The sequence below is a fragment of the Saimiri boliviensis genome (assembly GCF_048565385.1).
Source record: "Saimiri boliviensis isolate mSaiBol1 chromosome 19 unlocalized genomic scaffold, mSaiBol1.pri SUPER_19_unloc_4, whole genome shotgun sequence".
NCBI lineage: Eukaryota > Metazoa > Chordata > Mammalia > Primates > Cebidae > Saimiri > Saimiri boliviensis.
The window spans coordinates 33,026-177,204 of NW_027412505.1; the positions used below are offsets into that span (position 1 = coordinate 33,026).

At 40.7% G+C, this 144,179-nt stretch overlaps 1 protein-coding gene and 4 non-coding genes across 5 annotated transcripts; all 5 read right to left on the reverse strand.

The window, feature by feature from the left end:
- Positions 1-27,834: 27,834 nt before the first annotated feature.
- On the reverse strand, positions 27,835-119,666 carry LOC141583335 (uncharacterized). The gene is made up of 8 exons (XM_074392559.1): positions 119,300-119,666; positions 114,321-114,435; positions 113,987-114,160; positions 109,809-109,915; positions 108,058-108,195; positions 104,830-104,900; positions 29,346-29,494; positions 27,835-28,215 (listed from the first exon to the last, which is right to left on the reverse strand). Exons 1-8 carry the CDS (start codon positions 119,596-119,598, stop codon positions 27,835-27,837), a joined length of 1,434 nt encoding a protein of 477 aa, XP_074248660.1. The 5' UTR covers positions 119,599-119,666.
- LOC141583366 (U6 spliceosomal RNA) lies at positions 42,854-42,960 on the reverse strand. The gene has a single exon (XR_012516022.1). It is a non-coding gene; the product is annotated as a U6 spliceosomal RNA (small nuclear RNA).
- Positions 67,172-67,278, reverse strand: LOC141583360 (U6 spliceosomal RNA). The gene has a single exon (XR_012516017.1). It is a non-coding gene; the product is annotated as a U6 spliceosomal RNA (small nuclear RNA).
- On the reverse strand, positions 89,238-89,344 carry LOC141583367 (U6 spliceosomal RNA). The gene has a single exon (XR_012516023.1). It is a non-coding gene; the product is annotated as a U6 spliceosomal RNA (small nuclear RNA).
- LOC141583378 (U6 spliceosomal RNA) lies at positions 105,988-106,093 on the reverse strand. The gene has a single exon (XR_012516033.1). It is a non-coding gene; the product is annotated as a U6 spliceosomal RNA (small nuclear RNA).
- Positions 119,667-144,179: the final 24,513 nt, after the last annotated feature.

Below are 144,179 nucleotides of genomic sequence, written 5' to 3' on the forward strand. Positions count from 1 at the left end.
AAGAGCAACATCCTGTCTCTCTCTCTTTTTTCTTTTTTGAGACAGGGTCTCACGGTTACCCAGGCTGGAGTGCAGTGATGTGATCACAGCTCACTGCAGCCTGGACCTCCTAGGCTCAAGCAATCCTACCACCTCAGCCTCCCAAGTAGCTAGGATTGCAGTGTGCACCATCACACCTGGCTAATTTTTAAATTTTTCTGTAGCGATGAGGTTTCCCTATGTTGCCCAGGCTGGTCTCAAACTCCTGCGCTCAAGAGATCCTCCTACCTCAGCTTCCCAATGTGCCGGGATTACAGACAGGAGTCATCCCAACCCACCTGGATCATCCTTTTTTTTTTTTTTTTTAAATAAAGACAGGCTCTCACTATGTTACCCACGCTGGTCTCAAGGAATCCTCCCACCTCAGCCTCCCAAAGTGCTAGGATTACAGGCATTTGAGTCACCTCACCCAGCGGCAGCCTGGATCATTCTTACAGCAGCTGAACAATACAAACAGGAAGGCAGCACAAGTAGTGATTCCAATCAGACCTGATTCACATTTTTCTTTCTTTCTTCTTCTTCTTTTTTTTTTTTTTTTTTTTTTTGGGACACTCTCATTCTGTCATCCAGACTGGAGTGCAGTGGCGTGATCTCAGCTCACTGCAACCTCTGCCTCCTGGGTTCAAGAGATTCTCCTGCCTCAGCCTCCTGTGTGACTGGAACTATAGGCATGAGCCATCAAGTCCAGCTAATTTTTGTATTTTTAGTAGAGACAGAGTTTCGTTTCACCATGTTGGCCAGGCTGGTCTCAAACTCCTGAGATCTGCTTGCTTGGCCTCCCAAAGTGCTGGGATTATAGGCATGAGCCAACATCCGCAGCCACACATTATTTTTTAATAAGTATTTAAAGTGCATTCAAATTTAGTTGACTCTACTCTTTTCTTTCATTGTGCCTATTTATTTGCTCTATCTCTATGAACTAAACTGTTGTAAAAGTCAGTTTCACTTTTGTTCTTTATTTTTGATGCTTTCCTTCAAAAGGGTAGAGAAACTATGGGTATCTTATGTCTTTAAATTTTTTAATGATACCTTCTGCATGTCTTAGCCATACGAAATTCTATATGTCACACTTCCTAATAAATAAAATCTGACATACAATTTAGAAGTTCACACATTCAGGCCGGGCCTGGTGGCTCATGCCTATAATCACAGCTATTTGGGAACCAAGGGAGTTACTTAAGGCAGATTACTTGAAGCCAGGGGTTTGAGACCAGCCTGGCCAACATGGTGAAACTGTGTCTCCACTAAAAATACAAAAGTTATCCAGGCATAGTGGTGTGCGCATGTAATTCCAGCTACTTGGGAGGCTGAGGCAGGAGAATCACTTGAACCCAAGAGGCAGTGAGCCAAGATCACACCACTGTACTCCAGCCTGGGCGACACAGATTCTGTCTCAGAAAAAAAAAAAAAAAAAAAAAAAAGTTCACACATTCAAATGAGTGAACATTTCTACCTTCAGTGGTCTTCCAATTAAATCTTTTCTTCTAAACACCAAGTTTCTTCAGAGAGAAGATAGTACATGTAATTTGTTTACTAAAGATAAATCATTGGCTGGGCATGGTGGTTCACATCTGTAATCCCAGCACTTTGGGAGGCCGAGACAGGCGGATCATGAGATCAAGAGATCAAGACCATCCTGACCAACATAGTGAAACCCCATCTCTAGTAAAAATACAAAAATTAGCTGGGAGTGGTGGCACATGCCTGTAGTTCTAGCTACACAGGAGACTAAGGCAGGAGAATCACTTGAACCCAGGATGTAAAGGTTGCAGTGAGCGGAGACTGTGCCACTGTACTCCAGCCCGGAGACAGAGCAAAACTCTGTCTCAAAAAAAAAAAAAAAAAAAAAAAAAAAAAAAAAAAAGCTGGGCGCGGTGGCTCAAGCCTGTAATCCCAGCACTTTGGGAGGCTGAGGCGGGTGGATCATGAGGTCAAGAGATCGAGACCATCCTGGTCAACATGGTGAAACCCCGTCTCTACTAAAAATACAAAAAAAACAGCTGGGCATGGTGGCTCGTGCCTGTAATCCTAGCTACTCAGGAGGCTGAGGCAGGAGAATTGCCTGAATCCAGGAGGCAGACGTTGCGGTGAGCCGAGATCGTGCCATTGCACTCCAGCCTGGGTAACAAGAGTGAAACTCCGTTTCAAAAAAAAAAAAAAAAAAAAAAAAGATAAATCATTAATATGACTACTCCCAATAATCTGGATAAACATATATTTGGAACTCAGAACCAACTGCTTAAAACAACATCTGACACAGAATCTTTCACAGTGAGTTTACAAAAATTTTCTTAGTTTAAATGATAACCCATACTATCAGATCTGTTTATTCTGAGATCTACCTGTTGCAAGACAGAACATCTTTCTGGTTCACCCATTAAGGGACTATATGAACTTCAAACTCAAAGCCCTACAAATCTCATCAGAAAGGGTAAGGCCAAATAACCATGAACTAAAGCCTGGCCTGGCATGGTGGCTCACGCCTGTAATCCCAGCACTTTGGGATGCTAAGTCAGGTGGATCACGAGGTCAGGAGTTTGAGAATAGCCTGACAAAACATGGTGAAACCCCATCTCTACTAAATCTACAACAATTAGCTGGGCATGGTGGCACAACGCCTGTGGTCTTCCAATTAAATCTTTTCTTCTAAATACCAAGTTCCTTCAGAGAGAAGATAGTAAATGTAATTTGTTTACTAAAGATAAATCATTGGCTGGGCATGGTGTAGCAGTAGCTGTAGTCCCAGCTACTCTGGAGGCTGAGGCAGAAGAATCGCTTAAACCTGGGAGGCAGAGGTTGCAGTGAGCCGAGACCGGGCTACTGCACTCCAGCCTGGGGGACAGAGACTCTTTCTCAAAAAAATAAAATAAAATAAAATAAAAAATAAAAAGCCTAACACTCATCTGCCTTATGAAACCAAATGGGATGGTTCTGAAACCATGGTACTCTTCCACCTAGCACATCAAGCATTATGCAAAAACCCAAGAAGAAAAAAGCTAACTGCTATTAAAAGATTAGTATCATATTGGGAACAGAACAACAGGAAACCAAGGCTGACCAAGTGAAGCTTCCCATCTGAGTCCAAAGCTTCAGGCAACACTGAGGGGCCAGAGTTAACTGAGCTGTTAAACAGGAAAAGCTCCTCAGTGTTGATGACTTCCTACCTGCACAAGTGAAGGGCTAAGGTTTATCAGTGCTCCACCAGCCAAGTGTGACAGCCCCAGATCTGGAACAGTCTGTATCCAATACCTGATGAGCAGAAAATGTTCTATTCCTTTTCAAATGCTATTTCTGTCTCCCTTGGCTCATGGTTCCTTTGCACACATAAGACAGCATTAGTTACTTATTACAGTAAAGAAGTCAATTCAATCCCTTCTTTTTTTTAGAGCAAGATTTTGCCCCTCCAGCTCACACAGACCAAAGAGCATGGTCCTGCAAAAAATTACAATGGTAGCAACTGTGCATGACACATTTAAAATATACCAAAGAAGGAACAGTACTACATCATACTCAACACTGACAAGCTAAGTATTATTAACTGCATAAAGAAATTAAAGGCTCACAGAGGCAAAGCAAACTGTCCAAGGTTACTCAACCAATAAATGGCAGAGCTGATGTTCTGAGGACTGAATCCAAGTCTTTTCAAATCCTTAGAGTATTTCCACTGTACTAAATGGGCTTGGGAAATACAAGACACCTATCATTCATCTTAATATGTAATATATGTCATTTGTTTGTTGATCTATGCATAAAAATACTCTTGAAGGATACACGAGAAACTAACTGGTAGCATCAGCTGTCTCAGAGGAGAACTAGGCTGGAAGACATAGTGAGAAGATTAATATTTTCCATATTCCTTTCTATATCTTTTTAAGTTCAAATCATATGACTGTATTATCTACTCAAAAAATAAAATGTATTCATTGTATATAGCCTTTAATTAAAATATACAAAACAGAAATTTCTGAATATAATATTTTTGAAACTATGCCACCAAACAATAAGTTTGTTGGTAATTTTCATTTCAGGGCCAAAAGAAAAATGGGTTAGGGAGCTCCACACAGGGGTAAAGGATGACAGCTGCTTTTACGAACTGCTAGCCCTAGATGGGGATGCTTCAATGCACTGCAGTAGTGTGCCACAGTCACTTGCCTGCTGGAGGCGTTTGCCAATAGCATGCTTACTAAACACAGGCTGGCATCTCCCCTCTCAGGTTTAAAAACCACTTGCCAGGCAAATGTTATCAAAGAGAATGCAGAATTTCCCAGAGAAACAGAGGAAATAATTAAACAAGTAAGTAAACAATTTTAAATTGTCATAGGAAAAAATTTATATTAAGAGGTTGAGAGGCAGCAGAATATAACACAGAAGAGAAACAGAGATAAAAACAAAATCTGCCAAGTAAACAAGAAGCTTCTGGCCAGGTGTGGGTGATCACGCCCATAATTCCAACACTTTGGGAGGCCAAGGCAGGAGGATCATTTGAGCCGGGATTACAGGCACGTGCCACCATGCCCAGCTAATTTTTTGTATTTTTAGTAGAGACGGGGTTTCACCATGTTGACCAGGATGATCTCGATCTCTTGACCTCGTGATCCACCCACCTCGGCCTTCCAAAGTTCTGGGATTACAGGCTTGAGCCACCGTGCCTGGCCCACAATTCTTAATCCTATGTTTTGTGCTCATTTACATGATTCACGTCTAGACTTCCTTGTCTTAGATATTCTTCTCATTTCAGAACCTGACAAGAAGTCCAAGCCATCAAGCACAGCCCAAAGATCTGTATATATTCTCACCTCACAGCACTTTTTTGGTACTATAGTGAGTTTTAGAGAGGACTGAGATACATACATTCTGGTCCGGTTTGGACTCAATACTATATATACCATTTTGACATTATGATGGACTAATGCTCTGCCGATCTATCTTTATTATTTTGTAGGTTAAAAATAACTAACCTCCTAAAGGAGTATTCCTAATTGCCCAGGCATTTAATAACACAAAGTGAATCATCTGTCTCTGTGAAAGACCTGTAATATAGCAGAGGCTGTTCCTTAGAAATCATATATTACACAGTAAACTGGAATTTTCAGCCCTACTTAAATCTGGCAGGGACGTATATCACAGAGAAAACGGGCAGTAGCAGTATTCCTAGCTGTAGAATGCATTCGCTCCAAATGCAGAGAGGTTTATAGGCCTTATGGTTCCTCTGTAGTAGGTAATGCAAGGTACAGCAATGTATTTTTTACACTGGAGGAAATGACTTGGCATGTTCTGCTTCATGGATCACTAAACACATATAGAAGTTGCAGTCTTTCATCTTAAAAGGTTTATCTGCTACCTTATGGAGTACATGTAGCTTGCCCAAAGTCTCTAGCAAGCTAGCCACCTCATGTTTATCAGGCTTAATTAGCATGATGTCATTGATGTAAAGAATTAATATAATATTCCATGGGTATTTCAGAGAGTCTAAAGCACTTTGAATTATATTATGACAGAAGGCAGGAGCGTTCACATAGGCCTGGGGCAAAACTGTAAATTAATATTACTGTAGTATCTGGGTGGATATAAAATGGTTTGGATCTTATTTCCTGAATGAAATGAAAATAGGTGTATTTGCCTAATAAATGACTGCATACTATGCATCTGAACTTGTATTAATCTCTTTCCTATTACTGCATATTATTTCATGGTATATACGTACCACATTTTTAAAAATCAAATCCACCATTAACAGGAACTTAGGCTGATCCCATGTCTCTGCCACTGTGAGTAGTGCTGTGAAAAATATACAAATGTAGGTGTTTTTGTTTTAAACATAATGGCTTATCATCTTTTGAGTATATATCCAGTAGTGGGATTTTTGGGTTGAAAACTAGTCATACTTTCAGTTCTTTGAGCTGCTTTCCACTGGGGCTGAACCAAATTACTTTACTCCAACAGTGTATAAGTGTTCCCTTTTCTATGCAACCTCAACAGCATGTGTTATTTTTTTTACTTTTTAATAGCCATTCTGATTGGTATGAGATGGTGTCTCCTTGTGGTTTTGATTTGCATTTCTCTGATGTTTGGTGATGATGAACAGTTTTTCATGTTTGCTGGCCACATGGTATGTTTTCTTTTAAGAAATGTCTGTTCATATCCTTTACCCACTTTTTATTGGGGTTGTTTGCTTTTTCTTGTTGTCATTGATCTGTTTACACTTCTTATGAATTGTGACTATTAGACCACTGTTGGATTATTTTTTGCAAATATTTTCTTGGATCCTGTAGGTTATTAATAATCACGTAATTTTTTTGTTATTGTTGCAATTGCTTTTAAGACTTAGCCATAAATTATTTGCCAAGACTATTATTGAGAAGAGTATTTCCAAGGCTTTTTTTCCAGGATTCTCATAGTTCGAAGTCATCTTGTGTTAATTGTTGTATATTGTCATAGGTATATTCTTGGAGGCATATTCTTCTGGATATAGTTAGCCAGTTTTTCCAGCAGCATTTATTGCACAGAGGATTATTTCCCAATTATTTATTTTTGTCAACTTTGTCCAAGATCAGTTGGCTGTAGGTATTTGGTTTTATTTCTGGGTTCTCTATTCCATTCCATGGTCTATGAGTTTATTTTTGTACTAGTACCACGATGTTTTAATTACTGTAGACTTATAGTATACCTTGAACTCAGGCAATATGATTCCTTCATTTTTGCTCTTTCTGCTTAAGATTGCTTTGGCTATTTGGGCTCTTTCTGGTTTCATATAAATTTTAGAGTACTTTTTTCTAATTCTGTAAAAGAAAATGCTATTCGTAATTTAACAGAAATACTTGTGAATGAATTCATTGCTTTGGACAATATGGACATTTTAGCAATATTGATTTTGTTCAATCCATGAGCATAAAATGTTTTTTCATTTCCTTCAGCAGTGTTTTGCAGTTCTTTGTAGAGATCTTTAACCTTCTTGACTTTGGTTAGATGTATTTCTAGGAGTTTTTTATTTGTTTGTTTTTGTTATGGTAATGCAATCACGTTCTTGATTTGGCTCTCATTTTGAATGTTACTGATGTATAGAGATCCTGTTATTGATTTTTGTACATTGATTTTGTATCCTGAAACTTTGCTGAAGTTATTTATCAGGTCTAGGGGTTTTTTGCCAAAGTTTTTAGGTTTTTCTAGGTACAGAATTACGTCGTCAGAGAAGACAGATCATTCGACTTCCTGTTTTTCTATTTCAATGTCTATTTCTTTCCCTTGCCTAATTTTGCTCTGTTTCTGGTATTATGCTGAATAGGAGTGCTAAGAGTGGAAACCCTTTTTAAATCCAGTTCTTAGTGGGAATGCTATATCTTTCCCCCATTTAGTTAGTTGGATGTGGGTTTTTCAGAGATGGCTCTTATTATTTGAGATATGTCTCTCTTACACTTAGTTGAGAGTTTTTTTTATCATGAAGAGATTTTGGATTTTATCAAGTGTTTTTTTCTGCATTTATTGAGTTGCTTGTATGGTTTATTTTAATTCTGTTTATGTGTTTGACTCACATTTATTGATTTGCATATGTTCAACCAATCTTGCGTGCCAGAAATAAAGCCCACTTGATTATGGTGAATTAACATTCTGATGTGCTGCTGGATTTAGTTTGCTAGTATTTGCTTGAATTTTTTTTTTCATCTGTGTTTACTACGGATATTGACCTATAGCTTTATTTTTTTGTTGTCTTTGTGGTTTTGCCAGATTTTGGTGTCAGAATGATAGTGGTTTCAAAGAATGGGTTAGAGAGGAATCCTTCCCCTCATTTTTTAGAATAGTTTCGTAGAGTTGGTACCAGCTCTTCTTTGTATGTCTGTTAGAATTTGGCTGTGAATCCATCTGATCCATAGCTTTTTTTGTTGGCAACTTTTTTATTACTGATTCAATTTTGGAACTTATTAGGTTTGTTCTGGGTTTCAGTTTCTTCAGGATTCAATCTTAGAAGGCTGTGTCTTTCCAGGAATTTATTTATTTCTTCTAGATTTTCTAGTTCATGTGCATAGAGGTGTTAATAACAGTTGTGGAAGATATTTTGTATTTCTGTGAAATTATTTGTAATGTAATTTTTGTCATTCTGATTGTGCTTATTTGGATTTTGGTCTCAGTTTCATTTAATCCTGCTCTAATTTAATTATTCATTTTCTTTTCCTATCTTTGGAATTCATTTTTTTTCTTTTTAGTCTTGTTCCCTTAGTTACGATGGTATAACGTTAACTCTGTATCTTCTTGACATAAGTATTTAGTGCCATAAATATTCTTCTTAATGCTGCTTTTGCTGTATATAAGAGGTTGCATATGTTGTGTCTCTGTTTTCATTTATTTCATGGATTTTTAAAATGCCTCCTTTTATTTTGTTGCTTATCGAAAAAAGTCATTCAGGAGCATGCTGTTTAATTTTCAGGTAATTGTTTGTTTTTGAGAGCTCCTCTGGGTATTAATTCCTATTTTTATTCTACTGTGGCCCAAAAAGATGTTTAGCATAATTTTGATTTTTTAAAATGTATTGAAACTTGATTTATGACTGAGCGTGTGGTAAGTCTTAGAGTGTGCTCTGGGTGCAGATGAGAAGAATGTATGTTATGTAATTGTTGGGTGTCCTATTCTGTAGATGTCCATTAGGTCCAATTGATCTAGCATCAAATTTGAGTCCAGAATTTCTTTGTCGATTTTCTGCCTTCATGATCTTTCTAATAGTGTCAGTGGGGTGTTTAAGTTTTCCACTAATATCGGGTGTCTGTATAAGGCTTTTTCTTGACTTAATTGTTTTATTAATCTTATTGTTCTGATATTGAATGAGTATATTTAGAATAGTTAAATCTTCTTGGTGAATTGAATTATTTATCTTTATTTAATTCTCTTTTTGGCTACTTAAAAAACTATTATTGGTTTAAAGTATGTTTTATCTGATGCAAGAATAGTGATCCTGCTCCTTTCTTTTCCTATTTGAGCTATATATATTTCTTTCTTTATTTTTTTTTATCTTGCACCTATGAAAGTCACTACATATGAGATGGGCCTCTCAAAGAGAGCAGAAGGATGGGTCAATTTTTTCTCAAACCCCTTTGCCACCCTATGTTATTTTAGTGGAGACTTTAGATAATTTACTTTCAAAATTAATATTGATATGTGTGGTTTTAGTCCTGTCTTAATGTTGTTGGCTAATTGCTTTCTAGTCTTGATTGCACAGCAGCTTTATAGAGTCCGTGGGCTGCATGCTCTACATGTGCTTTTGTGTTGACAAATATTCCTTCATTTCCATGTTGAGAATGCCCTTAAGCAACTCTTCAATGGGCTGTTTGGTGGTAACAAATTCCCTTACTGACAGTTTATCTGGGAAATACTTTATTTCTTCTTTGCTTAAGAAGGTTAGTTTGGCAGGATAGGACATTCTTGGCTTTTATTTATTTTCTTCCATAATGCTAAAAATGGGCCTCCAATCTATTATGACTTGTAAAGTTTCTGCTGAGAAGCCCATTGTTAGTCTGATGAATTTTCCTTTATAGGTAATTCGGTCTTTCTCTCTAGCTGCATTTAAGATTTATTTCTTTCATATTGACCTTGGATAGTCTTATGACTATATTTCTTGGGGATGGTTGTCTTATATACTATTCCATAATAGTTCTCTGTATTTCTGTATTTTTCTGTCAACATCTCTACCAAGAGAAGAGACTTTTTCTGAATTTTATCCTCATGTATATTTTTCAATTCGATTACTTTCTCTTCTCTCTCAGGAATTCCAATAAATCATAGATTTGATTGCTTTACCCAATCCCATATTTCTCTAAGACTTTGTTTATTTTTTAATTTTTTTTAAATCTAACTGTTGGATTTTAAGAACCATTTTAGGAGCTCTTAAATTTTTTCATCTGTTTTGTCTCGTCTATTGGCAACTTTTTATTACTGATTCAATTTTGGAACTTATAGGTTTGTTTTGAATACCAATTGTATTTTGAAATTCTTGTAATAAATTTTTCCAGAAGTTCTGTTTTATTCTGTCTCCATATAGTTGTGTCATCTTTCAAATCCTGGATCTTTTTTCCATTTCCTTTGTGTTGGATTACAACTTTCTCTTGGATTTCATTTATTTATTTATTGCCGTCCTTATTCTGTTTTATGTATGCCATTTAGATATTTTATTCTGGTTAGGATTTTTTGCTAAGGAGGTATTGGGATCCTTTAGAGGTAATGAAACAGTGGCTTTTTGTATTGTTGGAGTTCTGGCACTGGTTCTTTCTCAATCAAGGGAACTGGCGCTTACTTTTTTTGAATTTGCTTTTCCTTTAATTTTTTTCATTGTTTATTATCTCTTTTCTTAAGGGCATGGCTGCGGTGTATTTTGTGAATGATCAATTGCCATCATTTCTGAGTGCTTTCATAGGTACAGGGCTCTGTACAGGCTCCTCGGTTTCAGATGGCTTTCCCAGTAGTTGTTTGGTGTCGCAGTGGTGTAATTCAGTATGACCTCCAGTAGATGACGCATCAGAGTAAGAGCCAGCAGGTAGGCTCTTACTCTTTTCACCTTCTGTAGGGGTGGAGTAATTGGAGAAGGAGGAAAAATATTCTTCCCCCACTACATTGGTCTTCGTTAGGGATGGAACCACTGGAGAAGCCTGAGAAACACCTGTTTCAACCCATGCTCCCTGGGCCCCCATGGGAGAGCTGCTGCTGCCTTCAGCGGTTACTGAGGATGGGGGGAGGGGGCAAGAGACCCCCCACTGCAAGTCATTATTGTACCTTTGTTGTTTTCTCTGTCCATGACTGGCGCCACATTCACATTTCCTTTGACCGCCTTTGGCGCCATCAGGCTGTGTTACCCTCTTCTTAGTGGTAGCCAACACCAAAGATTAGACACCTGAGAGAGTAGAGTTCACCTTTTACTCACTTCTTAGAGCTAATGGCACAGTCCCCCCAAACTGACCAATGACAAACATGGACTGGATCGAGGTTGCTAAGCTGTCACTAGTTACAAGCCATTCCACTCAGAAGAAACCTAAGTTTCAGCAAATTTACTCCTGCTCAAGTTTGGCAATGGGAGGGAGCTTAGTTCCAGCATCTGCTGCTGTGGTGCTCTCCACATTCATTGCTCAATTCTGACTCTGGGGGCTGTTACCCTACTCCAGAGAAAGCACTTCAACCTCTGGTCTTATACTGGCCAGGCCAACATCTGCAGTGGCTGTGGTCGTCAGGTTATCAAACAATGACTGACTTATTTGAGCTCTGATTAAAAATTGCATCCTCCTCTCAGTTTTGGGTCTGAGAAAATGCCTGCAGACTTTTCCAGTGTCTTTTCTTCTCTGTGTCTCTTTGTCTTTCCTGGAGCTATCTCCTGGGCTTAGAGAAACAGATGCTCTCCCTTGGCCTGGATTTGCAAAGATCGCTGCTGAAAAGCGACATACAGAGAGAGACTAGCTGCCCCTCTCACACATTGAGGCTTCACCCACATAATCAGCTAAATGTCATCGTGAGGGCTACTTGCACATCTTCTCCTCCCGAGCATCTGATGTGACCTTGAGTCTTCCAGTGAATTCCTTTTTTTTTTTTTTTTTAATTTAAAGCTCACAGAGTTGAACTTCATGCACTGTTTAGCTATTTCTTTTTTTTTTTTTTTTTTTTTTTTTTGAGATGGAGTTTCGCTCTTGTTACCCAGGCTGGAGTGCAATGGCGCACTCTCGGCTCACCGCAACCTCCGCCTCCGCCTCCTGGGTTCAGGCAATTCTCCTGCCTCAGCCTCCTGAGTAGCTGGGATTACAGGCACGCGCCACCATGCCCAGGTAATTTTTAATATTTTTAGTAGAGACGGGGTTTCACCATGTTGACCAGGATGGTCTCGATCTCTTGACCTCGTGATTCACCCGCCTCGGCCTCTCAAAGTGCTGGGATTACAGGCTTGAGCCACCGCACCCGGCCATGTTTAGCTATTTCTAAGTGGCTGAGGCATGCTGATGGTTTCTAATCCACCATCTTAGAAACAAAAAAAAGCACTTCGGGAGGCCGAGGCGGGTGGATCACGAGGTCGAGAGATCAAGACCATCCTGGTCAACATGGTGAAACTCCGTCTCTACTAAAAATACAAAAAAATTAGCTGGGCATGGTGGCGCGTGCCTGTAATTCCAGCTACTCAGGAGGCTGAGGCAGGAGAATTGCCTGAACCCAGGAGGCGGAGGTCGCGGTGAGCTGAGATCGCGCCATTGCACTCCAGCCTGGGTAACGAGAGCGAAACTCCACCTCAAACAAACAAACAAACAAACAAACAAACAAACAAACAAAAAAACCAAAAAACAAAAAAAGAAACCCCAAACTCTGTAGTGTATTTTGATAGTGATTTATCTACAACATCCAGTAACATAAGTTTAACTTATTGAAACTAATGTACATGAAATAGTTAATCACTTCTTTGCAGAAATTAGGAGTACTTCAGGAGTTGAAACATAATGCCTACTGATATTTTGTATGCCAAGTTTTCTGAGAAATTTTTGTCTGCAATGTTCTTTTTCTTTGGCAAAACATAAGTTCCCATGAGTTGGGAAGTACCTATTTGTTCTTTCTGTAATCATATAAATATTAATTGATAAATATATGATTTGTTAATATAATAGAATGACGTATTTAATATAATATAAACAGATTTAAAATATTATAGTTAACAGAAAATCATATTGTTACATGGGTCATTTGACTTTTTTTTACTACATCAGGAATATAATCTAATTAAACTTGAACATCAAAAAACAGGAACATGAAATATTCCTCAAGATATGAACATAATCCATTTATATTGATATCATTATAATGTAAATATCTCATAGCATTATAATATAATTTAAACATTTCAAAACTGAATGTTTCTTAAGTTAGCCTATAAAGTATAAAGTGAAGAATAAAGAAACCAAAGAGAAAAAGCAAATGAATCAGCAAATTTGAATGAATTAGATTCAACTGAGCCATCAGTTGATCCACTTCTCCTAGAGAATTTCATTTCTTTCCCTTATTCTATAGCACTATTGCTGGCTTATTGGATGTTAGTAGAAAAAAAACTATACCTTATATATTATAAAATAAATATCTATTTTCAAATACATAAAATGCTTAATTTTAAATTACATATTTTACAGCTAGAACTAAATTTGATAGGCTGTAGAAAACCAGATATGTACAAATTAAAAAAATAGTGCTTTCTTCAAATAAAGTAAAATGTAAAACTATTTTTCATTATTAATAGTAGATAAAATCAAACCTCCCTACCTCATCCCCATATAGTTAACAATATTTTTACGTATGAGATTATTTTCTGTAATATTAATCACATTTTGATTAAAATAAAAATTACAGGATTTAGATGGAGAGAAAACAGGACCTTTATACAAATTTGTCTCTAGGATTGTTTCATGTTCATGTTTTTTAGTGTCCATTTTTAATTCTAATGAACATAAGTCTATAATTTTATGTGAGACCAATAATATGCTATGACAAAAATAATAGATTGTAATATTCTTGAAATGCTAATATTTATTTTCATGGTATGGATAAATAGAGAAGTTAATGTATATTCAGGTTTTCCAGTTTATTTCTGGTCAAAAAAGTCATGAAGAGCAATAATTTTTGTCATGAAAATATCAAATGCATGTGGGATGGTTTTAAGTTTTAGAAACTTCTAACTTATTTGCAAATACCTATTTACAAGCTGATATGTATTTATATGCATACTCTCTTTGTGCAAAAGTTTTAAGGCTGCTGGTTTCTCATAAAGTTATAGAAAATGAGATAATAAAACAAAAATAGAAAATTAGTCAAAGGAGAAAATAGCACACTCACAAAACATACATCTCAATGCCTTTTTTCATGCATGAGCTTCAAATGTGTCTCTATGTTCCACAGGGAAAAAAAGGCACAAAAGGATAACTTCAGAGGTTATCTAGTTTTCATTTTTTGTAGAGATAATGAATACCAGTTTATTAGGAGGAAATCTATCATTGAAATTTTGAACAGTATTTTTCATCTTCAGCATTATGTAAAGGAAGAGTGATGTCAGAACAGTGTATATCCTTAATACATCCAGAAAGTTTAAATCACCGTCAACTAGTATTTTTTTATTTTCTTCTAACAATATTAGATACATGTTGAGAAAATGACATTGATATGTAAATATATAAAGAACATGACTTCTGTTACTCCTTACTGATCTGTTGCAGGAACATAGAACACCTCAAGGCCTGGAAAACTTTTATTTTCATAAGTACTGGTTAATTTGTATGTATGTGGAGGAGCCAGAATGCTGAGCTCTTTATATTAAGATGGGGAAAAGTCAGTGTTAGACCACACTGACTATTAGAAAGAAATGTCAAATTTATTTATTTGGTTTCTCTGAGACATGTACCCTTTTAACAATTACAGGGCTGCATGTTGTTTACTCTATTCCCTTGGAACATTAGTAATTTGTTTTTAAATTACAGATATATGAAAGACAGTAATGGTTCAGAAGAAGAGGCAGGTAAATTGTGAGAATAGAAGGAACGAGTGGTAAGAAAAGAAAAGATAAGAAAAATAGACAAATTAATGCAAGGGGTAAAATGAGCAAGGACTAAGGAAAAATAAATAGGTTTTGATAGTGAAGAGAGAAACAGTAAAAAACAAATGAACAATATGATTCATGTTTCACTTACTACTGTATTTACAATGTACTGAGCAAATTCAGAGCAAATCTTACACTTAAACATTGTAAGATAACTATTTCCCTGAAATAGTAGAAATAGATCCAGTAGACTTTAGATATTGCAATCATCAGACATAAATATAACATAAACATGTTTAGTATAGCTGAAGTATTAGTATATAAAGTTCTGCACATAGAACAAGAAGATTTTTTTTCAATGAAATGTTTGAAAAACATAATGGTGCAGTCAAAGTTTAAAAATCAGTGATAGATTAGCTAGCAGATTAGACAGTTAAAAAATAATACATTTTATGATAGAAAAAATAAAGTACATAGAATACAGTTCAGAAAAACAGAAAATATGGAAGAAGTCTATATTAAGGATCCTGTGATATCTTTCAACATGTCTCAAATCAGCTTTAAACAGGGATGCAGAAAGAAAGGGAAAAAATAAATGCTCAAAAAGAAAATGGTTAATTTTTTTTTCATTTTTGTTAAAAAAGGTGTTAATCTTAAAATCCAGAGGCATTCAAAAGTTCGAAGTTATGCAAAGCTGGAATCTAGGGACAAAGGAAAACATATATATCTTCACTAGTCATTTGTACTATCCTTTGTTTTCTCTTTACTCTTTTGTGAGGTCACTCCACATTCCTGGCCTTCTAGGCAATGCTTTCTATCATTGCTGCTTCCAATAAAACTGTTTGCAAAAAAACAGCTCCTGGATTTATTGATTTTTTGAAGAGTTTTTTGTGTCTCTATTTCCTTCAGTTCTGCTCTGATCTTAGTTATTTCCTGTCTTCTGCTAGGTTTTGAGTTTTTTTGATCTTGCTCCTCTAGCTCTTTCAATTTTGATGATAGGGTGTCAATTTTAGATCTCTCCTTTCTTCTCATGTGGGCACTCATTGCTATATATTTTCCTCTAGAGACTGCTTTAAATGTGTCGCAGAGATTCTGGTATGTTGTGTCTTCGTTCTCATTGGTTTTGAAGAACATCTTTATTTCTGCCTTCATTTCATTGTTTATCCAGTCAACATTCAAGAGCAAGTTGTTCAGTTTCCATGAAGCTGTGCGGTTCTGAGTTAGTTTCTGCATTCTGAGTTCTCACTCGATTGCACTGTGGTCTGAGAGACTGTTTGTTATGATTTCTGTTCTTTTGCATTTGCTGAGGAGTGATTTATTGCCAATTATGTGGTCAGTTTTAGAGTAGGTGTGATGTGGTGCTGAGAAGAATGTATATTCTGTGGATTTGGGGTGGAGAGTTCTGTAAATGTCTATTAGGTTTGCTTGTTCCAGGTCTGTATTCAGGTCCTGGATATCCTTGTTGATTTTCTGTCTGGTTGATCTGTCTAATATTGACAATGGGGTGTTAAAGTCTCCCACTATTATCGTGTGGGAGTCTAAGTCTCTTTGTAAGTCATTAAGAACTTGCCTTATGTATCTGGGTGCTCCTGTATTGGGTGCGTATATATTTAGGATCGTTTTACACTGTTGGTGGGAATGTAAATTAATTCAACCATTGTGGAAGACAGTGTGGCGATTCCTCAAGGACCTAAAAATAGAAATCCCATTTGACCCAGCAATCCCATTACTGGGTATATATCCAAAGGATTATAAATCATTCTACTACAAGGACACGTGCACACGAATGTTCATTGCAGCACTGTTTACAATAGCAAAGACCTGGAACCAACCCAAATGCCCAACGATGATAGACTGGATAGGGAAAATGTGGTACATATACACCATGGAATATTACGCAGCCATCAAAAACGATGAGTTCACGTTCTTTGTAGGGACATGGATGAACCTGGAAACCATCATTCTCAGCAAACTGACACAAGAGCAGAAAATCAAACACCGTATATTCTCACTCATAGGCGGGTGTTGAACAATGAGAACACATGGACACGGGGAGGGGAGCACTACACACTGGGGTCTGTTGGGGGGAAATGGGGGAGGGGCGGGTGGGTGGGGAGGTGGGAAGAGATAGCATGGGGAGAAATGACAGATACAGGTGAGGGGACGGAAGGCAGCAAACCACACTGCCATGTGTGTACCTATGCAACAATCTTGCATGTTCATCACATGTACCCCCAAACCTAAAATGCAATAAAAAATAAATAAATAAATAAATAAATAAATAAATAAACTGTTTGCAGCCATTGTAATTTGTGGCCTTTTATCTGGATGCAGTCAGGGCACAGCTTCCAATTTGTCCCCTCTGCTTCTCCCTGGTTCTGCAAATACCATTTTTCTAGGTAAGTCTTCTATTAATACATAGTTCCTAATTAAGTTGTACCCTCCACAGATTCTGACTCCAAGTCTTCTCATTTCTAACTTCACTATCATATGAAGATCAACTCTCTCTCTCCCATATCCCAGCTATGTCCTGCCTTTCTTCTGAGGAACTAGATTCCTTATGTTTCACACAAGACTTGAGAAAAGATGAGGAGCCAGAATCTCTTAATTAATGTCTGCCTAAATGTGCCCTGCTTGCCTTTTTATAATGCCACAGTTATACTGTGTTGATGTAGGTTCCCATGATTTCACCAGGAAATACTCTCAAGTCTCCTCATATTGGCTTTCTTCTCATTTTATTTGGCTTCTAATGTCTCACATCCCTTGTTTCTAGGAAGTACAAACAAGGTCTAGAAAGGGAGAGCCTACATATGTGAGGTAATTAACTAAAGCTCCATGATTCAGTTTCATTGTTAGAGAAGTTGCAAGAGAGAAAAATAAGCTGATTTCTAAGATAAAAACAAAAGGAGGAATATCACAAATATTTTCCATATGAGAGAAACATTAGTGAGTTCATTGTTTTTTCTTTGTTTCTTATTTAAGTGTACATTTTACACAGCCTTCTTCTATCTGGAAGCTAACACAAATGAATTTCAAATCATCAGAAATTCATAAAGAGTATGTACAATAATTGTTCCTCTATGAATTGAAGTCAGTCACTAATATGATATTAAGGCAAATATTATAGGGAAAATATGTTTTAATTAATTCATATTTTTATTGTGTTATCCTTATACTCGATTGGGTTCTTAAATAAGTTACTAAGTGTTCTTCATAAACGTTTGATGTTTTTAGGAATTCATGAAATGCATTCTTGTTTACTTGATATAAAATTTAATTATCTCTTATTGATCTCAAAAAACAAGGAAATAATACTTTATGCTATCCCTAGCCTACAGTATTATTACATAAAATGATTTTTATTCATGATAATAAATTATACAAAATTTATGAATTTTTTAAATAAGAAAACTAAGATATTGTTAATGGAGAAAACTTGGTAAACTAATAACTCAAGGATAAGGGAAACTAACCTCTTAGGAAAGCTGTGAAATCTATAATTATTTAAAATGCTATTTATTAACACTCATAACCAGCAACTATTTTATGTATATCAGAATATTCTTGTTTTTTGAGCATATTAAGCTAATTATTGAGATAAGATATTCCAATCTCAGGGAAATATTTCAATTTTCATAAAACTACATTTTTGTTATTAACTGATATCCCTGAATCCTGAACTGGCTTTGGGGTAAATATTCATCATTTTCCATTCAACATTTTATCTTTATGAAAAATTTATGTGATGTCTGAAATATTACTTAATAAATTTTAAGCAGTGTTATGGTATTACAAATAATATTTAGAACTTAAAATAACTAATAAATTCTTATCAGCTTCAAGAAAACTTAAAACAAAACAATTCCTGTGATTTCAGATATAACCACCCTTTCCAGCAACAACAATGAAAATATCATTAAAGTTTTACCACTGGTTTATTCTCTATATAATAAATGGATACTTTAAAAAAACATTTTGCCAACTACAAATTATGACTTCATCAAGGATGTGAAAAGGTGATGGGGGAGTTGGAAAGAGAATGAATACAATGGGTAAGGAAGATAGTGCAATATAATTTTGTAAGTGATATTTTTTTACGAACATTCCCACAATTCAATGGTTCTTGACATATTTTTCTTTGTAGTAATAAAACCACAGACTCTTATTTTTACACAGTTTTGTAATTCTTTCACTTCTCCATCTGAGGAGATTCCTGCTTGTATGGTAAAATGAATGTTTGTAGTCTGAATAACTACATAGGTTGACTGTATTGAGACTAACATCTATTTACAATAGCTTCTGTTCTCAAGAATGCCAAAAATACTATATTTTAAAATAATACATAATTTTTAGCATGCAAAACTAGAACTCCTTATCAACTATCGGATATATTTGAAAGTTAAGAAATGAAAAAAAATGATTATTGTCATCAAGTTTTATGAAGATCTTTATGATGGCAGTGGAGATGAGATGCCTATTTTCTCCAATAGTATATTTTCTCTCTCTCTCTCCACCCCACTCTGTGTGTGTGTGTGTGTGTGTGTGTGTGTGTGTGGTGTGTGTATCTCTTCCCTAAGCTATGATTTTCATTTAAATACGAAGTTCTGGGTTTCCAATTTCAATGGAAGTGTGTTTTAAATGAGTGGACTGTAGGACTTCAGATGCATCTAGTTTAGTCTCTAATTTTAAATTTAAAACTTTATGAATTAATTGTATATACAACTTCAAAATGAATCATATATAGCAAAGAAATTTCTTGTATTCATCTGCACTTGATTTGTAGATTATCTGAATGACAGATAATATATACTTTATAAAAATTGAGCATGTATGAAATATCATCTAAACTCCTCAAAGAACCTAGAATGTTTAATAGAATAAGATAATATTTTCTCTATTGTATGCAAATTTCTATCAAATTTCTTAACTCTTTATAAGCCATAAATCATATTTTGTCTCCTTATTAAATTTCTTATAGTTTCTTAAATCTCAAATTGTGGGAATTGTAATGTTAACTAATGTAAGATCTCAAGTCAATTGTTTAATCCAAAATTTAATGGAGAATATTGGCACACAGCAAACATAAATTTTATTTTGTATGTTCAAACACATCTTTTTGAACTCAAAAATATTTTATCTGAAAAAATTGTAGCAACCTTTGCACAATAAATTTTAAGTGGATGAGTAAAATATTTAAATATATCAGATAATGTATATGAAGTAAAGCTTCATTTTTTAATATTAAACTTTTGTCTTAATTAACATATAAGTATTCCTTTTGTTTATTAAATAAATATCTCAAACCTAAGAATCTTTTTAAATGTGCTTACAGTTGGATTAAGGCCTGGCAAAATTACTATTTTATGTATAATGTTTTTATTTCCCCTCATGCACACCAGAAACTATCATTAATAATGGGAAGTATTGCATTTATATAACACAGATTATAAATGATATGAATTGGATTCCCAACATTTTATATACATATGTCACAATCTAGGTTATGCATTTGTTTAAACAAAATACTGGTTTAAGCTTCAATACTGCAGGCCGGGCACAGTGGCTCACGCCTGTAAATCCAGCACTTTAGGAGGCTGATGAGGGCAGATCAGGAGGTCAGGAGATCAAGACTATCTTGGCCAACATGGTGAAACTCCATTTCTACTAAAAATACAAAATTTAGCTGGGCATGATAGCGTGTGCCTATGATACCAGCTATAATTTAATACTGCATATTCACTGTGATGCTCAATAGGCACTGACAAAAGCTCTTTATTTTGTAACAAATATATGGATATAAAATGTTTAAATAGTATATTATACACATAACTACATAAAAAGACTATATGTTGACTATGTATTCAATTATGACTTTTTTAGGAACAGGTAAATTAGGAGGTCCAGAAACAAGTTTCCTTTTGGTCCTAGTGAGGGAGTGTATTCTTTTCCTGGGGCTGAAATGTGGGGGTAGTTTCTTTCTTTCTTTTTTTTTAAATTTTTTTATTGCATTTTAGGTTTTGGGGTACATGTGAAGAACATGCAAGATTGTTGCATAGCTACACACATGGCAGTGTGATTTGCTGCCTTCCTCCCCCTCAACTATATCTGTAATTTCTATCTCTCTCCACCTCCCCATCCCTCGTCTCTCCCCCATTTCCCCCCAACAGACCCCAGTGTGTAGTGCTCCCCTGCCCGTGTCCATGTATCCTCATTGTTCAACACCCGCCTATGAGTGAGAACATGTGGTGTTTGATTTTCTGCTCTTGTGTCAGTTTGCTGAGAATGATGGTTTCCAGGTTCATCCATGTCCCTACAAAGGACACGAACTCATAATTTTTTATGGCTGCATAATATTCCATGGTGTATATGTACCACATTTTCCCTGTCCAGTCTATCATCAATGGGCATTTGGGTTGGTTCCAGGTCTTTGCTATTGTAAACAGTGCTGCAATGAACATTCGTGTGCACGTGCCCTTATAGTAGAACGATTTATAATCCTTTGGATATATACCCAGTAATGGGATTTCAGAGTCAAATGGGATTTCTATTTTTAGGTCATTGAGGAATCACCACAATGTCTTCCACAATTGCTGAACTAATTTACACTCCCACCAACAGTGTAAAAGTGTTCCTATTTCTCCACATCCTCTCCAGCTTCTGTTGTCTCCAGATTTTTTAATGATAGCCATTCGAACTGGCAGGAGATGGTATCTCAATGTAGTTTTGATTTGCATTTCTCTAATGACCAGTGATGATGAGCATTTTTTCATATATTTGTTGGCCTCCTGTATGTCTTCTTTTGTAAAGTGTCTGTTCATATCCTTCACCCACTTTTGAATGGGCTTGTTTTATTCTTGTAGATCTGTTTCAGTTCTTTGCAAATTCTGGATATCAGCCCCTTGTCAGATGGGTAGACTGCAAAATTTTTTCCCATTCTGTTGGTTGCCAATTCACTCTAGCGACTGTTTCTTTTGCCATGCAGAAGCTGTGGAGTTTGATTAGGTCCTATTTGTCTATTTTGGCTTTTGTTGACAATGCTTTTGGTGTTTTGGTCATGAAGTCCTTGCCTACGCCTATGTCCTGAATGGTTTTGCCTAGATTTTCTTCTGGGGTTTTTATGGTGTTAGGTCTTATGTTTAAGTCTTTAATTCATCCGGAGTTAATTTTAGTGTAGGGTGTCAGGAAGGGGTCCAGTTTCTGCTTTCTGCACATGGCTAGCCAGTTTTCCCAACACCACTTATTAAACAGGGAATCCTTTCCCCATTGCTTGTTTTTTTTTTTCAGGTTGTCAAATATCGGATAGTTGTAGATATGTTGTGTTTCCTCCGAGGCTTCTGTTCTGTTCCATTGGTCTACAACTCTGTTTTGGTACCAGCACCATGCTGTTTTGATTACTGTAGCCTTTTAGTATAGTTTGAAGTCTGGTAGTGTGATGCCTCCTGCTTTGTTCTTTTTGCTTAGAATTGACTTGGCTATGCAGGCTCTCTTTTGGTTCCATATGACTTCCCGGTGCCATTATTGCCCCCACGTCTCCATCCGGGGACTGAAGGTCTTTGTTTAAACTTTGGCATACACAGGAAAAATCAAAAAGCAATCACTCCAGTGAAGTTTAAAGGAACTTTCTTCATAGGCCCAGAAAACTTAAAGAGGGCAGGAATTCCTCCCTGGTTAAACGTCGCCTTCTTTAACACCTCTTTGGACTCCATATCTGGATCCCCTTCCATGACCTCATGGAAGCTCTTTCTCTTTCTCCTTTTTCTATTTATCTGCCTAAATAAATCACCTTCTGCAAAACTCTTTCGGGTCCGATATTTACTTAATCACTCACCGTGCCCAGCGTGGTCCCCTCTCCCATTCTTGGGTGAGTGAGGTACCAAGGGTCTTGAAAAGAACATTGGTACCTGAGCTTCCCCTGCTCCCCAGAATTCGGTTACACCAGTATCCCTTGCAATTAGTTATGACCAAAAGAGTAAGCCTTGGCCACTGACATATGGAGATAAGTGATGTAAGCCTTTTTCAGGTCCATTATAACACAACTTGACACATCTCATACTCTATACTGTCTTTGTAGTTTTTCCTTGCTGGTGAATTGAGGATGACTCTCAGGGAGATACTGAAAAACAAACTTAAAGAAGAAGCACAGTCTTCATCTGATGAGTCAAGGAATCCATAAAGAATGACATATCAAGCAGAGCACAAACCTCTTCCCACCACCCATTAGAATTTCGTAAAAAAGAAATAAAATTATATTAATCTCTTGATATTTTGGTGTTAACTGTTACAGGAGCTAGTGTTAACCTAACACTAATACAAATTATAATACAAATTCTAAAGCATGTTTACCTTATTTGTATCTATGTTCCTTTCATGTTTTATGATTTCAATGGGCATTACTTATTTGATCAATTACTCTAGAAGTAAAGGTAGCTATTTGGTGTTATGACCTTACCTAAGAATAGAGAAAATAGAGACAGAGTTGACTATGAATATAATCATTTTTGGAGTGGTGGATGAAGTTGTGATATTTATTTTTCTCATATGTTGACTAAATGAGTTACAATAGAGAAATATTTTTTTTTTAAAAGCAACATTTACTGAAAACTTATTATATGAGGCTTGTATGTGCCATTTGGTTTGACTGATATTACACCCTTATTATTTCATTTCATTCTCACAGAAATCCACTTACATGTGAATAAACTGAGATTTTAAAACCTCAAATACATTGTAAATGGAGGGCTGGAGTGGAGTTATGTCACAGAAGTTGGTTTGGTGCATGGCATGATATTAACACTTCGTATTGCTTCATCTACTTATTAAAGATGTAAGGCTAAAAAGTGTTTTTTTCAAATGTGTAAATATAAGCATCTGTTATTACCCACACTGCCAAGGGAATAAAACTCAGTGTACAGAAATAAATTGTTTAAAATGCTGGTTGGTTTTATCTGGATAAATAATTAAGTATTGAAAATTTTATTCCCAAGTTATCTTGAAAGAGTTCACATACCCTCAACCAGGTAAAATTATGTTTTAAGTCTACTTTCAAATTTTTATTTTAGAAATTCAATATATATTTTATACCAAAATATTTTGGTGGATGAAATAGGAAAAACAATCTATTCTCTTTTCCAGTTGCTAATGCATGGATGACATGTTTTTTAAATATATTTGCCTTACTACAAAAGATGAAGAATCTTATTCAGTGTTTTCCCTTTTATTGTTAATCCATAAATGAATTAAAATGGCTTGAAGTCTAAAGCTGGAAGTTTCAACGTACTTTTAACTTTATCTATTATTTATTTATTTGTTGTTTGATTTTGTTTTGCATATTCAAATGGCTCGTTTTGCCAGAGGGTGTCAAGATAAAATTAGGCATTACTTAAAACTAAATAAAATATGAATTTGAATGTTGCTTTATTATTTTCAATATCCACATGAACAAAGAACTGACTTGATTCTAAGTAATACAGATTAATCCAGCCAATGGAAATCTTTTTCAAGTTACTCATTAGTTGTTTTGTCTGCAGGATTCAGTTGTCTTAAGTTTTATGTAATGAATCCTTAAAAAACCAACAAAGTCATTGTATGATTAAAGGAACTTTAAATCTGTGTCAAGTGAACACTGAAAAAAATATCTCTGGCTACTATTTGTTTTATTTAATCCTAATTAGGAAACTAATAATTAGACAAAAGTACAAAAGAACTACAGTGTCTAGTCTCTGCAAGACAATCTACAAAATAACATTAAAAATTGCTACTTACTGAAGTTTAGCATTCCATTCTGGCCTTTCTTGATTATTGACTTTGAATAACTTAATGCAGAACGTGAAAGAATCAAAATTAAAAACAAAGTAGAAAACAAGACTTTTGAGAAATGTATTTAGTGTTAATTAATTTTAATACTTTCCTTTCTTTGAGGTGAAGTTTTGCTCTTGTAGCCCAGGCTGGAGTATAATGGCGTGATCTCAGTTCAGTGCAACCTTCACCTCCCAGGTTCAGGCAATTCTCCTGCCTCAGCCTTTCAAGTAGCTGGAATTACAGGTGCCCACCACAACACCTGGTTACTTTTGTATTTTTTTAGTAAGTACAGTGCTTCATGATGTTGTCCAGGCTGGTCTTGAACTCTTGACCTCATGTGATCCCCTGCCTCAGCTTCCCAAAGTTCTGGGATTACACACATGAGCCACTGTGACCAGCCTAATTTTAATAATATTTTACATGGAAAAGTTATATTCAGTGTAAAAGATGCCATATATTTTCTTTTTTGTAGATAATTAACTAAATTTCTTACAAGTAAAAAATTGCAAATCTAAATAGAAATAATCTCAGATCTGTATCATTCTATAAATCTTGTTACCCAACCCATTCTCTATGTCATAAGTTAGCCTGTAAATAATTAGGCTATTTCTTGTAAAATCTGTTAATGATTCCTCTCTTTATCAAGATGTGGATTGGTTCTTTTAATTAAAATATTTATAAAAATATGAGATACCACTTAAGAAAGATAGAACTCACAATATAAGCAAATATGGCTTGATAAGTATTTTATATAAGCATTTATGCATAACTTTATGCTTTCTATTAGACTAGAAATAGCTCTACTTTGAACTTTTAATGCATATGTAAAGACACACACACACACACACACACACACACACACACACACACCTAAAAGTGACACTTAAAAACTTATGACCTGGTATTCTTTGCTAGTGCTTGTAGAATTGCCCCACATGTGAGATAAATAATGATATAAAGGCTGGTCTCTGTAGATTGAGGCTCAAGTGCCCATTTGGTACAACCAGTATGTCTCTTGATGTAGTCAAGATTTTCAGTTTATATATTCAAATAACTGAAATATATCAGTTATTGCAGTTTCCAAAGTTAGAAAGCTAAATCTCATTTCTCAAAATTCCTCAAAATATTCTCATGCCATTCTATTCAGAAGATGACTTTGAGGGATATAACAGTGTCCTAAAAGATTGACCAAAAGTAAACTGATTATCACTTTTAATTATAGCTACTATTATGTCTTCATATGACTCTAATTTGGGGTAGGAGTGTGCACTCACAATGAGGAGCTAGGATGTTTGCAGAATGGAATTCTCCAGCTCCACTTTTGCTCATTCTGGCCTTCTTCAGAACTATGAATTTAATAATTTATTGATTACTTTTGTATGTGTACATCTCAACTCATATTCTTCTGTAGAGAATCTTTGTATTTTTATTTTTTATTGTCCAGAATTTTCTTGTTTGAAATATGGAAATATTCTACCTAAAATACTTGGATTTCTTCTTCAGTTATTTTATTATTATAACCATTATATAAGTCCTGACATAACATAAAATGGTAAAAGATTCTGAGCATTAACATTGCTTGATTGTGAACATGTTAAATATTCTGTCTCTGCAAAGTGTTCTATGAAGGTGTTCTGAAAAAATTTCTTTGCAGTGTCAGTGAGATGGTTTTACTGAAATCCTTTGATTTAGATAGGAAAAATATGCCTTCTGGAATTTATGATTTAATATTCACATTTAAACATTTCTTTGCACACATTAAAAGACTTGCATGGTTGCTTTAAAAGACTTGCATGGTTATTGAATTTGAGTCGGTAATTTTGATTCTTAGGATAGTTCTTATGAAAATTACTTTGAAATTTTTAAATGTTTAAACTAAAAGAATGTTCACTATGCTGTTGATTCAAAGAGTGAGGAACGATAGACAATTAGAATGTACAACATTAGTAACAAAGAGATAGTTCTTAAATATACATTAACAAAATACTAGAGAATCATTAAATGCTAAATATTTGGAAAATATTTTCTCTATTAAGTAACCTACTTTTTAGACTATTTTATTAATATAAAATATACATGCACAGAAATGATAGAAAGTCTATGAAATACATGTTTTTAGATGGCTATGCCAGATTACAGATGGCCCCAAACCCTTTGATCTTTCTCCCACTGATCTCAATTAGATGATTACATATCTGTTTTCGATTCCAGAGTTTAAGATACTGGCAGCTTTTTTCATTTCTTTTTTTGGAAAGCTTGCCTTAAGGGACGTCACCAGTCACCTGCTATGTCTGTAGCCCAGCCTACCCTGATCACCCTGTTATGAGTAAGCTCAAATAGCCACGGGGATACACTACATGAAGAGATACACAGACACACTGACACGCGCGCGTGCACACACACACACACACACACACACAGCAAGAGTGAGAGCCGGAAGATGATCAATTAGCCCTCAATACTTCCAGACATCCCAATTGAAACAAGACATGTGAGTTAAGTAGGCTTTAGGTGATTCCAGACCTAACTACCATATAACTGCAGTGCATAAAGGACTCCAAGATGGAATCAGCCTGCTAAGCCTGGTAAACCACGGAAGTATGAGACATAATGATAAAGTACTGTTTCTAATATCTAAGTTTGGGTGTGTCTTTTTATGCAAAGATAAATAAATGTATGAATTTTACCTTTTAAAAAATAAGTTCTGTGCCAGGCGCGGTGGCTCAAGCCTGTAATCCCAGCACTTTGGGAGGCCGAGGCGGGTGGATCACAAGGTCGAGAGATCGAGACCATCCTGGTCAACATGGTGAAACCCCGTCTCTACTAAAAATACAAAAAAATTAGCTGGGCATGGTGGCACGTGCCTGTAATCCCAGCTACTCAGGAGGCTGAGGCAGGAGAATTGCCTGAACCCAGGAGGCGGAGGTTGCGGTGAGCTGAGATCGCGCCATTGCACTCCAGCCTGGGTAACAAGAGCGAAACTCCGTCTCAAAAAAAAAAAAAAAAAAAAAAAAAAAAAAAAAAAAAAAAAATCAGTTCTTCCTAAATTCTAACAAATAAAGTTTTTTTTTTTTTTTTTTTCACCATCACAAAGCACAATTTACTCCAAGTGTGCACGTTTGGTTCAACATTCCAAAATTCATCAGTGTTGTCCAACATTTAACAAACTAAAAAGGAAAGGAACATGATTACACCGCTTACGGAAGAAAAGCATTGGTGACATCCAATACCCATTCATGAATAAAACGCTCAGATTGCTTACACAATGCCTCTTCCAGGATTTCTTAATATGAGCAAACAACTGTTCTGATCAACGCAATGTAGCGTGCGACCCTTAGCCGGCTCAGGTCGTGGGGCAGGGCCGCCTTCGCGTTTTTCCTTTGGATCTGCCCCTCTTCTGGGTTCCTTCTCTAGAGCCAAGGGAAGGCCTGGGTCCTCTCCCTTTGGCTCCTCTTGCCGCATCAGAAACCTCACAGTCCTTCCCTTTCCAGAGAAGCTTCAGAGAGTGCTTGTTTGAGTTTGCCGGACCCAGCAGGGCACCAGTATGTGGGGGTGAGCGGGGTGAGTCCAGTTTCCCCCGCTGTGACTGCTCTTCCCGCCCCTGCAGGAAAAGGCAATGCCCCGTTTGTCTTGTCCACGTGGGACTCCAAAGGGTCCAGAAAGGTGGTAAATTCTCTCAGAATGGGCAAGGGAGGAGACAGAATATGGAAATGGGGCGGCAGAGGGGTGGAATGCCACGGAATTTCCTGACTGAAGGCTGTTATGAAGTAGGCCTCTGGGAGCGCGGCCCTCCAGTCTCTGGGGAGGGTAACATCCGACCAGTATCTGGTGAGGTCCAGTCTTGTCCCTGACTGCATTGTAGGCCAAAAGCAGAAGGAGGCCGGCACTGTGGCCTGGCATCACTGACCAAGAGGTCTGCACATTCCCCCGGGTGGAAGCTCTTGGACTGCAGGTGTGAAGGAAATGCGGTCACCATTGCAGTAAGAAAAGCGACTAGGAAAAATGGCACCTTCTTCTCCAAACTTTTGTTGTTGTTGTTGTTTATTTTTTATTTTATTTATTTATTTATTTATTTTTATTGCATTTTAGGTTTTGGGGTACACGTGAAGAATGTGCAAGATTGTTGCATAGGTACACACGTGGCAGTGTGATTTGCTGCCTTCCTCCCCGTCGTCTATATCTGGTACTGAGACACTCTCACTCTGTCGCCCAGGCTGGAGTGCAGTGGCACGATCTGGGCTCACTGCGACTTCTGCCTCCTGGGTTCAAGTACTTCTCCTGCCTCAGCCTCCCGAGTAGCTAAGTTTATTTTGGATGTGGGGAGAAAGAGAGGAGAGAAGAGAGAGAAAGAAAGAGATAGAGAAAGAGATTGAGAGAGAGTGATTTTAACATCTTCAAGCAAAAAGAGACTCTGCCTGTTGGCGGTCTTCTGCGAGGTGAACCTGAAAATCCATCCAGACACGTTCAGTGAAAACCTTCTTTACCTGTTTGTCCCTCTTAGGTTGAAATGCACACTCCATAACCCTACTGAACAGGAAAATCACAGAAAGCAAATGTAAGACATTTCAGCATTGTAAAAGGTAAAGTAAAACTGCACTTCAAGAAGCATCAGAAGACCGACGAGGCAGAGAGGTGCAAGCTGAATCTGAGCGGGCCGCCCCAGTCTTCCAGGGTTTCACACTCGGCCTCGTGAAGGCACGGCTTGGCCTTCATGAAATAAATATGAGAAATAAAGGGAAATATGGTGTGCTCATATTTTCAAACAGCCAAGTGCCCTGAGACACAGCCTTTACGACGATACCTGCTAAAATTGGAGTGTGATGAACTGTCACTTAAATGGAGTCAGGTAGACTAAGAGACAGCGGCAGTGAAGGGCGCCCTTTGGGAGGAAGACATCGAGGTGCCGAGGCCCAGGGCTCACGAGGAAAGGGCCCAGTCCGGGCCCCTCGGCCTGGGACAGGGCGGGCACGGGTGATCCTACGGTTCCTGGGAGGATGCAAAGACCCAAGAACCCTGACTGCCGGCGCCGGGGGAAAAGTCCCCGACATGTGGTCCTCATCCCTGGACGCCCGGGGCTCTGATGCTCCAAACCCACCGGCTGCTGCAGCTTCTGGGAGCGGAGAGTGTCCGCTGGGATGATTCTGCAACCGGGTGCTCAGTTCTGGAACTGGAAACCCCACATCCTCCCGGGTTTAGACCCCAAATGTATTTATTAACAGTAAACATATTATTTAAAACATCTCCTTAGTTAGTAGAGAAGTTGATAGTTACAATATAATGTTGCCTCACATTGGTTTTTAATTTTAACTGTGTCAGGCTTAATTTATGTCAGTTTTATGTATTGAAAACTGGACTCATTATAGACAGAATTCAGAGTTGACATGCTATTTCCTCCAGGGCACAGGCTACTCTAAAGGACTAGATAAGGTTAGTTGACATACCTTTGATTTTTTGAAAAAATGCATATATTATTTTACTGTTTCCTATTAATGAATACATGAGAGATACTGACTTAAAAGCCAGGAAAATAAATCTTTATTAAAACAACTAATTGTGTTCCAGATAATTTTCTAAGCACATTAAACATATTCATTTACTATGGACATCTGTTAACATGTATTATTACTTCATTAATTTTACAAATAATAAAATAGGCCTCAGAGTAATAAAGTAACTTGAAAAAGATCACACAGCTCATAGATAGTGATTTCAACACATATGAGGAGGTGGTTAGCCTAACTTTGAATGCTGCTTTAATCTCTATGTTTTACTCATCTCTAACTGGGGAAAGTGACAATAATCTACCTCACAGGACTGATGTGAGGTTTGAGGTATGAGAGCTCTGTAGAAATCTACATTAAAGTAACAGTTTTCATTTGTGTATTCTTTCAGGAAGGATTAAATTAGTTAGAATTTCTTAAGTAATTGCAAGATAATAGGAAAAAACATTAAACTAGTTACAGTGGTAACTGAGTCCTAGATCAACAGTTTCTAGCCTTACAAAAGTCATTTCCCTTTTTATTATTTCTTCACTTATAAACAAGACACAACACCTACCTTCCCTACTTCATAGGTTGACAATACAGAATATGTAATATATATACGTACATGTACACACACACCACATAATGTATATTACATACAATTAAATAGTATATAATAGAGCAAGTAATGAGAATATGATATTCAAATATAAATGTTTATGATAAATACATAACATAGTATTTTAAAGATAACTTATCTTGAGATGTGTCTGTTCATATCCCTTGTCCATTTTTTGATAGAATTGGGTTTGTTTTGTTTTGTTTTTCTCTTTGTTCTTGTTGTTTGTTTGCTTATTGATTTAAATTCCTTACAGATTCTGGGTCTCAGACCTTTATCAGATGCATAATTTGTGAGTATCTTCTCTCATTGTGTGGATTATCTGTTTACTTGTTGACAGGTGTCTTTTGCTGTGCAGAAGTTCTTTAATTAGGTACTACTTACTTGTTAATTTTTTAAATTTCAATTGCTTTGAGGGAATTTGCCAAGAGTTCTTTGCCTAGGACAATGTCAGAAAGAGTATTTCCCAGATTTTCTTCTAAGATTTTTATAGTTAGAGATCTTTAATCCTTCTTGAGTTAATTACCGCACATGGTAAAATGTGAGTATCCAGTTTCTTTCTTCTCCCTATGGCTAGCCAGTTATTTCGGCATCATTTATTAAACAGAGAGTCTTTTCTCCATTGGTTGGATCAGGTGGTTGTAGGTGTGTGGCTTTATTTCTGGGTACTCTATTTGGTCCCTTTGGTCTACATGTTTGTTTTTGTGTCACCACCATGTTGTTTGGGTCACTTCGGCCTTGTAGTATATGTTCAAGTGGGGCAGTATGATGCTTCCGGCTTTGCTCTTCTAGCTTAGGATTCTTTGGGCCATTCTGGCTCTTTTCTGCTTCCATATGAGTTTTAGAATATTTTTTGTAATTAGGTGAGAAACTATGTTGGTAGGTTAATAAGAAATAACATTGAATCTGAAGATTGTATTGTAGTTCTCCTTCAAGAGCTCTTTCACCTCCTTGGTTAGCCACATTCTTGGGTATTTCATTTTATTTGTGAATGCGGTATATGTGACTGCTGTATTTTTTATTTGACTCTCAGCTTGCATGTTATTGATGTACAGAAATGTTACTAATTTCTATGCCTTGATTTTGTATCTTGAAATATTATTAAAATCATTTGATATTTCAAGGAACCTTTTGTCAGAGTCTTTAGAATTTTATAGATATAGAATCATATCACAGTGAAGAGAGATAGTTTGACTTGTGTTCTTCCTGTTTGGATGACTTTTATTTATTTATCTTGACCAACTGCTCTGGCCAGGACATTCAGTACTATGCTGAATAGGAGTGGTGAGAGTGGACACTCTTGCATTGCTTCAGGCCTCAAGGAAAATGGCTCATTGTTTGCCTGTTCAGTATGATGCTGCCTGTGGATTTGTCATAGGTGGCTCTTACTGTTTTGAGGTATGGCCGTTTGATACCATGTCTGTTAAGGATTTTATCAGTAAGTAATGTTGGATTTTATCTAAAGTTTTTCTGTGTCTATTGAGACTGTTATATGGTTTTGCCTTTAATTCTGTTTATGTGGTGAATGACATTTATTGATTTGCATATGCCAAGCCAGCCTTACATTCCGGGAATAAAGCCCACATGATCATGACAAATTAGCATTTTAACATGTTACTGGCTTTAGTTTGCTCATATTTCCTTGAGAGTTTTTGCCGCTATGTTTTTTAGGGATATTGACCTGAAGATTTACTATTTTGTTTTATCTCTACCAGATTTTGGTATCAGGTAGATGCTGGCTTCTTAGAATGAGTTAGAGAGGAATCCCTCTTTCTCATTTTTTTGGAATAGTTTCCATATGATTAATATCAGTTTTTCCTTGAACGTCTGGTAGAATCCAGCTGTGAATCCATCGAGTCCAGGACTTTTTTAGTTGGCAGTTTTTCTATTACTGATTCAATTTTAAAATTTGTCACTGTCTTTTTCAAGTTTTCACTTTCTTCCTGATTCAATGTTGGGATGTTGTATGTTTCCAGAAATTTATCTATTTTCTCTAGATTTTTTAAAATTTGTCTGCATAGAGGTGTTCATAATAGTTCCTAAGGATCTTTTTTTATTTCTATGAGATTGGTGGCATTTTCATCATTGTCATTTCTTATTGTACCTATTGGTTCTTCTCTCATTCTTTTTTGTTAAACTAATCTAGTTAAAGTTACCTATTCCTGATGTGTTGTTATAGTTGCAAAAAGAAAGGAAATAGTGCATATTAACTTCTAAGTTGATTAGCTAATTGGAGAATGTAAGGATTTATAACTTTATATTATTATTATTATTGTATCTAATTATGTTCCATCCTGAGAGTTGTGGTGAGAAACCTTTAGAGTAATAATATTTTGGCTTTTTCTAGTGTTCTGCTTTGGCTTCTTATTTCTTACATTGCTTTGTGCAGTCAGACAGAGAGTGCCAATGAACTAACTATGGGAGTTGATGCCATTTGATAACTACAAGGCATACTTCATAACAGATAGGTTATTATAAAAGCAGAAAACAAATGCTTTCTAAGAAGCTAAGTATAGTTAATTAAATTTTAAAACTGCTTACAGTATGTCATTGCAATGGAACTGAGAAGCCAAATGGTATTTAGAAATCGTTGCTTGGGCCCCAGGCACAGAACATTTTAAAAATTCCATAATATAAGAAGTATTCTCATTCAAAGTATGATAAATACACACTGGGGTCCCTTGGGGGAAATGGGGGAGGGGCGGGGGGTGGGGAGGTGGGAAGAGATAGCATGGGGAGAAATGACAGATACAGGTGAGGGGACGGAAGGCAGCAAACCACACTGCCAAGTGTGTACCTATGCAACAATCTTGCATGTTCATCACATGTACCCCAAAACCTAAAATGCAATAAAAAAAAAAATTTTTTTTAAATTTAAAATAAAAAAAAAGAAAAAAAAATATATCTTTGTTCACTCGTAAACTTAGTGGTTGGTGTGAAATCTTTGTTCAAACATTTAGACTGTTCTGTGGACTAAAGGGGAAAAGGTTATGAGCATAGATCAAATTAGTGAAGATGTCAATTTGTGAAGCTGAGAGCTAGTAATAGAAGACTGCTGATTCTGGACACATCACCACCTGTCAGCATTTGTTCTAAAATTTTTGTATATAAATAGCAGTCTAAACTCAACATTACTTATAAGGGAGTCATCCATAAGAACTCTGTAGTTCAGATCTATTATCAGCTATTAGTTAGAAAACAGAGGTTTCTGCCTGAACAACTTAATATAAGAAAATAATTCATTATTATTTTCTCATATCTCTTATAACTCCTGCTTCATAGTGGTTACTTAATAAATAATGATAATAATAAAGATAATGATTAATGATAAAATTGATAGCCATAGCTACTTTTTATTGGTCACATATCGAGTGCCATGAACTCCAAAAACATTACCTTATTTAATTCTGAAACACACTCTACAACGGTATTATTTATCCTTTTCTTATTGTGAGAATAGTAAGATATAAAGAAGTTGAGTAGCATACCAAAAGTCAAATAATTATCATGCTAAAATCACCAGATTTAAAAAGAAACATGCCTCTAAACCCAAGTTTCTTCTTCTCCCGAAAAATGTAAACTGATTCTTTTGGGTGACAGAGTCGATGGAGGGACGGATATATAAGTTCTCAATTTTTATCTAGACTAACCCATGAGTTCTAATGTTTACAGATACACAACACACACACATGCACACAGTGTTACTACATAATACTGAAGAAGTGTTCAGGGTGGGCGTGATGGCTCATGCCTGTAATTCCAGCACACTGGGAGGCCGAGGCGGGTGGGTTATTTCAGATCAGGAATTCAAGACCAACATGACCAACATGGTGAAACCCAGTCTCTACTAAAAATACAAAAAAATTAGCTGAATGTGGTGGTGCATGACTGCAGCCCCAGCTACTTGGGAAGCAGTGGCAGGAGAACTGCTTGAACTTGAAAGGCAGAGGCAGTGAGCCGAGATCCTGCCACTGCACTCCAGCCTGGGTGACAGAGCGAGACTCCATCTCAAAAAAAAAAAAAAAAAAAAAAAAAAAAAAAAAAGTGTCTATAAGAAGTACAGCAATCTAAGAAATCTAAGAGAGAATTAATAGTCATTGTCATTTTCCAGATATTTTCACACTGTAATAATTTTATGTGTTATTTGCGACTTCTCTGCTCAACCTCTACCCACACAATAGTCCACTCCTTACAAGCTCTTTTCCTCTGAGTAGCAGTGCCCTCCAGGTGGCTTTCAGGGAAAAGTTTCTTTTAAGAAGTCACTACTCAAACACTTGTCCATGTTGCCTCTTGTGGTCTGTGCCTGGTCAATTAGAAGTAGGCATGTACTTCTTGTTGCCTCCTCTTAACAATATAGTAACTCGTACTTCTGTTTGCCTATCATTTATTGCAAAAATTTGAAAACACTGCTTGTTTTAGTTTCAATAAAATTTTCTTTAAATTTCATTTGACCTAAAAAAGAATATCACAGTGAAATGTTTGTCAGCCCCAACTATTCCACACATTTATCACTGTCAGCAACAGTGATAAATGGACATCAGGTGGGGACAGTAAGAGCAACAACTACTGGATCTATTTTGTGTATTTTTAGGTGTTGTGGGTGATGTTTATAAATAAAAAAACTCTCTAATTGCCTTTAAAATAATGAATGCTTAAATCAAATTATTTTTTTCAGAAAAATAAAAACTCTAATACCTTTTACTTCACATGACTTTAGTAATATTTGAGAAATAAAGACAGTTTTAAAGTTTATTGGTAAAATAAAGACATTAGCTCTAAATTAGGCAGGTCAGATATTAGGTTTGTAAAATGATTTAAAGTAATAAACTGCTTTTTTTGACTTTTAAAATTTGTTCAACTTACCTGCTTTGGAGTCACTAGATTCTAGGTAAGGTCTGAGAACATGTGGAGTTAGCCGTGCTCCCTGGCTATGCTTGAAAAAGTCAGACTTTATATGCACTTGTGTCTGGTGTCCTAGGCTCCATACCTAGTACAAAATTAAAATAACTTACCTGACAGGTGTTTCACCAAAAAAAAAAAAAAAAAATTGCTAAGAGCTAACATTGTAACATATAATTGAGACTACTGAAAAAAGTTTTACATGGAAGCTTTGTGGAAAAAGTGAAATGTGCTTTCAGTAAAACATTATAAGGCATTAGAATGTAAATTTTTGCTTCATTCAGAAGGTTAAAAATTGTTTTGACTTAAATAGAATGAAGCTAAAGGTTTGAGCAAGTTGTGGAAGGTTTGTGAACTAGTCATCTTGTAAAAGAAACACCGTGTGAACACACTGGCTAAATTTAAAGGAGTATTGCTCAGTTTTTTCATAAATTGAACATTGGAATAAAAACACAACAGGGTTTTCTTAGAGTACTAATTTTGCTTTAATACAAATTTATAAAATGTTATCAAAAGCTTATAAGAATTTCAACTTATAGTCAAACTGATGAAGACTGGATGAATTCATCTTTAAGGTTTTATTAAAAATTTGAGTTGACATTAACAGTACACTAATGCAAGAGTGAAATTTGGCTTTCTTTCTTGAATATGATTTTAACATAATATTAAAGAATAAAAAATATTTCTGTCTCTCCTCAAATTACAGGAAAAAGAAGGGAAAGACACACATTGCTTGAAAAGCTGAGTCTTCTATCAATGAGTAAAGGCTTTTGCCTTTAAACATTTTTTGAGTTACCATTTTGGCTAAATGAATGACTTACTGTGACCTGGCATTCCATTTTATATCAAATATTTTAGGCCTTTAGTATATTTATATCAATATTAATATATTTGATATACTTCCCCAAATCCAATTTTATCTTCAAAATTAAGTCTTTTTGACTTCTTAATTTGGAATGCACAAGAGGGCACTGAAAAATCCAAAAGAGAAGTATATGGAATTATTTGACATGTTGTTACATGAGGAGCACTGTCAAAATAAGAAATATTTGACTTTCTTCGGATTGTATTCTAGGCAATGTTAATATATGTTTGAAAATTGTATGAAATTCCTAAAATTCTAATATGCCAAAATATGTGCTATCAATTATATTGTTTCCATGATAAATTGTAGACCACAGAAATGAACAAACTTTCTTGTCAATCATGTAACTATAACTATTTAACATCATTTCCACATTTAACTGCTTAATACTGATGCAGTTTCTGAAAACTTCACAAGCACAAAATGTCCTAGAATATGCTGTCTTTTAGGAGGTTCCTTAAATAATGGAAAGACCACGAAAAAGAGCTCTTGAATACAGATTTCTGGAAAGTTTAGAATCACATCCTTTGTCAAATTATCCCAAATACTTTAAGGACTGTGTAAGATTTCCTGGAATTTTAATGAAAAGACTTACTTGCTTTTTAAACTCCTACCCAAGTAGAAGAAAACTTAATTGAATACCAAGAAAACATTTTGTCAGACTGTCATTCTAAATCAGCCAATAGTGAAACTGTTTATATATGCAGTTTGAATGAACTCCATGGTGTAAGTCAAGTTACCTATGACAACCCATCAGTTACAACTACTATGAACTTAAATTGGAGAAACAACTGATATTTAAAGGAATATAAATTCAATGTTAAGCATGGACTCACGGAGAACCAAGACAGCTGCCGTGTCCTTCCTGGGTCCGTACTCAAAGTTCTTCTTAAAGGAGACCTTTGCTCAAAGAAATATGAGACATCACAAACACATTTTAAAAATCCATGCTCATGGATGCAAAAAATCTATATTATAAAAATGGCCCCATGGTTCAAACTAATTTATAGATTCAATGCTATTCCTATCAAGCTACCATTTACAATTTCTTCACAGAATTGCCAAAAACTACCTTTAATTTCATATGGGATGAAAAAAGAGCCCGCAGAGCAAATCAAAAAGAACAACACTGGAGACATCATGCTACCTGACTTCAAACTATACTACCAGCCTAAAGTAACCAAAACAGCATGGTACTGGAACCAACACAGATATATAGAGCAATGGAATGGGACAGAGCCCTCAAAAATAATGCCACACATCTACAACCATCTGAACTTTGACAAACTAGACCAAAAATACCATCGGGAATGGATTACCTATTTAATAAAAAGTGTTGGGAAAACTGGGTAGCCATGTACAGAAAACTGAAACCGGACCCCTTACTTACACCTTATACAAAAATTAACACAAGATGGGTAAAAGACTAAAAGTGAGGACCTAAAATTATAAAAACCCTAGAAAAAAACCTAGGCAATACCATTCAGAACATAGGCATGGGCAAAGACTTTATGACTAAAACACCAAAAGCAATGACAATAAATGTCAAAATTGACAAACGCTTCTGCACAGAATTAAACTAAACTAAAAAGCTTCTGCACGGAAAACTAAAATGAAACAAAACACAACTATCATCGGAGTGAATGGGCAACCCACAGAATGGGAGAACATTTTTGCAATCTATCCATCTGACAAAGGACTAATATACAGAATCTACAAAGAACTTAAATTTACAAGAAAAAACCAACTCCATCAAAAAGTAGGCAAAGAATATAAACAGACACTCCTGGAAAGAAGACATTTATGAAGCTAACAAATATATGATGAAAAGCTCATCATCACTTGTCATTTCAGAAAAACAATAATTAAAAAAGTCAGAAAACAACAGATGCTGGAGAGGATGTAGAGATGTAGGAAATCTTTTACACTGTTGGTGGGAGTGTAAATTAGTTCAAACATTGTGGAAGACAGTGTGGTGATTCCTCAACAATCTAGAAATAGAAATGCCATTGGACCCAGCAATCCCACTACTGGGTATATACCCACAGGATTATAAATCATTCTACCACAAAGACATACGCACACATATGTTTACTGCAGCACTGTTCACAACAGCAAAAACTTGGAACCAACCCAGATGCCCATCAATAATAAACTGGATAAGGAAAATGTCACACATATACACCCACAGCCATGAAAAAGAATGAGTTCATGTTCTTCTCAGGGACATGGATGAAACTAGAAACCATCATTCTCAGCAAACTGACACAAGAACGGAAAACCAAATGCCACGTGTTCTTACTCATAAGTGGGAGTTGAACAATGAGAGTACATGGACACAGGGAGGAAAATATCACACACCGGGGCCTGTTGCGGATGGGCCTAGGGGAGGGATAGCATTAGGAGAAATACCTAAGGTAGATCATGGGTTGATGATAATAATAATAAAAGAAATATGCTTTTAATTATAAAGCTCTAAAAGAAAATCCTTTTGAATCTCTTACTACCACATCATAGCTGGGACAAACTGCTGATATTTAAAAAGTAACAAATACCAAACCAGAAAGAATTAGATTTACGAACCAAACTCAGGATGCTGTAGGGAACAGGGCAGAATCTTAGGATTGGAAGGTCACCACTGCTCCTTCAGTCTGGCCTTGGCTGATAAAAGATGGCCTAATGTGGACAGAAACTCTTAGGTTAAAAAAAAAAAAAGAAGAAGAAATTTCTACAAACTAGAAAATACATACTTGGCAGCTACAAGAGTTTTAGCCAATTCAGATGACTTGCTTCCCAAAATTTGGAACATTCCCTTGGATTTGACCAAGTCAGAAAGATATGGTCATACTTGATGAAAGAAAAGTGAAATAAAATCTCAAACATAAATAAATAAAAAAAGTTAAGCAAAATTAAAAAATGCACAATAAATATGATTACTGAGTGTCTTAATGTTAAGGAGAAATTAAAACTAAGTGGTTGGTAATCTTAAGTTTTAGTCATTAAGGAAAAATTTTAAGACAAATCTCTAATTTAGCCACTTACTTGGAAATAAGGCTCAGGCTGATGACTGTTCTCTACCATCTTAGAAACAGGAAAAAATTCACACTCACCTTTCCTGTCAGAAGCAAGCTGAGACTCAAGAAAGGAAGTGCCTGCTCTCCACCATCATGGAAGCAGAACAACTTGTCTTCCTTACCGGAAATGAGAAAAACTTCACAAAAGGAGCTGTAAAGCAAAATCAACCTTACCTCTGAACCAAATTTTGGGAGATCTGGGACTCTCCAGGGGGCAGAAGCTCCCAAACCTCAGCAAATCATCTATCCCATTGGTTTGAACAATAAGGATAGCCCAGGTTGGTATCAAGCAATAATAACATTTATCAAAGGTCAGGGCCACATTGGCAATGTCCTTCTCTCTCTTTTTTTTTTCTTCTGAGGTAGAGTCTCGCTCTGTTGCCAGGCACCAGACTGGAGTGCAGTGGTGCAATCTCAACTCACTGCAACCTCTGTGTCCTGGGTTCAAGCAATTCTCCTGCCTCATCCTCCCAGGTAGCTGGGACTACAGGACCATGCCACCACGCTCAGTTAATTTTTTTTTTTTTTTTTTTTTTTTTTTTTTTTTTTTTTTTGTATTTTTAGTAGAGATGGGGTTTCACCATGTTGGCCAGGATTGGCTTGTACTCTTGACCTCATGATCCACCCGCCTCGGCCTCCCGAAGTGCTGGAATTACAGGCTTGAGCCACCGCGCCGGGCCCATGCCCTTCTCTTTTTATCTTTATTCGTATAGCCTGTTTTGTCAGAAACCAGGATTGCAACACCTGCTTTTTTCTGTTTCCCATTTACTTGAAGGATTTTTCTCCATTCATTTTGAGCCTATGTGTGGGAGTTCATTTGAGATGGGTCTCTTAAAGACAGCATAATCAAATGAGTCATGGCTCTTTATCTATCTTGTCGCCCTATGTCTTTCACTTGGAGCATTTAGCCCATTTACATTTAAAGTTAGCAATGATATGTAAGTATTTGATCCTGTCATCACGCTCCTAATTGATAACTTCACAGACTTGTGTACGTGGTTTGTTTTTTTAGCATCACTGGTCTGTGTAATTCAGTGCATTTTTGTAGTGGCTGGTGATGATCTTTTCTTTCCATATTAAATTCTACTTTCAGGAGCTCTTGTAAGATAGATCTGCTGGTAATGAATTCCCTCAGCATTTGCTTGAATGAAAATGATCTTATTTCTCCTTCACTTATGACACTTAGTTTTGCTGGACTTGAAATTCCAGGTTGAAATTTTTTTCTTTAAGTAGTTGAATATCTCTTCTGGCTTGTGGGGTTTCAGCTGAGCAGTTCACTGTTAGTCTGATGGGATTCCTTTTGTAGGTGACCTTGTCTTTCTCGCTAGCTGCCTTTGACAATTTTTATTTCATTTTGATCTTGGAGAACCTGATGATTATGTGTCTTAGAGATGTTCTTCTTGTGGCATATCAGAGGTTCTCTAGATTTCCTGAATTCAATGTTGTTCTGCCTGGCTAGGTTGGGGAAATTCTGATGAATGATATTCTGAAATATGTTTTCCAATTTGGTTACATTTTTGTCATCTCTTTCAGGTACATTAATATGGCATATATTTCACCTTTTTACATAATACTTTATTTCTCAAAGGTTTTGTTCATTCCTTTTTATTCTTTTCCCCCATTCTTGCCTCTTTTCTTTCAGAAAGCCAGTTTTCAAGCTCTGAGACTCTTACCTTTGCTTGGTCTATTCTACTAGGTGGTCTTGCACATGAGATGGTGTTGGTCTGACCTCAGCACTCCTTAGTCTGCTTGCCTCTCCCAGGACCCCAGCCTGGCAACACCTGCTTACAGGGCACCCTTGGGTGCCCACACACATTACAAAAATTTTTATAAGGCAATCACACACAATTACCATGTGGCTGCATTATAAAAATTCATGTAGTGTGCTTTTCAGCTCTATCACATCAGTTTATTCTTTTTTTAAAAGCTGTACTTCAGGTTATAGGGTACACATGCAGATCATGCAGAATTGTTGCATAGCTACACATATGGCAATGTGGTTTCCTGCCTCCATCCAGTCACATACATCTGGCATTTCTCTTCAGGTAATCCCTCCCTGACCACCCCAACCCCTGGTGTCCCCCTGTTGGCCACCCCCAAAAAGACCCCAGTGTGTGATGCACCGCTCCCTGTGTCCATTTGTTATCATTATTCATCACCTGCCTATGAGTGAGAACATGCAGTGTTGGATTTTCTTTCTTCTGTCACTTTGCTGAGAATGATGGTTTCCAGATTGATTCATGTCCCTACAAAGGACATAAACTCATCGTTTTTTGTGGCTGCATAATATTCCATGGTGTATGTGTGTCACATTTTCCTTGTCCAGTCTATCGTCTCTGGACATTTGGGTTATTTTCAGGTCTTTGCCATTGTAAACAGTGCCACTGTGAACATACGTGTGCATGTTTCTTTATAATAGAATGATTTATAATCCTTTGGGTATATACCCAGTAATGGGATTGGTGGGTCAAATGGAATTACAATTTCCAGGCCCTTGAGCAAGTGCCACACTGCCTTCCACAATGGTTCAACTAGTTTGTACTCCTAGCAACAGTGTAAAAGTGTTCCTATTTCTCCACATGCTCTCTGGTATCTGTTGTCTCCAGATTTTTTAATGGTCACCATTCTAACTGGCATGAGGTGATATCTCAATGTGGTTTTGATTTCTCTAATAACCAGTGATGATGAGTATTTTTTCACATGTTTATTGGCCTCATATATATCTTCTTTTCAAAAGTGTCTGTTCATATCCTTTGTCCACTTTTGAACAGGTTTGCTTGTTTTTTTCCTTGTAAATCTGTTTTATTTCTTTGTAGATTATGTATATCAGCCATTTGTCAGATGGGTAGATTGCAAAAATTGTTTCTCATTCTGCTGGTTGCTGGTTCCCTCTAATGATGGTTTCTTTTGCTGTACATAAGCTCTGGAGTTTAATAAGGTCCCATTTGTCTATTTTCCTTTTTGTTGCCAATGCTTTTGGTGTTTTAGTCATGAAGTACTTGCCTACACCTATGTCCTGAATCGCTTTGCCTATTTTTTTTCTAGATTTTTTTATGGCATTATGTCTTATGTCTAGATCTTTAATCCATCTGGAGGAAATTCTACTGTATCAGGAAGAGGTCCAGTTTCTGCTTTCTGGACACTGGTAGCCTGTTTTCCCAACAACAATTATTAAACAAAAAATCCTTTTCCCATTGCTTGTCTTTGTCAGGTTTATCAAAGATGAGATGGTTGTATATGTGTGGCATTGCCACCAGGACCTCTGTTCTGTTCCATTACTCTATTTCTCTGTTTTAGTACCAGTACCATGCTGTTTTGATTCCTGTAGCTTTGTATTATAGTTTGAAATCGGGTAGCATGATGCCTCTGGCTTTGTTCTTTGTGCTTAGCATTGTCTTGGATATCCACACTCTCTTTTGCTTCCATATGAAGTTTAAGGTGTGTTTCTCCAGTTCTGTGAATAAGATCATTGGTAGCTTGAGGGGGACAGCATTGAATCTATAAATTACTTTGGGTAGTATGGCCATTTTCAAGATATTGATTCTTTCTACAAATATGGAATGATTCATGAATTTTTAGGTCCTCCTTGAGCAGGGGCCATGCTAATCTTCTTTGAATCATTCCAATTTTAATATATGTGCTGCCAAAGTGAGCACCAGTAATGTTGTTTATACTGGATATATTGCCTGTTAGCTCCTGCGATGTTTTACAATGATTTTTGGCCTCCTTGCATTGGATGATGACATACTTCTTTCACTTAGTGAACTTTGTTTCTACCCACATTCTGAATTCTACTTGTATCATTGCATACATGTCAGCCTCTGGCCAGTTCTGAAAATTTGAACAGGCTGAACAGTTGATGTAATCATCTGGAGGAAAGAAGGCATGCTGACTTCTTGAGTTTCAGTGTTCTTGCCCTGATTCTTCCTCATCTTTATGAGCTTATTCACCTTCAACCTTTGAGGTTGCTGACCTTTGCACAGGATATTTTTCTTTTATCATATTTGATGATCTTGAGGGTTTGATTGTGGTTTAAAGTAGAATCAGGCAGCTGCCTTTGGTTTTGGAGGATTTTAGGGGGCCAAAATTCACCTCTCAATTCCTGGGCTGTGTGCTTTAACTCTGGGAAACTTATATTGGGTCTCAACTTTGTTCTCTGGCTCCTCAAAGTTTGGAGTCTACTGCACTGAAGGCAGCAAAGTGTGGCAGCTGTGGCAGAGTGTTAGCAAATGCAAACCTGCCTGCTTCCCTGTTGGCATTTGCCCAGTGGTGGAAGTGGTGGAGGCAAGACAGCTTGGTGGCGGCCAGAATACCCCTTCTGTGTGTGCTGTTGCATTGGAGGTAGTGTTGGTTCAGGCTGGGGTGCTGGCCTGTGCATGTCTGGGTGCCGTCTCTGTGACCCCCTAAGCAGCAACGACCACTCAACGTATATTAGCATTCCCTTTTCGTGCACAGAATTAGCACAAGGAGAAGGTGTTGGCAGAGGTTGTGATTTTGTTCCTCTGCCTACCATGGCTCTTTCTTCAATGGGAGTTGGTGTGGGTTGAAGTGTGTGCTACATTCCCATGTGCTGGTAGGGCAAGTGCAGCAAAATCCACTCATGTAAACACACACCAGCAAAGTGACGTAGGACGTTTTTGTATAAAGAGCTTCAGTATGGAGAGGCAATGTAGAGGCGGGTGCGTGCCTGAAGAGTCCACTTTGCTTCATCTCTTCACTGCTCAGGCATGGTCCACTGGCACAGAAACAAAGGTGTGGGCAGCTGAGAGTGCCCTGTAGGCAGGTGTGGCCAGGCTGGGGCCTGGGAGAGGCAAGCAGACTAAGGAGTGCTGAGGTCAGACCAGCTTCATCTCATGTGCAAGAATGCCCAGTAGATATCACGCCTCAGATAACTCTCTGAAAAGTGAGGCCCCAGCACAGCACAGCTGCTCTACAAAAACGTGGCCAGACTTCTTTTTTAAGCAAGTCTCCTTTTATTAATAGGGAAAATCACATACGTGATCTCTGCTGGGCAATCTTCACATGAGATGTGGCTGATCAGACCTCCACAGTCCTAAAGTGCTGGGATAAAGTGTCTCATAAGACCCAGTAGAGCCTAGAGAGATAGCTGTGCCTGCCCTCTGGGCTTCACATCAGCTGGCTTCCTGCTCCATCACTTTGCTTGTCTCCTGGGGGCTCTACCCCAGAGAGATGTGAGTTAGCCATCACTTAGTGTAATCATCCCAGGATAGAGGGTCTGTTCTATGGGCCCAAGCCAGAGTTCCCTGTCCAGTGATAAGCAGTGGGGGGTATGTGGTATCCACAAGAGATGGACTGCCTTGTTCCTTGGGTCAACTGCAGCTTGTTAGAGTTGTCAATATGGCACTTAGGGTCTTTGCTTTCTTGATATTCTGAAGGTAACAAGGGTAGATCCACTGCAGAGGCAGTTGCAGAGAGGATTTCAGTCGATCTGTGAAGCTCTGTCCAAGAAATTGCCAAGTTGCTACTGGCTTGTTGGCTTCAGTGGGGTCCTGGATAAAGACCCAAGCCAGGAGGACCTGCTCATTGAGGAGATATGGAAGCCAGCACCCACGTAAGGGTTCAGCCAGCTTCCCATAAGGCTGCTGTGGTATACTGGGGGTCCACCCCAGTACCTAATTGCCTCATATCTTCCAGCGACTCAAGGTATCACTAGTGAAGCCTGCAAAAAGACAAAGATAATAGCCTGCCTCTTCCTCTGGGACCTCTGTACCACTGAGGTACAATCCCGTTGCCAATCTGGACACAACTACGAGAGGTGGCTGGAAACAATTTCAGAAGTCTTGTCTAGTCAGGAGGAACAAGATCAGAGACTTGCTTTTAAAAAAGTCTGGCCATGTTTCTGTAGAGCAGTTGTGCTGTGCTGGGGGTTCACTTCAGCCCCTGGTTCCCTCAGACACTCTGAAGTCCCAAGGTTGAAATGGCTGAGTTGCCCAAACAACAAAGATTACAGTCTGGTCCTCTCTCTGGAAGCTCTGATTCAAGGAGGCCTGAAACATCTGTCAGCCAGAGAACAGCAGTGAAGGCAGCCAGAGACCCTGGTTGAAAAGCTGTACCCAGTGACTAAAGATGTGGTTGGGGATTGACTTAAACAAGGGTCTGGCCATGTTTTTGCAAGGTGGCTCTGCTGTGCTGAGCTACCACTTACACCCCTGGTCAGCTTGGGTTCTACAAAGCCCTAAGGCCAGAACCTAGTCATCCAAATAACAAAGATGGTGGCCTGCCTTTCTCTGTGGGAGCTCTGTCTAAGGAATGTTTCATATCTCCATAGGCCAGGGAACACCTGTGAGGGTAGATGTAAGCACCAGGTGGGAGGTCCTGTTCAGTAAGAAGGAACAGGATCAGGAGCCTGCTAACAGAAGCAGTCTGGCCATGATTTGGTAAAGCAGCTGTGCTGTGCTGCGGGAACTCTTCTGCCCCTGGTCGGTTTGTACTCTCCAATGCCCACAGGCTGGAATAATTAAGTTCCTCCAACAGGAAAGATGGCAGCCTGTCCTGTCTTTTCTTTCACAGTTTACCTTGTGTGATGGAGCTGAATTTTTAGGCTGTTAATTTTTACAATAAGCGTTACAATTGTTCAGAAAGAATCTTGCTGTTCTCTTTCAGGTTAGATGTATGAGAATTCATTGTCTCCTGTAAATAAACCTGTTTAGGTTTTGTTCTCTGGAAAGAAGTCTCTTTCTGCTATCTGGCTTTGGTCACAGTCATTTAGAGCAGTAGCCAGTCTACAAGGACATGACTGAATTTCCATTTCCAGCGTTTCCTAGTTGTGTCTCACATTTTCCAATTCAGAACTGACCATTTTATTCTTCGTTGTCAAAATGCTAAGCTGTCCACTGTCTTTAAATACTGTCTTTGTTCATTCTTCCTTATCCAATTTTATAGCCTTTTGAATATTAGCATTCTTTTCTTTCACACTTTCAATGTCCTCCAAAAAAATTTTTTTCCCTTAGCAGGTTCTGCTGTTGAATTTTGTCTAGTTCCAGTCTAAGCATGGCAATTTTTTCCCAGAACATGCTATTTTCATGCAAGAGATCTTTTTCTTTCTTATGGCTAAGAGAATTCTAAGTCAACAAAGCAACATTTTAGTTAGCACACAATAGAATAACATATCATAATTTCCTCTGAATTTAAAGCATAAGATGTATATTTGTATAATGAAAGAATTCCCATGGTGAATATGTAACTGAAAAAAAGTTGAACAAAACTTCAAACCTAATAGAGTGTAAATTCCAGAAAGTTCCAATATTGATTTAAACACCACGAAAAATAAATCACTAGAGGATTTTAAAGAATTTTGGAATTGGAAAAGCCTTTCTCTGAATAACAAAATAATCATAGGCATAAAATATAAGATTAATACATTTGACTACGTTTTAAAAATTGGATTTACACTCTGATATCTATCCTATAAACCACACCATTGTAAGAGCCTTAGCTATGCATATATTTGGACAGAAGCAGTTCCTCTAAGTTTTCAAGTTCCTTTTTCTGAAGAAGGTTTTATCAATATATGACTTTTCTAATACTGTTATAGTCAGTTATAAGAATTACATTTATTCATAACTTAAATCTAAGTTTTGTATCCTATATGTACACATCTGCATCTAAGCATTGCACTTCTACATCCAACTGTGAACTCATTTAAGATCAGGATTCTTAAAAAGAGAAATAAAAAAATATATGCAGCTGGATACTGTGGCTCACACCTGTAATCCCAGCAGCATGTAATGTTCAGTGTTCTATGTAGTACTGCACTTCTACATGTGGCTGGGTGCAGTGGCTCCCACCTATAATCCTAGCTGCTGAGGTGCATGGATCACGAGGTCAGAAGTTCGAGACCAGTGTGGCCAGCATAGGGAAACTTCGTCTCTACTAAAAATAAAAAAATTAACCAGGAATGGTGGTGTGAACCTGTAATCCCAGCTACTCAAAAGGTTTAGGTAGGAGAATTATGTGAACCAGTAGGTGGAGGTTGCTGTGAGCTGAGATCATGCCATTGCACTCCAACCGGGGCGACAGACTGTGTGAGACTCTGTTTCAAAATAAACGTGTGTGTGTGTGTGTGTGTGTGTGTTTGTGTGTGTGTGTATGTATATAGGTGTGTATATATATGTGTGTGTGTGTGTATTTACCTGTACATGTGTGTAATACACACAGATGTATATAGTATATTGTGAAGAATTTTCCCTATGTTGTCTGATGCTAGTTCTAGTGATCCTCCAGAAAATCACCGTTACGTCTGTGGTGTAAACACATAATACAAAAGAAACCTTTAATTCAAAATATTAATAATAAATAAGATAGGAATTATAGAGTTTTTCTTAGAAATCATAAGATTAAGGAAGATCCAAGATGCCTGAATAGGAACATCTTCGGAATGTAGTTACCAGCAAGAACAGTGCAGAGAGTGAGTGCTCACTACATTTCCAAATAAGTTTTCACTGCCAACAGACCAGGAGATTCCTGAGCATAAAAGTGCCATGAGTTTTCATTTCAGCAGTTTCAGCCAGGGATGCATCAGGACAAAGAAACTCACAAAAGTTTGGGTGGCCATTTCAACTGGTGCCTGGAATGCCTGGGAGACAGAGCTGTCCATTCAACTGAAAGGGAGGGGGCTGAGACAGGAAACCAGGTGATGTGATCTGGCTTGATGGGTACCACACCCACGAGACAAGAAATCTGAAACACTCTGGATTAAGAGTTTCACAAAAAGCGCAGCTGGAACTGGGATGGCCCAACTTCGTGGGGGGAAGGGCATCCCCCAATACCAAGGCAGTCTGCCACTACCAATGCAGACTACTTTGTGCCAGGCAGGGCATCTAAGAAAAAAGGCAGCAGCATGGCAGGAATTTATAAATAAGGCTGACCTTCCTAGGACAGAGCACCTGGGAAAACAGCAGATTATGAGTTCAGCTGCAGCAGAGTTAAAGGTACCAGCTCAGCAGCTCTGTACAAAACAACAGAACTCCCAGCACAGCACTTGAGCTCTTATAAGGGACAGAATGTCTCCTCAAGCAATTCTCTGAGCCCCATATACACAAAAAGACACCTCATAAAGGAAAGCTGAGGCCAACATCTGGTGGATACCATTCTGCTATGAGGATAGCGGAGGCAGAAACTGGCAGCAACCCTTGCTGTTCTGCAGCCCCACGGGTGATCTCCAGGTGAGTGGGATCTTGACAGCACCTCCAGTGATCCTGCAGCAGAGGGGCCTGACTGTTAGTAGGAAAACTAAGTGGAAATAAATAGCTTCAACATCAATAAAAAGGGCATCCATTTAGAGACCCCACCTGAAAGTCACCAGGTAAAAAGACCACAGGTAGATAAAGCCACTAAGATGGGAAGAAACCAGCACAAAAAGGAAGAAAACACCAAAAACCAGAAGACTTCTTCTCATTTAAGGGATCATAACTCCTCACCAGCTAAGGATCAAAGATAGATGGGGAATGAATCTGATGAATTGACAGAAATCGGCTTCAGAAGGTGGGTAATAACAAACTTCTCAGAGCTAAAAGAACACGTGCCAACCCAATGTGAAGAAACTAAGAACCTAGAAAAAAGGTTAGATGATATACTGATTAGAATAAATAGATTAGAGAAGAATAGAAACGACTTGATGGAGCTGAAAAACACACCACAACAACTTCATGAAGCATACACAAGTTTCAAAGGCAGAACTGACCAAGCAGAAGAAAAAGTATCAGAGATTGAAAATCAATGCAATGAAGTAAAATAAGAAGGCAAGAATAGAGAGGAAAGAGTGAAAAGAAATGAACAAAGCCTCCAAGAAATATGGGATTATGTGAAAAGACCTAATCTACGTTTGATAGGCACACCTCAGTGTACAGAAAGAATGAATGCAAGCTGGAAAACACTCTTCAGGATATTATCTAGGAGAACTTCCCCAACCCAGCAAGGCAGGCCACTATTCAAGTCCAGGAAGTATGGAGAACACCACAAAGATATACCTCAAGAAGAGCAACCCCAAGACACATAATCGTCAGATTCACCAGGGTCGAAATGAAGGAAAAAATGCTGAGGGCAGCAAAAGAGAAAGTCGGGTTACCCTCAAAGGGAAGCCCACCAGACTCAGAGTGGATCTCGCCACACAAACCCTACAAGCCAGAAGAGAGTGGGGGCCAATATTCAACATCCTTAGAGAAAAGAACTGTCAACCTAGAATTTAATATCCAACCAAATTAAGCTTCACATTCGAAGGAGAAAGAAAATCCTTTATGGACAATTACTGAGAGATTTTCTCACCACCAGGCCTGCCTTACGAGAGCTCCTGAAAGGAGCACTAATCAAGGAAAGGAACAATCAGTAACAGCCACTCCAAAAATGTACCAAATGGTAAAGACTATCGACACAATGAAGACAATGTGTCAACTAAAGGACAAAACAGCCTGCTAGCGTCAAAATGGCAGTATCCAATTCACACATAACAAAATTATCCTTAAATGTAAGTGGACTAAATGACCCAATTAAAAGACATAGACCATCTGATTGCATAAAATGTCAAAACCCATCAGTGTGCTGTATTCAGGAAACCCATCACTTGTGCAAGGACACATGTAGGCTAAAAATAAAGGGATGCAGAAAGACGTGTCAAGCAAATTGAGAGCAAATAAAAAGCAGGAGCTGCAATCCTAGTCTCTGATAAAATGGACTTTAAAACAACAAAGATCAAAAGACACAAAGAAGGGCATTACATAAAGGTAAAAGGATCAATGCAACAAGAAGAGCTAACGATCCTAAATATTTATGCACTCAATACAGGAGCACCAGGGTAGCACCGAGGAACATAATGCAAGTCCTTAATGACTTACAAAGAGACTTAGACTCCCACATAATAATAATGGGATACTTTAACACTCCATTGTCACTGTTAGACATATCATTGAGACAGAAAATTAAGAAGGAGATCCAGGACATGAACTCAGATCTGGACCAAGCAGACCTAATAGACATCTACAGAAATATCCAACCCAAATCCATAGAATATACATTCTGATCAGCACCACACAGCACCTACTCTAAAACTGACCACATAATTTAAAATAAATCACTCCTAAGTAAATGCAAAACAAATGAAATCATAACCGTCTCTCAGACCATATGCAATCAAATTAGAACTCAGAATTAAGAAACTAACTCAGAACTGCAGAACTTCATGAAAATAGAACAACTGGCTCCTGAATGTCGACTGGATAAACAATGAAATGAAGGCAGAAATAAAGATGTTCTTTGAAACAAATGAGAACAAAGACACAACGTGCCAGAATCGCTGGGACACTTTTAAAGCAGTGTCGAGAAGGCAATTTATAGTAATAAATGCCAACTAGAGAAGCAAGGAAAGATCTAAAATTGACACTCTATTGTAAAAATTGAAAGAGCTAGAGGAGAAAGGCCAAAAAAATCTCAAAAGCTAGCAGAAGACAAGAATTAACTAAGATCAGAACAGAACTGAAGGAGACAGAGACACAAAAAGCCCTTCATAAAATCAATAAGTCCAGGAGCAGATTTTTTGAAGAGATCAACAAAATAGACAGAGCCCTAGCCAGATTAATAAAAAAGAAAAGGGAGAAGAATGAAATAGATGCAATAGAAAACGATAAAGGGGATATCATCACTGACTCCACAGAAATACAAACTACACTCAGAGATTACTACAAATAACTTTATGCATATAAACCAGTAAACCTGGATGAAATAAATAAATTCCTCAACATTTGTACTCTACCAAGACGAAACCAGGAGGAAGTTGAAACCCTGAGTAGATCAATAACAAGGGCTGAATTAGAGGCAGGAATCAATAGCCTACCAACCAAACAAAGTCCAGGTCCAGAGGGTTCACAGATGAATTCTACCAGAAATACAAAAAGAAGCTGGTTTCATTCCTTCTGAAACTATCAATCCATACGAAGAGAGAGAATCCTCCCTAACTCATTTTGTGAGACCAACATCATCCTGATACCAAAACCGGGCAGAGACTCAACTAAAAAAGAAAACTTCAGCCCAATCTCCATGATGAATATCGATGAAAAAATCTTCAATAAAATACTGGCAAACTGACTGCAACAGCACATCTAGAAGCTTATCTGTCACGAACAAGTAGGCTTCACCCCAGGAATGCAAGCCTGGTTGAACATATGCAAATCCATAAATGTAGTCCATCATATAAAGGAACCAAAGTCCAAAACCACATGATTATCTCAATAGATGCAGAGAAGGTCTTTGATAAAATTCAACAGCGCTTCATGGTAAAAACTCTCAATAAACTAGGTACTGGCGGAATTTAGCATAAAATGATAAAAGCTATGTATGACAAGCCTACAGCTTGTTCAGTTCAATATCATACTGAACGGGCAAAAGCTGGAAGAATTCCTTTGAAATCAGGCACTGGACAAGGATGCCCTCTCTCACCACTCCTATTCAACATATTATTGGATATTCTAGCCAGAATAATCAGCCAAGAAATAGAAATACAGGGTAATCGATTATGAAATAAGGAAGTCATAGTGTCTCTATTTGCAGATGACATGATTGTATATTTAGAAGACCATCGTCTCAGTCCAAAATCTTCTGAAACTGATAAGCAACTTCAGCAAAGTCTCAGGATACAAAATAATTGTGTAGAAGTCACAGGCATTCCTATATACCAACAGACAAACAGAGAGCCAAATTAAGAGTAAACTCCCATTCACAACTGCTACAAAGAGAATAAAATACCAAGGAATACAACTAAAAAAGGATGTAAAGAACCTCTTCAAGGAGACCTACAAACCACTGCTCAACAAAATAACAGAGGACACAAACAGATGGAGAAATATTCCATGCTCAGGGTTAGGAAGAATCAGTATCATGAAAATGGCCATACTGCCCAAAGTAATTATAGATTCCATGCTATCCCCATCAAGCTACCAATGAACTTCTTCACAGAACTGAAAAAAAAAGAAACACTTTCTACTTCATATAGAATCACAAGAGATCCCACATAGCCAAGACAATTCTAAGCAGAAAGAACAAAGCCAGGGACATCACATTGCCAGACTTCAAACTATACTACAAGGCTATAGTAATCAAAACAGCATGGTACTGGTATCAAAACAGCATGGTACTGGTACCAAAACAGAGACATAGACCAATGGAACAAAATAGAGACCCCAGAAAAAACACCACACATCTACAACCATCTGATCTTTGACAAACCTGGCAAAACAACCAATGAGGAAAGGACTCCATGTTTCATAAAGTGTGTCCGGAAAACTCGCTAGCAATATGCTGAAAGCAGAAACTGGACCCCTACCTGTCACCTTACTCTGAAATTAACTCCAGATGGATCAAATATTTAAACATAAAACCTAACACCATAAAAACTCTAGAAGAAAATGTAGGCAAAACCATACAGGACATAGGCATAGGCATGGACTTCCTAACTAAAACACCAAAAGCAATAGCAATAAAAGCCAAGATAGACAAATGTGATCTAATTAACCTCCACAGCTTCTGTACAGCAAAAGGATCACCATTAGAGTGAATCAGCAACCAAGAGAATGGGAAAAAATGTTTGTGATCTACCCATCTGACAAAGGGCTAATATTCAGAATCTACAAGGAACTAAAATAGATGTACAAGAAAAAAAACAAACAACCCCATGTAAAAGTGGGAAAAGGATATGAGCAGACACTTTTCAAAAGAAGACATATATGAGGCCAAGAAACATGAAAAAATGCTCATCATCAGTGGTCATTTCAGAAATGCAAACTAAAACCACATTGAGATATCATCTCATGCCATTTAGAATGACGATCATCAAAAAAATCTAGAGACAACAGATGCTGGAGACAATGTGGACAAATAGGAACACTCTTACACAGTTGGGGGAGTGTAAATTAGTTCAACCATTGTTGAAGGCAGTCTGGCGATTTCTCAAGGATCTAGAAATAGAAATTCCATTTTACCCAGCAATCCCATTATTGGGTATATACCTAAAGAACTATAAATTGTTCTACTATAAAGACACATGCACACATATGTTCATTGCAGTTCTGTGTACAATAGCAAAGACCTGGAACCAACCCAAATGCCCATCAATGATACACTAGACAAAGAAAATATGGGACATATACACCATGGAATAGTAAGCAGCCATAAAAAACGATGAGTTCATGTCCTTCACAGGAACTTAGATGAATCTGGAAACCATCATTCTCAGGAAACTGACACAAGAACAGAAAGCCAAACACCACATGTTCTCACTCATAGGTGGGTGTGGAACAATGAGAACACGTGAACTCAGGGAGAAAAGCGTCACACACTGGGGGCAGTTGTAGGGGTTAGGAGAGGGACAGTGGAGGGTGGCGAGGGAGTGGAGGGTGCGGAAGGATAACTTGGGGAGAAATGCCAGATATACTATGCACTTAAAGTAAAATTTAAAAAAAATTCTTAAAAAATGATGAGAATAGAATCACCAGTTGTTTTCATTCTCCTTAAATATTTTCTCAATTTCGGGTGAAAGTATTTGATAAATGGGTCTGTAAAACTATATTATTGTGCTGTGAGAACTTTGAGAGACTGTTGTCACAGTAATGAGGAATGTCACTATCCACAGTCATTTTTCCCTTATCCCACTAAAATTAAAACATATGAGGACATGGCTTGAAAGGATAGTAAACACTGGCATTTGTTTTGATTATCTCTCCAAAATAGAAACAGAAAAGCTACTTCTCTCATCAATCAAATATTATTATTAAAATATATTTGACTTAGATGATGATATGGAATATCAATTTCAGTGAACTAGCTGCTTTTCATTGCTGATGGGTTGAGTGTTCCCCTTAAATAACACTTTTCTATTGGGTGATATTAATTATTGTAGATAATGTTTTTAAAATAAAATTACGACAGCCATTAGTTCTCTCTCTTCTCCTCCTCCCCCCCCCACACTGGTCTCCTCCATTTTCTTCTGGCTCTGCTTCCTTTTTCCTTCTGCCTTCTTTCTCGAATTCTTTTGCTTATCTATCATTCATTCATTTAATCTATATTTACTAGCACTTAAAGCTTCTTTAGAAGCTTCCATACTTCTGCCAAGATGGCAGAATAGGAACTGCTCTGGAGCACAGTTCCCAGTGAGAACAATGCAGAAGGCAAGTGACCTCGGCATTTCCAACCGAGGTCCCAGGTTCACCTCAATGGAACTGCTTGCACAGTGGGCATAGCCTAAGGGGGGCAAACTGAGGCAGGGTGGAGCACTGACTCACCTGGGAAGTGCAACTGGCTGGAGGATGTCCCTCTTACCCAACAGAGGCCATTGGGGAACTTCTAAAGCCACTCCTGCACTTCAGTTCAGATACTGCACTTCTCCCATGGTCTTTATATCCCACACCAGGAGATTTTAGCTGGGCCAACAAGCGCTGTGGCTGACCAGCACGAATCTGAGAGGCCACTTCAGCCAGTGACATGAGTTTTAAGCACAAATCTCAGTGGCCGTTTTGGCTGGCACCTGGAACGCCTGCAAGACAGAGCCTCCCACTCCCCAGAAAAAAGGGGAGCTGAAGGCAGGGAGCCAAGTGACCTTGAGTGGCAGGTGTCCCACAACAAAGACCAGCCAACTGAAGCCCACTGGCATGACAGTTTTGCAGTCAGCAGAACAGTTTGAGCTCAACCCGGGATGATGGAGCTCAGTGGGGGAAAGGGCATCCGCCGATGCCGAGGCAGTTCTAACCTTACCTGTGTAAACAAAAGCAAAGTTTACACAGCAGCTGGACTGAGCCCACAGCAGCTCAGCAGTGCCTCTACAGGCAGATTGCGACTAGGCTCCCTCCTTGCTGAGCAGGACACCTCTGACACAAAAAGGCAGCAACACATCAGAGACTTACAAATAAAACATCACCTTCCATGAACAGAGCACCTGGGAAAGGGGTAACTGTGAGTTCTGCTGCAGCAGACTTAAACGTCCCTGCCCAGCAGCTTTCAACGGAGCAATGAAGCTCCCAGCCCAACACTTGAGCTCAGATAAGGGAGAGACTGACTCCTCAAGTGACTCACTGACCCCCATATATCCAAAAAGATACCTCATAGAGGAGAGCTCTGGCTGATATCTGGTGGGTACCCTTCTGGGATGAAGCTACAAGAGGAAAGAACAGGCAGCAATCTTTGCTGTTCTGCAGCACCACAGGGGATTCCCAGGCAAACACACTCTCCAGTGGACCGCCAGTAGTTCTATAGCAGAGAGGTCTGTTGGAAGAAAAACTGAAAAAAAAAAGAGAAAGAAGTAGCTTCAACATCAACAGAAGGCATGCCCACTCAGAGATCCCATCCAAAAGTCACAAACTTCAAAGACCAAATGTAGAAAAATCCACAAATTATGGAAGAAAAAAAACACACAAAAAATGAAATCGCCACAGACCAGAATGACTCTCCTCCTCCAAGGGATCACAACTCCTAACCAGCAAGGGAACAAAACCGGATGGAGAATGAATTTGATGAATTGACAGAAGCAGGCTTCAGAAGATGTGTAATAACAAACTTCTCTGAGATAAAGGAACATGTTCTAACCTAATGCAAAGAAGCTAAAAACCTTGAAAAAAGGTTAGATGAAATGATAACTAGAATAATCAGCTTAGAGAAGAACATAAATGACTTCACGGAGCTGAAAAACACAGCACAAGAACATTGGGAGAAGTGCCTCATGTAGGTGATGGGGGGATGCAGGCAGCAAACCACCATGACATGTGCTTACCTATGCATCAATCCTGCAAGATCTGCACGTGCACTTCAGAACTTAATTACAAAATAAATAAATAAATAAATAAATAAATAAAAATTCCTGACCATGGGAAGGGAAATCAGGAAAAGTGAAGAGAGATAGATCACAATCCCCAAGGATTCTCCCTTACTTTCAGGAAAGTAACAGTGTACAGTAATAAAAATGAGGATTATCAGTCCCCAACTAGGAGCCTTCCTCTCTGGAAGCTTTCCTGAGAGCCAATTTCAACATTGGGTACTAATTCCCTGAGTCTCGTCTTATAAAGAAAGTCTTTCTAATCCTATGTTGGAAAGACATGGAAGAACAAGGGGCATAATTTAAAAAATTTGAACTGGAATTTACTTCCTAATGAAGTATTAAAAACAAACAATTTCAAGGTAACTAGAGATTTGTTTTACTGAGCTCTTCTAAGCATTATAATATGTTACAAGATAGTGAGTTGTCAAATTAGAATGAATAATTTAGTTCCTCTGACTTAAGTGCTTCAGAAGATAGGAGAATGAATACATTTAATATTTACAGTCTTCACCTCTGAGATATGTGTAATCTTTACAAATATGAGTAACATACATAAAATATTATATATAGAAATGTTACAGTACACAAATGCTAAATTAAAAGTGATATAAAAGATAAATGCTATGAATCCTTACCTAAATATATATTTTCTTCAAATTAGAATACTGTTAAAGTGTGTTCTATAATCTCCTGTTAAATTGAAACATTTGATGGCAATCTATGTATATGAATATCATCAGTTCAATGTAAAAAAAAAAAAGGAAAAAAGAAAACCAAAAACTGGCAAATGAAAAATCTTACAACTACTGGATCTATTCTGTGTATTTTTCTGTGTTGTGGGTGATGTATATAAATAAAAAAGGACTTTAATTGGCTTTAAAATAATAAATGTTTAAATCAAATTAATTCTTTCAGAAGAATAAGAACTCTAGTACCTTTTACTTCACATGACTTTAGTAATATTTGAGAAATAAAGACAGGTTTAAAGTTTATTGGTAAAATAAAGACATTAGCTCTAAATTAGGCAGGTCAGATATTAGGTTTGTAAAATGCTTTAAAGTAATACACTGCTTTTTTCGACTTTTAAAATTTGCTCAACTTACCTGCTTTGGAGTCACTAGATTCTAGGTAAGGTCTGGGAACATGTGGAGTTAGCCGTGCTCCCTGGCTATGCTTGAAAAAGTCAGACTTTACATGCACTTGTGTCTGGTGTCCTAGGCTTCATACTTAGTACAAAATTAAAATCACTTACCTGCCAGGTGTTTCACAAAAAAAAAAAAAAAAAATTGCTAAGAGCTAACAGAGTAACATGTAATTGAAACTAATGAAAAACTTTTACATGGAAGCTTTGTGGAAAAAATGAAATGTGCTTTCAGTAAAACATTATAAGACATTAGAATGTAAATTTTGCTTAGTACAGAAGGTTAAAAAGTGTTTTGACTTAAATAGAATGAAGCTAAAGGTTTGAGCAAGTTGTGGAAGGTTTGTGAACTAGTCATCTTGTAAAAGAAACACCGTGTGAACACACTGGCTAAATTTAAAGGAGTATTGTTCAGTTTTTCCATAAATTGAACATTGGAATAAAAACACAACAGGGTTTTCTTAGAACACTAATTTTGTTTAATACAAATTTGTAAAAGGTTATCAAAAGCTTATAAGAATTTCAACTTATAGTCAAACTGATGAAGACTGGATGAATTCATCTTTAAGGTTTTATTAAAAATTTGAGTTGACATTAACAGTACACTAATGCAAGAGAGAAATTTGGCTTTCTTTCTTGAATATGATTTTAACATAATATTAAAGAATAAAAAATATTTCTGTCTCTCCTCAAATTACAGGAGAAAGAAGGGAAAGACGCACATTGCTTGAAAAACTGAGTCTTCTATCAATGAGTAAAGGCTTTTGCCTTTAAACATTTTTTGAGTTACCATTTTGGTTAAATGAATGACTTACTGTGACCTGGCATTCCATTTTATATCAAGTGTTTTAGGCCTTTAGTATATTTATATCAATATTAATATATTTGATACACTTCCCCAAATCCAATTTTATCTTCAAAATTAAGTCTTTTTGACTTCTTAATTTGGAATGCAAAAGAGGGCACTGAAAAATCGAAAAGAGAAATATATGGAATTACTTGACATATTTTTACATAAGGAGCACTGTCAAAATAAGAAATATTTTACCTTTTTCAGATTATATTGTAATCAATGTTCATATACGTTTGAAAATTGTATGAAATTCCTAAAATTGTAATACGTCAAAATATATGCTATCAATTATATTGTTTCCATGATAAACTGTAGACCACAGAAATGAACAAATTTTCTTGTCAATCATGTAACTATAACTATTTAACATCATTTCCACATTTAACTGCTTAATACTGATGCAGTTTCTGAAAACTTCACAAGCACAAAATGTCCTAGAATATGGTGTCTTTTAGAAGGTTCCTGAAATAATGGAAAGACCATGAAAAAGAGCTCTTGAATACTGATTTCTGGAAACTTTAGAATCACATCATTTGTCAAATAATCCCAAATAGTTTAAGGACTGTGTAAGATTTCCTGGAATTTTAATGAAAAGACTTACTTGTTTTTAAAACTCCTACCCAAGTAGAAGAAAACTTAATTGAATACCAAGAAAACATTTTGTCAGACTGTCATTCTAAATCAGCCAATACTGAAACTGTTTATATATGCAATTTGAATAAATTCCATGGTATAAGTCAAGCTACAACCTATGGCAACCCATCAGTTACAACTACTATGAACTTAAATTGGAGAAACAGCTGGTATTTAAAGGGATATAAGTTCAACGTTAAGCATGGACTCACGGAGAACCAAGACCGCTGCCTTGTCCTTCCTGGGTCCATACTCAAAGTTCTTCTTAAAGGAGAACTACAAACCATTGCTCAAAGAAATAAGAGAGGTCACAAACACATATTAAAAATCCATGCTCATGGATACAAAAAAATCAGCATTATAAAAATAGCCCCATGGTTCAAACTAATTCATAGATTCAATGCTATTCCCATTCAAGCTACCAGTGACTTTCTTTACAGAATTGCCAAAAACTGCCTTTAATTTCATATGGGATGAAAAAAGAGCCCGCATAGCAAAGCAAACAGGACATCACTGGAGACATCATGCTACCTGACTTCAAACTATACTACCAAACTACAGTAACCAAAACAGCATGGTACTGGAACCAACACAGATATATAGAGCCATCGAATGGGACAGAGCCCTCAAAAATAATGCCACACATCTACAACCATCTGAACTTTGACAAACTAGACCAAAAAAAAAAATCGGGAATGGATTACCTATTTAATAAAAGGTGTTGGGAAAACTGGGTAGCCATATGCAGAAAACTGAAACTGGACCCCTTACTTACACCTTATACAAAAATTAACACAAGATGGATAAAAGACTAAAAGTGAAGACCTAAAATGATAAAAACCCTAGAAAAAAACCTAGGCAATACCATTCAGAACATAGGCATAGGCAAAGACTTCATGACTAAAACACCAAAAGCAATGGCAACAAATGTCAAAATTGACAAATGAGATCTAAATAAACTAAAAAGCTTCTGCACAGAAAACTAAAATGAAACAAAACACAACTATCATCAAAGTGAATGGGCAACCCACAGAGTGGGAGAAAATTTTTGCAATCTATCCATCTGACAAAGGACTAATATGCAGAATCTATAAAGAACTTAAGTTTACCAGAAAAAAACCAACTCCATCAAAAAGTAGGCAAAGAATATAAACAGACACTCCTGGAAAGAAGACATTTATGAAGCCAACAAACATATAATGAAAAGTTCATCATCATTTGTCATTTCAAAAAAACAATAATTTTAAACGTCAGAAAACAACAGATGCTGGAGAGGATGTAGAGATATAGGAACTCATTTACACTGTTGGTGGGAGTGTAAATTAGTTCAACCATTGTGGAAGACAGTGTGGTGATTCCTCAACAATCTAGAAATAGAAATGCCATTGGACCCAGCAATCCCATTACTGGGTATATAACCACAGGATTATAAATCATTCTACCACAAAGACATATGCACATGTATGTTTACTGTGGCACTGTTCACAACAGCAAAAACTTGGAACCAACCCAAATGTCCATCAATAATAAACTGGATAAAGAAAATGTGGCACATATACACCATGAAATATTATAGAGTCATGAAAAAGGATGAGTTTGTGTCCTTCTCAGGGACATGGATGAAGCTAGAAACCATCATTCTCAGCAAACTGACACAAGAACAGAAAACAAAACACCACATGTTCTCACTCATAAGTGGGAGTTGAACAGTGAGAGTACATAGACACAGGGAGGAAAATATCACACACCGGGGCCTGTTGCGGTTGGGCCTAGTGGAGGAATAGCATTAGGAGAAATACCTAAGGTAGATCATGGGTTGATGGGTGCAAGAAGCCCCCACGGTATGCGTATACCTATGTAACAAACATGCACATGTACCACAGAATTTAAAGCATAATAATAATAAGAATAAGAAATCTGCTTTTTTTTTTTTTTTTTTCTCGTGATCCACCCGCCTCGGCCTCCCAAAGTGCTGGGGTTACAGGCTTGAGCCACCGCGCCCAGCTACTTTGTGTAATTTTTTTTTTTTTTTTTAGAAAAAGCATAAAGAAGAGGAAGAAAGAGAAAGAGGAAGAGGGAGAGAGGATGGGGGTATTGCTTTATTGCCCAGGCTAGAATGCAATCTAAATATGGGTATGCCTACAATTGTCCTATAATGGAGACATAAAAGAAAATGAGGGAACAGAATAACAAACAAGGAGCCAACCAACATTTCGTTTAAACTTGTAAGTTGATATGATGTGGTACTGATAAGAGTGTATATTTTGTGTATTTAAAGTGAAGAGTTCTATAAATGTTAATTATGCTTACGTGTTCCAGATCTGAGTTCAAGTCCTGGATATCGTTGTTAATTTTCTGTCTCATTGATGTGTCTAATAATAATGTTGAAGTCTCCCACTATTATTGTGTGGGAGTCTAAGTCTCTTTATTAGTCTTGTATGTCTGGGTATTCCTTTATTGGGTGCGTATATATTTAGGATCTTTAGCTCTTCTTCTTGTTGCATTGATCCTTTTATCATTGTATAATATCCTTCTTTGCTTCTTTTGATCTTTGTTGCTTTAACGACTATTTTGTCAGAGGCAAAAATTTTAACTTCTGCTTTTTATTTATTTATTTTTGCTCTCTGTTTGGTTGGTAAATCTTTCTCCATCCCTTGTTTTGAGTCTTTGTGTATCCTTGAATGTGAGATGGGTCTGGATGCAGCATACTGATGGGTTTTAGTTTTCTGTTCAAATTGGCTGTCTGTCTTTGGATTGGGGGATTTAGTCGATTTAAATTTAGAATTAATAATGACATATGTGAGTTTAATACTGTCATTTAATATTAGCTGGCTATTTTGCTCATTAGTTGATGTAAATTCTTCATTTTATTGATGCTCTTTTTAGTATTTTTTAGAAAGGCTGATACTGTTTGTTCCTTTCTATGTGTAGTGGTTCTTTCAGAAGCTCTTGTAAAGCAGGTCTAGTGGTGATGAAATCTCTGAGTGCCTTGTTTATTCAGAAAAAACTTTATTTTTCCTTCACTTATGAAGCTTAGGTTGGCTGGATGTGAAATTCTTGGTTGAAAGTTCTTTTCTTTAAGGATGTTGAATATTGGTCCCCACTCTCTTCCGGCTTATAGGGTTTCTGCTGAGAGATCTGCTGTAAGTCTGATAGGCTTCCCTTTGTGGGTAACCTGACCTTTCTCTCTGGCTGCCCTTAGTATTTTCTCCTTCATTTCAACCCTGGTGAATCTGATGACTATGTGCCTTGGAGTTGCTCTTCTTGAGGAATATCTTTGTGGTGTTCTCTGTATTACCTGGAGTTGAATATTATCCTGCCTTACTAGGTTGGAAAAATTTTCCTGAATAATATCCTGAAGCATATTTTCCAGCTTGGATTCATTCTCTTCGTCACATTCAGGTACACCTATCAAGCGTAGATTAGGTCTTTTCACATAGTCTCATAATTCTTGAAGACTTTGCTCATTCGACTTTATCCTTTTTACTCTAATCTTGTCTTCTTGTTTTATTTCATTGAGTTGGTCTTCGACCTCTGATATCCTTTCTTCTGCTTGATCAATTCAGCTGTTAAAACTTGTGCATACCTCACGTAGTTCTCATATTGTGTTTTTCAGCTCCATCAATTCACTTATATTCCTCTCTAAATTGTGTATTCTTGTTAAGATTTCATCAAACCTTTTTTTAAAGTTCTTTGTTTCTTTAGATTGAGTTAGAACAAGTTCTTTTAATTCACAGAAGTTTCTCATTATCCACATTTTGAAGCCTGCTTCTGTAATTGGAACACACTCGTTCTCCATCAAGCCTTGTTCCGTTGCTGATGAGGAACTGTGATCCCCTGCTGAGGGAGAGGCGTTCTGATCTTGGGTATTCTCAGCCTTTTTTGGCTGTTTTCTTCCCTTTGATATAAATTTATCCATCTGTGGTCTTTGTATTTACCGTCTTTGTAATTGGGTTTCTGAGTGGATGTCCAACTTACTGATTCTCAATGCCAAAATCTGAGCAACCCACTGCGCTGACTAAATCAGCAGTGTTAAGATTGATGGTGCTTTTCTGACGCTGCACCAAGAACTGACGCTCTGAGGCACCGGCAAAACCGCCTCGCCGGTCACAAGAGTCGCGATAGCGACCCGTGGGGCTCCTCCACTGGGAATCTCCTGGTGCGTGAGCAACAAGAATTCATGTGACGGTGTGGTGTCCTCTCGTTCTTTGCACTTTCACTGGGAGCTACAATCCCGAGCTGCTAGTGATCAGCCATCTTGGATCTCTTGTCCCCAATCTGCTTTTAATTATGAAGCTCTTAAAGGAAATCCTTTTGAATCTCTTACTATGACATCATAGCTGGGAAAAACTGCTGATATTTTAAAAGTAACAAATACCAAACCAGAAAGAACTAGACTTAGGAACCAAACTCAGGTTGCTGTAGGGAACAGGGCAGAATCTTAGGATTGGAAGGTCACCAGTGCTCCTTCCGTCTGGCCTTGGCTGGTAAAAGATGGCCTAATGTGACAGGAAATTTTTTTAACTAGGTTAAAAAAAAGAAGAAATTTCTGCGAATTAGAAAATACGTACTTGGCAGCTACAAGAGTTTTAGCCAATTCAGATGACTTGCTTCCTAAAATTTGAATATTCCCTTGGATTTGACCAAGTCAGAAAGATATAGTCATAATTGATGAAAGAAAAGTGAAATAACAACAAAATCCCAAACATAAATAAATAAAAAAGTTAAGAAAATAAAAAAATGTACAATAAATATGATTACTGAGTATCATAATGTTAAGGAGAAATTAAAACTAAGTGGTTGGTAATCTTAACTTTTAGTCATTAAGGAAAAATTTTAAGACAAATCTCTAATTTAGCCACTTACTTGGAAATAAGGCTCAGGCTGATGACTGTTCTCTACCATCTTAGAAGTAGGAAAAAATTCACACCCACATTTCCTGCCAGAAGCAAACTGAAACTCAAGAAACGAAGTGCCTGCTCTCCACCATCATGGAAGCAGAACAACTTGTCTTCCTTACCAGAAATGAGAAAAACTTCATAAAAGGAGCTGTAAAGCAAAATCAGCCTTAGCTCTGAACCAAATTTTGGGAGATCTGGGACGCTCCAGAGGGCAGAAGCTCCCAAACCTCAGCAAATCATCTATCCTATTGGTTTGAACAATAAGGATAGCCCAGGTTGGTATCAAGCAATAATGACATTTATTAAAGGTCAGGGCCACATTGGTAATGTCCTTCTCTCTTTTTTTTTTTTTTTTCTTCTGAGGTAGAGTCTCGCTCTGTTGCCAGGCACCAGACTGGAGTGCAGTGGTGCAATCTCAACTCACTGCAACCTCTGTGTCCTGGGTTTAAGCAATTCTCCTGCCTCAGCCTCCTAGGTAGCTGGGACTACAGTCTCATGTCACCACGCTCAGTTAATTTTTTTTTTATTTTTTTATTTTTAGTAGAGATGGGGTTTCACCATGTTGGCCAGGATTGGCTTGTACTCTTGACCTCATGATCCGCCCGCCTCGGCCTCCCGAAGTGCTGGAATTACAGGCTTGAGCCACCGCGCCGGGCCCATGTCCTTCTCTTTTTATCTGTATTCGTATAGCCTGTTTTGTCAGAAACCAGGATTGCAACACCTGCTTTTTTCTGTTTCCCATTTACTTGAAGGATTTTTCTCCATTCATTTTGAGCCTATGTGTGGGAGTTCATGTGAGATGGGTCTCTTAAAGACAGCATACTTAAATGAGTCTTGGCTCTTTATCTATCTTGCTGCCCTATGTCTTTCAATTGGAGCATTTAGCCCATTTACATTTAAAGTTAGCAATGATATGTAAGGATTTGATCCTGTCATCACGCTCCTAATTGATAACTTCACAGACTTGCATACGTGGTTGGTTTTTTAGCATCACTGGTCTGTGTAATTCAGTGCATTTTTGTAGTGGCTGGTGATGATCTTTTCTTTCCATATTAAATTCTACTTTCAGGAGCTCTTGTAAGGTAGATCTGCTGGTAATGAATTCCCTCAGCATTTGCTTGCCTGAAAATGATCTTATTTCTCCTTCACGTATGACACTTAGTTTTGCTGGACTTGAAGTTCCAGGTTGAAATTTTTTTCTTTAAGTAGTTGAATATCTCTTCTGGCTTGTGGGATTTCAGCTGAGTGGTTCACTGTTTGTCTGAAGGGATTCCTTTTGTAGGTGACTTTGTCTTTCTCCCTAGCTGCCTTTGACAATTTTTATTTCATTTTGACCTCAGAGAACCTGATGATTATGTGTCTTAGAGGTGTTCTTCTTGTGGCATATATGAGGTTCTCTGGATTTCCTGAATTCAATGTTGTTCTGTCTGGCTAAGTTGGGGAAATTCTGATGAATGATATTCTGAAATATGTTTTCCAATTTGGTTACATTTTTGTCATCTCTTTCAGGTACATTAATAAGGCATATATTTCACCTTTTTACATAATCCTTTATTTCTCAAAGGTTTTGTTCATTCCTTTTCATTCTTTTCCCCCATTCTTGCCTCTTTTCTTTCAGAAAGCCAGTTTTCAAGCTCTGAGACTCTTACATTTGCTTGATCTATTCTACTAGGTGGTCTTGCACATGAGATGGTGCTGGTCTGACCTCAGCACTCCTTAGTCTGCTTGCCTCTCCCAGGACCCCAGCCTGGCCATACCTGCTTACAGGGCACCCTTGGGTGCCCACACACATTACAAAAATTTTTATAAGGCAATCACACACAATTACCATGTGGCTGCATTATAAAATTCATGTAGTGTGCTTTTCAGCTCTATCACATCAGTTTATTCTTTTTTTAAAAGCTGTACTTCAGGTTATAGGGTACACATGCAGATCATGCAGAATTGTTGCATAGGTACACACATGGCAATGTGGTTTCCTGCCTCCATCCCGTCACATACATCTGGCATTTCTCTTCAGGTAATCCCTCCCTGACCTCCCCAACCCCTGGTGTCCCCCTGTTGGCCACCCCCAAAAAGACCCCAGTGTGTGATGCTCCCCTCCCTGTGTCCATGTGTTCTCATTATTCATCACCTGCCTATGAGTGAGAACATGCAGTGTTGGATTTTCTGTTCTTCTGTCAGTTTGCTGAGAATGATGGTTTCCAGATTGATTCATGTCCCTACAAAGGACACAAACTCATCGTTTTTTGTGGCTGCATAATATTCCGTGGTGTATGTGTGTCACAATTTCCTTGTCCAGTTTATCATCTCTGGAAATTTGGGCTGTTTTCAGTTCTTTACCATTGTAAACAGTGCCACTGTGAACATACGTGTGCATGTTTCTTTATAATAGAATGATTTATAATCCTTTGGGTATATACCCAGTAATGGGATTGCTGGGTCAAATGGAATTACAATTTCCAGGCCCTTGAGCAAGTGCCACACTGCCTTCCACAATGGTTCAACTAGTTTGTACTTCTAGCAACACTGTAAAATTGTTCCTATTTCTCCACATGCTCTCTGGTATCTGTTGTCTCCAGATGTTTTATTGGTCACCATTCTAACTGGCATGAGGTGATATCTCAATGTGATTTTGATTTCTCTAATAACCAGTGATGATGAGTATTTTTTCACATGTTTATTGCCCTCAGATATATCTTCTTTTCAAAAGTGTCTGTTCATATCCTTTGTCCACTTCTGAACGGGTTTGCTTGTTTTTTTCCCTGTAAATCTGCTTTATTTTTTGTAGATTATGGATATCAGCCATTTGTCAGATGGGTAGATTGCAATAATTGTTTCTCATTCTGCTGGTTGCTGGTTCACTCTAATGATGGTTTCTTTTGCTGTACATAAGCTCTGGAGTTTAATAAGGTCCCATTTGTCTATTTTCCTTTTTGTTGCCAATGCTTTTGGTGTTTTAGTCATGAAGTACTTGCCTACACCTATGTCCTGTATGGCTTTTCCTATTTTTTGTCTAGATTGTTTTATGGCATTAGGTCTTATGTCTAGATCTTTAATCCATCTGGAGGTAATTCTACTGTAAGGTGAAAGGAAGACGTCCAGTTTCTGCTTTCTGGACACTGGTAGCCTGTTTTCCCAACAACAATTATTAAACAAGAAATCCTTTTCCCATTGCTTGTCTTTCTCAGGTTTGTCAAAGATGAGATGGTTGTAGATGAGTGCCATTGCCACCAGGACCTCTGTTCTGTTCCATTGGTCTATTTCTCTGTTTTAGTACCAGTACCATGCTGTTTTGATTCCTGTAGCTTTGTATTATAGTTTGAGATCGGGTAGCATGATGCCTCTGGCTTTGTTCTTTGTGCTTAGCATTGTCTTGGATATCCACACTCTCTTTTGCTTCCATATGAAGCTTAAGGTGGGTTTTTCCAGTTCTGTGAATAAGGTCATTGGTAGCTTGATGGGGACAGCATTGAATCTATAAATTACTTTGGGTAGTATGGCCATTTTCACGATATTGATTTTTTCTACAAATATGCAATGCTTCATGAATTTTTAAGTCCTCCTTGAGCAGGGGCCATGCTAATCTTCTCTGAATCATTCCAATTTTAATATATGTGCTGCCAAAGTGAGCACCAGTAATGTTCTTTATACTGGATATATTGCCTGTTAGCTCCTGCGATGTTTTACAATGATTTTTGGCCTCCTTGCATTGGATGTTGACATACTTCTTTCACTTAGTGAACTTTGTTTCTACCCACATTCTGAATTCTACTTGTATCATTGCAGACATGTCAGCCTCTGGCCAGTTCTGAAAACTTGAACAGGCTGAACAGTTGATGTAATCATCTGGAGGAAAGAAGGCATGCTGACTTCTTGAGTTTCAGTGTTCTTGCACTGATTCTTCCTCATCTTTATGAGTTTATTCACCTTCAACCTTTGAGGTTGCTGACCTTTGCACAGGGTATTTTTCTTTTATCATGTTTGATGATCAGGAGGGTTTGATTGTGGTTTAAGGTAGAAGCAGGCAGCTGCCTTTGGTTTTGGAGGATTTCAGTGGGCCAATATTCATCTCTCAATTCCTGGACTGTGTGCTTTAATTCTGGGAAACTTATATTGGGTCTCAACTTTTTTCTCTGGCTCCTCGAAGTTTGGAGTCTACTGCACTGAAGGAAGCAAAGTGTGGCAGGTGTTGGCAGAGTGCTAGCAGATGCAAACCTGCCTGCTTCCCTGTTGGCATTTGCCCAGTGGTGGAAGTGGTGGAGGCAAGACAGCTTGGTGGCGGCCAGAAGACCCCTGCTGTGTGTGCTGTTGCACTGGAGGCAGTGTTGGTTCAGGCCAGGGTGCTGGCCTGTGCATGTCTGGGTGCCACCTCTGTGACCCCCTAAGCAGCAACGACCACTCAACGTATATTAGCATTCCCTTTTCATGCACAGAATTAGCACAAGGAGAAGGTGTTGGCAGAGGTTGTTATTTTGTTCCTCTGCCTACCATGGCTCTTTCTTCAATGGGAGTTGGTGTGGGTTGAAGTGCGTGCTACATTCCCATGTGCTAGTAGGGCAAGTGCAGCAAAATCCACTCATGTAAACACACACCAGCAAAGTGACGTAGGACGTTTTTGTATAAAGAGCTTCAGTATGGAGAGGCAATGTAGAGGATGCTGCGTGCCTGAAGGGTCCGCTTTGCTGCATCTCTTTACTGCTCAGGCATGGTCCACTGGCACAGAAACAAAGGTGTGGGCAGCTGAGAGTGCCCTGTAGGCAGGCGTGGCCAGGCTGGGGCCCTGGGAGAGGCAAGCAGACTAAGGAGTGCTGAGGTCAGACCAGCTTCATCTCATGTGCTAGAATGCCCAGTAGATATCACGCCTCTGATAACTCTGTGAAAAGTGAGGCCCCAGCACAGCACAGCTGCTCTACAAAAACGTGGCCAGACTTTTTAAAGCAAGTCTCCTTTTATTAATAGGGAAAATCTCATACCTGATCTCTGCTGGGCAATCTTCACATGAGATGTGGCTGATCTGACCTCCACACTCCTAAAGTGCTGGGATAAAGTGTCTCATAAGACCCAGTAGAGCCTAGAGAGATAGCTGTGCCTGCCCTCTGGGCTTCACATCAGCTGGCTTCCTGCTCCATCACTTTGCTTGTCTCCTGCGGGCTCTACCCCAGAAAGATGTGAGTTAGCCATCACTTAGTGTGATCACCCCAGGATGGAGGGTCTGTTCTATGGGCCCAAGCCAGAGTTCCCTGTCCAGTGATAAGCAGTGGGGGGTATGTGGTATCCACGAGAGATGGACTGCCTTTTTCCTTGGGTCAACTGCAGCTTGTTAGAGTTATCAATATGGCACTTAGGGTCTTTGCTTTCTTGATATTCTGAAGATAACAAGGGCAGATCCACTGCAGAGGCAGTGGCAGAGAGGATTTCAGTCGATCTGTGAAGCTCTGTCCAAGAAATTGCCAAGTTGCTACTGGCTTGATGGTTTCAGTGGGGTCCTGGATAAAGACCCAAGCCAGGAGGACCTGCTCATCGAGGAGATATGGAAACCAGCACCCACGTAACGGTTCAGCCACTTTCCCATAAGGCTGCTGTGGTATACTGGGGGTCCACTCCAGTACCTAATTGCCTCATATCTTCCAGCGACTCAAGGTATCACTAGCGAATCCTGCAAAAAGACAAAGATAATAGCCTGCCTCTTCCTCTGGGACCTCTGTACCACTGAGGTACAATCCTGTTGCCAATCTGGACACAACTACGAGAGGTGGCTGGAAACAAGTTCAGAAGTCTTGTCTAGTCAGGAGGAACAAGATCAGAGACTTGCTTTAAAAAAAGTCTGGCCATGTTTCTGTAGAGCAGCTGTGCTGTGCTGGCGTTTTCACTTCAGCCCCTGGTTGCCTCAGACACTCTGAAGTCCCAAGGTTGAAATGGCTGAGTTGCCCAAGCAACAAAGATTACAGTCTGGTCCTCTCTCTGGAAGCTCTGATTCAGGGAGGCCTGAAACATCTGTCAGCCAGAGAACAGCAGTGAAAGCAGCCAGAGACCCTGTTGAAAGGCTGTACCCAGTGATTAGGAATGTTGTTGGGGATTGACTTAAACAAGGGTCTGGCTATGTTTTTGCAATGTGGCTCTGCTGTGCTGAGCTACCACTTACACCTCTGGTCAGCTTGGGTTCTAAAAAGCCCTAAGGCCAGAACCTAGTCATCCAAACAGCAAAGATGGTGGCCTGCCTTTCTCTGTGGGAGCTCTGTCTAAGGAATATTTCAAATCTCCATTGGCCAGGGAACACCTGTGAGGGTAGCTGTAAGCACAAGGTGGGAGGTCCTGTTCAGTAAGAAGGAACAGGATCAGGAGCCTGCTAACAGAAGCAGTCTGGCCATGATTTGGTAAAGCAGCTGTGCTGTGCTGCGGGAACTCTTCTGCCCCTGGTCGGTTTGTACTCTCCAATGCCCACAGGCTGGAATAATTAAGTTCCTCCAACAGGAAAGATGGCAGCCTGTCCTGTCTTTTCTTTCACAGTTTATCTTGTGTGATGGAGCTGAATTTTTAGGCTGTTAATTTTTACAATAAGCATTACAGTTGTTCAGAAAGAATCTTGCTGTTCTCTTTCAGGTTAGATGTATGAGAATTCATTGTCTCCTGTAAATAAACCTGTTGAGGTTTTGTTCTCTGGAAAGAAGTTGCTTTCTCCTATCTGGCTTTGGTCACAGTCATGTAGAGCAGTAGCCAGTCTACAAGGACATGATTGAATTTCCATTTCCAGTGTTTCCTAGTTGTGTCTTACATTCTCCAATTCAGAACTGACCATTTTATTCTTCGTTGTCAAAATGCTAAGCTGTCCACTCTCCTTAAATACCGTCTTTTTTCATTCTTCCTTATCCAATTTTATGGCCTTAAGAATATTAGCATTCTTTTCTTTCACACTTTCAATGTCCTCTAAATTTTTTTTTTCCCTTAGCAGGTTCTGCTGTTGAATTGTGTCTAGTTCCAGTCTAAGCATGGCAATTTTTTTCCCAGAACATGCTATTTTCATGCAAGAGATCTTTTTCTTTCTTATGGCTAAGAGAACTCTAAGTCAACAAAGCAACATTTTAGTTAGCACAAAATAGAAAAACATATCATAATTTCCTCTGAATTTAAAGCATAAGATGTATATTTGTATAATGAAAGAATTCCCATGGTGAATATGTTACTGAAAAAAGTTGGACAAAACTTCAAACCTAATAGAGTGTAAATTCCAGAAAGTTTCAATATTGATTTAAACACCATGAAAAATAAATCACTAGAGGATTTTAAAGAATTTTTGAATTGGAAAAGCCATTCTCTGAATTACAAAATAATCATAGGCATAAAATATAAGATTAATACATTTGACTACGTTTTTAAAATTAGATTTACACTCTGATATCTATCCTATAAACCACACCATTGTAAGAGCCTTAGCTATGCATATATTTGTACAGAAGCAGTTCCTCTAAGTTTTTAAGTTCCTTTTTCTGAAGAAGGTTTTATCAATATATGACTTTTCTAATACTGTTATAGTCAGTTATAAGAATTACATTTATTCATAACTGTTACATCTAAGTATTGTATCCTTCTATATGTACACATCTGCATCTAAGCATTGCACTTCTACATCCAACTGTGAACTCATTTAAGATCAGGATTCTTAAAAAGAGAAATAAAAAAATATATGCAGCTGGATACTGTGGCTCACACCTGTAATCCCAGCAGCATGTAATGTTCAGTGTTCTATGTAGTACTGCACTTCTACATGTGGCTGGGCGCAGTGGCTCACACCTATAATCCTAGCTGCTGAGGTGCGTGGATCACGAGGTCAGAAGTTCGAGACCGGTGTGGCCAGCATAGGGAAACTTCGTCTCTACTAAAAATAAAAAAAATTAGCCAGGAACGGTGGTGTGCACCTGTAATCCCAGCTACTCAAAAGGTTTAGGTAGGAGAATCATGTGAACCAGGAGGTGGAGGTTGCTGTGAGCTGAGATCATGCCATTGCACTCCAACCTGGGCGACAGACTGTGTGAGACTCTGTTTCAAAATAAATGTGTGAGTGTGTGTGTGTGTGTGTATATATATAGTATATAGTATATAGGTGTATATATATGTGTGTGTATGTGTGTATTTATATGTACATGTGTGTAATACACACAGATGTATACAGTATATTGTGAAGAATTTTCCCTATGTTGTCTGATGCTAGTTCTAGTGATCCTCCAGAAAATCACCATTACGTCTGTGGTGTAAACACATCATACAAAAGAAGCTTTTAATTCAAAATATTAATAATAAATAAGATACGACTTATAGAGTTTTTCTTAGAAATCATAAGATTAAGGAAGATCCAAGATGGCTGAATAGGAACATCTTCAGAATGTAGTTCCAGGCAAGGACAGCACAGAGAGTGAGTGCTCACTACATTTCCAAAGAAGTTTTCACTGCCAACAGACCAGGAGATTCCTGAGCATAAAAGCGTCATGAGTTTTCATTTCAGCAGTTTCAGCCAGGGATGCATCAGGACAAAGAAACTCACAAAAGTTTGGGTGGCCATTTCAACTGGTGCCTGGAATGCCTGGGAGACAGAGCTGTCCATTCAACTGAAAGGGAGGGGGCTGAGACAGGAAACCAGGTGATGTGATCTGGCTTGACGGGTACCACACTCACGAGACAAGAAATCTGAAACACTCTGGATTAAGAGTTTCACAACAAGAGAAGCTGGAACTGGGATGGCCTAACTCCGTGGGGGGAAGGGCATCCCCCAATACCAAGGAAGTCTGCCACTATCGATGTAGACTACTTTGTGCCAGGCAGGGCATCCATGAAAAAAGGCAGCAGCATGGCAGGAACTTATAAATAAGGCTGACCTTCCTAGGACAGAGCACCTGGGAAAACAGCAGGTTATGAGTTCAGCTGCAGCAGAGTTAATGGTACCAGCCCAGCAGCTCTGCACGAAACAGCAGAACTCCCAGCACAGCACTTGAGCTCTTATAAGGGACAGAATGTCTCCTCAAGCAATCCTCTGAGCCCCATATACACAAAAAGACACCTCATAAAGGAAAGCTCAGGCCAACATCTGGTGGGTACCATTCTGGTATGAGGATAGCGGAGGCAGAAACTGGCAGCAACCCTTGGTGTTCTGCAGCCCCACGGGTGATCTCCAGGTGTGTGGGATCTTGACAGCACCTCCAGTGATCCTGCAGCAGAGGGGCCTGAATGTTAGTAGGAAAACTAAGTGGAAATAAATAGCTTCAACATCTATAAAAACGGCATCCATTTAGAGACCCCACCTGAAAGTCACCAAGTACAAAGACCACAGGTAGATAAAGCCACTAAGATGGGAAGAAACCAGCGCAAAAAGGAAGAAAACACCAAAAACCAGAAGACTTCTTCTCATCCAAGGGATCATAACTCCTCACCAGCTAAGGATCAAAGATAGATGGGGAATGAATCTGATGAATTGACAGAAATCGGCTTCAGAAGGTGGGTAATAACAAACTTCTCAGAGCTAAAAGAACGCGTGCTAACCCAATGCAAAGAAACTAAGAACCTAGAAAAAAGGTTAGATGATATACTGATTAGAATAAATAGATTAGAGAAGAATAGAAACGACTTGATGGAGCTGAAAAACACAGCACGACAACTTCATGAAGCATACAAAAGTTTCAAAAGCAAAACTGACCAAGCAGAATAAAAAATATCAGAGATTGAAAATCAATGCAATGAAGTAAAATAAGAAGGCAAGAATAGAGAGAAAAGAGTGAAAAGAAATGAACAACGCCTCCAAGAAATATGGGATTATGTGAAAAGACCTAATCTACATTTGATAGGCGTACCTCAATGTACAGAAAGAATGAATGCAAGCTGGAAAACACTCTTCAGGATATTATCCAGGAGAACTTCCCCAACCCAGCAAGGCAGGCCACTATTCAAGTCCAGGAAGTATGGAGAACACCACAAAGATATACCTCAAGAAGAGCAACCCCAAGACACATAATCGTCAGATTCACCAGGGTTGAAATGAAGGAAAAAATGCTAAGGGCAGCAAAAGAGAAAGTCAGGTTATCCACAAAGGGAATCCCACCAGACTCACAGTGGATCTCTCCACACAAAACCTACAAGCCAGAAGAGAGTGGGGGCCAATATTCAACATCCTTAGAGAAAAGAACTGTTAACCTAGAATTTGATATCCAGCCAAACTAAGTTTCACATTCAAAGGAGAAAGAAAATCCTTTATGGACAAGCAATTACTGAGAGATTTTCTCACCACCAGGCCTGCCTTATGAGAGCTCCTGAAAGGAGCACTAATCAAGGAAAGGAACAATCAGTAACAGCCACTCCAAAAATGGACCAAACGTAAAGACCATCGACACAATGAAGACAATGTGTCAACTAAAGGACAAAACAGCCTGCTAGCATCAAAATGGCAGTATCCAATTCACACATAACAAAATTATCCTTAAATGTAAGTGGACTAAATGACCCAATTAAAAGACATAGACCATTTGATTGTATAAAATATCAAAACCCATCAGTGTGCTGTGTTCAGGAAACTCATCACTTGTGTAAGGACAAATGTAGGCTAAAAATAAAGGGATGCAGAAAGACGTGTCAAGCAAATTGAGAGCAAATAAAAAGCAGGAGCTGCAATCCTAGTCTCTGATAAAATGGACTTTAAAACAACAAAGATCAAAAGACACAAAGAAGGGCATTACATAAAGGTAAAAGGATCAATGCAACAAGAAGAGCTAACGATCCTAAATATTTATGCACTCAATACAGGAGCACCAGGGTAGCACCGAGGTACATAAAGGAAGTCCTTAATGACCTACAAAGACACTTAGACTCGCACATAATAATAGTGGGAGACTTTAACAGTCCATTGTCACTGTTAGACATATCATTGAGACAGAAAATTAAGAAGGAGGTCCAGGACATGAACTCAGATCTGGACCAAGCAGACCTAATAGACATCTACAGAAATATCCAACCCAAATCCATAGAATATACATTCTGATCAGCACCACACAGCACCTACTCTAAAACTGACCACATAATTTGAAATAAATCACTCCTAAGCAAATGCAAAACAAAGGAAATCATAACAAACAATCTCTCAGATTATATGCAATCAAATTAGAACTCAGAATTAAGAAACTAACTCAGAACTGCAGAACTTCATGAAAATAGAACAACTGGCTCCTGAATCTTGACTGGATAAACAATGAAATGAAGGTAGAAATATAGATGTTCTTTGAAACAAATGAGAACAAAGACACAACATGCCAGAATCGCCAGGACACTTTTAAAGCAGTGTCGAGAAGGCAATTTATAGTAATAAATGCCAACTAGAGAAGCAAGGAGAGATTGAAAATTGACACTCTATCGTAAAAATTGAAAGAGCTAGAGGAGAAAGGTCAAAAAAATCTCAAAAGCTAGCAGAAGACAAGAATTAACTAAGATCAGAACAGAACTGAAGGAGACAGAGACACAAAAAGCCCTTCATAAAATCAATAAGTCCAGGAGCAGATTTTTTGAAGAGATCAACAAAATAGACAGAGCCCTAGCCAGATTAATAAAAAAGAAAAGGGAGAAGAATGAAATAGATGCAATAGAAAACGATAAAGGGGATATCATCACCGACTCCACAGAAATACAAACTACACTCAGAGATTACTACAAATAACTCTATGCATATAAACCAGTAAATCTGGACGAAATGAATAAATTCCTTGACACTTGTACTCTACGAAGACGAAACCAGGAGGAAGTTGAAACCCTGAGTAGACCAATAACAAGGGCTGAAGTAGAGGCAGGAATCAATAGCCTACCAACCAAAAAAAGGCCAGGTCCAGAGGGTTCACAGATGAATTCTACCAGAAATACAAAAAGAAGCTGGTTTCATTCCTTCTGAAACTATCAATCAATACGAAGAGAGAGACTCCTCCCTAACTCATTTTGTGAGACCAACATCTTCCTGATACCAAAACCGGGCAGAGACTCAACTAAAAAAGAAAACTTCAGCCCAATCTCCATGATGAATATCGATGAAAAAATCTTCAATAAAATACTGGCAAACTGACTGCAACAGCACATCTAGAAGCTTATCCGTCACGACCAAGTAGGCTTCACCCTAGGAATGCAAGACTGGTTGAACATATGCAAATACATAAATGTAGTCCATCACATAAAGGAACCAAAGTCAAAAATCACGATTATCTCAATAGATGCAGAGAAGGTCTTTGATAAAATTCAACAGCCCTTCATGCTAAAAACTCTCAATAAACTAGGTACTGACGGAATTTATCATAAAATGATGAAAGCTATGTATGACAAGCCTACAGCTTGTTTAGTTCAATATCATACTGAACGGGCAAAAGCTGGAAGAATTCCTTTGAAATCAGGCACTGGACAAGGATGCCCTCTCTCACCACTCCTATTCAACATATTATTGGATGTTCTAGCCAGAGTAATCAGCCAAGAAAAATAAATACAGGGTAATCGATTATGAAATAAGGAAGTCATAGTGTCTCTATTTGCAGATGACATGATTGTATATTTAGAAGACCATCGTCTCAGTCCAAAAATCTTCTGAAACTGATAAGCAACTTCAGCAAAGTCTCAGGATACAAAATAATTGTGTAGAAGTCACAGGCATTCCTATTAACCAACAGACAAACAGAGAGCCAAATCATGAGTAAACTCCCGTTCACAACTGCTACAAAGAGAATAAAATACCAAGGAATACAACTAAGTATGTAAAGGACCTCTTCAAGGAGAACTACAAACCACTGCTCAACAAAATAACAGAGGACACAAACAGATGGAGAAATATTCCATGCTCAGGGTTAGGAAGAATCAGTATCATGAAAATGGCCATACTGCCCAAAGTAATTATAGATTCCATGCTATCCCCATCAAGCTACCAATGAACTTCTTCACAGAACTGAAAAAAAAAGCACTTTATACTTCATATAGAATCACAAGAGATCCCACATAGCCAAGACAATTCTAAGCAGAAAGAACAAAGCCAGGGACATCACATTGCCAGACTTCAAACCATAACACAAGGCTATAGTAATCAAAACAGCACGGTACTGGTACCAAAACAGAGACATAGACCAATGGAACAGAACAGAGACCCCAAAAGAAACACCACACATCTACAACCATCTGATCTTTGACAAATCTGGCAAAACAACCAATGAGGAAAGGACTCCACGTTTAATAAATGGTGTCGGGAAAACTGGCTAGCAATATGCTGAAAGCAGAAACTGGACCCCTACCTGTCACCTTACACTAAAGTTAACTCTACATGGATCAAAGATTTAAACATAAAACTTAACACCATAAAAACTCTAGAAGAAAATGTAGGCAAAACCATACAGGACATAGGCATAGGCATGGACTTCCTAACTAAAACACCAAAAGCAATAGCAAATAGCAATAAAAGCCAAGATAGACTAATGTGATCTAATTAACCTCCACAGCTTCTGTACAGTAAAAGAAATCACCATTAGAGCAAATCAGCAACCAAGAGAATGGGAAAAAATGTTTGCCATCTACATATCTGACAAAGGGCTAATATCCAGAATCTACAAGGACCTAAAATAGATATACGAGAAAAAAACAAACAACCGCATGTAAAAGTGGGAAAAGAATATGAATAGACACTTCTCAAAAGAAGACATATATGAGGCCAACAAACATATGAAAAAATGCTCATCATCAGTGGTCATTTCAGAAATGCAAACTAAAACCACATTGAGATATCATCTCATGCCATTTAGAATGGCGATCATCAAAAAAATCTAGAGACAACAGACGCTGGAGAGAATGTGGACAAATAGGAACACTCTTACACAGTTGGGGGAGTGTAAATTAGTTCAACCATTGTTGAAGGCAGTCTGGCGATTTCTCAAGGATCTAGAAATAGAAATTCCATTTTACCCAGCAATCCCATTATTGGGTATATACCTAAAGAACTATAAATTGCTCTACTATAAAGACACATGCACACATATGTTCATTGCAGTTCTGTGTACAATAGCAAAGACCTGGAACCAACCCAAATCCCCATCAATGATGCACTGGACAAAGAAAATATGGTACATATACACCATGGAATAGTAAGCAGCCATAAAAAACGATGAGTTCATGTCCTTCATAGGATCTTAGATGAATCTGGAAACCATCATTCTCAGGAAACTGACACAAGAACAGAAAGCCAAACACCACATGTTCTCACTCATAGGTGGGTGTGGAACAATGAGAACACGTGAACTCAGGGAGAAAAGCATCACACACTGGGGGCAGTTGTGGGGGTTAGGAGAGGGACAGTGGGCGGTGGGGAGGGAGTGGAGGGTGCGGAAGGATAACATGAGGAGAAATGCCAGATACACTATGCACTTAAAGTAAAATTTAAAAAAATTCTTAAAAAATGATGAGAATAGAATCACCAGTTGGTTTCATTCTCCTTAAATATTTTCTCAATATCGGGTGAAAGTATTTGATAAATGAGTCTTTAAAACTATATTATTGTGCTGTGAGAACTTTGAGAGACTGTTGTCACAGTAATGAGGAATGTCACTATCCACAGTCATTTTTCCCTTATCCCACTAAAATTAAAACATATGAGGACATGGCTTGAAAGGATAGCAAACACTGGCATTTGTTTTGATTATCTCTCAAAATCTAAACAGAAAAGCTACTTCTCTTATTAATCAATCAAATATTATTAATAAAATATATTTGACTTAGTTGATGATATAGAATATCAATTTCAGTGTCCTAGCTGCTTTTCATTGTTGATGGGTTGAGTGTTCCCCTTAAATAACACATTTCTATTGGGTGATACTAATTATTATGAATAATGTTTTATAAATAAAATTATTACAGCCATTAGTTCTCTCTCTTCTCCTCCCCCCCCACACTTGTCTCCTCCATTTTCTTCTGGCTCTGCTTCCTTTTCCCTTCTACCTTCTTTCTCGAATTCTTTTGCTTATCTATCATTCATTCATTTAATCTATATTTACTAGCACTTAAAGCTTCTTTAGAAGCTTCCATACTTCTGCCAAGATGGCAGAATAGGAACTGCTCTGGAGCACAGTTCCCAGTGAACGCAATGCAGAAGGCAAGTGACCTCGGCATTTCCAATCGAAGTACCAGGTTCACCTCAATAGAACTGCTTGAACAGTGAGCATAGCCTAAGGGGGGCAAAGTGAGGCAGGGTGGAGCACTGACTCACCTGGGAAGTGCAACTGGCTGGAGGATGTCCCTCCTACCCAACAGAGGCCATTGGGGAACTTCTAAAGCCACTCCTGCACTTCAGTTCAGATACTGCACTTGTCCCATGGTCTTTATATCCCGCACCAGGAGATTTTAGCTGGGCCAACAAGCGCTGTGGCTGACCAGTATGAATCTAAGAGGCCACTTCAGCCAGTGCCATGAGTTTTCAGCACAAATCTCAGTGGCCAGTTTGGCTGGCACCTGGAACTCCTGCAAGAGAGAGCCTCCCACTCCCCAGAAACAAAGGGGAGCTGAAGGCAGGGAGCCAAGTGACCTTGAGTGGCAGGTGTCCCATAACAAAGACCAGCCAACTGAAGCACACTGGCATGACAGTTTTACAGTCAGCAGAACAGTTTGAGCTCAACCCGCGATGATGGAGCTCAGTGAGGGGAAGGGCATACGTCAATGCCAAGGCAGTTCTAACCTTACCTGTGTAAACAAAAGCAAAGTTTACACAGCATCTGGACTGAGCCCACAGCAGCTCAGCAGTGCCTCTACAGGCAGATTGCGACTAGACTCCCTCCTTGCTGAGCAGGACACCTCTGACACAAAAAGGCAGCAGCACATCAGAGACTTATAAATAAACCCTATCTTCCAGGGACAGAGCACCTGGGAAAGGGCTAGCTGTGACTTATGCTACAGCAGACTTAAACGTCCCTGCCCAGCAGCTTTCAACGGAGCAATGAAGCTCCCAGCACACTTGAGCTCAGATAAGGGAGAGACTAACTCCTCAAGTGGCTCACTGACCCCAATATATCCAGAAGGATACCTCATAGAGGAGAGCTCTGGCTGATATCTGGTGGGTACCCTTCCGGGATGAAGCTACCAGAGAAAGGAACAGGCAGCAATCCTCGCTATTCTGCAGCCCCACAGATGATTCCCAGGCAAACATAGTCTCTAGTCGACCTCAAGTAGTCCTATAGCAGAGAGGCCTGTTAGAAGAAAAACTAAAAAAAAAAAAAAAAACGAAAAAAAAAAAAAACAGAAAGAGAGAGAAAGACGTAGCTTCAACATCAACAGAAAGAATATCCACTCAGAGATCCCATCCAAAAGTCACCAACTTCAAAGACCAAACTTAGAAAAGTCCACAAAGATTGGAAGAAAAAAATACACAAAAAATGAAATCGCCGCAGACCAGAACGACTCTCCTCCTCCAAGGGATCACAACTCCTAACCAGCAAGGGAACAAAACTGGATGGAGAATGAATTTGATGAATTGACAGAAGCAGGCTTCAGAAGATGTGTAATAACAAACTTCTCTGAGATAAAGGAACATGTTCTAACCTAATGCAAAGAAGCTAAAAACCTTGAAAAAAGGTTAGATGAAATGCTAACTAGAATAATCAGCTTAGAGAAGAACATAAATGACTTCACGGAGCTGAAAAACACAGCACAAGAACATTGGGAGAAGTGCCTCATGTAGGTGATGGGGGGGATGCAGGCAGCAAACCACCATGACATGTGTTTACCTATGCATCAATCCTGCAAGATCTGCACATGCACTTCAGAACTTAATTACAAAAAAAAAAAAAAAAAAAAAAAAAAAAAAAAAAAAAAAAAAAAAATTCCTGACCATGGGAAGGGAAATCAGAAAAAGTGAAGAGAAATAGATCACGATCCCCAAGGATTCTCCTTTACTTTCAGGGAAGCAACGGTGTACAATAATAAAAATGAGGATTATCTGTCCCCAACTAGGAGCCTTCCTCTCTGGAAGCTTTCCTGAGAGCCAATTTCAACATTGGGTACTAATTCCCTGAGTCTAATCTTATAAAGAAAGTCTTTCTAATCCTATGTTGGAAAGACATGGAAGAACAAGGGGCATAATTAATAAAATTTGAACTGGAATTTATTTCCTAATGAAGTTTTAAAAACAAACAATTTCAAGGTAACTAGAGCTTTGTTTTACTGAGCTCTTCTAAGCATTATAATATGTTACAAGATAGTGAGTCGTCAAATTAGAATGAATAATTTAGTTCCTCTGACTTAAGTGCTTCAGAATATAGGAGAATGAATACATTTAATATTTATAGTCTTCACCTCTGAGATATGTGTAATCTTTACAAATATGAGTAACATACTAAAAATATTATATAGAGAAATGTTACAGTACACAAATGCAAAATTAAAAGTGACATAGAAGATAAATACTATGAATCCTTGCCTAAATATATATTTTCTTCAAATTAGAATACTGTTAAAGTGTGTTCTATAATCTCCTGTTAAATTGAAACATTTGATGACAATCCATGTATATGAACATCATCAGTTCATTGTGAAAAAAAAAAAAAATCAGAGAGAAAAGAAAACCAAAAACTGGCAAATGAAAAATCTTACAACTACTGGATCTATTCTGTGTATTTTTATGTGTCGTGGGTGATGTTTATAAATAAAAAAGCTCTCTAATTGGCTTTAAAATAATGAATGTTTAAATAAATTATTTTTTTCAGAAAAATTAAAACTCTAATACCTTTTACTTCACATGACTTTAGTAATATTTGAGAAATAAAGACAGTTTTAAAGTTTATTGGTAAAATAAAGACATTAGCTCTAAATTAGGCAGGTCAGATATTAGGTTTGTAAAATGCTTTAAAGTAATAAACTGCTTTTTTTGACTTTTAAAATTTGTTCAACTTACCTGCTTTGGAGTCACTAGATTCTCGGTAAGGTCTGGGAACATGTGGAGTTAGCCGTGCTCCCTGGCTATGCTTTAAAAAGTCAGACTTTACATGCACTTGTGTCTGTTGCCCTAGGCTTCATACTTAGTACAAAATTAAAATCACTTACCTGCCAGGTGTTTCACAAAAAAAAAAAAAAAATTGCTAAGAGCTAACAGAGTAACATGTAATTGAAACTAATGAAAAACTTTTACATGGAAGCTTTGTGGAAAAAGTGAAATGTGCTTTCAGTAAAACATTATAAGGCATTAGAATGTAAATTTTTGCTTCATTCAGAAGGTTAAAAATTGTTTTGACTTAAATAGAATGAAGCTAAAGGTTTGAGCAAGTTGTGGAAGGTTTGTGAACTAGTCATCTTGTAAAAGAAACACCGTGTGAACACACTGGCTAAATTTAAAGGAGTATTGTTCAGTTTTTCCATAAATTGAACATTGGAATAAAAACACAACAGGGTTTTCTTAGAGCACTAGCTTTGTTTAATACAAATTTGTAAAAGGTTATCAAAAGCTTATAAGAATTTCAACTTATAGTCAAACTGATGAAGACTGGATGAATTCATCTTTAAGGTTTTATTAAAAATTTGAGTTGACATTAACAGTACACTAATGCAAGAGAGAAATTTGGCTTTCTTTCTTGAATATGATTTTAACATAATATTAAAGAATAAAAAATATTTCTGTCTCTCCTCAAACAAATTACAGGAAAAAGAAGGGAAAGACGCACGTTGCTTGAAAAGCTGAGTCTTCTAACAATGAGTAAAGGCTTTTGCCTTTAAACATTTTTTTGAGTTACCATTTTGGTTAAATAAATGACTTACTGTGACCTGGCATTCCATTTTATATCAAATGTTTTAGGCCTTTAGTATATTTATATCAATATTAATATATCTGATACACTTCCCCAAATCCAATTTTATCTTCAAAATTAAGTCTTTTTGACTTCTTAATTTGGAATGCAAAAGAGGGCACTGAAAAATCGAAAAGAGAAATATATGGAATTACTTGACATATTTTTACATAAGGAGCACTGTCAAAATAAGAAATATTTTACCTTTTTCAGATTATATTGTAATCAATATGATATATGTTTGAAAATTGTATGAAATTCCTAAAATTCCAATAGGTCAAAAGATATGCTATCTATTATATTGTTTCCATGATAAACTGTAGACCACAGAAATGTACAAATTTTCTTTTCAGTCATGTAACTATAAGTATTTAACAACGTTTTCACACTTAACTGCTTAATACTAATGCAGTTTCTGAAAACTTCACAAGCACAAAATGTCCTAGAATATGGTGTCTTTTAGGAGGTTCCTGAAATAATGGAAAGTCAATGAAAAAGAGCTCTTGAATACAGATTTCTGGAAACTTTAGAATCACATCATTTCTCAAATAATCCCAAATACTTAAGGACTGTGTAAGATTTCCTGGAATTTTAATGAAAAGACTTATTTGTTTTTAAAACTCCTACCCAAATAGAAGAAAAATTAATTCAATACCAAGAAAACACTTTGTCAGACTGTCATTCTTAATCAGCTGTCATTCTAAATTGTTTATATATACAGTTTGAATGAACTCCATGATCTAAGTCAAGTTACCTATGACAACCCATCAGTAACAACTACTATGAACCTAAATTGGAGAAACAACTGATATTTAAATGGATATAAGTTCAAAGTTAAGCATGGACTCATGGAGAACCAAGACAGCTGCCTTGTCCTTCCTGGGTCCATACTTAAAGTTCCTCTTAAAGGAGAACTAGAAACCATTGCTCAAAGAAATAAGAGAGGTCACAAACAAATTTTTAAAATCCATGCTCATGGATACAAAGAATCAATATTATAAAAATGGCCACATAGTCAAATTAATTTACAGATTCAATGTTATTCCCATCAAGCTACCATTGTCTTTCTTAAGAGAATTGGCTAAAACTACCTTTAATTTCATATGGGATGAAAAAAGAGCCTGCATAGCCAAGCAAAAAGAATAACGCAGGAAACATCACACTACCAGACTTCAAACTACATTATCAGCTTACAGTAACCAAAACAGCATGGTACTGGAACCAAAACAGATATATGGACCAATGGAACAGAATAGAGGCCTCAAAAATAATGCCACACATCTACAACCATCTGATCTTTGACATACAAGACCAAATAAATAAATAAATAAATAAATAAATAAATAAATAAATCGAAAATAAACCAATGGGGAATAGATTCCCTATTTAATAAATGGTGTTGGGAAAACTGGCTAGCCATTTGCAGAAAACTGAAACTGGACCCCTTAATTACACCTTACACAAAAATTAACACAAGATGGATTAAAGCCTAAAACAGAAGACCTAAAATTATAAAAACCCTAGAAAAAAACCCTAGGCAATACCATACAGAACATAGGCATGTGCAAAGACTTTATGACTAAAACACTAAAAGCAATGGCAACAAATGTCAAAATTGACAAATGAGATCTAATTAAACTAAAAAGCTTCTGCACAGAAAACTAAAATGAAACAAAACAGATCTATCATCAGAGTGAATGGGTAACCCACGGAATGGGAGAAAATGTTTGCAATCAATCCATCTGACAAAGGGCTAATATGCAGAATCTATAAAGAACTTAAGTTTACCAGAATAAAACCAACTCCATCAAAAGGTAGGTAAAGAATATAAACAGACACTCCTCTAAAGAAGACATTTATGAAGCCAACAAACACATAATGAAAAGCTCATCATCACTTGTCATTTCAGAAAAACAATTATTGGAAAAGTCAGAAAACAACAGATGCTGGAGAGGATGTAGAGATATGGGAAATCTTTTCCACTGTTGGTGGGAGTGTAAATTAGTTCAACCATTGTGGAAGACAGTGTGGTGATTCCTCAACGATCTAGAAATAGAAATGCCATTGGACCCAGCAATCCCACTACTGGGTATGTGCTCAAAGGATTATAAATCATTCTACAACAAAGACATATGCACACATATTTTCACTGCAGCATTGTTCACAAGAGCAAAAACTTGGAACCAACCCAAATGCCCATCAATAATAAACTGGATAAAGAAAGTGTCACACATATACACCAACAGCCATGAAAAAGAATGAGTTCATGTCCTTCTCAGGGACATGGATGAAGCTAGAAACCATCATTCTCAGCAAACTGACACAAGAACAGAAAACCAAACATCACATATTCTCACTCATAAGTGGGAGTTGAACAATGAGAGTACATGGACACAGGAGGGGAACATCACACTCCGGAGCCTGTCGGGGTTGGGCCTAAGGGACAAATAGCATTAGGAGAAATACGTAAGATAGATCATGGGTTGATGGGTGCAACAAGCCCCCATGGTATGTGTATACCTATGTAACAAACATGCATGTTCTGCACATGTACCACAGAATTTAAAGCATAATAATAAGAAGAATAAGAAATCTATTTTTAATTATAAAGCTTTTAAAGAAAATCCTTTTGAATCTCTTACTACCACATCATAGCTGGGACAAACTGCTGATATTTTCAAAGTAACAAACATCAAACCAGAAAGAACTAGATTTAGGAACCAAACTCAGGTTGCTGTAGGGAACAGGGCAGAATGTTAGGATTGAAAGGTCACCACTGCTCCTTCAGTCTGGCCTTGGCTGGCAACCTTGGCTGACAAAAGATGGCCTAATGTGGACAGAAACTCTTAGGCTAAAAAAAAAAAAAAGGAATTTCTGCTCACTAGAAAATACATACGTGGCAGCTACAAAGTTTTAGCCAATTCAGATGACTTGCTTCCCAAAATTTGGAATATTCCCTTGGATTTGACCAAGTCAGAAAGATATGGTCATACTTGATGGAAGAAAAGTGAAATAACAACAAAATCTAAAACATAAATAAAAAAAGTTAAGCAAAATTAAAAAATGCACAATAAATATGATTACTGAGTGTTATAATATTAAGGAGAAATTAAAACCAAGTGGTTGGTAATCTTAACTTTTAGTCATTAAGGAAAAATTTTAAGACAAATCTCTAATTTAGCCACTTACCTGGAAATAAGGCTCAGGCTGATGACTGTTCTCTACCATCTTAGAAGTAGGAAAAAAATCACACTCAGAAATGTATTTTTTTCCTGTCAGAAGCAAGCTGAGACTCAAGAAAGGAAGTGCCTGCTCTCCACCATCATGGAAGCAGAAAAACCTGTCTTCCTCACCGGAAATGAGAAAAACTTCACAAAAGGAGCTGTAAAGCAAAATCAACCTTAGCTCTGAACCAAATTTTGGGAGATCTGGGACTCTCCAGGGGGCAGAAGCTCCCAAACGTCAGCAAATCATCTATCATATTGGTTTGAACAATAAGGATATCCCAGGTTGGTATCAAGCAATAATAACATTTATCAAAGGTCAGGGCCACATTTGTAATGTTCTCTCTCTCTCTCTCTCTCTCTCTCTCTCTCTCTCTCTCTCTCTCTCTCTTTTGAGGCCGAGTCTCTCTCTGTTGCCAGGCCTCAGACTGGAGTGCAGTTGCGAGATCTCAGCTCACTACAACCTCTGCCTCCTGGGTTTAAGCAATTCTCTGGCCTGAGCATCCCAGGTAGCTGGGACTACAGGCGCATGCCTCCACGCCCAGCTATTTTTTTTTGTTTGTTTGTTTGTTTTGTTATTTTTAGTAGGGACGGAGTTTCACTATGTTGGCCAGGATTGTCTTGACTTCTTGACCTCAAGATCCATCCGCCTTGGCCTCCTGAAGTGCTGGGATTACAGGCTTGAGCCACCGTGCCAGGCCCATGTCCTTCTCTTTTTATCTTTATTCGTTTAGCCTGTTTTGTCAGAAACTAGGATTGCAACACCTGCTTTTTTCTGTTTCCCATTTGCTTGAAGGATTTTTCTCCATTCATTTTGAGCCTATGTGTAGGAGTTCATGTGAGATTGGTCTCTTAAAGACAGCATACTCAAATGAGTCTTGGCTCTTTATTCATCTTGCTGCCCTATGTCTTTCAGTTGGAGCATTTAGCCCAATTGGTTAGCACTGATATATATGGATTAGATCCTGACATCACGCTCCTAATTGATAATTTCACAGACTTGTGTATGTGGTTGGTTTTTTAGCATCACTGATCTGTGTAATTCAGTGCATTTTTGTAGTGGCTGGTGATGATCTTTTCTTTCCATATTAATTTCTACTTTTAGGAGCTCTTGTAAGGTAGATCATTGGATAATGAATTCCCTCAGCATTTGCTTGCCTGAAAATGATCGTATTTCTCCTTCACTTATGACAGTTTTGCTGGCCTTGAAATTCTGGGTTGAATTTTTTTCTTTAAAAGTTGAATATCTCTTCTGGCTTGTAGGGTTTCAGCTGAGCAGTCCACTGTTAGTCTGAAGGGATTCCTTTTGTAGGTGACCTTGTCTTTCTCCCTAGCTGCCTTTGACAACTTTTATTTCATTTTGACCTCGGAGAACCTGATGATTATGTGTCTTAGGGGTGTTCTTCCCGTGGCATATCTGAGGTTCTCCGGATTTCCTGAATTTGAATGTTGTTCTGTCGTGCTAGGTTTGGGAAATTCTCATGAATGATATTCTGAAATATGTTTTCCAATTTGGTTCCATTTTTGTCATCTCTTTCAGGTACATTAATAAGGCATACATTTTGCCTTTTTACATAATCCTTTATTTCTCAAATATTTTGTTCATTTCTTTTCATTCTTTTCCCACATTCTTGCCTCTTTTCTTTCAGAAAGCCAGTTTTCAAGCTCTGAGACTCTTACCTTTGCTTGGTCTATTCTACTAGGTGGTCTTGCACATGAGATGGTGCTGGTCTGACCTCAGCACTCCTTAGTCTGCTTGCCTCTCCCAGGACCCCAGACTGGCTACACCTGCTTACAGGGCACCCTTGGGTGCCCACACACATTACAAGAATTTTTATAATGCAATCACACACAATTACCATGTGGCTGCATTATAAAAATTCATGTAGTGTGCTTTTCAGCTCTATCACATCAGTTTATTCTTTTTTAAAAAATTGTACTTCAGGTTATAGGTATATGCAGATCATGCAGAATTGTTGCATAGGTACACTCACGGCAATGTGGTATCCTGCCTCCATCCCGTCACCTACATCTGGCATTTCTCTTCATGTAATCCCTCCCTGACCTCCCCACCCCTTGGTGTCCCCCTGTTGGCCACCCCCAAAAAGACCCCAGTGTGTGATGCTCCCCTCCCTGTGTCCACATATTCTCATTATTCATCACCCGCCTATGAGTGAGAACATGCAGTGTTTGATTTTCTGTTCTTCTGTCAGTTTGCTAAGGATGATGGTTTCCAGATTCATCCATGTCCCTACAAAAGACACAAACTCATCGTTTTTTGTGGCTGCATAGTATTCCATGGTGTATGTATGTCACATTTTCCTTTTCCAGTCTATTGTCGCTGGACATTTGGGTTGTTTTCAGGTCTTTGCCATTGTAAACAGTGCCACTGTGAACATACGTGTGCATGTGTCTTTATAATAGAATGATTTATAATCCTTTGGGTATATACGCAGTAATGGGATTGCTGGGTCAAATGGAATTACTATGTCCAGGCCCTTGAGCAAGTGTTACACTGCCTTCCACAATGGTTCAACTAGTTTACACTCCTAGCAACAGTGTAAAAGTGTTCCTATTTCTCCACATGCTCTCTGGTATCTGTTGTCTCCAGATTTTTTAATGGTCACCATTCTAACTGGCATGAGGTGATATCTCAATGTGGTTTTGATTTCTCTAATAACCAGTGATGATGAGTATTTTTTCATATGTTTCTTGGCCTCATATATATCTTCTTTTCAAAAGTGTCTGTTCATATCATTTCCCTAATTTGAATGGGTTTGCTTGCTTTTTTTCTTGCAAATCTGTTTTACTTCTTTGTAGATTCTGGATATCAGCCATTGGTCAGATGGGTAGATTGCAAAAATTGTTTCCCATCCTGTTGGTTGGCGGTTTACTCTAATGATTGTTTCTTTTGCTGTACATAAGCTCTGGAGTTTAATAAGGTCCCATTTGTCTATTTTCGTTTTTGTTGCCAATACTTTCGGTGTTTTAGTCATGAAGTACTTGCCTATACGTATGTCCTGAATGGCTTTGCCTGGGTTTTTTCTCTAGATTTTTTATGGCATTAGGTCTTATGTCTAGGTCTTTAATCCATCTGGAGGTAATTCTACTGTAAGGTGTCAGGAAGAGGTCCAGTCTCTGCTTTCTTCACACTGGTAGCCAGTTTTCCCAACGCCAATTATTTAACAGGAAATCCTTTCCCCATTGCTTGTGTTTGTCAGGTTTGTCAAAGATGAGATGGTTGTAGATGTGTGGCATTGCCACCAGGACCTCTGTTCTGTTCCATTGGTCTATGTCTCTGTTTTGCTACCAGTACCATGCTGTTTTGATTACTGTAGCCTTGTAGCATAGTTTGAAATCAGGTAGCATGATTCCTCTTGCTTTGTTCTTTTTGCTTAGCATTGTCTTGGCTATGCACACTCTCTTTTGCTTCCATATGAAGTTTAAGGTGGGTTTTTCCAGTTCTGTGAATAAGTTCATTGGTAGCTTGATGGGGACAGCAGTGAATATATAAATTACTTTGGGCAGTATGGCCATTTTCACAATATTGATTCTTCCTAAAAATATGAAATGCTTCATGAATTTGCATGTCATCCTTAAGCAGGAGCCATGCTAATCTTGCCTGTATCATTCCCATTTTAATATATGTGCTGCCATAGCAAGCACTGGTAAGGTTCTTTATACCAGCTCTATTGCCTGTTAGCTCCTGCGATGTTTCACAATGACTTTTGGCTTCCTTGCATTGGATGATGACATACTTCTTTCACTCAGTGAACTTTGTTTCTGCCCACATTCTGAATTCTACTTGTATCATTAAAGACGTGTCAGCCTCTGATCAGTTCTGAAAACTTGAACAGGCTGAACAGTTGATGTAATCATCTGGAGGAAAGAAGGCAGGCTGACATTTTGAGTTTCAGTGTTCTTGCACTGATTCTTTCTCATCTCTATGATCTTATTCACCTTCAACCTTAGAGGTTGCTGACCTTTGCACAGGATATTTTTCTTTTATGATATTTGATGATCTTTTTGGTTTGATTGTGGTGTAAGGCAGATGCAGTCAGCTGGCTTTGGTTTTGGAGGATTTTAGGGGGCCAATATTCATCTCCCAATTCCTAGACTGTGTTCTTTAACTCTGGGAAATTTATATTGGGTTTCGACTTTGTTCTCTGGCTCCTCAAAGTTTGGATTCTACTGCACTGAAGGCTGCAAAGTGTGGCAGCTGTGGCAGAGTGCTAGCAGATGCAGAAGTGCCTGCCTCCCTGTTGGCATTCACCCAATGGTGGAAGTGGTGGAGGCAAGACCACTTTGTGGGAGCCAGGGGACCCCTGCTGTGTGTGCTGTTGCACTGGAGGTGCAGGCTGGGGTGCTGGCCTGTGCAGGTTTGGGTGCCTTCTCTGTGACCCCCTAAGCAGCAGCAGTCACTCAACGCATATTAGGGTCTCTTTTTTGTGCACAACATTAGCACAAGGGCAAGTTGTTGGCAGAGTTGGTTCTATTGGTTCTGTGCCTACCATCGCTATCTCTTCAATGGGAGTTCAGGTGGGTTGAAGTGTGTGCTACAGTCCCATGTGCTGGTAGGGCAAGTACAGCAAAATCCACTCATGTAAACACACAGCAGCAAAGTGATGTAGGAAGTTTGTGTATAAAGAGCTGTAGTATGGAGAGGCAATGTAGAGGTTGGTGCATGCCTGAAGGGTCCACGTTGCTGCATCTCTTCACTGCTCAGGCATGGTCCACTGGCACAGAAACAAAGGTGTGGGCAGCTGAGAGTGCCCTGTAGGCAGGTGTGGCCAGGCTGGGGCCCTGGGAGAGGCAAGCAGACTAAGGAGTGCTGAGGTCAGACCAGCTTCATCTCATGTGCTAGAATGCCCAGCAGAGATCAGGTCTCAGAGAACTCTCTGAAAAGTGAGGCCCCAGCACAGCACAGCTGCTCTACAAAAACGTGGCCAGACTTCTTTTTTAAGCAAGTCTCCTTTTATTAAGAGGGAAACTCGCACACCTTATCTCTGCTGGGCAATCTTCACATGAGATGTGGCTGATCTGACCTCCACACTCCTAAAGTGCTAGGATAAAGTGTCTCATAAGACCAAGTAGAGCCTAGAAGGATAGCTGTGCCTGCCCTCTGGGCTTCACGTCAGCTGGCTTCCTGCTCCATCACTTTGCTTGTCTCCTGGGGGCTCTACCCCAGAGAGATGTGAGTTAGCCATCACTTAGTGTAATTAGCCCAGGATGGAGGGTCTGTGCTGTGGGCCCAAGCCAGGGTTCCCTGTCTGGTGATAAGCCATGGGGGTTATGTGGTATCCACAAGAGATGGACTGCCTTGTTCCTTGGGTCAACTGCAGCTTGTTAGAGTTATCAATATGGCACTTAGGGTTTTTGCTTTCTTGATATTCTGAAGGTAACAAGGGCAGATCCACTGCAGAGGCAGTGGCAGAGAGGATTTCAGTCGATCTGTGAAGCTCTGTCCAAGGAATTGCCAAGTTGCTACTGGCTTGATGGCTTCAGTGGGGCCTGGATAAAGATCCAAGCTGGGAGGACCTGCTCATCGAGGAGATATGGAAACCAGCACCCACGTAACGGTTCAGCCACTTTCCTATAAGGCTGCTGTGGTATACTGGGGGTCCACTCCAGTCCCTAATTGCCTCATATCTTCCAGTGCCTCAAGGTATCACTAGCGAAGCCTGCAAAAAGGCAGAGATAATAGCCTGCCTCTTCCTCTGGGACCTCTGTACCACTGAGGTACAATCCTGTTGCCAATCTGGACACAACTGTGAGAGGTGGCTGGAGACAAGATCAGAAGTCTTGTCTAGTCAGGAGGAACAAGAACAGAGACTTGCTTTTAAAAAAGTCTGGCCATGTTTCTGTAGAGCAGCTGTGCTGTGCTGGGGGTTCACTTCAGCCCCTGGTTGCCTCAGACACTCTGAAGTCCCAAGGTTGAAATGGCTGAGTCGCCTAAACAGCAAAGATGACATTCTGGTCTTCCCCTTGGAAGCTCTGACTCAGGGAGGCCTGAATCATCTGTCAGCCAGAGAACAGCAGTGAAGGCAGCCAGAAACCCTGTTGAATGGCTTTACCCAGTGATTAGAAATGTGTTTGGGGACTGACTTAAACAAGGGTCTGGCCATGTTTTTGCGAGGTGGCTCTGCTGTGCTGAGCTACCACTTACACCTCTGGTCAGCTTGGGTTCTACAAAGCCCTCAGGCCAGAACCTAGTCATCCAAACAGCAAAGTTGGTGGCCCGCCCCTCTCTGTGGGAGCTCTGTCTAAGGAATGTTTCAAATCTCCATTGACCAGAGAACACCTGTGAGGGTAGCAGTAAGCCCCAGGTTGGAGGTCCTGTTCAGTAAGAAAGAACAGGATCAGGAGCCTGCTTTCAGAAGCAGTCTGGCCATGATTTGGTAAAGCAGCTGTGCTGTGCTGTGGGAACTCTTCTGCCCCTGGTGGGTTTGTACTCTCCAATGCCCTTAGCTGGAATAATTAAGTTCCTCCAACAGGAAAGATGACAGCGTGCCCTGTCTTTTCTCTCACAGTTTATCTTGTGTGATGGAGCTGAAATTTTAGGCTGTTAATTTTTACAATAAGCATTACAGTTGTTCAGAAAGAATCTTGCTGTTCTCTTTCAGTTTAGATGTATGAGAATTCATTGTCTCCTGTAAATAAACCTGTTCAGGTTTTGTTCTCTGAAAAGAAGTCTTTTTCTGCTATCTGGCTTTGGTCACATTCATGTAGACCAGTAGCCAGTCTAAAATGACATGATTGAATTTCCATTTCCAGTGTTTCCTAGTTGTGTCTTACATTCTCCAATTCAGAACTGACCATTTTATTCTTCGTTGTCAAAAGGCTAAGCTGTCCACTGTCCTTAAAATACCATCTTTGTTCATTCTTCTTTATCCAATTTTATAGGTTTTAGAATATTAGCATTTTTTCCTTTCACACTTTCAATGTCCTCCAAAAATTTCTTTGCCCTAAGTGGGTTCTCCTGTTTTATTGTGTCTAGTTCCAGTCTAAGCATGGCAATTTTCCCCCACAACATGCTAATTTCATGCAAGAGATCTTTTTTTTTCTTATGGCTAAGAGAACTCTAAGTCAACAAAAGAACACTTTAGTTAGCATACAATAGAATAACATATCATAATTTCCTCTGAATTTAAACCATAACATGTTTATTTGTATAATGAAAGAATTCCCATGGTTAATATGTAACTGAAAAAAAGTTGGACAAAACTTGAAACCAGTGTAAATTCAAGAAAATTTCAATATTGATTTAAATACCATGAAAAATAAATCACTAGAGGATTTTAAAGAATTTCGGAGTTGGAAAAGCCTTTCTCTGAATTACAAAATAGCCATAGGCATAAAATATAAGATTAATACGTTTGACTACGTTTTAAAAATTGGATTTACACTCTAATATCTATTCTATAAACCACACCATTGTAAGAACCTTAGGTATGCATACATTTGGAAAGAAGCAATTCCTCAAAGTTTTTAAGTCTCTTTTTCTGAAGAAAGCTTTATCAATATATAACTTTTCTAATACTGTTATAGTCAGTTATAAGAATTACATTTATTCATAACTGTTAAATCTAAGTATTGTATCCTTCTATATTTACACATCTGCATCTAAGCATTGTGCTTCTACATACAACTCTGAACTCATTTACGATCAGGATTCTTAGAGAAATAAGAAAATCTATGTGGCTGGGTACTGTGGCTCACACATGTAATCCCAGCACAGTGTAATGTTCAGTGTTGTATGTAGCACTAAACTTCTACATGTGGCCGTGTGCAGTGGCTCACACCTATAATCCCAGCTCCTGAAGCAGGTGGATTACGAGGAAAGAAGTTCAAGACAAGTGTGGCCAACATAGGGAAACCTCATCTCTACTAAAAATTAAAAAATTAGCCAAGTATAGTGCTGTGCACCTGTAATCCCAGCTACTCAAAAGGTTTAGGTAGGAGAAACACGTGAACCAGGAGGTCGAGGTTGCCACCGATTCAACTGAAAGGGAGGGGGCTGAGACAGGAAACTAGACGATCTGGCTTGATGGGTACCACCCCCACAAGACAAGAAATCTGAAACACTCTGTATTAGGAGTTTCACCATAAGTGCAGCTTGACCCGGGATGGTCCAGCTCAGTGGGGGGAAGGGCGTCCCCCACTACTAAGGCAGTCTGCCACTACCAATGCAGTTCATGCAGTAGATGGGCAGAGCCTGTGGCAGCTCAGCATTACCTCTGCTAACAGACTGTGACTAGACTACTCTGCGCTGGACAGGGCATCTATGAAAAAATGCAGCAGCACGACAGGAACTTATAAATAAAGCTGACCTTTCTAGGACAGATCACCTGGGAAAACAGGAGGTTATGAGTTCAGCTGCAGTAGACTTAAATGTATCAGCCCAGCACCTCTGCAAAAAACAACAGAAATCCCAGCACAGCACGTGAGCTCTTATAAGGGACAGACTGTCTCCTCAAGCAACTCTCTGAGCCCCATATACCCAAAAAGACACCTCATAAAGGAAAGCTCAGGCCAACATCTGGTGGGTACCCTTCTGGGATGAGGACAGTAGAGGGAGAAAGCAGCAGCAACCCTGGCTGTTCTGCAGCCCCTGCAGGCGATCCCGAGGTGAGTGAGATCTGGAGTGGATCCCCAGTGGTTCTGCAGCAGAGGGGCCTGACTGTTAGAAGGAAAACTAAGAAGCAGATTAAATAGCTTCAACATCAACAAAAAGGATGTCCACTTAGAGACCCCACCTGAAAGTCACCAACTACAAAGACCACAGGTAGATAAAGCCACTAAGAGGGGAAGAAACCAGTATAAAAAAGAAGAAAACACTAAAAACCAGAAGGCCTCTCCTCCTCCAAGGGATTATAACTCCTCACCAGCTAGGGATCAAAGATAGGTGGAGAATGAATCTGATGAACTGACAGGAACAGGTTTCAGAAAGTGGGTAAAAACAAACTTCTCAGAGCTAAAAGAACATGTGCTGACCCAATGCAAAAAAATTAAGAACTTAGATGAAAGGTTAGATGAGATGCTGACTAGAATAAACAGCTTAGAGAAGAATAGAAATGACTTGATGGAGCCGAAAAACAGCACAACAACTTCATGAAGCATCAAGTCTTAATAGCTGAATGGACCAAGCAGAAGAAAGAATATAAGAGATTGAAGATCAACGCAATGAAATAAAATGAGAAGGCAAGAATAGGGTGAAAAGAAATGAACAAAGCCTCCAAGAAATATGGAATTCTGTGAAAAGACGTAATCTACGTTTGATAAGCATACGTGAATGTGACAGAGAGAATGAATGCAAGTTGGAAAACACTCTTCAGGATATTATCCAGGAGAACTTCCCCAACCTAGTGAGGCAGGCCACCATTGAAGTCCAGAAAGTACAGAGAACACCACAAAGATATACCTAAAGAAGAGCAACCTCAAGGCACATAATCATCAGATTCACCAGTGTTAAAATGAAGGAAAAAATGCTAAGGGCAACAAGAGACAAAGGGAAGCCCACCAGACTCACAGCAGATCTCTCCACACAAACTCTACAAGTGAGAAGAGAGTGGGGGCCAATAGTCAGCATCCTTAGAGAAAAGAACTGTCAACCTAGAATATGATATCCAGCCAAATTAAGCTTCACATTCGAAGGAGAAAGAAAATCCTTTATGAACAAGCAACTACTGAGAGATTTTCTCACCACCAGGCCTGCCTTACAAGAGCTCCTGTAAGAAGCACTAATCAAGGAAAGGAACAATCAGTAACAGCCACTCCAAAAATGTACCAAATGGTAAAGACCATAGATACAATGAAGAAAATTTGTCAACTAAAGGACAAAACAGGCAGCTAGCATCAAAATGGCAGTATCAAATTCACACATAACAGTATTAAACTTAAATGTAAATGGACTAAATGCCCCTATCAAAAACACAGACTGCCAAATTGGATAAAAAGTCAAAAGCGGCCCTGTGTGATGGCTCAAGCCTGCAATCCCAGCACTTTGGGATGCCAAGGTGGGTGGATCACGAGGTCAAGAGATCGAGACCATCCTGGTCAACATGGTGAAACCCTGTCTCTACTAAAAATACAAACAATTAGCTGGGCATGGTGGCGCGCGCCTGTAATCCCAGCTACTCAGGAGGCTGAGGCAGGAGAATTGCCTGAACTCAGGAGGTGGAGGTTGCGGTGAGCCGAGATCGCGCCATTGCACTCCAGCCTGGGTAACAAGAGTGAGACTCTATCTCAAAAAAAAAAAAAAAAAAAAAAAAAAAAAAAAAAAAAAAAAAAAATCAAAACCCATCTGTGTGTTGTATTTGGGAAGCCCATCTCATGTGCAAGGACATGTGTAGGCTAAAAATGAAGGGATGGAGGAAGACATATCAAGTAAATGGAGAGGAAAAAAAAAAAAAAAAAGCAGGAGCTGCAATCCTAGTCTCTGAGAAAATGGACTTTAAACCAACAAAGATCAAAAGACACAAAGAAGGGCATTACATAATGGTAAAAGGATCAATGCAACAAGAAGACCTAATGATCCTAAACATATACACACACAATACAGGAACACCTAGGTAGCACCCAGGTACATAAAGCAAGTTCTTAATGACCTACAAAGAGACTTAGACTCCCACACAGTAATAGTGGGAGACTTTAACACTCCATTGTTAATATCAGACATATCAACGAGACAGAAAATTAACAAGGATGTCCAGGACTTGAACTCAGATCTGGACCAAGCAGACCTAATGGACATCTACAGAAATATCCACCCCAAATCCACAGAATATACGTTCTGCTCAGAAGCTGGTTTTTTGAAAGGATCAACAAAATAGACTCCTAGTAGAGTTAATTAAATAGAAAAGGGAAAAGAATCATATAGATGCAACAAAAACTGACAAAGGGGATATCACCACTAATTCTACAGAAATTCAAACTACAATCAGAGATTACTACAAATACTTCTATGCACATAAACCAGTAAACCTGGAAAAAAAGGATAAATTCCTGGACACTTACACCTCCCAAGCCTAAACCAGGAACAAGTTGAAACCTTGAACAGACCAATAACAAGGGCTGAAGTTGAGGCAGCAATTAATAGCCTACCAACCAAAAACAGTACAGGCCCAGAGGTGTTCACAGCTGAATTCTACCAGACATACAAAGAGGAGCTAGGACCATTCATTCTGAAACTAACCCAAACAATATACAAAGAAGGAATCCTTCCTAAATCATTTTATGAGACCATCATCATCCTGATACAAAAACCCGGCAGAGACTCAAAACAAAACAAAAAAAATGGTCAGGCCAATCTCCATGATGAACACAGATGCTAAAATCTTCAATAACATACTGTCAAACGGATTGCAGCAGCACATCAAAAAGCTTCTCCATCATGATCAAGTAGGCTTCACTCTGGGGCTGCAAGGCTGGTTCAACATATGCAAGTCTATAAATGTAAACCACCACATAAACAGAACCAAAGACAAAAACCACATAATTTTCTCAATAGATGCAGAGAAGGCCTTTGACAAAATTCAACAGCTCTTCATGTTTAAAACAAAACAAAACAAAACTCTCAATAAACTAGGTATTGATAGAATGTATCACAAAATGATAAAAGCTATATATGACAAACCTACAGCCAATATCATACTGAACGGGCAAAAGCTGGAAGAATTCCCTTTGAAATCAGGCACTAGACAAGGATGCCCTCTCTTACCACTCTTATTCAGCATAGTATTGGAAGTTCTAGTCAAAGCAATCAACCAAGAAAAAGAAATGAAGTGTAATCAATTAGGAAAGAAAGAAGTCAAACTGTCTCTATTTGTAGATGACATGATTGTATATCTAAAAGTCCCCATCGTCTCTGCCCAAAATCTTCTCAAACTGATAAGCAACTTCCACAAAATCTCAGAATACAAAATAATATGCAGAAATCACAAGCATTCGTATATACCAATCACAGGCAAACAGAGAGCCAAATCAAGAAGGAACTCCCATTCACAATTACTACAAAGAGAATAAAATACCTAGGAATATAACTAATAAAGGATGTAAAGGACCTCTTCAAGGAGAACAACAAACGAAATAAGAGAGGAGACAAACAGATGGAGAAACATTCCATGCTCACGGTTAGGAAGAATCAATAGGTCAAAATGGTCATACTGCCCAAAGTAATCTATAGATTCACTGCTATCCCCATCAAGCTTCCAATGACCTTCTTCACATAACTGGAAAAAGCCACTTTAAACTTTATATGGAATCACAAGAGACCCCACATAGCTAAAACAATCCTGAGAAAAAAGAACAAAGCTGGAGGCATCACACTGCCAGACTTCAAACTATATAGAGGCTACAGTAATCAAAACAGCATGCCACTGGTACCAAAACAGAGACATAAACCAATGGAACAGAACAAAGACCCCGGAACACACATCTAAAGCACCACACATCTAGAACCATCCGGTCTTTGACAAACCTGGCAAAAACAACAACGGGGAAAGGACTCCATGTTTAATAAGTGGTGTTGGGAAAACTGGCTAGCAATGTGCAGAAAGCAGAAACTGGACCCCTATTTGTCACCTTACACTAAAACTAACTCAAGAAGGATCAAAGATTTAAACATAAAACCTCACATGATAAAAACACTAGAAGAAAACAGGCAAAACCATCCTGGACATAGGCATAGGCAAGGATTTCATGACTAAAACACCAAAAGCAATGGCAATAAAATCCAGGATAGACAAATGGGATCTTATTAAACTCCAGAGCTTCTGTACAGCAGAAGAAACCAGCATTGCATGAATCAGCAATCAAGAGAATGGGAAAAAATGTTTGCAATCTACCCATCTGACAAAGGGCTAATATCCAGAATCAACAAAGACCTAAAACAGATACACAAGAAAAAAAAAAAACCCCATTCAAAGTGGGAGAAGGATATGAACAGACACTTTTCAAAAGAGGACATATTTGAGGCCAACAAACACATGAAAAAATGCTCATCATCACTGGTCATTAGAGAAATGCAAATCAAAACCACACTGAGATATCATCTCATGCCAGTTAGAATGTTGATCTTTAAAAAATCGGAGACAACAGATGCTGGAAACGATGTGGAGAAATAGGAATACTCTTACACAGTTGGTGGGAGTGTAAAATAATTCAGCCATTGTGGAAGACAGTGTGGAAATTTCTCAAGGATCTAGGAATAGAAATTCCATTTGACCAAGCAATCCCACTATTGGGTATATACCCAAAGAACTATAAATTGTTCTACTATAAAGACACATGCACACATATGTTGATAGCAGCCTGTGTACAATAGCAAAGACCTGGAACCAACCCAAATGCCCATCAATGATAGACTGGACAAAGAAAATATGGTACATATACACCATGGAATACTACACATTCATAAAAAATGATGAGTTCGTGTCCTTTGTAGAGACTTGGATGAATCTGGAAACCAACATCTCAACAAACTGACACAAGAACAGAAAGGCAAACACCGTATGTTCTCACTCATAGGTGGGTGTTGAACAACAAGAACACATGGACTCAGGGAGAGGAACATCACACACTGGGGGCAGTTGGGAGGGGTAGGGGAGAGACAGTGGAGGGGGGAAGGTGGGAAGGGCTAACATGGGAAGAAATGCCAGATATAATATGCACCTAAAATAAAATAAAGAATAAAAAAAAAATAGAAAAAGTCACGAGGGGCCGGGCACGGTGGCTAGTGGCTGAAATCCCAACACTTTGTGAGACCAAGGCAGGCAGATCACCTGAATTCAGGAGGTTGATACCAGCCTGGCCAACATGGGGAAACCCTGTCCCTACTAAAAATACAAAAATTAGCTTGGCATGCTGGCATGCACCTGTAATCCCAGCTACTCAGAAGGCTGGGGCAGAAGAATCACTTGAACCCAGGAGGCGGAGGTTGTAATGAGCCAAGACTGCACCACTGAACTCCAGCCTAGGTGACAGAGCAAGACTCCATTTCAAAAAAAGAAAAAAAAGTAACGAGAAAAGATTGAGGACTGAGCCCTAGGAAACAACAATGTGCAAAAGGAGAAAGTTGAGAAGCAAGTAAACAGACCATGACAAAAGGACTAGAAAGGCAGGAGGCCTGAGGGAGTGAGGTCCTTCAGCGGGCTAATTGAAGATGCTATTAGGGAGGAGATGCCCTCCATTTGGTTTAATATTGCTGCCAGATTACATAAAATGAGGTGTTAGAAAAAATCCCTAGATTTATTACAGAGAAACGTTAAGTGATAACCTTGAGAACAATAACCTTGAGGAGCGTTGAATTTGAAGACTTACTGGCATGAGATCAAGACTGAATGGAAAGAAAATCTGAGTTCATGAGTGTAGATAGTTCTTTGAAAGAGATCATAATTGGGAGTCAGTCATGGAAATGTGATAGGCAAGAAACAGTAGTTTTCAAATTTTATATAGCAATGATATATTTTAAAGGTTATAAAAATTATACACTTATAGTGTTAAAAAATCCTAGACTGAGGTATTAAATTCTTAAAATTATAGAACTAAAAGACCCCTTGAACATTTCTAAATTACAAAAGCTGGTTATCATATTCATGCTTACACATAAAGACCAAGGAATACTAAAAGTTTCAAAGAGAGTATTTCTTGCTTGATAAAAATCATCCAATTCTAGGATAGTTGATACTCATCAAATATACAAAGTAATAATCACAGAAAAATACTGAATGCTATTAACAGGAATAAAATAGAAGAAAAGCAGAAAAAAATCATATTTTATAAATGAAATGTTAAAAATTATATGAAGTTACTGTTGAAAAATGTGGTGAGGTGACTACTTAAATATATCCTTATTTCAAAGGAAGAAGAATGCCACACATGCAGAGCACTTTTACCAATCAGATTCACTGCATTAGCAGCACCTTCCTTTTAGCACAAGGATCAGCAAATTAGCACTTGTGGGCCAAATCCAGCCCACTGCCTGTTTTTCTAAGTAAAGTATTTTGGAGCACAGCCATGCTTATTCACTTTATAGTCCGTAGAGTCCATTAGCTGGCTGTGATGTTGCACACCTGTGGTCCCAGCTAGTAGAGAGGCTGAGATGGGAGGATCACTAGAGCCCAGAAAGTCAAGACTGCAGTCAGCCATGATCATGCAATTGCACTCCAGCCTGGGAGACAGAGTGAGACCCTGTCTCAAAAAAATAAATGTATATAGCCCACAAAGCCAAAAATACTTACTAACTGAGTCTTTGCAGAAAAAGCTGGCCAGCTCCTGGTTTAGTGGATCAAAGATCCTTTGATGTATTTTCATAAAAGTTTTACCCAATGTACTGAAATGTTTATATTAAATATAGATTTCTAACTAGTTTTCCCATCCCGTCCCTAAATTCTAAGTATAATCCTGGTACTCACTCCCAAGTTTATGTTAAATGCTAGCCTATACAAAAAATACTCTTTCTCTTACTTTCTTCTTTTTGTTATTTACATGTTGCTTTGTTTCAAGAAAGAATACAAAAATGCCCTACTAAAGGGATTCTGTTTGTTCACATGCTGCAAGAGGGGAAAAACACAAAGCACATTTTACAGAAAATAATTTGTTACAAGTCAGAACTAAGACATGAAGCCAAGCAGGGCACTCCAGGACTGAATCTGCTGGCTTCTTTAATAGGCTTCTTGCTCTCTTTCTTTCCTGGCAGCTGTGAGTCCCACAGGTAATAGAGTGTCAGTCCCTAAGAGAAACACAACTCCGACATTCATCTTTATCTATTAAGTTCATCTGTCCCAATTCTGTGGATGCTGACTTTCAGTCATTGATGATGATACACATGGACATTTATCATCAACTTTCAGATTCTTGGATCTTTGACAATTCTTATTATTAAGAGTCAAACTAGTAGGATGCAAGTTATAAATGCTGATTATCCAAATACCTACTCAAAATACCCTGTATGAATATTCCATTAAATATGCATAGAAAAAAATCAGTCATTCCTGCTACTGTTTACTCTTCTGTATTCACCAGAAAATTTCCTATTCCTTCCGCATGTCCAGGTTAAATGCTAGGGTACAATCTGGAAACCAGTGCATCATCTGAGCTTTCTCTCTATCCCCCAAACTTTTCTTATTCGATTATCACTAAATCATATTAACTATACCTCTCTTCTGTCTCTGCTTTATAGTCCCACTGCCATTTGGGACATAAACATTTAGAAAATGGCTTTTATTTAAATAAAAATGGCCAACTATTAATGTTATTTCTTACATAAAAAAAACTTAAGCAAAACAAATGAAAAAGACATAATACCACAAAAAAGGCCAACATTTTTAAATGAGAAACTAAGATTCCTAAGTTTCTTTTTTTTCACCATGCATGGGTGAAAACCTCTCACTACATTGACACTAGTTCAAGGATGTGTGACAAGGAAACTATAGCTGACTACTACTGCAAAAGCTTCCTTTGTCTCCTGGTTTCTTTACATGGTTACCTTCCATCAATCCTTTATGAGGGGTCAGCAAACTACAGGCCACAGGCCAAATCCAGTCTGCCTTATGGCTTTGTAAATAAAGTTTTCTTGGATCTCAGTCATGCCTATTTGCTTACATGTTATCCGTGGTGGTTTTCACACTACAACAGCAGGGTTAACTAGACACAACAGAGACCACATAGTCTAAAATATTTCCCACCTCATCCTTTACAAGAAAAGTTTGCTAACCACTTTTACACCATAACCAGAATGCCTTAATACTCAAATTTAATCTTGTGACTCCCTTACTCAAATTTCTCCAATGAGCCTCTGCAGCAAACACTGCTGGCTCCCTACCAATAGCCTTTCCTTATTCTTTCTTGCCTAAGAAACACAAGTCTATTGGGATGTTTATTATCCCAATTCCCCTCCTCAGCTTCAGAAAGAGAAATGAGTATTCTAAGCTAATCACGTATCTGCTTTCCCAGTGCCTGGTTTTGGGATGTGCATGTGGTTTGACCCATCCAATGAAATGTTACAGGAAGCCCCTTGCATGCTTCTAAGTTTTCTACCCATTTAAAAGACACAGTGAAGAAAAGCAGCCCTTGCGATGTTGTGTTGTGAGAACAAGATGTTTGGAGCTGTTGCGGATTAGCCAACTATGAAAGGAGACATAATAAAACACTGCCAACAACACAGCTGAAAGAGGGACAAGTGGGATCCTGGGATATCACTGAACAACCCAAACAACTCTGATTCCTACTGTTTTAGCCACTGCTCATCTAGTATGTGCAGTCCAAAGCATTCTACTGGTAAAATGCCCATGGCCCACCAGATAAGAGCTATTCATTTCATTCATTCATTCATTCATTCATTCATTCATTCCTTTATTTATGGAGATAAAGTCTTACCCTTTTGCCTAGGCTGGTGTGCAGTGGCACAACAGCTCACTGCAACCTCTAGCTCCCAGGTTCAAGTGATTCTTGTGCCTCAGTCTCCCAATTAGCTGTGATTACACATACTGGCTACCACACTCGGCTAATTTTTGTATTTTTAGTAGAGATGGGGTTCCACCATGATGACCAAGGCTGAACACCTACTCGTTTCTATAGTATTAAAAAGTCTATTATAAACTTGCCTTAGCTGAGTATTCACCTCACTCCCAACCTCTCATATCTCACACTTTTGGTACTAGCAAAAGTGAACTGCTCACAAACCCTGCAAAGCTCACTCAAGCATCTTGTCTTCTGCACTTGCTGCTCTTCCTCCCAGAGGGAATCGTGTTAGAAGTTCCTTCTGGCAGACACACAATCTTGTTACATCTTCCTTCTGTCAATCATCATTCTTCTGCTTCTTTACCTTGAAACATTCTACTCAGTCTGCATGCTTACCTTCAATCCTACCTACCTTTATTCAAAAAGCTTTCATTCCTCATCAGTTATGTCTGGCACATAATCAATATAATAAATAATCATAATTATAAGTTTCCAGTGGGCATCCAGCACACAGCAAGCCCTGATTAAAGTAGCAAAATAATAAAAAATGATAATCATAATAATGAGCTCCTCTCTGTTTGTATTTTTATTTGTGTTCTGTAGCATTAGAAAAAAATGTATCTAAAAAACATTTCATAGTTATTTGTTAAGCGGACAAGTTAAAACATAAATAAAAATGGTTTTTTTGTCAATTCTGTTGAAAAAGCACAGAAATGAAATAGAGACAATTGTGTTATGAGCACCTTAAAGATCAAAATTACATCAATTTCATCTTTGTCTCCTTGTTATCAAAAGCTCTCTGATAAATAGATGGCTAAATTAAAGGTGTCCTTATACAATCTGGATTGTACAATGTATTAGGTGTCCACATCCAGGTAGCATACTAGCATTTTTGTTATTGTGAAACATTTTCTACTTTTATTATCATCTGCTGAGCCTAGAGTTGGGCAATTTGTATATTTATTATGACAATCTTTTGATGAATGGTAGCCGAGCATCTTGTTCTAACAAAATTACTGTTATCATGACAATTAACCCACAGATAGAAGAACACATCTTGTTCCAACAAAGTAAATATATCTCTTTTCATTTCAAATTAGGAGGAGTGAAGTCAGCAATAGTGAGACCTTGCTGGTACAAGCATAGGTTTCCTGACCAGTGCCTCACAGATTGGCACCAGTCCATGGTCTATTAAGAACCTCACTACACAGGAGGAAGTGAGCAGGAGGCAAACCAAGGAAGTGTCATTTGTATTTACAGCCACACCCCTGGCTCATCTTACTGCCTGAGCTCTGCCTCCTGTTAGATCAGGGACAGCATTAGATCCTCACTGAAGCATGAACCTTGTTGTGAACTGCCCACATGAGGAATCTAGATCATGTGCTGCTTACGAGAATCTAATGTCATATGATCTGTCACTGTCGCCCTTTGTCCCAAGATCAGACCATCTATTTGTAGGAAAAGAAGCTCAGAGCTCCCACTGATTCTACATTATGGTAAGTTGCTAATTATTTCATTATATATTACAATCTATTAATAGTATAATGTAGCAAAATAAATGTAATGTGATTGAATAATCCTGAAACCACCTCAACCTTTCCCTAGTCCATGGAATAACTGTCTTCCACAAAACCGGTCCCTGGTGCCAAAAAGCCTGGTGACTTAAAGTAACTCACTATCAGAAGTCTTACCTGGATTGCTGTTTTCAGAAAACTTTTTTGATTTCTGTTTTTCTTTGTAGTCCGAAAGTAATTGGCAAATTCTGTGTGTAAAAATGTAATAAATAAAAAGACTTTTAATACTGAGATAAAAAAATACTTACCAAATGTGAAATGCTTAGAGTAATTCAAACAATATCAGAATATCAGAACTTAACAATATTATTCCATCCACCTATGTGTACATTCTACAAACTTATCATAAACAAGAAAAAGAGTAAAGTGAAATAGTCAGAAATCAAGGGCACTATGACCCAGTAAGTTAACTCGCATTAGTCTGACATAATGTGTACCAACTCTGCATAAGTCCTAGCTGCATAATGAACAGCTATTTGTTCTTGGACAAGTTGCTCCTCTTGGGCTCAATGTCATCTTCTACAAAATAAGAACTTTGCTGTCTTATTTCACTAGATTGTTATAAAGATTTAACAAGATAACATTTTTTAAAAGCTCACAGAAATATTAAAGCAATGGAATAATCTGTTCCTAAATTTTATGACTGAAATCATGTTGGAATTTCAAATAAAACCCAATCTGTATTTTGTGCATACGTTCCAATATGAAAAGGTTGCTGTTTTCAGGAAATGTTATTAAGTCCTAATTTTGCTTATTAGTTGTCCTACTCTTTGTGGCTCATAGTTCAGGGCATCTCAACTATTTCACAGTTTGTAACTAAATTTATTGATAAATAACTCCTTAAAGTAGATGACATGATTGTCCACTATTATGGAGTCTATCAATCACACTAAGGACAGAAAAACCAATGGATGTTAAGACCTGGCTGGGACCAATGATCCTTCCCTATAGACTCAAACTCTCAAACAGCAGATGTTTGTCAGGATGATGCTTTATATCCATGTTCATCTCCAGCTGACATGAGAGACCAAAACCCTACTTTCATTTATTTTTAGGTTCCATGAAGAAGTTGCAAGATACATACTAACAACATATTTTGCACACAACACCACACACATTATTCAGTTCCAGTGTTATCTCATAGACCACCTTACATGACTATTTTTGCAGTACAAATAACAACTTCAATATTTTGGTGACACCCATTTTGCTTTGAATCACTCTGTTGCATTATAGCTAGTCAGCAAACAGTCAAATGACCTTCCACTGACTGTGCAAAATATGGAATGCTTCAAAAATCTGTGTGGCCTCCTTATGCAGGAAGCCATGCTATTTTTCTCTTTATTGTTTCAATTTGAGAATGGGTACTGCTGAAGCAAACAGAAAGTTCTACTTTTACACGTGATTAGAAAGAACTTGCAGAGTACCTACATAAATTGGTTATGAGTAACATATAAGCAGGGAATAATACACTGCGGAAGGCCGCAGGAGGCCTCTGAGGAGGAAGGACTCTTCATGCCTCATGTTCCAGTGCAGGGTGACCTTGGCTCTGTTACCATAAACATTGTGCTCAAGGCTATAAAAACTCTTCGTAGAACTATGATGTAGCCAGACTTGTGGGCTCCTTGTAAGGTCTGTGTTCCATCAGCTGTACTTAGATAACAAGCTAAAGATAACCACATGTTCTTCTTTTGTGAAACCCCCAAACTGCCACTGTTATCAATCCTTAGATTGACACACCACTTCCCGTTCACTGATTCAGTTCTGGCTCACTGGTTCACTCCACCATCATCCTCTCCACACCATTACTCCACCCCTACCCTGTAGATCAAAGTGATTGTAACCAATAAATAGAGTGGATGGTCAGAGCTCAGGGCCTTCACTGTCACCTCCAAAGTAATAAGTGATGGCCCTCTGGTCCCATCATCTCTCTTAATCTTTCTTTTTCTCATTCCTTTGTTGCCACCAAACTCAGGGTACCCACAGGTGATGTAGGGGTGGCTCCCTACATTCTGGTGCCCAATGTGGGGCTCATGGAGCCCTACATTCTGGCACCCAACGTGTGGGGCTTATGGATCCCTATGTTCTGGCACCCAATGTGCAGGGCTCATGGATTCCCTACATTCAGTGATGAGACATGGACAAGGTATGGCTCTGTTAAGTCCAACTAACCTACTTGAGATTCTGAGAATTCTCTTCAATGGCTTCCTGTGAGGTAGAATTTGAAAATATTTTTAAATATTGAGGTAGAGTTGCAAGTAGCTTGGGCAATTTTCATTATTATTTAAAACAGCTCAGTCAAGGGGCCAATCACAACTGGGAGTCCGCCGCTTCTGGGAAGGTAAATATGGGATTTTCTACTGCCTCAGGTATTATACAGGATATAAAGGTGCATGAGGGTACAGAACTGGTAGCAAAGAAGAAAGAAACACTCATCTCTTCCTGCCACATTATTTCAACCTCTCTGACCATTTAGAACAAGCCCAATGAATATCTGCTACAGAAAAGACCAACAAAGGCCTGAAAGGATCTCTTACCATGAAGGTCTCAGCTAAGTCTAGGCTGAATATGGGGGAGATGGTCAATTAGCTCATTTTGTGTGTGGATAAAGTCACATTGCCAGAGAATGGTGCTGGTGCTTTGGGAATAATGGCTGAGCATATAAGCATAGGTATGTGAATTTAAAAAACGCTGTAACTTCAACATCTTTGTATGAATCACCATGAAGACCTGAGGGATCTGAATCAGTAAGGGCATCTTGGTGTCAAAGATCAACCATTACCAGGCAGCAGGACCAGTTTCAGGGGCAAAAATGCAACAGAATCAACAGAAACAACAGAATGATTGGAGTGCCCTTTGTTTCTAGTCCTTCTGATTTGATAAAAGGGATTGTCTTCCTTGGATTTAGTAAATCCCTTTGGTTCTTGAAAAATTCAAAGAGTATGGAAGAGATAGTCTTCAGAAGACAGTAAATGACTTTCTGATAAACTGGACATTTCAAGACCCAAATAACTCATCAAAAAAAAAAAAAAAAAAAAAAAAAGAAAGATGTGACACTATTTTTTATCTCATTCATAGGTGTTATACTTGGATGAAATGAACAATGTTGGAATCTGTAAACATAAAGGTCTTACAAGTCCTGAGATAAAGAATCCTGCACACACTGGTACTTCTAACCAGTCTACCTTTTGCTTGATTTCTAGCTGATGCAGGGGACTAACTCATTGCCACTTTAAAACTACCCAAACCAAACTACTACATCTCACTTGATATATAAGATACAGTTGTTGTAATTATTTTAAGCCTTAATTTAGTGTTAACTAGACTTTTCATGTAAACACTTACATATTATGTTGACTAGACACAGCATAATCCCTGGCAGTTTTTCCAGATTTATCTTGACAAAATGCATCAATATCTTGATCAAGTAGAAGGCCAACCATACTTGCTGATCCACAACATACGGCAAGTATAAGCACAGTCCTAAAATGACAGAGAGGTAATTTTTCCCTAACTGTAATAAAGTTGTAAGCTAATCTGGCATACTTTACCCATTTAGTATCTTGCCTGTCAATGCAGAATTAAACATTTGCATGCACTAAAAGACATAAGCATCTTGGGTGCTCAAGTGTTAATCTCTGTAAAATACCACCAAAGTTAAAAGGAAGGGACAAAAAGAAAACCTCTTATCTCAGTGGGTGTTAAATAGTAGAAGCTGCTAATTTAAAGGCCTTTGATGGGCAAGAAACTATGCTAGGGCCATTTATCTGAAGTGAACAAAGATTTAAGTAAAGATTTCCTTCCCGCTTCCCGAGACTGATATACAGTAACAGAAAATCAGCTGTGGGGTCACATAAGAGCTATCTGCATGCTGAAAGCAGTAATATTAATAAGAATGGTGAAAACAGTAGTCATAATAGTTTCAGTTAATGATGCCAATAAGCATGTGCTGGGCACTGAATTAAATGCCGCACACACACATCTTTCTTACTTATGCACAGGCAATTTTGAAGGAGATATTCTCCTCCTTTTCATATATGACAACACATTTGGTGGTAAATAACATTGCCAAGGTCACACACCTATCAAGTAAGAAAGCTAGGAATTAAACCCAGTCTTGTGTGAATCCGAAGCCTAGCTCTTTTCTCTTATCACCCACCTACACCTTGCCTTCATTAAAGGAACAGTGTACCCACTTAAAACTATCTCTACTTCCTCTCTCCATACCAATTAAAAATAAGGCCAGACACAGTGGCTCACACCTGTAATCCCAGCACTCTGGGAGGCCAAGGCAGGCGGATCACAAGGTAAAGAAATTGAGACCATCCTGACCAACACGGTGAAACCCAGTCTCTACTAAGAAATACAACAATTAGCTGGGCATGGTGAAGCGTGCTTATAATCTCAGCTACTCAGGAGGCCGATTCAGGAAAATTGCTTGAACCTGGGAGGTGGAGTTTGCAGTGAGCAGAGATGGTACCACTGCACTCCAGCCTGGTGCCTGGTGACAGAGCGAGACTCTGTCTCAAAAATAAAGAAACAAACAAACAAATAAATAAATAATCAAAACATCAAAATACACTGGAATTAAAACAAAAGCTGATGAACTTACAGTATGTGGGAATAGCAATTAATTGTCTTGGAGGCATAAGCTAACATTAATATTCTTCAAAGAAAGCAACTTATCACAGAGTTATTCAAAAGACAAAATGATTATCAACTCCTATTTATGTTTAATAAAGTGTATTAGTGGAAAACATATAAGACATAGAGATTAAAAACTACTAGAAAGAGTTAAGTTCAATACTAAGTCATAAGTAAACTAAAAGTTAAAGTTCACACTTCATGAGACAAATATGAAATCCATTTAGCTAACATAAATCATATAACCAAAAATGTCACATAATAACATCAGTCAGTGTAGTAAGAGGAATCCCACTAAAACTGTTCTTTATGTTGCCCAGTCTAATTGTTTTTCTACTTAACTGATTTGTTGATCCTGATCACTATGTTGCAATAAGTTAATCTTATAAATGTTTATGACTTGAGTGACTGCTATCATTCTACAACACAGAGATTAAAAAAAATAACTATACCTTCCAAATTTATCAATTGCATTTACATTAGCTTTTTTCTTGATTAAAAATTTCATCATTTTCTCTTTTTGTCCATATACAGCAAGTGAAAGTGGCGTGAGGCCACACTGTAAAACAATAAAAGCAAAAATGATATTTGATTCAAAAAATTATGGACTTCTCAACTGAACTGGAAACTATATAAGATCCTATAAACTTACACTCATAGAAAGTAAACAAATTATAGTCACTTCCTTCTTACTCTTCGGTGCTTTCTCACACACTGCTCTTTCCCTTGGAGACACCTCTCTTCTGCCTCAACACATTAACTCTGATCATCTCAAAAACTCACTTTAAACACTTACTGGTTCCAGGAATCTTTGCTTCTATGCCAGCGTTTGGCATGGTATTATTGGATGATAATATTTTTTCCATCTAAACAAAGAGCTGTATCTTTTAGCTCTATATTCTCAAACTCTAAGACAAATTGTTGGATATAAAGCAAGAATTTGTAAAATATTTCTTTAGTTTCATGTTTTACCAAAAGATCAAGCTCCAATGTGCAATAAATATTGCTACTAAGTCTCATACTGCCCATTTCAACAATTTTTCCAACATGTATTCATTTAAAATCAATTTGTATTTAAGTTTTCCAGATTGGTAACTAAATAATCAGTTCACAGAACTAGTGAAACCAAATTTACAGAATCCCTATATGTAGTCTCAATAACTCCATGGTTTTCAGTGTTTAAAACTGCCATCCTGATTAAGCAAATGCTCTACAAACGTTTTATTTTTTATTATTTATTGTACTTTAGGTTCTGGGGTGCATGTGCAAATCATGCAGGATTGTTGCATAGTTACAAACATGGCAAGGTGGTTTGCTGCCTTCATCCCCCTATCTCCTCTATCTTGTATTTCTCCCCTCATTATCCCTCCCTCCCCTCCCCATGCCCCTGCTGTTCCTCTCCTAGACCCCCTCAACCGACCACAGTCTCTGATGCTCCCCTCCCTGTGTCCATGTGTTCTCATTGTTCAACACCCACCTTTGAGTGATAATATGTGGTGTTTGGTTTCCTGTTCTTGTGTCTGTTTGCTAAAATGATGGTTTCCAGAGTCATCCATGTCCCTACGAAGGACATGAACTCATCATTTTTTATGGCTGCATAGTATTCCACGGTGTATATGTGCCACATTTTGTTTATCCAGTCTATAATTGATGGACATTTGGGTTGGTTCCAGGTCTTTGCTATTGTAAACAGTGCCACAATGATCATATGTGTGCATTTGTCTTTATAATAGAGCAATTTATAATTCTTTGGGTATATACCCAGTAATGAGATTGCTGGGTCAAATGGAATTTCTATTTCTAGGTCCTTGAGAAATTGCCACACTGTTTTCCACAATGGTTGAACTAATTTGCAATCCCACCAACAGTGCAAAAATGTTCCTATTTCTCTACATCCTATCCAGCATCTGTTGTCTCCAGGTTTTTTAAAGATCACCATTCTAACTGGTGTGAGATGGTATCTCAATGTGGTTTTGATTTGCATTTCTCTAATGACCAGTGCTGATGAGCATTTTTTAATATGTTTGGTGGGCTCATATATGTCTTCTTTTGTAAAGTGTCTGTTCATATCCTTTGACCACTTTTGATTGGGTTTGTTTGTTTTCTTATAAATCTGTTTTATTTCTTCGCACATTCTGGATATTTAGTCTTTTGTCAGATGGGCAGATTGCAAAATGTTTTTCCCATTCTGTTGGTTGCCAGTTCACTCTAATGATTGTTTCCTTTGCTGTACAGAAGCTCTGGAGTTTAATTAGATTCCATTTGTCTATTTTGGCTTTTGTTGCCATTGCTTTTGGTGTTTCAGCCATGAAGTCCTTGCCTACGCCTATGTCCTGAATGGTTTTGCCTAGGTTTTCTTCTAGGGTGTTTATGGTGTTAAGACTTATGTTTAGATTGTTAATCCATCTGGAATTAATTTTAGTGTAAGGTGTCAGGAAGGGGTCCAGTTTCTGCTTTCTGCACACTACTAGCCAGTTTTCCCAATACCATTTAGAGAGATACTGGATAGTCTATAATAAAGCTTCAATTGATCAAAGAAGTTTAGAACTTGCTACAATTCTAACTGAGAAAACTCTGATCTTACTAACAACTTACTGAGCTAAGCACTTGAATGGTAACAAAGAGACACAAAATCCTGAGAGGACCATCCTCTACTTATTGAAGACTACTCACTGCAAATTTCTAAAGACCTTCTGAATGGCAGTGAATAACTGATGTTAGGAGAAGGTATTATTCCGTAAGCTGATTGATACTGCCAATAATATTCATTTTAACATCCCAACCACAGAGATAAAAGTCAGATTAGGCCAGCAATGGTGGCACACACCTGTAATCCTAGCATTTTGAAAGCCTGAAGCAGGTGAATCACTTGAGCCCAGGAGTTCAAGACTGGCCTGGGCAACATGGCAAAAAACTCATCTCTACTTCAGAAAAAAAAAAAAAAATACTAAAACTGAGGTTGAAGGACCACCTGAGCTTGGGGAGGTCAAGGCTGCAGAGAGCTGTGATCACACTACTGCACTCCAGCCTGGCAGAGACCTTGTCTCCCACCCCCGAAAAAAGTCAAACTAGTATTATGAGAAATGAAAGATATAAAGGAATTAGCACATATCCAACTCCAACGGCAACTATTCTAGAGATCTTAAGTTTCTGAGATGTAAGAATTTATATATTACACTTATTTATTCAGTGATTCCTCAGCAGGAGTGTATCCAGATTTTGAGGAATTTGTCATCATTGTTTAGAGAAAGGTCTCATTATGTTGCCCAGGCTAGACTCAAACTCCTGAGCTCAAGCAATTTTCCCCCTCAGCCTCCCCAGCAGCTGAGACTACAGCCATTCACCACCATGCCTGGCTTCAAGGAAACCTTTTGAAACATACATGTCCAGGATTTATTAGACTTACTTTATGAAAATCTTCAGGGGAGAGCCTAGACTTGTAGATTATTTAAAATTTTTCCTCAGGTTACTGAGATGCACAATTCTAGCTGAAAACTAGTGCAATAGATAATTACTTCGGTGTCCTTTCTTAGCCACATGACCAATTCCCTTTATCATTTGAGGATTTGGCCAAAAAGAGAAAAGAGTAGGAGAGAGATTCATTTGCTGAAAACACCACATAATTTTCCCAGGTAAGAGAAGAACAGGGTCTAGTAAACTCAAAATCCAACTTGATCTTGTTATTTATAAGCTCCTTATCTCCCACCTTCCCATCAAGACATTCTAGATTAGAAAGCAGAATTGAGACTCTAGTTGGCTATTTCTACCAGAAGAGGATCATGAGTCAGTTAAGTACCTGTTACTCCCTCTGCTCAAGGGTTTCCCACTACATTACCACCTATTCACTGCCAATCTGGTTCCTCAGAGGCCTCCTAACATTGATCTCCAGGCAATTTATAACTAACTCCCTCTCCCAAACTGAAAACTCATTCTCTAAAACTGAAGAGAACTCTGTCTCACCATACAAAAGAAACGAATGAATACCACCACACACACACACACACACACACACACACACACACACACACACACACACAACCGTTTCATGGTCTTTCCCCTCCATTACCTAATTTCCAAACTAGCTTTGATATTTCTGATTGCTCTTTTCTCCCCTTTCCATTTCTCCCTCATGAGCAATCAGAGCTACCCTAAGCCTTGCCACTCAAGATACATCACTTCATATCGATTACTTTTCTTAGAAATTTGCCAAAGCAGCAGGATTTCTATTCACTGAAACATGTTTTTGTTTTCTTGGAGTTTTAATGTAAAACTTATTTCCAGGGCAAATTTTACTATTTTACAGTCATTAGGAAAAATAAACAAATAAACAAACAAACAAAAAACCTGGGAAAGAAAAATTGGAAAAAGCAATAAGTATTACCTTTTACAATGTCAGTGTTTTCAAAAAAAGAAATTTACCACAAGTACATTTTTAAAAAAGCTGTACCCTCTAATTCTTCTTTAAATTTAACAATATTTAAAATAAAATCTTAGACAATTAAGTCATTTCAAAATATTTCATTCAGGTACGCTTGAGCTTCCAAATACAGAAAACTAACCCTTACACAGGAGGTCGGTGTTAAAACTATGGCATTTCAGTATTTTGAAAATAAAATGGATAGATCTATACCTTGTTTTTTGCTTCAATATCAGCACCGTATAAAAGCAGTGCTTTGGCCAGTAATTTGTCTTCATTGTAGACCGCATAGTGTAGCGCGGTATTGCCATACACATCCGGAAGGTCTGGGTCAGTGCCATGTTCTAGCAACGTTAACACACATTCATCTTCTTGGCACTGTACGGCCTGTCAGTATTAGACCAAAAACAAATCATAAATCCTAGGAACTCAAAAGAAATATTCCACAGGTTTCACCAACTAGCTATATTTAAATGAGAAAACTCATCTTTATTCTACATATTGAAATCAAATCCATCTCGTGCCGATACAGTCGGCTACTGCATACCTTTATTAGAGCTGTCCTCTTTTTGCTGTCAAAGGCATGAAGTTCACATCTTCTGTACAGCAAGAGTTTTACTATTTCTGAATTCCCATTGGCAGAGGCCAAATGGAGGGCAGTTCTACGGGAGTGAGAAGACTTTTTAGGAAATTGTAGTGCACTGTCTACAGCCACCTCAGCAATTCATGTCATTGCAAACACTGAACAGTCTGCTATTACTCTGCCTTCAAAACAAACATTGCATTTTCCTTTGAAGAAAGTATACTATTTATTACCCCTCCTTACTCACTGTATGAGTGAAAGAGCAGCCTATTTGAACAGAAAGAGCATAGCCCTTGGATTCCATTCAACTTGGGCTGGAATCCTCTTTCCGCTCTGTCACTTCCTAGATGTTGCTTAGCCTTTTTGTATCTCAATTTCCTCAACAATAAAATGGGAATGAAAATAGTAACTTTCTCAGAGAAAACCACTGTAATACTTAATGAGACTCTACACAAAAGACAGAGAATAGTTCCTAACACAACAGCTCAATTGCTAGATATTATAATTTTTACTACTACTACTGGAGACATGTGAATTGAGTGAGATAATACAATTATACCTACACTTTGAGGTATTTTTTAAGGATTACAGGTAACATTCTATTTTAGTGATTCTAAGATGATTCCACGTTTGAACATTTCTTACACTGGAATGTCACTTGTAATTCATGATTTACTATAACTGTAATTGGCAGCATTTAAATAATTCTCTTATTTGGACGTAAAATAATGAGGCATCTTACAATGCCTGGTGCCTTACATTAGCTAGGCCACGTTATAATATAAGAGGTCTGGCACAGTTCTAGTCCAATGACTGGCATTTAGATGAAATAAGAAGGCTGAGGTGAAAACAAAAACAAATTTCTAAAATAAACTAATTCTTACTTTGGTTTTCAAAAAACTTTAAGCCAAAGAAAACTTGAGATTTAAATGACTAAGTATGTCTCAATTTTTTCAATACTCAGAATTACAGAATGTATGTAAATCAGGTATTTCTAATCATTAATATTAGGATTTAAGACTATTAGCAATTTTCTTTTTTAAAAAAGGATTTGGAAAATTATTTGTGGAGTTTCTTCAACGTTTACATCCAGTGATACCTGTGCAGGATGCGCAGTTTTGTTACATAGGTAAATGTGTGCCAAGGGGGGTTGTACAGATTGTTTCATCACCCAGATATGAAGCCGACTACCTGTTCCTTCTATTTCCTGCTGCTTTCCCTCCTCCCAACCCCCACCGTCTGATAGGCCCAGTGTGTGCTGCTCCCCTGTAGGTGTCTGTGTGTTCTCATCATTTAGCTCTCACCTGTAAGTGAGAACATGTGGTGTCTGGTGTTTTCTGTTCCTGTGTTAGTTTGCTAAGGATAATGGCCTCCAACATCATCCATGTCCCTGTAAAGGACATGCTCTCATTCTTTTTTTGTGGCTGCTGTTTATGTATCCCATTTTAGTTCTTAAATGTACTAAAACAGTCTTTATCCAAGATTGTTATAAATTTTAAAGGACAATTAAAGGTTATCTTTTTACTATTTCTACCTTCAGAAACACTTTTGTTTGAAAGGAGAGAGGAAAAACTTCAATTGAGATTAAGTTCTAATACCCCAATTTTAAATATCTCAGTTTGCCCAGCCCCAGCATGTAAACATGAAGTTTTCAAAGATGAAGGACACTGAGAGGGAGTAGAACATGCCTGCCACGTAATAGGTGCGAGACAGTAGAATATGCCTGCCACAAAATAGGTGTCTGGCTTATGTTTGATGAATAAATAGATTGAAAGGATACAGCTGGTGAGTTCAATATTTAAAAAAAAAAACTCCTGTAGAGGAATACATTTGTAATAGTAATAATCAGTTATATTTGCTATTTTAATTTTCATATATAACTAAAGTAAAACCATTAATCCACAGTTTTTACACATTATATATAAGGAGAAGACAAATATATAATAAAATGAATATACAATAAAATCTACTGGAACAGGTAAACAGATTCCCTCTACTTCTGGATAGGGTAAAAGTTTACAGAAGATACCCATCCACAGAAATAAAAATAAATAATAGAATGTGAGAAACTATTTGTATCTATGCAAGTAGCATATTTCTTCTCTTCCCAAGGATTATTTCATGACTACTGAAACTTAACTAAAACTTTTGAGATGTTCATTGCAGAAATCACAGATAAGAGAAAGGGAAAAACTTCACTCACAAATCCCCAGAAATAAATTTGATCGTATTTTCTACATCTTTTCAACTAACACAAAAGCAGATTGTTGGTGTATATGTAAAACAGATTTTTTTTCCTCACTTTATATACCAAATTACATCTTTGCATGTCAACATATCTCTATCTATTGACGCCCTCAATGGTTACATATTATTCCATGCCATGGATGCACTGAAATTTGTTCATAAAATCTTCATATGAGTTCTTCTCAATACATTGCTATTATAAGCAATACAAAAAAAAAGATGTATACATTTATTAAAGCTATTTCAGAATAATGAAATTGATGAGTAAAAGGCATATACATTTTAAAAATAGAGTTCTTACCACCAAAGTATCTATTTGAAAAGTCACAGCAACTTAAACTTTAAGCAACTGTGTAAATACCACTGTTCTTCATCCTCACACACTTTGTGGATAGAAAACCATATTCCATTACCCCCTTTTTTTTTTTTTTTTTTTTTTTTTTTTTTTTTTTTTTTTGAGAGGGATTCTCGCTGTGTCCCCAGACCAGAGTGCAGTGGCACAATCTTGGCTCACCTCAACCTATGCCTCCCAGGTTGAAGCAGTTCTCCTGCCTCAGTCTCCCAAGTATCTGAGATTACAAGTACTCACCACCAGGCCCAGGTCCAGCAAAGTTTTGTATTTTTAGTAGAGACAGGCTTTCACCATGCTGGCCTGGCTGGTCTCAAATTCTGAAATCATGATCCACCTTCCTTGACCTCCCAAAGTGCTGAGGTTACAGGCATGAATCACTGCACCTGGCTTGTCATTCCTCTTCTAACTTAAATTAGAATTAGAAAACAGTATTTTCTAATTCTGTTAGAAATTAGAAAATATTTTCTAATTTCTAAACAGTATTTTCTAATTTCTGTGAAATAGAAAACAGTATTTCATTCCTCCTCTAGCTTAAATTCCTTCTCTTACCAGAACACTATGTTTTCCTAAGTGCGTCGATCACTGGTAGACATACAAAGAAATTACTTTGCCCAATTTTAAATTGAGTTTATTTAGTTGTCTTTTGGTTGACTTGAAAGAATTCTCTGTAAAATGAAAATACATGTTTTGTAAAGATGTTGGACCTCTGTTAATGTTTTTCTTATATACGGATGTTTTTTATTTTGCCAAGCCAACCTTCAGAATACTTGCTTTGGGAGGTTCTTAGGAAGGTCATTGTGAACATAAAAATACATCTGCATATATAGGCCAGTCACAGTGGCTCACAACTGTAATCTCAGCACTTTGGGAGGCCAAGGCAGGTGGATCACAAGTTCAAGAGTTCAAGACCAGCCTGGCCAAGATGATGAAACCCATCTCTACTAAAAATACAAAAACAAATACCCGGGCATGGTGATGGGCACCTGTAATCCCAGCTACTCGAGAGGCTGAGGCAGAGAATTGCTTAAACCTGGGAGACAGAGGTTGCAGTGAGCCGAGATCACACCACTATACTCCAGCCTGGGGGACAAAGACTTCACCTAAATATTTATATATGCATATATAAATAGGCATTTGTGTTTTTTTTTTCTGGTACTTTTCACCTTTTGTGTATTTAAAGTTTTTTACTCTATACTGCAGGAATTTATTTTTGTCACATAAAAATCTAGCTAGGTTTCTCCAAACAGCCTGCATTTCACTTAGGAATAATTAAGTTTTTTACTAATATAAAACATCACCTTTATCAAGGACTAAATTCTTACATACATTTGACTATTTCTGGATTTCCTATTCTGTTCTGCTCATTTATGTCTTTTCAGCTGTTAGTAAACAATTTGTGGAAATAGCACATGCAAATTTTGACATCTGGAAAGCAAATCTTTTTCTATTCTGCTACAAAAAAATTAATTTATCACAGTAACAGACAGCATGCCTAATTTAAAAATGCTAAAACTTTGCTATTTTCATTTGGTTTAGGTCCAAGTGATAAATACAGAAAGAGCTCATATCTTTTTTTTTAGATTTTTTAATTGCATTTTACGTTTTGGGATACATGTGAAGAACATGCAAGACTGTTGCATAGGTACACACATGGCAGTGTGGTTTGCTGCCTTCCTTCCGCTCACCTGTATCTGTCATTTCTCCCCATGCTATCTCTCCCCACCTTCCCAACCCCCGTCCCTCCCCCATTTCCCCCCAACGGACCCCAGTGTGTAGTGCTCCCCTCCCCGTGTCCATGTGTTCTCATTGTTCAACACCCGCAGAAAGAGCTCATATCTTGAGAGAAATGAGTCTTCCTATTCAAAGACACAAACCATCTTCCCATTTATTTTCCTTCTAAGGTTTCTCAGTAAATAACATATTTACATAGGATACATTGATATGAAACACATATTGAATTTTATTTGAAGAATATTTAGCCAGAAGTTGATATACTATGGAACTTAGTTCTCAATATATACCTTTCTATAATGTATATGACATTGTTTTAAAATGTGTACATTAAAAATAATCCACTGCAACGATTTAGTTTTGCGAGGTACATCACTTTAAGACATTCTATTAGTGTTCTACGAGGGAAATTATAATTTGATTGGAAATCAGGTAAAGTTTTGTTTTCACGTTGCTGCTCATAAAGAGGCCTGTGCCCTGACCCCTCTGAGGTTCCCACAGCCAGGATGGTGCGGGGCCTGCAGAGACGATAAAGCCGGGCACCCCGCCAGCGCCCCCACACCAGTAGGGCACATCCCCACCGTCCCGCCTCCTCTCAGCGAGGCCCAGTTACCTTTGTTCCGTGTCCGTCTCGTTCACGTCAGTGCTCCTGAGCATGACGATGAGATCGGCTCTGGGGACTTTACCCCACCAGGCGGCTCTGTGGAGCTGGTCCAGGTCTTCTCGCCGGACCTGGTACCTTGGCTCCTCGAAGGCACTGTCGTCATAGTCTGCCCAAGTGCCCACGTTGCTCTTGCCGCTCCCCCTGCAGCAGGAGAAGCAGTGGCAGCACCATTTGCCCATCCTGCTCCTGAGACCAAAGGGCTTCTTCATAGCGGAGGCAGCCGGCTTTGAACAAACCTCAGCCACCATCTGCTTTTAACAGCCAGGGGAGGCCAGTAGTAGCGGGCAGATCGCCTCTACGAACCAGCTTGACCGACTAGCAGGAAACTCCGGGTTTCCAACCTGGTGGAAGAGAAAGGTCAATCCCAGCCCGAACCTGCCCACCCCAGGAGGGGAGCCCAGCCCAGCCCAGCCCAGCCCACCCAGGGAAAGCCCACGCCCACCCAGGGAGAGCCCACTCCAACCCAAGGAAACACCCAGCCCGGCCAGGGGAATGCCAAGCTCAGCAGATAAAAGGTCAGGCCCAGCCAAGGAATGCGAGGGAGGAAACGTCAGTCAAAGCTAGGAACACGGAGCCAAGCGAGGAACACCACGCTAAGCCAGGAACAGCAAAGCCAAGCCACCGCGACAGGCAAGCCAAGCCGTTATGCGCGTGCGGCGTGCTCGAGGCCACGCTTCTACAGGCGAGCCGCAGCGTGCGGCGTGCGCGTGTCCCAGCCTCCGCGGGCGAGCCCCAGCGTGCGGCGTGCCCGTGTCCCAGCCTCCGCGGGCGAGCCCCAGCGTGCGGCGTGCGCGTGTCCCAGCCTCCGCGGGCGAGCCGCAGCGGGCGGCGTGCGCGTGTCCCAGCCTCCGCGGGCGAGCCCCAGCGTGCGGCGTGCGCGTCTCCCAGCCTCCGCGGGCGAGCCCCAGCGTGCGGCGTGCGCGTGTCCCAGCCTCCGCGGGCGAGCCGCAGCGTGCGGCGTGCGCGTGTCCCAGCCTCCGCGGGCGAGCCGCAGCGGGCGGCGTGCGCGTGTCCCAGCCTCCGCGGGCGAGCCCCAGAGTGCGGCGTGCGCGTGTCCCAGCCTCCGCGGGCGAGCCCCAGCGTGCGGCGTGCGCGTGTCCCAGCCTCCGCGGGCGAGCCCCAGCGTGCGGCATGCGCGTGTCCCAGCCTCCGCGGGCGAGCCCCAGCGTGCGGCGTGCGCGTGTCCCAGCCTCCGCGGGCGAGCCACAGCGTGCGGCGTGCGCGTGTCCCAGCCTCCGCGGGCGAGCCACAACGTGCAGCGTGCGCGTGTCCCAGCCTCCACAGGTGAACCACAGCGTGCGGCGTGCGCGTGTCCCAGCCTCCGCAGGCGAGCCCCAGAGTGCGGCGTGCGCGTGTCCCAGCCTCCAAGGGCGAGCCCCAGCGTGCGGCGTGCGCGTGTCCCAGCCTCCGCGGGCGAGCCACAGCGTGCGGCGTGCTCGTGTCCCAGCCTCCGCGGGCGAGCCACAACGTGCAGCGTGCGCGTGTCCCAGCCTCCACAGGTGAACCACAGCGTGCAGCGTGCGTGTGTGGCGTGTGCGTGTCCCAGCCTCTGCAGGCGAGCCACAGTGTGCAGCGTGCGCGCCTCAGGTGCCATCACTGCACGTGGCTCAGTGACCGACGTGTGCAACCCATGCGCGCCAGTCCTGGCGCCACCAATGTTAGGGACAGCCTTGTGTTCCCCTTAAATTTCGTGGGAATTGATGGAGGTTTCAGGCCATTGAGAAGAGAAGGCCGCCCCTGAGAAAAAGCCTCTTGAAGCAGTGCTGGGTCTAGAGCCCCTGCAACTTGAGGATGCTGACAGCTTCCTCTGAAGAAAGCCCCCAAGACAGTCTGGGCGGTGCTGGTGCAGGTGGCTGCAGCTGCAGCTTGGAGCTCGGGCTGTCGGAGCTTGCTGCAAATGGCCTCAATATTGTGAGCACAAGCAGCTCATCCAGCCCAGACCCTGCCCGAGGCACTTTTGCCACCCGTCTGCACCCACATGCTATTGGCGACGGGGCACTCTGGAGCCACAGGATTGGAGCTGGGCGGCCAGCTCCCACTCTGGTTCCCCAGGCCCAGTGTCCAAGCCAGGGCTAAACGCTGTGGGGCTTCTGGTCTGGAGAGCTCTGCTGGAGTGCAGTAGGGGTGTGCTTCAGGCCGCTGTCTCCAGGCCAGCAGGAGGGAGCTTGGAGGAGCACTGACCTGATGGCAAGATGCAGAAAGGCACCCCCATGTGCAGATCCAGGTAACAGGATGCTATGAACTCCAGAGAACCAGACTGGGGCATCCCTGGTAGCCTCTGAGCTGGGCCCCAGGCAGTGGCACGTTGACTTGCTTCAGGCTGCTTCACCCAAACCGCAGGCGCTTTGGTGTGAGAAGACATTTATGCAGCCAACAAACATATGAAAAAAAAAGGCTCATCATCACTGGTCATTAGAGAAATGCCACATTGAGATAACATTTCACGCCAGTTAGAATGGCTATCACTGAAAAATCAGGAGACAACAGATGCTGGAGAGGATGTGGAGAAATAGGAACACTTTTACACTGTTGGTGGGAGTGTAAATGAGTTCAACCATTGTGGAAGACAGTGTGGTGATTCCTCAAGGATCTTGAACTAGAAATACCATTTGGCCCAGCAATCCCATTACTAGGCATATACCCAAAGGATTATAATCATTCTGTTATAAAAACACATGCACACGTATGTTTACAGCACTGTTCACAATAACAAAGACTTGGAACCAACCCAAATGTCCATCAATGATAGACTGGACAAAGAAAATGTGACACATATATGCCATGGAATACTATGCAGACACAGAAAAGGATGAGTTCATGTCTTTGCAGGGACATAGATAAAGCTGGAAACCATCATTCTTAGGAAACTGACCCAAGAACAGAAAATCAAACACCACATGTTCTCACTCATAGGTGGGAGTTGAATGATGAGAACACATGGACACACGAAGGGGAACATCACACACTGGGGTCTGTTGGGGGGTGGGAGCGAGAGGAGGGATAGCAGGGGTGGGGAGGTTGGGAAGGAATAGCATTGGGAGAAATGCCTGATGTAGGTGATGGGGGTTGGTGGCAGCAAACCACCATAGCATGTGTGTACCTATGCAACAATCCTGCAAGATCTACACATATACTCCAGAACTTAAAGTATAATTTAAAAAAAGACAGATTTTTTGAAAGAGGTGGACAAGCCATGTGCAGACATTTTCCATGAGAAATTTTTATGTCCAGTCTTATGGTGCATCTGGTGCTGACTATAAGCTCCTTTTATCTGCTTAGAACTGCAGTAAAGACTTTAAGTAATTTGTTTCTCTGTAAATATAATAGAAAGGGGTTGGAGCTATGTTCCATCAGTGCCAAGATGTGAATAATAAGAAATAACAGCAAGCATGGAGCAGAGAATTATTCGGCGATGTTTGGAAATCATGGCGGCAGGTGATTATGAAAACGTAAACCTCTCCAAGAATTCACAGTGCATGGGTAATGGCAGCAAAATTCTGGATACTATGGGGAAAAAAATCCACAAGTACAGGTACATTTATTGGAATGACTCATCACAGAAACTTACTGTTGGGGAGTGATTACTATATGCTAATGTACGTTTGTACAAAACCTTTTGGAGTACCCCCATGATAGAATGACTTATTGAGTTGAAGAGAAAGGAATTTGCCCTACATACCTGAATTTGGTGGAATGACCGCTTGCCCAATATAGACCATTAAGGATGACTAGAGCAGGTAGTTCTTGCTAGACAAGCTTTCCTTCAAATTCTCAATATAACATTCCTGCTAGAGGGTAAGTACAACTTGCTTATGAGAGCCAGTGCTGGAGTACCCAAAGGCTGTTCTGTAATTGGGTTCTTCTCCCCTTGTCCTCTCTGAACTCTCCCCTGCACTAGACGGTTTCAATGTTGGAGCATCTGAGTGCCAGCCAGGTAGACAAGTATGAGAATTTTGCTTTCATGTAGGGTCGTGAAGCATTCAGGGACCTGAAGTAAGTCCAGGAGGATCAAAGGGTGGCCCAGGAGGCAAATCCCTAATTAGTATTGAGTTAAAGCCAGTAAAAATCAGCTCACATGTCCAAGAATATGAGCTGAGCCAAATCAGGTTGAGAAATCTAGACCAGAAAGAAAAAAGAATTGTAATAAAATGGGAGGATTTTAGGGGATAGGACAGCGGAGACTGTCTCTGTTAAGCTGGTGGGTCCCAGGTTTACAAATATTTGCTCTCAGGTATTTGGTTTGGGTTTCCGGCTGTGTTGATTTAACTTAAACGTACAGGTTTAGGACAAATTGTACAAAGAAAAACGCACAGAGGACTCAATGGTAGCTGAGTCCTCACGACAGTGACAGAACCCAGAATGACTCAAACGTTCTGGCTAATTCACCAAAGCAATGATGAAGGTTTTGTTGTATCGTTGAAAGAACATTAAATTCAAAAGAAAGCAACAATGAGTGATTCCCAACTTGCTGAACAAATTTACTAGTTTTCATTTTTTTAGTTCAGGAGACCTGTTTCATGCTTCTGAGCCTATACAAATTAAAATATAAAAAATACTTACCTTGGGCTGCGTGCCCTGGCTCATGCTTATAATCCTAGTACTTTGGGAGGCTGATGTGGGTGGATTTCCTGAGCTCAGGAGTTCGAGACCAGCCTGGGCAACTCAGTGAAACCCCATCTCTACTAAAATATAAAAATTAGCCAGGCACTATGGTGGGTGCCTGTAATCCCAGCTACTTGGGAGGCTGAGACAGTAGAATCACTTGAACCCGGGAGGAGGAGATTGCAGTGAGCCGAGATCACGCCATTGCACTCCAGCCAGGGTAACAGAGCAAGACGCCATCTCAACAAACAAACAAACAAACAAACAAAAACCCCAAAACAAAACAAAACAAAAACATACCTTACCAGGCTGTCTGTGAGGATCAAATAAACTACAACTGTGAAAATAAATCGCACAGTGTTTAGCAACTATTTTTTGGCATCTTTTTCTCCCTGCCTCTTTTCTTCTCTTTCTCCCTTTCTTTCTCTATTCTTCCTCTTTATCTTCCACAGTCGTCACCTTAGAAGCATCCCTGCCTGAGAATCAGACCCACCAAGCTGTTCACTGCAGTCTGACTTTCTGACATCGCCACGGTGACCTTCAAGTGCATTAATTTGTTGGTTTCCTGCCATGGCGTCTCAGCTGGGGGATGCTCTATGCCCACATAGAAGTAAGCAGAGGGCAACTGAAGCCTTGCGTCAGGGTGCCTCAGAGTAGATGAGCGGAAGCCTCAGCAAATTCAAAGCATGTGTTTTATAAATCAGGAGAGCACACAAGGGCACACTGTCTGTCAGTTGTTTCCACAGGTGAGTAGGGAGGCTTTACTGACGTCACCCCACCAGTCAGTGTTCACACCTCTTTAGCAATGACACATTTCCCTCTGCCCTGTAGCAAATTTGTCTTATTAGCTGGAATGATGCCAGTTTGGAAACATCCTCTACAAAGCAGTTACCTACAGAGTTACAAAGCAGGGCTTAGGCAGACCACATATATATTCATGTGACCAAAATTGTACATTATTTATTTTGTAAGCAGATGAAAAAAGGCAACTGTAACCTGGGGGGAAAGTTTTGGAGGTATCTATAAGAGGGTGATAGCTGAAACCGTGCAACAGGGTGAGATCACTCAGGGAGAGAGTGGAAAGCAATAGTTAAGGAGCAGACAGACATTAGCCGAGCATGGTGGCAGGTGCCTATGATCCCAGCCACTCAGGAGGCTGACGCAGGAGAATTGCTTCAACCCCAGTGGGGGTGGATGTTGTATTGTGTCCAAATCACATCTTTGCATTCCAGCCTGGGCAACGAGAGCAAAACTCCCTCTCAAAAAAATAGGAGCAGACAGAGAAAAATGAAGTTGAAAAAGCAAAGCCAGAGTAATGGGAACACAGTCAGAATAAAGAAGTATCTCTAAAGAATCAAGGCTAAGAATGTCAAGATGTTGGAGGGCTAGCAAGTTAGGCATACAGATTGATATACAGGTTGGGGACAAGGGAGGAGCCTTTCAGTGGTGTCCTGTTTCTGCTAGGATAAATTCCTAGGATAAGTTCCTAATTCAGCTCACAATGCCCAAATTGCCCTTCAACCTCATGTCACATCATTCCCATTCTCCCACTGCCAATTCTCTGGCTTTCTTCTCCTTTGCCCAGTGCACCATGTTCACTCCTACTGCAGAGCCTTTGGATGGGCTATTTCTCTGCCTGGAATACTCTTCCCTTAAGGTGCACTTTAATTCATCATTCCAAACACAGATGAAGCATCATTTCCTCACTAAAGCCTTACCTGGCTAATCCAGGTCAGGCCAAATTATTTATTTATTTATTTTTTTAATTTTTGAGATAGAGTCTCACCCTGTCACCCAGGCTGGAGTGCAATGGCACGACTTGGATCACTGCAACCTCCACCTCCCGAGTTCAAGTGATTTTCCTGTCTTAGCCTCCTGAGTAGCTGGGATTACAGGCATCTACCACCACGCCCAGCTAATTTTTGTATTTTTAATTCCTTTTTTTTTTTTTTTGAGACGGAGTTTCGCTCTTGTTACCCAGGCTGGAGTGCAATGGCGCGGTCTCGGCTCACCGCAACCTCCGCCTCCTGGGCTAAGGCAATTCTCCTGCCTCAGCCTCCCAAATAGCTGGGATTACAGGCACGCACCACCACGCCCAGCTAGTTTTTTGTATTTTTAGTAGAGACGGGGTTTCACCATGTTGACCAGGATGGTCTCAATCTCTCGACCTCGTGATCCACCCGCCTCGGCCTCCCAAAGTGCTGGGATTACAGGCTTGAGCCACCGCCCCCGGCCTAATTTTTAACAGGGTTTCACCATTTAATAGAAAAAGGTTTCACGATATTGGTCAGGGTGGTTCAGAACTCCTGACCTCAGGTGATCCACCTGCCTTAGCCTCCAAAAGTGCTGGGATTACATATGTGAACCACTGCACCTGGCCAAGCCAAATTATTTAACTTTATAGAATCATGTCTCTTTCTATTCCAGCACTCTTCCCAATTTATAATTATGCCAGCACACGTGTTTTTTGGTGACTATGTGTCATTCACTGGATTGTAGACTTTATTAGAATGAGACTTGAGAAATTCTTAGCACAGCAATATTTTAACTAAACACCAATGGAATAAAGTTTCCCACTGGAATAAAGTTTGATGTAGAAACAGACATCCTGTACTTTCTTCCCATTAGTGCATGCCTAAACAACCCTGTCAGAATAGATGAACCTGGAAATCATCATTCTCAGCAAACAGACATAAGAACAGAAAATAAAACACCACGTGTTCTCACTCATAGGCAGGTGTTGAACAATGAGAACACATGGACACAGGGAGGGAGCATCACACACTGGGTTCTGCAGGGGGGGGACTAGGGGAGGGACAGCAGGGGTGGGGAGTTGGGGAGGGATAACATGGGGAGAAAAGCCAGATATAGGTGATGGGGAGGAAGGCAGCAAACCACATTGCTATGTATGTACCTATGCAACAATCCTCAATGATCTTCACATGTACCCCAAAATATAAAATGCAAAAATACCTATTTTTAAAAAAGAATTAGTGTTTCTCCATGATCTGGCACTCAAGACAACATGGCCAGTCTCAAGTATACAAGCTTATTGATTAGGTTGGTATGGGATAAGCCATTATGAAGAGTTTACAGTCAACAGTTCCTAGTCTTTGGAAGGGCCACAGACATCTTTACGAATCCAGTGAAAGCTAGATTCTGTTATGGGTTGAATTGTTTTTCCCCTAAGAGATGTTGAAGTTTTAACCCCGGTGTCTATGAATGTGACCTTATTTGGAAATAGAATCTTTGCAGATGATTAACTTAAAGTCATTTGGGAGGGCCCTAATTCAATATAACTGATGTCCTTATATAATGGGGCAATATGGACACAGAGATGAGTATGTATGGAGGAGACACAAGGAGATCGCCATCTATAAGCCAAGGTGGCCTGGCACTACCAGAAGCTGGGAGAGAAGGATGGAACAGGTTCTCCCTCCCAGCCCTCAAAGGAACCAGTCCTGCTCACACCTTGATTTCAGACTTCTAGCTTTCAAACTCTGTGGCAATAAGAGTATGTTATTTAAGCCACTCAGTTTGGTAGTTTGTTAAAGCAGCCCCAGGAAGCTAACATAGACACTTGAGAGCATACCCAACTTTCCATGTAATTTCCGGGTGTTGACAAATCCACTGAGGCCCAGGTTCACCATTTTACAGCATCAAAGATGCTATAAAATTTCCAAACTAAAATCCCTCAGGATAAAGGCAAAGGAAAGAAGAAAATTGTCAACAGCTACTATTTGCTCTGCTTGACCCTTGCCTAAGCACCTGGCATATATTACTTCACTGAATCCTCATAACCACTCTATGAAATAAATGGAAATACAGACCCAGAGACATTGAACGTCATGCAGAAATTCACACATCTAGAGACTGACTGTGCTGGGAATAGGACGTGAGTTTTCTTTTACTCTGAAACCAGTGCTTTTTCTGTTCTTGCCCTGCCTCTGAGTGACCTGTGAGAGCCAAAGCACATGATATGTGGCTTCCTGGACTGTGAGGTTACAGCGAGACCAGGGTTGTGTGAATGTCAGTAGCTTAAAGAGAAATTGGAGAAGAGTTTTCTTCAAAAAGTTAAGCTGGGCATGGTGGCTCACGCCTGTAATCCTAGTGCTTTGGAAGGCCGAGGTGGGTGGATTATGAGGTCAGGAGGTCAGGAGACCAGCCTGGCCAACATGATGAAACCCCCGTCTCTACTAAAAATACAGAAAATAATTAGCTGGGTGTGGTGTCAGGTACCTGTAATCCCAGCTACTTGGGAGGCTGAGGCAGGAGAATTGCTTGAGCTGCGGAGGCAGAGGTTGCAGTGAGTGGAGATCACAGCACTGCACTCCAGCCTGGCACCAGGCCTCTGTTTAAAAAAAAAAAAAAAAAAAAAAAAAAAAAAAACAACTGTGAAGTCATTATCAGGATCCTTGATGATATATGGATGAAAAATGAGGTTCAGAAAGGTCTATAGCACAGACCAGACCGGAATTTCACAGGGGTCATTTGACCTGAAAGCCCGTGGTTTCCCGGCATCCCCTGCAGTTCAGCTGTATCGAGCCGACAGCGCCGCATAGTGCTTAGAATCTGACCAGCGTAAATCCCAGCTGTGTCACTTCCTGGCTGACATTGGAAATGCTACTTAATCTCTCTATGCTTCAGATTTCTCAACTATATAAAAAATAAAATAAAATAGGACTATTATAAGTTAACTGAATTAATACTTGTCAAATAGGACAGTGCTTTGTGATTCGTGAGTGCTATGAACAAGTTAGCCATCATTATTACTATAACTGGAAAGGATACCACAGTCCCAAGTTCATCAGGGGAACATAGGATATTGCCCAATGTCTGGGATAAAATTAAATCCATTTATAACCACATAAATATATTTTTAAAAAAGGAGACAATGAACATTTAATACCTAATCTCAACAGCTTTTTCCAAGAAACATTCCCAAAAGAAAGAAAAAGAAAGAAAGAAAAGAAAAGAAAGAAAGAAAGAAAAAAAGAAAGAAAAAACTGTGAGGCCGATATTTGAGAAATGTTGGCCTTAAAAAATTGTTTTCCGGGCAGAGCAAATTCCTTTATTTACATCTATCTCACTCCCCTTCTCTTGTCCTGCAACCTTATTAAGAACTGGGATGAACTGAATAATACCACACTTGTCCCATGATTACCATTATTATTGGCATCCCAAAATAAAGCCCATCCAGGGACTCTTAGAGGAGGTTTATCGCTATTAAAATCTTCAACCTCAAAGTTTATTCAGCTTATCAGCTATAACTGCGATAACGGAAAGATGGGGATTTAGTGACAGTCTTTAACTGGGCTACACACTAAATCCTAAATTCTACCTATTTCGGATTTAGTGTTTAATCCACTTACAGGTCCAGAACTTTCTATGGACTCTCTCTTCTCAGCGTATGTTTGATTTATGAGTTCAGTTCAATTAGTAAATCTCTAGCGATTCTTTACTTGTGCAAATAACCATGGAGAATTCCAAAAATGTTTAAGATGGGAATTTGCCCTTGAGGAAAATAAAGCCTAATTGGAAAACCAAGGGCTGATTCACATTAAAAAGTAGTAAGTGACTGTCTGAGTCTGGCTAGGATATCTCTCACACACTGGCTGATACTTACTTGAAATTGTTCTATCATAGTTTCATGTTTTTAATTCAAACTTTTGCTCCCTCAAAAACCAAGTGACTGCCCGTCCCGCTCACCTTAGAAACACTTTCCTCTAGGCCAGTGGTTCTCTGCCAACATCAGCGTCACCTGGGAGCTCATTAGAAATGCTAATTCCCGGCCGGGCGCGGTGGCTCAAGCCTGTAATCCCAGCACTTTGGGAGGCCGAGGCGGGTGGATCACGAGGTCAAGAGATCGAGACCATCCTGGTCAACATGGTGAAACCCCGTCTCTACTAAAAATACAAAAAATAAGCTGGGCATGGTGGCGCGTGCCTGTAATCCCAGCCACTCAGGAGGCTGAGGCAGGAGAATTGCCTGAACCCAGGAGGCGGAGGTTGCGGTGAGCCGAGATCGCGCCATTGCACTCCAGCCTGGGTAACAAGAGTGAAACTCCGTCTCAAAAAAAAAAAAGAAATGCTAATTCCCAGGACCTGCTCCAGATCTACTGAATCTGAAACTCTGGGAGCCGGGGAACCAGCAACCTGTTTTATCATCTGTCTCAGGTGGTTCCAAGTCATGCTACAGCTTGATTCACTGGTCTAGGAATTTTACTCTAATCCCCAAAATTGGACTAAAGGCTTGTGGAGGACACAATGTAGTTTTGCCCAAGCATGTGCATTTCAAAGGAATGAGAATCAAAAGATTCAATGGCTGGTAAAAAGAAGACCCTCAAGGTCTCAATAGCCCATTGGCTTGAATTAATACCCTTTAATGGAAGACTAAAAACAGATGGATAAAAGATTGCCCCAACTGTCAACGATGAATTGACGAACGGCCAATGTTTTCTTTAAAAGTAGTGTGGAGGTGATTCCAAGAAATGGTCAAATGATTCATTAGAACTTAAAAGTTCTGGCCAGGCAGGGTGGCTCACACCTGTAATCTCAGCACTTTCAGAGGCCGAGGTGGGTGGATTACAATGTCAGAAGTTCATAGACCAGCCTGGTCTATGTGGTGAAACCCTGTCTCTACTAAAAATACAAAAATTAGCTGGGCATGGTGGCATGTGCCTGTAATCTCAGCTACTTCAGAGCCTGAGGCAGGAGAATCGCTTGAACCAGGACCCAAGTGGCAGAGGTTGCAGTGAGCCGAGATGGTGCCACAGCACTCCAGCGCTCCAGCCTGGGCTACAGAGTGAGACTCCATCTAAACAACAACAACAACAACAACAGCAAAGAACTTAAAGGTTCTACAGCACACTTCCAGACTGCCAGAATTTCGCTGGAAATATGTTTAAAGTTGGCAATACTTAAATGTCCTTCTTACTAATTGGAGGGTGGGAGTTGATGGACGATGTTCTAATAAATTTTATAAGGCTTTCAATTTTGTATCATCAAAATGCTTTCCAGAAGTGAGCCAAAGAATAGAGCAACCACATAAGAGTAATATAATGGACTCTAGGGACTTGGCTGGGGGGAAGTTTGGGAGTGGGGTGAGGGATAATGATTACATATTGAGCACAGTGTACACTGCTTGGGTAATGAGTACACTAAAATTTCAGCAATCACCACTAAAGAACTTCTCCACCAAAAACCACCTGTACCCCAAACACAATTTTTAATTGTTTTAAGTAAAAAAAGAATAGGCCAGCAATAGCGTATGAGAATACTTGTCAATCCTTTCACATCTCTGGGGGTTATAAACATTTTAATATTTATAAATCTCAGAGGTAAAAATGGCATTATATCAGTGTTTTACATGCATTTCTTTGATTACTGTTGAAGCTGGACATTCAAAAAGTTATTAGTTTTTTGTCTTCTTTTATGAATGCCTCCCTGTATCTTTTACATGTTTTTTAATAAGTTACATTTCAATTGCTTAGTAAAATGTCGTGTAGAAAATACAAGATTTTTCTCTAGTTGTTTTTAATTTCCTATGTGTACACACACACTCACACACACACACATACACACACGCACCCACAGACAGCTTTATATTGTCAGTTCTCTTTTTTCCCACATGGTTTCATTCAATGCTTCCTTTTTTCTTAAAAATTTTTAAACCAAGATTAGAATATGTTTGCCTACATTTTATTTTAGCATCCTTAAAAGAATTCCGGAGTGGTTTCACATTGCTTTTACATTTATCTCTTTACTATACTACAATTTATTTCAGTGCATGGTATGAGTTACATCTCCACCTAGACTTCTTTCCTGAATGAAACAGATGACTTTCCAAATACTCTTTGGTAAGAAAACCTATCCCTTATACAGCGTTAGGACGCTTCACTATGAAATGTTAAATTCATGTTTCTGTTTCAAGATCATTACACTCAGCAGTTTATCTGTGAATTCTAGAGTCTGTGCAGCTTTCTAAGAACACATTGTTTTGAAATGCATTCAGAACAACGTTATGAAATACCCAGCATTTCATAGGGAGCATTCACAACTGCCCTTCCTTTTTTTCCTCTAATCTCAACTGTTTCTTTTTCCAGATGAACTTTGAAATTATTTTGTCAAATTGCAAAGAAATCATTTTGGGATCAGAATTAGACATTTTAACAGCTCATATTAAACTGAAAAACTCATATTTCTGTAAAATATTTAGTAGATAGATTCAAAAATTTGTTAAAAATTATTATGTATTGCTGTCCATTTACGAAGTGTACGCATTTTTAAGTAGAGGTTAGGCAAATTTCTTATAAGGATTACTCCTAACAGTCTGTTTTTCTAATGCTGGTGTAAATATAATTTTATTGTTTTATTTCTAATTATTTCTGGTATTTAGGAAACTATTAATTTTAAAAATATTTATCTTCAATTTTTTTCTGTCTAAGCAGATGCTCAGGTGAGTAGCAAGATGCAGGTCTCACCAGAGGACATACAAACATCCTCAGTTTGGGCCAGGGCTGGCAGACCCGCTGTTTGGAAGCTGTGTGCACCCAGTGAGACTTCTCCCTTCACCCTCCTTGGCTTGCAGGAAGGGAAGGAGATAACATAGGAGTTAGTGGTAGAGTCAAGTCTTCATTAGTACCTCTCAGTACCAGCAAGTGGTGGCTGCTTGGCTTCGGACCATGAAAATAGAAAAAATCTATTTGACATTCTGTTACATAGCATCACAGACAGACACAAGCACGCATATATACACATTATTTCATAAATTAAGAACATTTTCTCCACAGCTCTAATAGTGCATAGACACATTAGCCCCCTGGATACTAGCTTGAGAGATTTCTTCCTGCCACTGTTATCCAGTTCTCTGAATATTACATCAATTTAATCATGACCAGCACTGAACTGGATTTCCTCAACTCCTTCCTCCCTCAGCTTGCACAGCTAATCCATCAACAAGTTCCACTGACTCTTCTTCCAAACATCCCCTGACCCTGGTGCCTTCTCGCCACTCTTCTGCAGCCTCCCCCATGCAAGCCACATGGTCTCTCTCCCAAGCTGCCGCACTGCTCACCAGTGCTCTCCGTTTCTGTCCCACACCCCTACCATCCATTTCCACACAGCAGACGGGAGGATCTTGTGAAATAGAAATCAGATTTTGGGACTCATCACTGAAAACCTTCCAGCAACTTCCCACTGGCCTTGGAATGAAGTTCAGACTTGTTGCTGTGGCCATCCCGGTATGTGAGGTCTGGCCTCCGCTGTCTCTTTTGCCTCATCCCAGCCACTCTCTTTGAAGGTCTCAGCCACGAAGCTCCAGCTACTTGACCTGTGCATTTCCTCCAACAACATGAACTCCTTGCAGTCTCAGCCTTTCCTTTCTCTATTCCCTCTACCTAGAATGTGACCCACTGGAACTTCCCCTGACCAGCTTCTTCCACAAATTCACAGTATTGCATTGTATGGATGTACTGGGATTTATTTAAATATGCCCCTCTTAATGCGTATTATTTCTTCCTTTCTTGTTACTATGGTAAATAATGCTGAAATCGAGTTGTGCTTTTTTTTTTTTTTTTTTTTTTTTAGAGATGAGATCTTGCTATGTCGCCCAGGCTGGTCTCCAACTCCTGGCCTCAAACGATCCTCCTGCCCTGGCCTCCCAAAGCACTGAGATTACAGGCAGGAGCCCCTGAGCGAAACTCCGTGTCAAAAAAAAAAAAAAAAAAAGAAATGCTAATTCCCAGGACCTGCTCCAGATCTACTGAATCTGAAACTCTGGGAGCCGGGGAACCAGCAACCTGTTTTATCATGTGTCTCAGGTGGTTCAATGCTCTTACACAGACACTTGCACAAATGCGGCCCACACCCGTTTGCTGTCCTTCGGCCCGGCTGCGCTGCAGGTGAAGGTGACTTTGGTGTGGTCACGTCGTCTGCTTCTCCGTCATGTCCCTGACGGCTTGTGGGCTTTGTTTTCAGGTTTAGAAAGAATTGCGCCAGGAAACAGTGGAGTGAAAGGGGACTCACCCACACCCTCTCCCGGCCCGTCCTCGTTTCAGGTGTCAGGTCCCTGCCTGCCAGGGTCCCGGTGGGGAAGTCCTGGCTGGGGGCCCGACCTGCTCGCCTGGAGAAAGGCCCCGTCCTCTCCGGAGCGCGGACCCGCAGGCGCCCGGGGGTCCGTCTCCGTCCCGCAGCCACCCTCGTGGGCCCGAGCTCGCAGACCGCGAACAAACCATCGGTCCACGCGCGCCGTCTGCCGCCGGGGTCGCGCTGCGCGGGCCGTGGCCGCGGGGCGCGCCCGCGCGGGGACTCCGGGGAAGCGCCGGGCCGGGCGTGCGCGGCGGCGGCGGCCCTCGGCGGCCCGCGGTCTGGAGCGGCCCGCGCGGTTCGCGCCGGTCGCCGCGCGCCGCCGAGGCGCCTTCCCAGGTGCTTCTCCCCGGAGCTCGGCCGAGGGGCGCTCCCGGGCGCGCGGATTCCCAAGTCCCCGTCACGCACGGTCTCATAGCTGCGATGGGGACAGAGTTTCCCTCCCTCCCGCTCGGACGTTTAGGACCACGTGAAAGTCCTAAACATGTCTCCAGTAAGACCCGTTAAAAGGTGAAGGCTTTAAGGATAGAGACGGAATGCGCATCTCAGGCCACGTGTTCCTCGTGGCAAGGTATTTGGGCGGGAGACAGACACAGGGGCCGCCCTCCGGCACCTGCACGGGTGTTTCCACGCGACTCTGGGAAGAGGGCAGGACAGGCGTGGGGCTGGGTATGGGTCCGGGCAGACAACGACCATAGGGAGGGCACTGCAGCCAGGCACAGGCTGGGGACCGCGCCGGACCCGGCAAATCAGAGCATCCTCACTACCGAGCCCGCCCGAGACCACACGCAGGCTCTTGCCCTGAGCTCTGGCTTTTTCCTTTCCTTTCCTTTCCTTTCCTTTCCCTTTCCTTGATGGGTTTTCGCTGTGCGCCCAGGCTGTAGAGCAGTGGCGCGATCTCAGCTCCCTGCAGCCTCTGCCTCCCGGGCTCCCGCGCTCCTCCCGCCTCACCCGAGCAGTTGGCACCACAGCTGCAGCCACCACACCGGCCTCTGCATCCGCGTCCTGCGCGATCCCCTGCGAGAGAGGGGTCAGAGACTGCGGCCAGGCCTCCTGGTTCTGGGTAGCACAGCAGGGCCCTGCCGGGCGCGCACCCTGGGCGACCTCCCATGCTCTCAGGCAATGAGCAGGAGCCCTGGGCCTGGCTACGCTCTGAGTACTGAGAGGGGACCCAGATCCCGGCCTCCGTCCTTCCCAGGGTCCCGTGGGAATTGCTCCAAGTTGCCCTTCCAGAGACAAGGAAGGGTCTCTGCATGTGCCCATGAGAGGGCCAGGAAATGCAAGCGCAAGGGGGTCGGGGTGAGACCTGGCGTCCCGTGGGGCAGTCACATGCCTTCCCCCACCGGCAGGTCCCTCCTGAGGACCTTGGCCCAGTAGTTGGATGCCCCCGCCTCCCGCAGCCACTTCTTTTCCTGGCTGTGTCCCCAAGCTGGCCTCCAATTCCAGCCTCAAGCCCTCCTCCTGCCTCAGCCTCCCGAAGCAAGGGGATCCCAGGCATGAGCCACCGCACCAGAGCTGGACGCCGGTATTTTAATCTGTGAATTAGTCTAGCACTCTGGGAGAGTCTCCTTATCCCGTCTCCCAGTGCCCTAAATGACCCAAGACTGAGTCCTCTCTATCCTTCCTCCAGTAGGAATTCCCAAAAGCTTCTCTCCATTTCCAGGACCCCCAACTCATTGGGCCCTGAGGGGGTGCAACCACAGGCGGAGGAGGGGCAGCCAGTGGCCAGCTCACACCTCTGTGACGTCATCCCAGAGTCAGCGAAGCTCCCCTCCTGCTGCCAAATTGCAGAAAACCCAGAAGGCCTCCCCAGCACAGCCCTGGTTGGGGTCAGCCTGGTCCTCTCCTGCTGGGTGAGGAAAAATGAGGTCATGGAGAGGTCAAGAGGTCACACATGGGATCAAGGTCACAGAAGGACCAAGTCAGTCTCCTGCCTGGGAATCAGGGGCTCCCTGGGGGAATCTGTTTGCTCTGGAGAGAGAGTTTGTAGTCCAGTGGGAGGGGACGAAGGTCAGAACTAACATGGGTCACTCACTGCAGCTCCTTCGGCTCCTTTTGGGTCAGCAGGTCCCTGTGACACCAGGAACAAGAAAGAGACGGTCACAGCAGGGGAAGGACAGGGCTCAGAGGAGTGCAGAGGCCGGGTCCTGAGGCCACAGCAGCCCTGGTTCCTACAGGAGGAGGAGGGCTGAGGAAACCCTGGGACACTGGAGTCCTGGAAGTGTGGGGAGGAAGCACTGGAAGGGTGAGGACAGACGGCGACCCTGAGGACTCGGTGTGTTGTGCGGGAGGTCATATGAGGGAACAGTGGAGTTCTGCATTTAGTGGAGGAACAGAGGCAGTGCTCACGGGGAGGCCAGAGAGCCTCGAGGACCAATGGGACTGGATGCTCTTGAGGTACCCTAGGGAAGGTCCCTAGAGAGGGACCTGGCTCAGCTGGGCCCTCCTCCCCCTCCACTCCGGACCATCTGCTTCCTCACCCACAGCTGAGTTTTAACCCCACCCCCAGTGCCACCTGAATCCCCATCCCTCTCCCCTCCCCTCCAGGACCAGGCCCTCCACTCACCTCTCCCCTTCTGTCCAGGGGAGCCCCGAGTGCCAGGATGGCCCCGATCCCCATTCTCTTCCTGCTCCCCCAGGGGGCCCAATAAGTCCAGTGAGACCTGTGTGGCCCCTAGAGTTGGGAGCAGGTGGTCAGGAGGACGTCATCACACGGACGGGGGAGAAGGACCAAGACACAGAGAATGCCCCAGGCACAGGGTCTGTGGGTGTCCCTGAGCAGGGACCCCGAGGCCTGGGGCCTGGAGTGGAGCAGGACCCTCCAGGTCGCTCAGGCCTCAGGGCTGAGGGTGATGGAGGCACACCTGGCTGTGTGGCTGTCACTCCCCTTCTCTCCCTCAGCTCAGCATTGCCCCCAAGGCCAGGAAGCCGTGGGATCCCTCTGAGGAGACAGGAAGTCCCTCTCTCCAGGGAGAGGTGGAAACCGGTCCCCCATCGCCCGCCACTTCCTGCAGGGCATTGGCTCACCCCTCGCCACCCCATCGCAGTCACTCATCACAGGACCGGAAGGCCCAGCCCGGCCTGTGGCTCCAGGTTGGTCTTGCTGACCCTGCAGATTCCAGAGGACCTTAGCGCTGGGGAGGAGCACCCCCACATTGCACTCCTCCTGGGCTGTTAGACCCCCTCGCCAGCCGCAGCCCTCCCTGCAGTGACCACACGGGGCCCCAGAGTCCCACAGACCATCAGTGCCAGGCCTTCCTGACGGGCCTTTCTTCCCCGGGGCACCCAGGGCACCCAGAGGCCCTGAAACACGCACAGGGAATGTGTCTGGAGGGCAGCAGAGGGGGTGTGAACTCGGGCAGGGGTTCAAGGTGGGAGGGGTGAGCCAGGGAGGAGGGGCTGAACCCTGGGAGCCCCTGAGTCACCAACAGCTATAGGAAACCCTGTGCCCAAAGGGGTTCAGCATGGGACAGGTGAGTGGCGATGGGTGGACACCTGGAGACAGAAGCGCCTGAGGGTCAGGAAGGCAGAGGGGAGGCCCCAGCACCCAAGGACAGTCTCTCCCTCACCTGGGCTTCACTCCTCATCACCCCTGGGAACCGCGCATGCTGGCAGGCCCTCGCAGGTGGGATGGGAAGGGAGAGAGCATGAGGCCCTGTGGAGCCAGGCTCCACGCTGCCCCTTCCTGTGGCACACAAACACGCACACACACACAGGCACACACACTGCACACAGGCACACACACTGCACACAGGCACACACACTGCACACACAAACACGCACACACACAGGCACACACACTGCACACAGACACACACTGCACACAGGCACACACACTGCACGCAGGCACACACTGCACACACAAACACGCACACACACACAGGCACACATACTGCACACACACACACAGGGACACAGGCACGCACACTGCACACAGACACACACACAAACACAAACACACACACAAACAGGCACACACACTGCACACATGCACACACACTGCACACAGGCAGGCACACTGCACACAGGCACACACTGTAGACACACTGCACACACACACACACACACACACACACACACACACAGGCAGAGGCCCCGCTGTGAAATGGGCAGGCATCTCCCTGCACACCTCACCTGCCATTGCCCGTTCACCACACAGGCCGGGGACGGCCTCCCAAGGTCCCAGAGCCCACCTCACTCACCCACCTGCCAAGTGGTCCAGGGGTCCATTCTCCCCAGCAGGACCAGGAGATCCCTAGGGAAAGCGGAATTGTGGTGGGTGAGTGTTTGGCCTCCAGCCCAGGGACCCCTCAGGAGTGAGGGCACAGAAGAGGGGTAAGGGGCTGAAAGCTGGGGCTCAGTGGGGGTGGCGGGGTCACTGGTCATTCACAGGCTGCCCTGCTTCACCGTCCTGGCTACAGTCACCCTTCGCACTGTCCTGGCACTGCAGGGCTGAAGCAAGGCCAGAGGTGGCCCCAACCTGGCTGGCATCACCCCTAAAACTGCCAATCCTCCCATGGCCCTGCTGGTCCTGTCACATCCCCAGCTTCCCAGCACCAGAGCCCTTTAGCCACAGGGAGCCTCCTCACAGAAACCCCACCCTCCTTAACCCTTCCCCTCCCTAAGACTCACCCGAGTCACCTTTTCCAGGGGAACCAGGGTCTCCAGGAAAACCAAGACCCTGATCCAAAGAGAAAACGAGGACCATGGTCATAGCCCCTTCAACCCCTTCACCAGAGACTCACAGGCACTGCCCTCCTCCCCCCCTGCACAGGCAGCGCCCGCTGCCTCCCTAGGAAGAGGGTCTCTGTGCCCCTCCCCACCTCATGCCCTCACTGCACACCTTCTAATGCTTTAGCGGACCAGCCACAGGGCAGCTCTCTCTCTGGATCCCAGACTCCATGCATCCTCCTAGGAGACCCCATTCCCAGAGCCTCCCTCCCAGGCATCCCCCGACTCCTGGGCTCCCCACACTCCAAGATCCTCACTCACAGACACCCATATTCCCAGGGCTGCCATTCACAGGGGTTGAGAGGACTCAGCCCCCGTGCCCCCAAAATCATACGGTTCCCTTCGGGGCCACAGTCACCTGACCCAAGGGCCCTTTAGGCCCTGGTGGTCCTGCCTCTCCCAGCTGCCCCGACTCTATTTTCTCCCCATGCTGCCCATGTGAATGCAGCAGAAAAAGTGGAGGGCACCAGGGGTCTTGGAAGATCAGGGGTGCAGCCTCTGCTTCCAAGACACCTTCAGCCACCCCCAACTGCCCTCAGAGAGACACAGAAAGTCCAGCCTATAAGGGAAGGCCCTCGTCCCTTTCCCCTGGAGGTAAGAGAGGAAGAGGTAAGAGGGGAAGGTCTGGAACAGAGACTCCTGGCCGCAGAGGAGTTCCAGCTCAAGGAGGTCACAGGAAAAGTGGGGTGCAGTGAGCAGGTGAAGGGGATTGGGGGGAAGTAGGGCCCTGGAGCTGTCACTCACCTTGACACCTGGCTCACCCTGGAGATCCCGACTCTCCTGGCTCCCCCTGCAAAGAGATTGAGGTCAAAAACCTCTTTCCCTCCTCAAAAAAATTTGGTATTCCCCACATCTTTCTTTTTTGTCTCCCCAGCCAACATGGGCAGAAATCCAACTTTCATCCCTCACCCGAAATGCTTGTCCATTCACCCCTTCCCAGTGACTGTCTCTCCAGGGGGACCCAGGTTTGCAATGCCTCCCAGAGCACCTTGTGGCCCCGGAGGAGACACAGAAATAGAGGTCATTGCTTAGGGCCATTCCTGGGGCAGAGGCCCGGAGGAGAGCTCCAGGGTCACCACCGTGAGACAGCAGAGGCCCCCCCGGGGAAGGGGCTTCTCTTGACCCCTGAGAAAAGACTAGAGTGTATGACCTGGGGAAAGGGAGGCAGAGGGCCACACACATCAATCGGGAGGACCCTAGGGACAGAGGTGGGCTGAGTCAGGAGCGTGGGGCAGGGGCTGGGGTTCCCGCTGGGGTGAGGAGGGAGCTGGCTCACCCAGACTCCCTGCGAGCATGGAGAGAGACACTCATGCCACACACGCCCTCTCTCTGGGGGACTCATGGAGGCCATCACCCCCAATGTTCCCTATGAGGGAAACAGAGAGGGGGAGGAGCTTCTCCCCAGCTGTCCCCAAGGTCAGGGGCTTAAGGGAGAGCTGGGGCTCGGTGGGCAGGGGGCAGAAGGGACCTTGCAGCGACCTTAGCTCTAGACTTCTCAGTGGCACCTGCTGACCCTGTGGAACCTAGAGTTCCACAGCGGGGAAGTGGGGTTGTCAGAAAAACCCAAACAAACCCCTTTGGACATTGACCCCTGTTTCTCTCCCTTGCAGTTACCATGAGGCCCTGTTCTCGCCAAGGCCCTGGTGGGAAGGGAGTGGACATCCCCTGGGGCATGACTGCCCACGGGGTGCCTCCACCCCCTCCCACCCTTCCCCTGACACCCTCTCCCTGTCCCCCAGCTTCCCCGGGCTCCCTTCTCCCCACTGACTCCAGGAAAGCCCAGGAGCCCCTGTGAGGATGGAGCAGTGCGGAAATTGAGAAGTTATGAGAAGTCCGACTCAGGAAGGGGCAGAGGACGCCCACAGAGGCCACGGAGGCAGCAGCGGCACGGAGGCCCAGGTGCTGCCCATAACGAGGTGGCCGGGGACAAACCCCTGCTGCTCTCGGGGCCTCTGTCTTCGTCTGTAGATTGGGGGCTGGCTAAAGGCTCTTGAGGGCCTCCCGCAGCTCTGCTGGTCTGTGCTTCCTGGCATCGGAAGTCCGGGAAGTAAAAAGGAGGAGGGGCACACACCCCACACCCGGTGCCACCCTGGGCTCCTGGCATCCGGGAAGGCCAGGCAGACCAGGAGCGCCCAGCTTGCCCTGTGGAGGGACAGGGAGCAATTAGGAGAGAGAGGAGGCCCAGGTGCCACTCCACTCTGGAGACCCCAATCCTCACATGTGAGGGCCATGCCCCATTCCTCAATGCACCCCCGCACCCCAGCTCCTAGCCCCTTATCTCCTGCCCCACAGCCGTATTTCACAGTCTCTCCTTCCAGAGATTGAATTTTCCCCAATTCTAGTACCGGGATCCAGCTTCCCCGTGCCTGCAGCCCCGTCAAGTCCTTCAGGGTCACTGCAGCCCCCTGCTGACCTCAGCACCACCTGCCCCAGCACCCACTCCTGCTCCACCAAGACGGTCCCCCGCAGGCCCTGCCCTGTGTGCATGTGGCACCTCACGCCGACTCCCCACCTGTCTTCCTCCTCCTGATGCTGCAAGGCTCCTCCTGCCCAGGCAGCTGTGGGGCGCCCGGATTGGGAGCAGCGATTCTGCAAGCAGACTGCCCTGGCTCAGCCCCCTGCCTGCCTGTCACTGCACATGTGATGACCAAGCCTCCCTGGGCCTCTGCAAAGTCTCACGTGCAAAACAGGACCATCCACACCGCACCCACCTCACAGGATGGAAAGGACACATCAGCACAGCGCCGGCACACGGCCAGGTCTGCGGGGAGCCAGCCCTGGAGCCCACAGGTCTCACTGCTGTTGGATGCTCCCTTCTCGAAGGGGCTGCTGCTCTGAGTCTGGGCACTTTCACTTTGCCAGCAGCCACTCTGTGCCTCATCTCCAGTCAACTCTCCACATCAGGGGCTTTTCCTTCACTCCTTCTGTACCCGCCTCAACCCATCAGCATTCAGAAGGAGCCATATACAGAGAGAGGAGCACGATTAATGCCTGGCCATTTTCAATTGACTGGATGATGTCAGCTATGGGCGCCCCCAACGCCAGCCCTGACCCTAGAGCTCACATCCCTAGAGGGGCCAGGCACAGATCTCTCCTCCCGTCCTCACTTTGCCTTGAGTCCTGGGGGTGGCTCAGGGTTCATTGTGTTCCTTTTGCCCCTTTGAACCATCCTCTCCTGTGGAACCAGGGCTCCAACCTCGCCCTGAGTGACAGGCTGGGAGAGGTGAGTGTGGAGGACTGGAGATGAGGTCTGGGCCCCGAGGAGAAAAACGCTTCAGTGAGGCTGAGTGGGGCCGGCAGATCCCAGGGGCTGTGGCAGGAGAGGGGCCCATGGAGTATAGAGGGTGTGGCGATCCAGGACCAGCGTGATGCAGATCAGGGTTGCCACCTGCAGGAACCAGGCCCCCAAGGATGCCAGCACTGGAATTGAGGAGCCCAGCGCCTCCGGGGAATGAACCGGCGCTTGGGGGCTCCAGAGTGCAGAATCATTAGGACATGGAGCTGGGGCCAGTGTGCGGTCTCTACTCAACCTGACTCCTTTCACACCTGTGTCACCTGTGAACCTTAGAAAGCCACCCTCCCCTGAGCAAGGCGGAGGTGAGAGGACCCCACGGATGATAGAGGGCCGGGGGCTCTCATGGAGGATTCTGAGCACATGGGTGCAAGGGCGGGCTCAGGAGCAGCGATGGCAGGAGTGAGGTGCTGGGAAGTCACCTTTGCACTCAGGCCCTTGAGACCCTGAATTCCATCTGCACCTTGGAATTACAGGAGGACAGAGTGGCCAGGGATGGCGGAGGGGTGGAAGGAGCAAGCTCCTGAGACCCCATCTCACTCCCTTCCACACGGTTCTTTACCCCCAGTCTGGGGGACCTTGACACCTCGAGGTCCTGGGTATCCCAGTGGGCCCTGAGGTCCACATGGACCTGGAAGAAATGTGTTTATATAGGGGCCTCAGGGTGTCGCTGAGGGGGCCTCGGGTTGGGAGAAATGGACGCCACAGTGCTGGAGTCTGGGCTGGGCTCCCGGGCACAGGAGTTTCGCACCACGTGGACACTCACTTACTCCTCTAGCATTTACTGAGCACCTACTGCGTGCTGCTGGGTCCTCAAAGCTGAGGCAGACCCACTGTCTGCAGTGACTGTGCTGTGCTCAGCAGGGGCATCTCCTCCCTGGCCCCCCACTGCCTGGGTGCTGGGGCTGCCCACTCATGCACCATCCTAGGATCCTGTATTCCAGCCCAGTATGTGCCACACGGGGGTGGGCTGGGCAGCAGAGCAGATGGGGGCAGAGTCCCTGCTCAGGGTTAGTGGGAGGGACTAGGGTGGCTATAGCCACTAATCAGGGATTCCAAGGGGAGGGCCTGGGCAGTGTAAAATGATGACAGCCTGGGACAGCTTCTTGTGTGCAGGGTGACAACAGGCCCTGGGGAATGCTGGGTGGGCAAGGGTGGGGGCTGGCTCATCCTCTGTCCCAGCCTTGGGTTGGGGGATTGCAGCCCCTATCCACCTCCTGGTGCTGATACCCCAGAGAGCCCCTCTGCATCTGCAGCCCCTGTAACTAATGGGGTCCTGGCCGGCCTGGATTCTGTGCTCTCCTGGCTCCTGAGCCTCTGGCATGGCTGTTGCCAGGGCGGCCACATCTGTCCTTGGGGCCAGCAGAAGCAGGCCCAGAAGTGTCCCCACCCACAAACCCCAGAGCAGGTGTGTCTCTGCACAGCCCAGCCCAGCCTATCAGGGATGGGTCCCAGGGAACAGGGCCCTCTCAGCCTCATCTGCCCAGCCTTGGGGGGCCTGGGCTGGGACTGGTATTGGGGTTCTTAGGCCTGTGGGCCGCAAACACCAGGTCCCCAGTGACCAGCCTGTGGCCAGGTTGGCCAAGCGCTCACTGCAGCCTGGGCCAAGAGTGGCCCTGTCCCACTGCCATACTCACCAGACCCTGTGAGACTGGTTGGGGGATCCCAGACAACATGCCTTGTCCAAGGACCCAGGAAGGGAGGAGTTTGATGCCCTTCAAGGAGCACAGAACATCCTCACTGTGGCCGCCAGGATGGGCAGCAGAGGGCCCCAGTGTCTGCAGTGCACAGCCGGGCACATGGCACTCCCTGCCCTTCCACGTGCCCCATCATCGTCCAGGCTTGGCCAGGGGCCTGCCGAGTGCTACTCCCCTCCCCCGAGTCCCCAACACCTGCACTGTCCTCACTGACCTGTGAGCTGGCACCCACTCTCCACTGTGTCCTCACGCCATGGCCATGAGGGACATCTGAGCCAGGGCAGCCACTGGTGAATTGTTGTCAGCCGGGGAGCAGCTGCACCCCCAGGCCAGCTCCCAGTGGCCCACCCTGCACTTGGGGTGCCCGCAATGGGTGTGCAGCCCTGCCCGACTCAGCTCCATGCAGGGGGCTTTCCAGTTCC

Coding starts and splice junctions, on each gene's coding strand:
- LOC141583335 (XM_074392559.1), bottom strand. CDS start 119,598: ATGGTGGCTGAGGTTTGTTCAAAGCCGGCTGCCTCCGCTATGAAGAAG. Junction 114,161..114,320: donor AGAGGACAGCTCTAATAAAG/GTATGCAGTAGC, acceptor TAATACTGACAG/GCCGTACAGTGCCAAGAAGA. Junction 108,196..109,808: donor GCAATTGATAAATTTGGAAG/GTATAGTTATTT, acceptor CTGTCATTTTAG/GACTGTGCTTATACTTGCCG.